This window comes from Mustelus asterias, chromosome 17 (genome assembly GCF_964213995.1).
Source record: "Mustelus asterias chromosome 17, sMusAst1.hap1.1, whole genome shotgun sequence".
NCBI classification, from domain to species: domain Eukaryota; kingdom Metazoa; phylum Chordata; class Chondrichthyes; order Carcharhiniformes; family Triakidae; genus Mustelus; species Mustelus asterias.
In genome coordinates this window covers 9,095,698-9,239,876 of record NC_135817.1, presented here as the reverse complement: position 1 = coordinate 9,239,876, position 144,179 = coordinate 9,095,698, and the positions used below count along the sequence as shown (strand labels likewise).

At 44.7% G+C, this 144,179-nt stretch overlaps 1 protein-coding gene across 3 annotated transcripts; it reads left to right on the top strand.

The window, feature by feature from the left end:
* The first annotated feature begins 71,234 nt into the window (after positions 1 to 71,234).
* Positions 71,235 to 133,895, top strand: lacc1 (laccase (multicopper oxidoreductase) domain containing 1). Of its 3 annotated transcripts, none has more exons than XM_078231950.1 (7): positions 71,235 to 71,475; positions 72,864 to 73,490; positions 81,746 to 81,924; positions 87,239 to 87,404; positions 89,856 to 90,081; positions 90,281 to 90,480; positions 90,576 to 90,955. In XM_078231950.1, exons 2-6 carry the CDS (start codon positions 72,923 to 72,925, stop codon positions 90,453 to 90,455), a joined length of 1,314 nt encoding a protein of 437 aa, XP_078088076.1. In that variant the 5' UTR covers positions 71,235 to 71,475; positions 72,864 to 72,922; the 3' UTR covers positions 90,456 to 90,480; positions 90,576 to 90,955. The 3 variants fall into 3 exon arrangements, with proteins under 3 accessions (XP_078088076.1, XP_078088079.1, XP_078088078.1); XM_078231953.1 differs by having other exon boundaries at positions 71,248 to 71,567; positions 90,576 to 90,759; XM_078231952.1 differs by lacking the exon at positions 90,576 to 90,955 and adding an exon at positions 133,455 to 133,895 and having other exon boundaries at positions 71,263 to 71,475.
* Positions 133,896 to 144,179: the final 10,284 nt, after the last annotated feature.

Genomic DNA, 144,179 nt, shown 5'->3' with positions numbered 1-144,179 from the left:
TCTTATGGACTTTACATATCTCCTGAGCATTCATGGCAAAGTATCCTATTTTGTTTTCACAATCAACCAGCATATAGCCGTCTACATGGTTGCAGTAACATGTTTTACCTTGGGAAAACAGTTGTTTCAGCTGAATGAGAGTCTGCATAAAACAAGTGTTCCATGAAGGTAAATGAAATTTTGAGCAAGAGAGGATAAAACAAAGCTGAATTTACAGAATTTTGTTGATCATTTAACAGAGCAAAGGAATCCATGACAGACTAACTTTTTTTAATTCTTGTATGTGTGTTATTTTGCTGCATATTACTACATGTGGAAATGCAAAATATGGCTGTTCACTTTAGTCTAATAATATCACTTATTTTGAAAAGAATTTGGTAGACTAACATGAGGCTACATAAATTCAATATTGGAAGTGTGACAGTAGTCATGTACTGAGCACTGAGGACTGAAATTAATTGAGCTAAATGTTCCAGACTAAGGAGACATGGTGTGTTACAGGAACTGTCAGAACAGATAGCTGGTATCTAAAAAGCTAGTTGGAAATGTGAACTTTGAGGAGGAGGATACAAAGGGAGGTGAGAAGAGATAGGTTAAACGAATGGGCAACAAGGTGGCAGATAAAGTATAATGTGGGGAAGTATGAGGTTATTCACTTTTGTGGCAAGAACAGAAAAGCAAAGTATTTTTTAAAAGGCATGAAATTTCAAAGTGAGAGACTTGGGTGTACTCGTACAAAGAACACTAATTTAACATCAGGTACAGAAGAACCAGTTTGGGGAAAACACAACTCGTTTATTTACAGGTTAAAACTCTACAGACTTGCAGCCTCGTGGCTTGCAATCGGCTCCCGTAAGACATGGGAGCAGAATTAGGCCACTTGGTCCATCGGGTCTGCTCCGCCATTCAATCATGGCTGATATTTTTCTCATCCCCATTCTCCTGCCTTTTCCCCATAACCCCTGATCCCCTTATTAATCAAGAACCTATCTATCTCTGTCTTAAAGGCACTCAATGACTTGGCCTCCACAGCCTTCTGCGGCAAAGAGTTCCACAGATTCACTACTCTGTGGCTGAAGAAATTCCTCCTCATCTCTTAGTCTCAGAAGACTAAGGAAATTTGGCAGATGCACCATAGAAAGCATTCTTTCTAGTTGTATCACAGCTTGGTAAGACTTCTGCTCTGCCCAAGACCGCAAGGAACTACAAAAGGTTGTGAATATAGTCCAATCCATCACGCAAACCAGCCTTCCATCCATTGATTCTGTCTACACTTTCCTCTGCCTCGGCAAAGCAGCCAGCATAATTAAGGACCCCACACAGCCCGGACATTCTCTCTTCCACCTTCTTCCTTCGGGAAAAAGATACAAAAGTCTGAGGTCATGTACCAACCGACTCCAAAAACAGCTTCTTCCCTGCTGCTGCCAGACTTTTGAATAGACTTAGCTTGCATTAAGTTGATCTTTCTCCACACCCTAGCTATGACTAACACTACATTCTACTCTCTCGTTTCCTTCTCTGTGAACGGTATGCTTTGTCTGTATAGTGCGCAAGAAACAATACTTTTCACTGTATGTTAATACATGTGACAATAATAAATCAAATTAAAGGATCGACCCTTTAGTCTGAGGTTGTGCCCTCTGAACCATAGAACCATAGAAAATTACAGCTCAGAAACAGGCCTTTTGGCCCTTCTTGTCTGTGCCGAACCATTTTTTGCCTAGTCCCACTGACCTGCACTTGGACCATATCCCTCCACACCCCTCTCATCCATGAACCCGTCCAAGTTTTTCTTAAATGTTAAAAGTGACCCCGCATTTACCACTTTATCCGGCAGCTCATTCCACACTCCCACCACTCTCTGCGTGAAGAAGCCCCCCCTAATATTCCCTTTAAACTTTTCTCCTTTCACCCTTAACCCATGCCCTCTGGTTTTTTTCTCCCCTAGCCTCAGCGGAAAAAGCCTGCTTGCATTCACTCTATACCCATCAAAATCTTATACACCTCTATCAAATCTCCCCTCAATCTTCTACGCTCCAGGGAATAAAGTCCCAACCTAGTCAATCTCTCTCTGTAACTCAGCTTCTCAAGTCCCAGTAACTCAGCTTCTCAAGTCCCTGGTTCTAGTTTTTCCTACGAGTGGAAACATCCTCTCCACGTCCACTCTATCCAGGCCTCGCAATATCCTGTAAGTTTCAATAAGATCCCCCCTCATCCTTCTAAACTCCAACGAGTACAGACCCAGAGTCCTCAACCGTTCCCCATACAACAAGCTCTTCATTCCAGGGATCATTCTTGTGAACCTCCTCAGGACCCTTTCCAAGGCCAGCACATCCTTCCTTAGATATGGGGCCTAAAACTACTCACAATACTCCAAATGGGCTCTGACCAGAGCCTTATACAGCCTCAGAAGTACATCCCTGCTCTTGTATTCTAGCCCCCTCGACATGAATGCTTTCATTGCATTTGCCTTCCTAACTGCTGACTGAACCTGCATGTTAACCTTAAGAGAATCTTGAACAATGACTCCCAAGTCCCTTTGTGTTTCTGACTTTCTAAGCATTTTCCCATTTAGAAAATAGTCTATGCCTCCATTCCTCCTTCCAAAGTGCATAACCTCACAATTTTCCACATTGTATTTCATCTGCCACTTCTTTGCCCACTCTCCTAACCTGTCCAAGTCCTTCTGCAGCCCCCCTGCTTCCTCAATACTACCTGTCCCTCTATATATCTTTGTATCATCTGCAAACTTAGCAACAGTGCCTTCAGTTCCTTCCTCCAAATCGTTAATGTATATTGTGAAAAGTTGTAATCCCATCACTGACCCCTGAGGTACACCACTAGTCACCGGCTGCCATCCTGAAAAAGACCCTTTATCCACACTCTCTGCCTTCTGCCAGTCAGCCAATCCTCTATCCATGCCAGGATCTTACCCTTAACACCATGGGCTCTAAACTTAATTAACAGTCTCCTATGCGGCACCTTGTCAGAGGCCTTTTGGAAATCTAAATAAATCACATCCACTGGTTCTCCTTTATCTAGCTTCCTTCTTACCTCCTCCCAAAGAACGCTTAACAGATTTGTCAGACATGACCTCCCCTTGACAAAGCCGTGCCGACTCAATCCTATTTTATCATGCACTTCCAAGTACTCTGCGATCTCATCTTTAATAATGGACTCTAAAATCTTGCCAATAACCGAAGTCAGGCTAACCGGCCTATAATTTCCTGTCTGCTGCTCCCTCCCTTCTTAAACAGCGGTGTTACAGTAGCTACTTTCCAGTCCTCTGGTACCCTCCCTGCCTCTAGTGATTCCTGAAAGATCACCAGCAATGCCTCCACAATTTCCTCAGCTCTTTTAGAACCCTGGGGTGTAGTCCATCCGGTCCAAGTAGTGATAGCCACTACACTCTCCTGTGCCCTATGACTCTCCTGGAGCTCTGGCATGCCACTGGTGTCTTCCACCGTGAAGATTGATGCAAAGTAACTATTCAGTTCCTCTGCCATTGCTTTGTTTCCTATTATTACTTCTCCAGCCTCATTTTCCAGTGGTCCAATGGCTATTTTTGCCTCTATTTTACCTTTTATATATTGAAAAAAACTCTTCCTATCTTCTTTTATATTACTAGCCAACTTACACTCATATTTCATCTTCTCCTCCCTTATTGCTTTTTTAGTTGTCTTCTGCTCGCTTTTAAAGGCTTCCCAATCCTCTGGCTTCCCACTAATCCTCACCACCTTGTATGCTTTTTCTTTTGCTTTTATGCTGTCCTTGACTTCCCTCGTCAGCCATGGATGCCTCGTCCTCCCCTTAGCATGTTTCCTCCTCCTTGGGATGAATTTCTGTTGTGCCTCTCGAATAACTCTCAAAAACCCCTGCCATTGCTGTTCCATTGTCTTTCCTGCTAGGCTCCCTTTCCAATCAACTCTGGCCAGCTCCTCCCTCATGTCTTTGTAGTTACCTTTATTTAATTCTAATACCGTTATATCTGATTCCAGCTTTTCCCTCTTAAACTGCAGGGTAAATTCTATCATATTGTGGTTACTGTTCCCTAAGGGTTCCTTCACCTTCAGTTCCCTAATCAAGTCTGCCTCTTTACACATCACCAAATCCAGAATTGCCTGTTCCCTAGTAGGCTGTCACAAGCTGTTCCAAAAAGCCACCTCTTAGACATTCCACAAATTCCTTTTCTTGGGATCCACTACCTACCTGATTTTCCCAGTCCACCTGCATATTGAAATCCCCCATGATTATTGTAATATTGCCTGTTTTAATATGCCTTTTCTATCTCCTGATTTATTTTCTTCCCCACACCCTGACTACTGCTAGGGGGCCTGTATATAACTCCCATCAGGGTCTTTTTACCTTTGCGATTCCTCAACTCTACCCACAGAGATTCTATGCCTTCTGATCCTATATCACTTCTTGCCATCAATTTAACTTCATTCCTTACAACCCCGCCCCCTTTGCCCATCTATCTATCCTTCCGATAGGACACATCTTTGGATATTTAGATCCCAGCCCTGATCCCCTTGCAGACACTTCTTTGATGCCCACAACATCATACTGGCCAAGTTCAATGTGCGCAACAAGCTCATTTACCTTGTTCCGTATACTGCATGCATTTAGGTACAACATCCTCAGTCCTGCATTGACCACCTCCCTTCTCATACTTGTCATCTTTTTTGCTCTACCTGAGGTTAGATTTCTGCCACCTTCTATACTCTCTGTTCTATTACATGGTCTGGAAACTTTATGAACTTCTTCTGAGCCCTCAGCTCCATTAACTTGCACTTCTACCCCCTCCTTTAACTTTGATTTTCTAATTCTCCACACAACTGAACCCTCCCCCCCCCCCCCCCACTATTTAGTTTAAAGCCCTATCTACAGCCCTAGTTATACGATTCGCCAGGACTCTGGTCCCAGCCCCCCCCCCACTATTTAGTTTAAAGCCCTATCTACAGCCCTAGTTATACGATTCGCCAGGACTCTGGTCCCAGCACGATTCAGATGAAGACCGTCCCATCAGAACAGGTCCTCTCTTCCCCAATACTGGTGCCAAAGTCTCATGAATTCAACCCATTCCTCCCACAGTAGAATCCTCCGGCTCAGAATCCAGCTCATCCACTCTGAGCCGGAGTTCCTCAAGCAACCAACACTTACTACAGACATGCTCGCTGGGAACCACAATGGGGTCCACCAGCTCCCACATCATGCATGAACAACACATCACCTGACCCTCCATCTCTATTTTATTTAGTTTTTAATTTGGATTTTAAATTTATTTAAATTTATTTTTAAAAGTTATATATCTCATTACCTCAGTCTCAACGCAATGTCTAACCAGTAATTTAAATGGATTTTCAAATTTAGTACAGCTCCCTGTTAGCCAATCAAATCACAGCCCTCCTGTGATGTCACCTTTAAGTTTGGTTTAGTCCGAACTCACTGTCAGTTTCAGAGAATCAAGAGCAACACTTACTGACCAATCAGCACTCTCCCTTGTAACCTCTGCTCCCTGTTTTTACCCAACTCCAAAAGCACTTCTCACAGTCAGGCAGCACTCACCATGCAGTCAGAGCAGCAGTGTGAGGCCTTCGTTTTTAGAGGTACAACTTACAAAACCCTGGAACTGGTTTTAACTTGTACAAACAACCAGCCAAGTTCAGTTGAGAGCTGACTCAGCTGATTCCTGTTGCAGGAATGCATTAAAGTGAAGCTTTTAACTTCCCAAATAAGAACTAATTTAGCTCACCCTGAAAGCAAGTTTAATGACTACTTACCTCCTTATAACTTACCACTTGAGCTCCCTGTTTTCACCGAACTTCAAAAGCACTCCTCACAGTCAGGCAGCATTCACCATGCAGTCAGAGCAGCAGTGTGAGATGACTCGGGGTACAGAAGTCCTTACCTACCAGGGTGATCCTACACCTTGCTCCCTGACTCGTTCCCCAGGTCATGTGAATCTTACTCTGCAGATTGCTCCTTAAAGGGACAATCACTGCATCACTCCAGCCCTAAGTCCTCTTAGACAATTATATGGCCGCTAGGCCACTACCAAGGGTGCAGTGGGGTTGCAGCAGGCAACCTTTGTTGCAGTTGGCACTGTTCACACTGCTTGACTAGGCTCTCGATGTCGGAATCAATGCCAGGGCACTACACATGACTTTTGGTGAACATCTTCATTTTTGAGATAAACACAAAATATTGGAGATACTGGAATCTGAAGTACATGAAGTTCATTTTTTAGATGTCTGGATGAGCACTGAATTTCCATTAGAAGGGCTCTCTGCCTGGTACAAGGATAACTGTTTTTGCTCCCCAGAGTATGATGCCATCCTGGCAACTCAATTCATCTTTGCAAGTAACTTCACCGAGACTGACAACGTGTCCAAAAAATTCAACACCATAACAATTTCCTGCAGTTCTGGAGCAGCTATAACATTTCCTTGTAAAGGTAGGTAGTTAAGTTCATCTGCATTTGCTATGTGTGTTCCAGGTCACTGCTTGAATGTATACTTGTAGGCAGACAGAATTATCGCCCAACATTGAATCCTTGCTGATGCGATTGATGGAATCGCCTCTTCTTTAAGAAGACCCATGAGTCGTTTGTGGTTAGAAACAATGGTAAAGTGCCTACAAAAACTATTGATAATCCTCCTTTCTCAACTTGTGAGTAGCCTTTTCAACCCCTTGAGAGTTCTTGAAACATAGCATATTGGGCTTTCAGAGCGGTCGTCCATCTGATCAGACAACACCCTACCAATGCCATATGTAGAGTCATCGCAGGTCAACATCAATTCCTTGAACGAATCGAAATGTACTAACAAGTTCAAAAAGTGCAGCAATTGTTTTACTCTGTTGAAAGCTTCTTTCTTGGGAGATCTCCAAGACCACGCCAGTTTATCTTTAGCAGAATATGCAAGGGAACCAATAACATTGACATGTTTGGTTCAAAAAAAAATCCTTAGTAATTCACCATTCCCAGAAATGACTTGAGCTCAGCGGGCTGGTCCCTCTTTTATGGCCTTTACCTTGTCTTCCATGCGGTGTAATCCTTGTGTATCTACACGGTACCCCAGGTAGATTATCTCAGTGGCCTGAAAAGTACATTTCTCCTTCTTGAAGCAAACTCCAACCTCTTGAAATCACTTCAGCACCTCCTCTAAATTTGCTAGGTGCTGGGCTTCTGTTGATCCAGTTATGAGAACATCATCAAGGTATACTACAACTCATGGCATCCCTGCAGCAGACTCTCCACTATCCTCTGGACAATTGCACATGAAGTCATGGCAAAAGGCAGGTGCATATATTAGAACAACGCTTTGTGTGTGTTTATCATGACATAACCTCGGAAAGCGTGTCTAATTCACGTTGCTAATATGATACATATCCAGCTTTGCATACAGGTCTTCAATCTTCGGAATTGGATATTTATCCAATTTGGCAGCTCGATTTACTATCAACTTGTAATCACAACAAATGTGGATGGTCTTGTTTGGTTTTGATACGGGAACTATGGGTGCTGCCCATGAACTTAACTAGCTGGAAATTGCCCAGTTCTTCCAATTGCTTTAGTTCAGTATCTACTTTCTCTCACAAAACATATGTTACTGATCTCATCCTAAAGCATCGAGAGGTTGTCTCTGGATCTCCACATAAATCTTCGCTTGCAGGCTTTTTATTTTGCCTAATTCACCCTTGAAGACACTCTCATATTTCTTCATCAGTTTGAGCAGTCCTCCTTCCTGCACTGGGGAAATTTTGGTCCAATTTAACCTTTTTTTTATTCATTCGTGGGACATGGCTGGCCAGCATTTATTGCCCATCCCTAGTTGCTCTTGAGAAGGTGGTGGTGAGCTGCCTTCTTGAATTGCTGCAGTCCATGTTCTGTGGGTTGACCCACAACACTTTGAAGGAACAGCGATATTTTTCCAAGTCAGGATGGTGAGTGGCTTGCAAGGGAACTTGCAGGTGGCGATGTTCCCATTTATCTGCTGCCCTGTCCTTCTAGGTGGAAATGGCCATGGGTTTGGAAGGTGCTGTCTAAAGATCTTTGGTGAATTGCTGCAGTGCATCTTGTAGATAGTACACACTGCTGCTACTGAGCGTCAGTGGTGGAGAGATTGAATATTTGTAGGTGTGGTGCCAATCAAGCAGGCTGCTTTGTCTTGGATGGTGTCAAGCTTCTTGAGTGTTGTTGGAGCTGCACCCACCCAGGCAAGTGAAGAGTATTCCATCACACTTGTGCCTTGTAGATGGCAGATAGGCTCTGGGGAGTCAGGAGGTGAGTTACACGCTGCAGTATTCCTAGCCTCTGACCTGCTCTTGTAGCCACTGTGTTTATGTAGTGAGTCCAGTTGAGTTTCTGGTCAATGGTAACCCCCACGGATGTTGACAGTTGGGGATTCAATGATGGTTACACCATTGAATGTTAAGGGGCAGTGGTTAGAGTGCCTCTTATTGGTAATGATCATTGCTTGGCATTTGTATAGCATGAATGTTACTTGCCACTTGTCAGCCCAAGCCTGGATATTGTCCAGATCTTGTTGCATTTGAACATGGACTGCTTCAGTATCTGAGGAGTCACAAATGGTGCTGAACATTGTTCAATCATTGGCGAACATCCCCACTTATGACCTTATGATGGAGGGACGGTCATTGATGAAGCAGCTGAAGATTGTTTGGCCTAGGACATTACTCTGAGGGACTGAGGAACTGAGATGACTGACCATCCACAACCATCTTCCTATGTGCCAGGTATGACTCCAACCAGCAGAGAGTTTGCCCCCTGATACTCATTGATTCCAGTTTCGCTAGGGCTCCTTGATGCCTCACTGGGTTGAATACGACCTTGATATCAAGGGCCATCACTCATCTCACCTCTAGAATCCAGCTCTTTTGTCCATGTTTGAACCAAGGCTGTAATGAGGTCAGGAGATGAGTGACCCTGGCGAAACCCAAACTGAGCGTCACTGAGCAGGTTATTGCTGAGCAGACGCTGCTTGATAGCACTGTTGATGACCCCTTCCATCGCTTTACTGATGATCAAGAGTAGACTGATTGGGCAATAGTTGGCTGGGTTGGATTTGTCCTGCATTTTGTGTACGGGACATATCTGGGCAATTTTCCACATTGTTGGGTAGATGCCAGTGTTGTGACTGTACTGGAAGAGGCTAAGGAAACAGCAAGTTCTGGAGCACAAGTCTTCAGTACTATTGCCGGAATGTTATCAGGGCCTTTGTAGTATCCAGTGCCTCCAACCGTTGATATCACGGGGAAGGAATCGAATTGGCTGGAGACTGGCATCTGAGATGCGAGGGAATAATAGGGGACTCGCTAGAGTTAGAGGCACAGACAGGCATTTCTGTGACCGCAATCGAGGTGGTATGTTGCCTCCCTGGTGCCAGGGTCAAGGGCGTCTCTGAGCGATTGCAGGACATTCTTAAGGGGGAGGGTGAGCAGCTGTACATATTGGTACCAATTACATAGGTAGGAAAAGGGATGAGGTCCTGAAGTGTGAATATAGAGAGTTCGGCAGAAGGCTAAAGTGGAGGACCTTGAAGGCAGTAATTTCTGGACTACTACCGGTGCCACGTGCTAGTGAGAATAGGAATAGGAGGATTAGGCAGATGAATGCGTGTTTGAGAGCTGGTGCAGAGGGCAGGGATTTAGATTTTTGGATCATTGGGATCTTTTTTGGGGAAGGGGTGACCTGTTCAAGAGGGACAGGTTACACCTGAACTGGAGGGGGACTAACATCCTGGCAGGGAGATTTGCTAGAGCCACTCGGGAGGATTTAAACTAGTTTGGCAGTGGGGTGGGATCCAAAGCAGTAGGGAGACAGAAGAGAAGGTTGAGGACAGCACAGAAGTCAAGAGAGCACATTAAGTAGTAAAGGCAGTGTCAGTAATCCTAGTACCATACAGATCAGGCAAAAGCAAGACAGAGAGCAAGCGAAGTCCAGATTAAACTGCATTTATTTCAATGCAAGAGGCCTGACGGGCAAGGCAGATGAACTCAGGACTTGGATGGGTACGTGGTACTGGGATATTATAGCAATTACTGAAACATGGTTAAGGGAGGGACAAGACTGGCAGCTCAATGTTCCAGTGTACAGATGCTATGGGAAAGATAGAACAGGAGGTAAGAGAGGAGGGGGAGTTGCACTTTTGCTTCAGGAAAACATCACAGCCGTACTGAGAGGGGATATAGCCGAAGGTTCGGCCATCGAGTCTATATGGGTAGAACTGAGAAATAAGAAGGGGGACATCACTTTGATAGGGTTGTACTATAGGCCCCCAAATAGTCAGCGCGAAAGTGAGGAGCAAATATGGAAGGAGGTTACAGATAGCTCCAAGAAAAATAGGGTAGTAATAGTAGGAGATTTTAACTTTCCCAACATTGACTGGGACAACCATAGTATTACAGTGTTGGATGGAGAGAAATTTGTTGAGTGTACTCAGGAGGAATTTCTCATTCCGTATGTGGATGGCCCAATTAGAGAGGGGGCAAAACTTGACTGCCTCTTGGGAAATAAGGAAGGGCAGGTGACAGAAGTGTTAGTGAGGGACCACTTTGGGACCAGTGACCATAATTCTATTAGTTTTAAGAAAGCTATGGAGAATAATAGGGTCTGGTCCAAAAGTTAAAATTCTAAATTGGGGCAAGGCCAATTTTGATGGTATCAGGCAGGAACTTTCAAAAGTTAATTGGGGGAGTCTGGGAAGGCAAAGAGACGTCTGGTAAGTGCGAGACTTTCAAAAGTATGTTAACCAGGTTCAGGGTAAGCACATTCCTCTTGGAGTGAAGGGCAAGGCTGGCAGAAGTAGGGAGCCCTGGATGACTTGGGATATTGAGGCCCTGGTCAAGAAGAAGAAGGAAGCACATGACATGCATAGGCAGCTGGGATCAAGTGAATCCCTTGAAGAGTATAGGGGGTGTAGGAGTAGAGTTAAGAGAGAAATCAGGAGGGCATAAATGGGACACAAGATTGTTTTGGCAGATAAGACAAAGGAAAATCCAAAGAGCTTCTACAAATACATAAAGGGCAAAAGAGTAACAAGGGAGAGAGTAGGGCCTCTTAAGGATCAATAAGGTCATCTATATGCGGATCCACAAGGGATGGGTGAGATCCTAAATGAATATTTGCTGTTGACAAAAGCATGGATGTTAGGAAACTTGGGGAAATAAATAGTGATGTCTTGAGGAGTGTACATATTACAGAGAAAGAGGTACTGGAAGCCTTAAAGCACATCAAGGTAGATAAATCCCCGGGACCTGATGAAGTGTATCCCAGGGCATTGTGGGAGGCTAGGGAGGAAATTGCAGGTCCCCTAGCAGAGATATTTGAATCATCGATAGTTACGGAGGTGCCTGAAGATTGGAGGGTGGCAAATGTTATTGCCTTTGTTTAAAAAAGGCTGCAGGGAAAAGCCTGGGAACTACAGGCCAGTGAGCCTCACATCCGTGGTGGGTAAGTTGTTGGAAGCTATTTTGAGAGACAGGATCTACAGGCATTTAGAGACGCAAGGACTGATTAGGGACAGTCAGCATAGCTTTGTGAGTGGAAAATCATGTCTCACAAATTTGATTGAGTATTTTGAAGGGGTAACCAAGAAGGTAGATGAGGGCAGTGCAGTTGATGTTGTCTACATGCTCTTTAGCAAGGCCTTTGGCAAGGTACTGCATGGTAGGTTGTTGCATAAGGTTAAATCTCACAGGATGCAGGGTGAGGTATCTAAATGGACACAAAATTGGCTTCTTGACAGAAGCTAGAGGGTGGTTGGAGAGGGTTGTTTTCCAAACTGGAGGCCTGTGACCAGCAGTGTGCCTCAGGGATCAGTGCTGGGTCCACTGTTATTTGTCATTTATATTAATGATTTGGATGAGAATATAGGAGGCATGGTTAGTAAGTTTGCAGATGACACCAAGATTGGTGGCATAGTTATCTCCGATTGCAACGGGATCTTGATCAATTGGGCCAGTGGGCTGACGAATAGCAGATGGAGTTTAATTTAGATAAATGCGAGGTGATGCATTTTGGTAGATTGAACCAGGGCAGGACTTACTCAGTTAATGGTAGGGTGTTGGGGAGAATTACAGAACAAAGGGATCTAAGGGTACATGTTCATAGCTCCTTGAAAGTAGAGTCACAGACGGACAGAGTGGTGAAGAAGGCATTCAGCATGCTTAGTTTCATTGGTCAGAACATTGAATACAGGAGTTGGGACGTCTTGTTGAAGTTGTACAAGACATTGGTAAGACCACACTTGGAATACTGTGTACAGTTCTGGTCACCCTATTATAGAAAGGATATTATTAAACTAGAAAGAGTGCAGAAAAAATTTACTAGGATGCTACCGGGACTTAATGGTTTGAGTTATAAGGAGAGGCTGGATGGACTGGGACTTTTTTCTCTGGAGCGTAGGAGACTGAGGGGTGATCTTATCGAGGTCTATAAAATAATGAGGGACACAGATCAGCTAGATAGTCAATATCTTTTCCCAAAGGTAGGGGAGTCTAAAACTAGAGGGCATAGGTTTAAGGTGAAAGGGGAGAGATACGTAAGTGTCCAGAGGGGCAATTTTTTCACAGAGGGTGGTGAGTGTCTGGAACAAACTGCCAGAGGTAGTAGTAGAGGTGGGTACAATTTTGTCTTTTAAAAAGCATTTAGATAGTTACATGGGTAAGATGGGTATAGAGGGATATGGGCCAAATGCGGGCAATTGGAATTAGCTTAGGGTTTTTTTTAAAAAGGCATCATTGACAAGATGGGCCGAAGGGCCTCTTTCCATGCTGTAAACCTCTTTGACTCTGACCACTGGAGGAGGCTGAGATGGATCATCCACTCGGCACTTCTGACTGAAGATTGCACTGATATGCTGGGCTCCTCCATCATTGAGGATGGGGATATTTGTGGAGCCTCCTCCTCCAGTGAATTGTTCAATTGTCCACCACCATTCTCGACTGGATGTGGAAGGACTGCAGAGCTTAAATCTGATCCGTTGGTTGTGAGATCGCTTAGCTGTGTCTATCACTTGCTGTCTTTGCAATTTGGCATGCAAGGAGTCCTGTTTGGTAGCTTCACCAGGGGACACCTCATTTTTAGGTATGCCTGGTGCTGCTCCTGGCATACCCTTCTGCGCTCTCCATTGAACCAGTGTTGATCCCCTGGTTTGATGGTAATGGTTGAGTGGGGGATATGCCAAGTCATGAGGTTGCAGATTATGCTGGAGTATAATTCCACTGCTGTTGATGGCCCACAGCACCTCATGGACGCCCAGTCTGTCCCATTTAGCATGGTGATAGTGTCACACAACACAATGGAGGTTATTCTCAATGTGAAGGCGGACTTCGTCTCCACAAGGACTGTGCGGTGGTCACTCTTACTGATACTGTCATGGACAGATGCATCTGCAGCCGGCAGATTGGTAAGGATGAGGTCAAGTATGATATTTCCTCTTGTTGGTTTTTTCACCACCTGCTGCAGACCCAGTCTAGCAGTTATATCCTTTAGGACCCGACCAGCTCGATCAGTAGTGCTGCTGCCGGGTCACTCTTGGTGGTGGACATTTAAATCCCCCATCCAGAGTATATTTTGCGCCCTTGCCACCCTCAGTGCTTCCTCCAAATGTTGTTCAACATGGAGGAATACTGAGTCATCAGCCAAAGGAGGACGGTGTGTGGTAAGCAGTAAGATGTTTCCTTGCCAATATTTAATCTGAAGCCATGAGACTTCATGGGGTCCGGAGTCAACTTTAAGGACTCCCATGGCAACTCCCTCCCGCCTGTATACCACTGTGCCGCCACCGGCCTGTTGTGCCGGTGGGACAGGACATATCCAGGAATGGTAATGGTGGTGTCTGGGGTGTTATCTGTAAGGTATGATTCCGTGAGAATGACTATGTCAGGCTGTTGCCCGACTAGTCAATGAGACAGTTCCCCCAATTTTGGCACTAGCTCCCAGATGTTAGTAAGGAGGACTTTGCAGGGTCGACAGGGCTGTTTGTTTTGCCATTGTCTTTTCCAGTGCCTAGGTCAATGTCAGGTGGTCTGTCCGGTTTCATTTCTTTGTTGAGTCTTTGTAGAGATTGATACAATTGAGTGGCTTGCTGGCCATTTCAGAGGGCAGTTAAGAGTCAACCACATTGCTGTGGCTCTGGAGTCACATGAAGGCCAGACCAGGTAAGGACGGTAGATTTCCTTCCCTAAAGGACATGAGTGAACCAGATGGGTTGATTTCCTTCAGTCATTTGCTGTTGTGAGGCTTGGTCCTTCATCTATCACTATGATCACTGTGAGTTGGGCAGATTGTTACCCAGTTTACAGGTACCATTGCAGTGCCCATTATTTTTATTGCTTCTCCAATATAAGTTGTTAACTTGGCCGCAGGACTCTTCAAATTCGATGGTTGAACTCCTCTCAATTAGCGATATGTATGCTCACCTATCACAATAACTGATGCCCCTATATCAATTTCCATCTTAAGAGGCTTCCCATCTACTGGAGCATTACAGTAATAGGGGCTATCATGCCCACTTTTATATTAAACAATATTTAAATTGCTAGTGCTAGAATCTTCCACATTGTATACTGGTGACACATTTAATCAGCTACACATTAGACTTGACTTGGCTGTGCATCTATGCCTTAGGTGGCCTCTCCTATGACAAAGAAGTCCACTTAGCCTCCTTACACCTGCAGGATTCAGGTGAGTGGTTACCTCTACATCGGTAACATTCCACTTCAAACTTCGTTGGTTGATTGCCTCTTCTAAATCTTTTCATTTTATTTGTAGCTAAACTTGTTTCCCGTCTATGGCTACTTCAATTTTGGCACCATAGCTGACAGTAGGTTCCCGCCCCAACTGGTGAACAGAGCCATTTTGCATGCCCTGTAACTCTGTGCAACTTTTTCAGCACTTTCCATTGCCAGTGCTATCTCCAATGTTCATTTAAAATTTATATTGATCTGTGCAAGTAATCTCTGTTGAATCGCTTCATTATTCATCCCACATACTACTCTGTCCTGTAACATATCACTCAAGGTGGTTCCAAAATCACAATACTCCAATATCTGTTTCAATTTAGTGATATAAGTCACAATCGTTTCACCTGAGGCGCTCCCTCTTGAATTAAACTTGAATCTCTGGAGATGACTGATGTTTAGGCTGGAAATGTGACTTCACTAATTCCAAGAGCTCACTGAATGATTTGGAGTCAGGCGTGTTTGGGGCTGTGAGACTGCAAATCAGATTATAAATTTGCATTCCACGCATGCTCAGAAGAATTGCACTTCACCTCCTCCCCTATTTTGTTCGCTTGGAAGTAATACCCAAGGTGCCCTATGTATTGTGTCCAGTCTTCTGCGGTGGAGTCAGATGGATCTATCCATCCAAAAAGGGGCATCTTGGTAAGTGCTCTTCTCCCTTCTCAACTTCATTATGAACTAGATACTCACATTAGAAGATCCTTTTTTTTTCCATCCTCGTCACTGAATGTAAAGATGCTCATTCAGCTGTCTGGGGAATTTACAGGTTAAAACTATACAGAGACTCGTGCTTACCAGGGTGATCCCCCACCCTGTTCCCCAATTTGTTCCCCGGGTTATGTGACTCTTACTCTGCAGATTGAACCTTAAAGGGGCAATCGCCACAGTAGGAAGGCAAATGGCATGTTGGCCTTTGCCAGCAGAAAACTGGAGTACAAGAGAAGTCTTGCTACAATTATACAGTGCTTTGAGGAGTCCATGCCTGGTGTACTGTGTGCAATTTTGGTCTCCATATTTAAAGAAGAATATATATATATTGAAGGCAGTACTACCAGCGTTCATTAAATTAGTTCCTGGGATGAGAGGTTCATCCTAAATTACACCACGACTATTGGAACAACTTATGGAAACATAGGTTAAGTTAACAATGGAGAGGCTGTCAAAGCCAATTGTAGTAAGAGTTTTAACAATACCAGGTTAAAGTCCAACAGGTTTATTTGGTAGCAAATACCATTAGTTTTCAGAGCGCTGCTCCTTCGTCAGATGGAGTGGAAATCTGCTCTCAAACAGGGCACAGAGACACAAAATCAAGTTACAGAATACTGATTAGAATGCGAATCTCTACAACCAACCAGGTCTTAAAGGTACAGACAATGTGAGTGGAGGGAGCATTAAGCACAGGTTAAAGAGATGTGTATTGTCTCCAGACAGGACAGCCAGTGAGATTCTGCAAGTCCAGGAGGCAAGCTGTGGGGGTTACTGATAGTGTGACATAAAGCCAAGATCCCTGTTTAGGCCGTCCTCATGTGTGTGGAACTTGGGTATCAGTTTCTGTTCAGCGACTCTGCGCTGTCGTGTGTCGTGAAGGCCGCCTTGGAGAACGCTTACCCGAAGATCAGAGGCTGAATGCCCGTGACCGCTGAAGTGCTCCCCCACAGGAAGAGAACAGTCTTGCCTGGTAATTGTCAAACGGTGTTCATTCATCCGTTGTCGTAGCGTCTGCATGGTTTCCTCAATGTACCATGCCTCGGGACATCCTGCAGCGTATCAGGTAGGCAATGTTGGCCGAGTTGCAAGAGTATGTATCGTGTACCTGGTGGATGGTGTTCTCACGTGAGATGATGGCATCCGTGTCAATGATACGGCAGAGGTTGCTGTGGCAGGGTTGTGTGGTGTCGTGGTCACTGTTCTCCTGAAGGCTGGGTAGTTTGCTGTGGACAATGGTCTGTTTGAGGTTGTGCGGTTGTCTGAAGGCAAGAAGTGGGGGTGTGGGGATGGCCTTGGCGAGATGTCCGTCTTCATCAATGACATGTTGAAGGCTCCGGAGGAGATGCCGTAGCTTCTCCGCTCCCGGAGCGGAGAAGCTACGGCATCCCCTCCGGAGCCTTCAACATGTCATTGATGAAGACGAACATCTCGCCAAGGCCATCCCCACACCCCCACTTCTTGCCTTCAGACAACCACACAACCTCAAACAGACCATTGTCCACAGCAAACTACCCAGCCTTCAGGAGAACAGTGACCACGACACCACACAACCCTGCCACAGCAACCTCTGCAAGACGTGCCGGATCATCAACACGGATGCCATCATCTCACATGAGAACACCATCTACCAGGTACACGGTACTACTCTTGCAACTCGGCCAACGTTGTCTACCTGATACGCTGCAGGAAAGGATGTCCCGAGGCATGGTACATTGGGGAAATCATGCAGACGCTATGACAACGGATGAATGAACACCGTTCGACAATCACCAGGCAAGACTGTTCTCTTCCTGTGGGGGAGCACTTCAGCGGTCACGGGCATTCAGCCTCTGATCTTCGGGTAAGCGTTCTCCAAGGCGGCCTTCACAACACACGACGGCGCAGAGTCGCTGAGCAGAAACTGATACCCAAGTTCCGCACACATGAGGACGGCCTAAACCAGGATCTTGGCTTTATGTCACACTATCAGTAACCCCCACAGCTTGCCTCCTGGACTTGCAGTGTCTCACTGGCTGTCCTGTCTGGAGACAATACACATCTCTTTAACCTGTGCTTAATGCTCCCTCCACTCACATTGTCTGTATCTTTAAGACCTGGTTGGCTGTAGAGATTCGCATTCTAATCAGTATTCTGTAACTTGATTTTGTGTCTCTGTGCCCTGTTTGAGAGCAGATTTCCACTCCATCTGACGAAGGAGCAGCGCTCCGAAAGCTAATGTTATTTGCTACCAAATAAACCTGTTGGACTTTAACCTGGTGTTGTTCAAACTCATACTGTGTTCACCCCAGTCCAACGCCGGCATCTCCACATCATGACTTCTATGAGATAGCCAGTTACTTATCCAATCGGCCAAATCTCCCTCTATCCCACACCTCCTTACTTTCTTCATGAGCTGACCATGGGGAACTTTATCAAACATCTTACTAAAATCCATTTATACGACATCAACTGCTCTATCTTCATCTGCACACCTAGTTACCTCCTCAAAGAATTCAATCAAATTTGTGAGGCAAGACTTGCCCTTCACGAATCCATGTTGACTATCCCGGATTAAGCTGCATCTTTCCAAATGGTCATAAATCCTATCCCTCAGGACCTTTTCCATTAACTTACTGACCACCGAAGTAAGACTAACTGGCCTATAATTATCAGGGTCATTCCTATTTCCTTTCTTGAACAGAGGAACAAGATTCGCCACTCTCCAGTCCTCTGGCACTATCCCTGTGGACAATGAGGACTCAAAGTCAAAGGCTCTGCAATCTCATCCCTTGCCTCCCAAAGAATCCTAGGATATATCCCATCTGGCCCAGGGGACTTATCGACCCTCAGATTTTTCAAAATTGCTGATACATCTTCCCTCAGAACATCTACCTCCTCCAGCCTATCAGCCTGTATGACACTCTCATCCTCAAAAACATGGCCCCTCTCCTTGGTGAACACTGAAGAAAAGTATTCATTCATCATCTCTTCTGACTCCATGCACAAGTTCCCACTACTGTCCTTGACTGGCCCTAACCTCACCCTGGTCACTCTTTTACTTCTCACATTGATCCGACCCGCCAAGGACTTCTCATGCCCCCTCCTAGCTCTCCTGAGCCCTTTTTTTTAGTTCATTCCTTGCTACCTTGTAACCCGCAAGCGACCCAATTGAACCTTGTTTTCTCATCCTTGCGTACGCTTTCCATTTCCTCTTGACAAGACATTCAACCTCTTTTGTGAACCATGGTTCCCTCACTTGTCCATTCCCTCCCTGCCTGACAGGGACATACCTATCAAGGACACGCAGACTTTGTTCCTTGAACAAGCTCCACTTTTCATTTGTGCCTTTCCCTGACAGTTTCTGTTCTCATCTTATGCTCCCTAATTCTCACCTAATTGCATCATAATTACCCCTCCCCCAATTATAAACCTTGCCCTGCCGTACGGCCCTATCCCTCTCCATTGCAATCATGAAAGACACCGAATTGTGGTCACTATCTCCAAAGTGCTCTCCCACAAACAAATCTAACACTTGACCCGGTTCATTACCCAGTAACAAATCCAAAGTAGCCCCACCTCTTGTTGGCCTATCCACATATTGTGTCAGGAAACCCTCCTGCACACACTGTACAAAAACTGCCCCATCCGAACTATTCGACCTATAAAGGTTCCAATCAATATTTGGAAAGTTAAAGTCACCCATGACAACTACCCTGTGACCTCCACACCTATCCATAATCTGCTTTGCAATTTCTTCCTCCACATATCTATTACTATTTGGGGGCCTATAGAAAATCCTAACAACGTGACCGCTCCTTTCCTATTTCTAACTTCAGCCCATTTTACCTCAGTATCTATCTATAACCATTCCCACTGAACAGTCAGGATTGAAATTGATCCTTGGGTTTCAGTTGCCCAGATGTATTTCATGTCGCATTCCTAGTCATCAGATAGTGGAAACGTTCATTCTCTGAACCTGAAATTCAAACGTCCCTCAAGGTGATGTTAACCACTCCCCAATCCCATATCATAGAAAATTAAACTACAGAGTGTATGAAATGTGATTACAGGTGCTTGACAGTACTGATATTGTTGCTGCTCTTTGATGTCAGTTCTGGGAATTACATTATCCAGTTTACAGACAAAATATCACAGTTCAAAAACCATAAATGTAATACCTTAGCCATAATTTTTTTATCCAGCACACTCTATCAACTGGTGCACATAGGCCAGAATTCTCCCAAACAATCTTGCCCTGGTATCCTTCAACTTGAGCGTAGTGATACCCAATCGTAATCTTCTAAATTCTCGATCCCCTACAATGAATACTGCTGACCCCATGTCCACCTCCGTATTCAATGGGTATCCATTCACTTGGAATTGTATCTGTATCAGGGCCACCTTTGGTGTGGTGACACAATTTAATAGTGCTAGTTCCTCTTCTTCAGGCTAACTTATCTGATACATCCATTTTGTGGTGGCTTTGCCCTTCAATATGGGCAGTTTACGCTCTGCTTGCTTTGGTAGCTTTGCTTGGGGCAGGCTCCCTGACTGCATGTTAAGTGTTGTTGCGCTGGTCACTCCCTAAACTGCGAGAGTCCCTCTCGTCCAGTGCCAGGAATTCCTGGTTTCCTTGCTTTTCCCTCGGCCAAGGCTGGGAGTCACGAGTATGTTTAACTGGGAACCTGAGTCTGCGGTAAGGGACTCATCTGAGCCAAAGGACATTATTATCTACAGTCCCTTGCAGCTCTTGGGCACCTTTCTCTGCATTTTTACAAGCTAAGACCAGCTCTATGTCTTTCTTTAAATCTAGGTTTGGCTCTGTCAAAAGCCTTATTTGGGTTGCTAGATCATGTATGCCGCATACTGAATGGTCTCTCAGCATTTCTGGTAATGCTGGGCCATATTCACGATGCTCCGCCAGTTTTCTTAGTCACGTCAGGAATTCCATCACTGGTTCCCCTGCACATCCAGTAGTTGTATTAAACCTGTACCATTGCAAGATCACAGACAGTTTATGGTCTTTATGATTTGCCACCATTTCCACTAACTCATCAAAGGTCTTGGACTCCGGTGTTGCCAGATACGTCAAAATTTTTGTAATACTGAATGTTGCTGCCCCACACGCAGTCACCAGGGTGACGTTTTGCCGATTATCTCCCATTTTGTTAGCTCAAAAGAAGTACCTCATTCTCCGCATATTGCGTCTAGTCCTCAATACCCGCGTCGTATGGCTCCAATTTCCTGAAAAATGGCATTGTAAAACTGAACGAAACAGGCATACCAGGATCTGATAAGCAGGGTTATCAAAATGTTCCATTTATGTCATCACCAATATAAGAACGCCAGGAGTTGATTTTCAAGGGACAAAATAAAATAAACAAAAACCACAAGCCTGTGGTGAACACAAGAGGTCCCAACTGGGGCTAAAATATAATGAACCCACTCAGGGTCTTGCTTTATATAGGGCTTGGTATACAAGCTCCATCTGGTTGGTTAGTTACCAATCTCTAGGGAACTCGTATTCAATGAGTCCTACTGGGAGGCCAACTAATGATTCCTCATGCAAATCATGGGGATTATCACACAGAGAATCTGGGAGACCGGAGTTGATCTGTGCCATGACTAACCTTTGAAGCACTTCATAATGATGGATGTCAGAGCTACCGGGCAGTAGTGATTAAGGCACACTGCCTGGCTTTTCTTTGCTATAGGGATGATGGTCACTCCATCACACCACCAATTTTTGTGTCATCTGCAAACTTACTTATCATACCTCTTACATTCATGTCCAGATCATTAATGACCACTACAAAAATCAAGGTACCCAGCACCAATCCCTGCGTGACACCACTGGACACAGACTTCCAGTCACAAAAACAGCCTTCAACCATCACCCTCTGCCTCCTGCCACTAAGTCAATTTTGGATCCAGTTTGCCTGGATCCCATGTGTTCTTATCTTCTTCCTCAACCTCCCATGTGAGACCTTGTCAAAAGCTTTACTGAAGCCCATATAGACTACATCAACTGCACTACCCTCCTCGAAAATTTTAATCAAACTTGTAAGACATATCTCCCTTTGACAAAACTTATGCTGCAGGGTGATCATGTCTAAAAATGTGCTATCCATGTCATTCTCAGCCACGCGGATGCACATCAGAACCGTGAGCTGACATTCAAGTTCTGAAACCTGAAGCTCAAACCTGTGGTACTTCCCGCACGCATGGTCATCCAGACTTCAAGGAGTGTCTACAAATTCCCACATGCTTCAAGCCATACAACACACAGGACTGAGCTCCCCTGCCATAACTTTACTTTAAAGTCTATTACATTAAATTTATGCATTATTACATTAAATTTATTTAAACTATTTTTAAAATCTGGAACTCTTACCTTAATGTAGCTTTAAAATGGAGAAAATCATTTACCCAATACCTATCATGTGTGTAGGGAGTGCTCTACTCTGCCTCACTGCTCCCTCGCAGGTCAGTTCCTGTAGCTGTAACTTAGCTCTTATTATCTATATTCCTCAGTCATTTCTATATATATATTGATTTTACATACTAGATTGTTCCCCCTTCTCTCTGAATTCCCACTGTCTCCAAATTCCCAATTAAGCCACTCTGTTCAGGTGCCATTCCGGTTCACAACCATTCTATTCAGAACCCTGCAAGCTGGACATCATGGAACCAGGGGGTCTCAGTCTCAGAATAAAGAATTGGTCACTTCAGACTGTGATGAGGAGAATTTTCTTCACTCAGAGGACTGTATATTTGACACAACAATTGATAGCTTTTTATATACTAACGTATAAGATTGGGTGGGAATCCTGTGTTATGTTCTTATGAGATGGAGAAAGTTATTTTACATCTCCTTCTGTGGAACATGGAAGAATAGGAGTGCTGTTGCCAGCTGAGGGGGTCACCAAAGAATCCTATCAGAAGAGCAAGGTCATTCTCTACTGCCTTGGCCAATATTTATCATTAATCAGTTTTAATGAAAACATACCATACAGTCACTATCTCATCGCTGTTTGTGAGATCTGTTTAGTGCAAATTGACTGCCATTATAACAACGACGACAGCTCAAAAAGTACATCATTAGCTACAAAACGATTTGAACATCCTGAGGTCATGAAATGCAGCGTGTAAATGTGAGGGATGAATTCAAACCTCAAAACTTATTAAACTATCAAGCCCAACCCCAACCCACCATTTCAGGTTGAATAATGAAATAGAGGCAGGCAGCAGTATCCCCTCTAAGTTGCACATCTGTGCAGCAACTCAAAAGGTCCTGTACAGAGTGAGTTCAGTTGGACCATTTGCACAGCTGCATGTAAAAATTTAAATTCCTACATACTTAAAATATTAAGTCACGTGCAACAATAAAAAAATCATTGGGGCTGTTGGTGAACAGCCATCTAATTCTCAGGAGGTGGTTGGCCAAATAAATGTTTACAGCTGAGAGCTTCACAGTTAACTTCCTTCAAAAAAATTAAACCTGGCTGACCAGGTTTCCCACACAGCTCATCTCTTGGGCCAACAGGAGCAAGAGTGCTTCCACCACCTCTTCCCCTCAGCCCACACAGCTCATTTGCTTCCCTGGGTTTGGACCACATCCTAAAAATCTCTTGATTGGGGACTGGACTTCCAATACCCCCCATCCAAAACCCCACCACTTCAGATAAGGCAAATCTTTCCACCCACTAGCAGCTGAAAGACTCCTAAGCTGAACCTGCAGCATGCTCGGTCATCCCCCAATCTGAACTCACTCTGTGCCCATCCCATCTATGTCAGACTACCACTCAGCCTGCAACACCATTATTCCTACGAAGCTCATCTTCAAACTCGGTGGCCTGGGCCTCGGCTCCTCCCTCTGTGACTGGATCCTGAACTTCTCAACCCATAGACCTCAATCGGTAAGGATAGGCAACAACACCTCCATGATCACCCTCAATACCGGTGCCCCACAAGGCTGTGTTCTCAGCCCCTTACTATACTCCTTATACACCTATGACTGTGGCCAAATTCCCCTCCAACCTGATGTTCAAGTTTGCTGGTGATACCACCGTAGTGGGTCGGATATCAAACAATGACGAGACAGAGTACAGGAATGAGATAGAGAATCTAGCGAACTGGTGCGACAACAGTAATCTCTCCCTCAATGTCAACAAAACAAAGATTGTCATCGACTTCAGGAAGCGTAGTGGAGAACATGCCCCTGTGTACATCAATGGGGACAAAGTAGAAATGGTCGAGAGCTTCAGGTTTTTAGGTGTCCAAATCATCAATAACTTGTACTGGTCCCCCCATGCCGACACTATAGTTAAGAAAACCCATCAATGCCTCTACATTCTCAGAAGACTAAGAAAATTTGGCATGTCAGCTGCAACTTTCACCAACTTTTACAGATGCACCATAGAAAGCATTCTTTCTGGTTGTATCACAGCTTGGTATGGCTCCTGCTCTGCCCAAGACCGCAAGAAACTACAAAAGATCGTGAATGTAGCCCAAACCATCACGCAAACCAGCCTCCCACCCATTGACTCTGTCTACATTTCCCGCTGCCTCGGCAAAACAGCCAGCATAATTAAGGACCCCGTGCATCCCGGACATTCTCTTCTACCTTCTTCCATCAGGAAAAAGATACAAAAGTCTGAGGTCACGTACCAACCGACTCAAGAACAGCTTTTTTCCTGCTGCCATCAGACTTTTGAACGGACCTACCTCGCACTAAGTTGATCTTTCTCTACACTCTAGCAATGACTTAACACGACCTTCTGCGCTCTTTCCTTCTATATGAAAGTTCTGCTTTGTCTATACAGTATGCAAGAAACAATACTTTACACTGTATACTAATACATGTGACAATAAATCAAATCAGTAGTCCCAACATAGGCAGATGCAAGTCTGCCATTTGAGCCGATTTCCAGGCAAATATCCTCTCAAAAAACCACATATGGCAATGCAGTATGGTGCTTCGAAATTGCCTATTTAGAAAGTATTGTAAAATTAGACTGAGATGTCCAAAGCCAGACCTTTTACAAACAACCACTAGATGGCATTTGAAGACTGCAAATTTGGGGGGGGTGATTCTCCCAAAGAAATTCTAAGTGTCAAATTTGCATAAAAACTGGAGTGAATCACGTTTTTTTCAGCAAGAGTTTTTAAAATGAATCTCCCACACTCTGTGCACTGCAGAGTGCACTAGCGTGAATCGCTTTAAAAATTAGTGCATAGGGCCTACTCCTGCTGGAGAGGCCGACAACACAACACTGAGTGGGCGACTGCGCATGCACAATCTGTCAGCACTGAGATTGGTGCATGCACAGTGGCCCCTAGCCACCGGCCTCCCAACTGCTGGCCAGTTCCGTGATCCCGCATCGCTGGTCTTGCAATCTCAACCCCCCCCCCACCACCACCAACACGGCCTGATTGCTGGCCCCCCTCAAACATGCCCAGGCCAGCCTCGACTCGCAGCCTGCCTTGATGCCCTCTCCCCCCCCCCCCCCCCCAGCAGCCCCAACCCCCCTTCTCCAAAGCAGGCTGACCCCCCACCCTGAAGCCCAGCCCCGATCGCTGGCCTCCCTTCCTCTGTTACTCAGTCCAAATGTAGAGTGGCAGCAGGACCCCTCACCGATCGCCCGCCCACTTGGTACTGCCCCATGCTAAGATGCTCCCTGGGCATTGGTACTTTGCCCCTTGGGCAATGCTGGAGGCCCAGGCTGGCACTGCCAAGGTAACAGTGCCCATGGGGCACCCCCCCCAGCACCCGACCTTCTGGGGGGGCATCAACTGCCCTTCACTCCAGCGGAGTTGGGCTGGCAGCTCCCTGCAAATGGAGAGCTATACTAAACCCCACTGGAGTGAAATACTCCTGGAGGCGAAGAGGCGAGCGGGCCCAGAGATTTCAGTCCCGGGCCCGCTAACAGCATTTAAATTGCATTCAAAATAGGATGTACATAATTTATTCAACTGAGCTGATAGGACTGGAAATCCGGCTGCAGAGACGTGCGAAGACCATGGTGCCCAGCAGGGAACCTGTCAAAGGCCTCTGCGAGAGTTTCCCGGCCCACTGCACTACAAAAGCAACGCAGCCAGCTGGGAGAATCCACCCCTCCCCTGGTGTTTGTGCTTGTACTAAATTATTGTACAGCAGGAGTAGGCCCTATGCACTAACTTTTACTAATTTTTGTACTAAGGGGGCGGCACGGTAGCACAGTGGGGCGGCACGGTAGCACAGTGGTTAGCACTGCTGCTTCACAGCTCCAGGGACCTGGGTTGGATTCCCGGCTTGGGTCACTGTCTGTGTGGAGTTTGCACATTCTCCTCGTGTTTGCGTGGGTTTCCTCCGGGTGCTCCGGTTTCCTCCCACGGTCCAAAGATGTGCGGGTTAGGTTGATTGGCCATGCTAAAATTGCCCTTAGTGTCCTGAGATGCGTAGGTTAGAGGGATTAGTGGGGTAAATATGTAGGGATATGGGGGTAGGGCCTGGGTGGGATTGTGGTCGGTGCAGACTCGATGGGCCAAATGGCCTCTTTCTGTGCTGTAGGGTTTCTATGATTTCTATGATGCTAAATGTAATTAACTTATATTTTAGCAGCACTTTTAATGTAATGAAATATCCCAAGACACTTCACAGGAGTGTTATAAAACGAAATATGACTCTGAGCCACATTAGGAGATATTAGGTGGGATTTTACGGCCTTGCTCATCCCAAAACCATAAAATCCCACCCAAGGTCAACGGACCTTTCCATGGTCCGCTCCGATTCCAGTGGTGGGTGGGGCAGTAACATACCTGTTTGATGGCCAAAGGATTGGTCAAAAGGATAGATTTTAAGGAGTGTCTTAAAGAAGGAAAGCAATGTAGAGATGACGGAGAGGTGTAGGCAGGGAATTTCAAAGCTTAGTATCAAACTTGGGCGGCATGGTAGCACAGTGGTTAGCACTGCTGCTTCACAGCTCCAGGGTCCCGGGTTCGATTCCTGGCTCGGGTCACTGTCTGTGTGGAGTTTGCACATTCTCCTCGTGTTTGCGTGGGTTTCCTCCGGGTGCTCCGGTTTCCTCCCACGGTCCAAAGATGTGCAGGTTAGGTTGATTGGCCAGGTTAAAAATTACTCCTTAGAGTCCTGAGATGCATAGGTTAGAGGGATTAGCGGGTAAATATGTGGGGGTAGGGCCTGGGTGGGATTGTGGTTGGTGCAGACTCGATGGGCCGAATGGCCTCCTTCTGCACTGTAGGGTTTCTATGATTTCTATGATTCAAAGCAACTGAAGGTACTATAATGACCTCAACGAGGCCCATGGAGTATGAGCTCCCTGATTGAGGTAATGATTGCCAGCCCTATCAGTGAGTTTTACCTGTCTTTACAATGAAGAGTGTCATGTCTACTGGCATTCGGATTCTGACTTACTACCTGAAGCACTCTTAGGAGTGGAGATAAGTTAGTAAATAAAGGGAAACTGGTGAAGGGGCACCAGCTTCTGAGGGGTTATTTTAGGTAGAACCACCAATAATGGTGCAATTAAAATCAGAGCTGTTCACAAGACCTAAATTAGGTGAGTGTAATTTCTCAGAGGGTTATGGGGCTGACAGAGATAGAGAGAGTCTAAGCCCTTGAGGGATTTGAAAAGAAGGAACAAGAATTCTCTTATCAGGGCATTACTTGACCAGGTACTGATATAGGTCAGCAAGCACAGGGGATAATAGCGTGCGGGTGCAATGTAAGACAGAGTCTTAAATGATCTCAAGTTTAAGGAGAGTAGAATGTGGGAGGTTAGCCAGGCATGCATTAGAACAGTGAAGTCCACAGGTGACATGGCATGAATAAGGGTTCCATTTGAGCTGAGATGAGCAAAATTGGATGATGTTTTAGGGTTGAAGTAGGTGGTCTTAACGATGTCATTAACACGTGGCCAGAAGCTCACTGTGATGTCAGATATGACACCAACGTAGTGAAAAGGCTGGTTTCATCTCGGACTGGTGCAATGGAGGTAGTAGCTAGAATCATAGAATCCTACAGTGCAGAAAGAGGCTATTCGGCCCATCGCGTCTGCACCAACCACAATCCCACCCAGGCCCGATCCACATATCCCTACATATTTACCCACTAACCCCTCTAACCTATGCATCCCAGGACACTAAGGGGTAATTTAGAATGGCCAATCAACCTAGCCCGCACATCTTTGGACTCTGGGAGGAAACCGGAGCACCCGGAAGAAACCCACGCAGACACAGGGAGAATGTGCAAACTCCACACAGACAACAACCCGAGCCGGGATTCGAACCCAGGTCCCTGGAGCTGTGAAGCAGCAGTGCTAACCACTGTGCTACCGTGCCACCCAAACCACTGTGCTACCGTGCCACCCATGGGCACATGGGCAGTGGAATTTGGAATAGAGACCCAAAACAGTGCCTTCAGTCTTCCCAATATTTAACTAAATATTTAATCAGTACCTACATGAAAATATCTGATATTGTTTGATTAGTGTCTAAGTAATAACTGTCAAAGATGTGTGAACAATAAGATCATTTATTGTGCCAGTGGGTGGCAGGAAGAAAACTAGGAGATTGAAATTTAATAAAAGAGAAAAAAAACTTCTAACTGCTCCATAGTGCACAGAAACTGTAAAAATGTATCTTGTGAGATATGAATCTGTCTTGGAGGGACAAAATTCAACTATGTGTAATTGGAGATCACACATGCTATGTAAATTTTTTTTTTGTCTTTTAGGGAATGTAAATTTTAGTTTGCTGCACATAACTTTCCAGATAATAGGCTTCAACAAAAGAATTGGTTGTACGGTTTACTAGCACTGCTGCCTCACAGCACCAGGGACCTGGCTGTGTTCGATTCCTGGCTTGGGTCACTGTCTGTGTGGAGTCTGCACGTTCTCCCTGTGTCTGCATGTGTTTCCCCCGGGGGCTCCAGTTTCCTTCCTCACAATCCGAAAGACATGCTGGCTAGGTACATTGTCTATGCTAAAATCTCCCTCAGTGTACCCGAACAGGCGCTAGAGTATGGCGACTAGGAGATCTTCACAGTAACTTCATTGTGGTATTAATGTAAGCCTACTTGTGACACTAATAAATGAACTGGAACTTAAATATGACATACTTCAGATTTTCCTGGAAATCAGCAAAGGCTGATGGTCAGCGGGAAAAACAATGTTGAGCTCACCAACAGCAGTGGTTTGGCTTGGTTTGATTTATTATTGTCACATGTATTAACATACAGTGAAAAGTATTGTTTCTTGCACGCTATACAACAAAACATACCGTTCATAGAGAAGGAAACAAGAGAGTGCAGAATGTAGTGTTACAGTCATAGCTAGGGTGTAGAGAAAGATCAACTTAATGCAAGGTAAGTCCATTCAAACGTCTGACAGCAGCAGGGAAGAAGCTGTTCTTGAGTCGGTCGGTACGTGACCTCAGACTTTTGTATCTTTTTCCCGACGGAAGAAGGTGGAAGAGAGAATGTCCGGGGGGTGTGGGGTCCTTAATTATGCTGGCTGCTTTGCCAAGGCAGCGGGAAGTGTAGAAAGAGTCAATGGATGGGAAGCTGATTTGCGTGATGGATTGGGCTACATTCACAACCTTTTGTAGTTCCTTGTAGTCTTGGGCAGAGCAGGAGCCATACCAAGCTGTGATACAACCAGAAAGAATGCTTTCGATGCTGCATCTGTAAAAGTTGGTGAGCGTCGTAGCTGACATGCCAAATTTCCTTAGTCTTCTGAGAAAATAGAGGCATTGGTGGGCTTTCTTAACTATAGTCTCGGCATGGGGGGACCAGGACAGGTTGTTAGTGATCTGGACACCTAAAAACTTGAAGCTCTTGACCCTTTCTACTTCGTCCCCATTGATGTAGACAGAGGCATGTTCTCCTTTATGCTTCCTGAAATCAATGACAATCTCCTTCATTTTGTTGACATTGAGGGAAAGATTATTGTTGCATGGCTTTTCCCGCTGTACAGAGCAGTACTTAGTGCCAGAAATTTTCAACCACGGGTTCCAGCCATATTGTTGGTAGGGCGGCCTCTGATTCATCTGCCCCGCCATCACCTCAGCGCTGCAACCATCAGAGTGACACATTTATAGGCTACCCCAGTGCAAACCAGCCATACTTCACAGGTTACCGGGAAGTGATAGCTGCCAGGAAATCGGCCCTGAAATTGCCTGCCTGCCAGGTGAAACCCCTCAATGCTTTTGAGGCCCGCTATGACGAATCTACCCACATGCAGGACTGAAACCTAGCAGCAACGTCACAAACTCAGCATGGGAGGCAGTGGTTGTGAGTGCCAATGCTCTGCAGAAGAGGACAGTCATCCAATGCCACAAGAGATGAATGAGCTCCTTCATTCTGCCAGGGTAAGTCACCCTTCTCATCACTCAATTCACACACATATCCACAGGGATCTCACTCACAGCCAGCTCAAGGGACATCATTACTCACTCTTCCATACACATCTTCATCTCCCCTGCACATCACATCCTCACTAAACAGGAATTTAGGGAGCTGGGCTGGAAGCTGAGAGCCAAGACTAAACATGTGGTCATCTCTGGTACGTTGCCGGTGCCACGTGATAGCGAGTTGAGGAACAGGGAGAGAGTGCAGTTAAGCATGTGGTTGCAGGGATGGTGTAGGAGGGAGGGTTTCAGCTACATGGATAATTGGAACACATTCTGGGGAAGGTGGGACCTGTACAAACAGGACGGGGTGCACCTGAACCAGAGGGGCACCAATATCCTGGGAGGGAAATTTGCTACGGCTCTTCAGGGGGGTTTAAACTAATTTGTCAGGGGGGTGGGAAAAGGAGTTGTAGTCCAGAAGTCAGTGTTGAGGGTAGTGAGGTATTGGGGAAGGTATCAAGGTCAAGGGTGGGTACCAGTAGACAGGAAGGTCGGTTGAAGTGTGTCTACTTCAATGCAAGGAGCATCCGGAACAAGGTAGATGAACTTGGGGCATGGATTGGTACTTGGGACTACGATGTTGTGGCCATTACAGAGACATGGGTAGAACAAGGACAGGAATGGTTGTTGGACGTTCTGGGGTATAGATGTTTCAGTAAGTGTAGGGAAGCTGCTAAAAGAGGTGGAAGAATAGCATTGTTAATCAAGGATAGTTTAACGGCTGCGGAAAGGCACTTCGAGGGGGATCTGCACACTGAGGTAATATGGGCTGAGGTTAGAAATAGGAAAGGAGCGGTCACGTTGTTAGGAGTTTACTATAGGCCCCCAAATAGTAATAGAGATATGGAGGAAGAAATTGCTAAGCAGATTATGGATAGGTGTGGGGGTCACAGGGTAGTTGTCATGGGGGACTTTAACTTTCCAAATATTGATTGGAACCTTTGTAGTTGAATAGTTCAGATGGGGCAGTTTTTGTGCAGTGTGTGCAGGAGGGTTTCCTGACACAATATGTGGATAGGCCGACAAGAGGTGGGGCCACATTGGATTTGGTACTGGGAAATGAACTGGGCCAAGTGTTAGATTTGGTTGTGGGAGAGCACTTTGGAGATAGCGACCACAATTCGGTGTCTTTTGTTATTGCAATGGAGAGGGTTAGGGCCGTACAGCAGGGCAAGGTTTATAATTGGAGGAGAGGTAATTATGATGCGATTAGGCAAGAATTAGGGGGCATAAGTGGGAACAGAAACTGTCAGGGAAAGGCACTAATGAAAAGTGGAACTTTTTCAAGGAACAAATACTGTGTGTCCTTGATAGGTATGTCCCTGTCAGGCAGGGAGGAAATGGCCGAGTGAGGGAACCATGGTTCACAAAAGAGGTGGAATGTCTTGTAAAAAGGAAGAGGGAAACTTATGTAGGGATGAGGAAACAAGGTTCAGATGGCTCGATTGAGGGTTACAAGTTAGCAAGGAATGAGCTGAAAAAGGGGCTTAGGAGGGGGCATGAGAAGTCCTTGGCATGTCGGATCAAGGAAAACCCCAATGCTTTTTACTCTTATGTGAGGAATAAAAGAATGACCAGGGTGAGCTTAGGGCCGGTCAAGGACAGTAGTGGGAACTTGTGTATGGAGTCAGTAGAGATAGGAGAGATGATGAATGAATACTTTTCTTCAGTGTTCACCAAGGAGAGGGGCCATGTTTTTGAGGAAGAGAAGGTGTTACAGGCTAATAGGCTGGAGGAAGTAGATGTTCGGAGGGAGGATGTACTAGCAGTTTTGAATAAACTGAAGGTCGATAAGTCCCCTGGGCCTGATGAAATATATCCTAGGATTCTTTGGGAGGCAAGGGATGAGATTGCAGAGCCTTTGGCTTTGATCTTTGGGTCCTCACTGTCCACGGGGATGGTGTCAGAGGACTGGAGAGTGGCGAATGTTGTTCCTCTGTTTAAGAAAGGGAATAGAAATGACCCTGGTAATTATAGACCGGTTAGTCTTACTTCGGTGGTTGGTAAGTTGATGGAAAAGGTCCTTAGGGATGGGATTTACGACCATTTAGAAAGATGCAGCTTAATCCGGGATAGTCAGCACGGATTCGTGAAGGGCAAGTCGTGCCTCACAAATTTGATTGAATTTTTTGAGGAGGTAACTAAGTGTGTTGATGAAGGTAGGGCAGTTGATGTCATATACATGGATTTTAGTAAGGCGTTTGATAAGGTCCCCCATGGTCGGCTTATGATGAAAGTAAGGAGTTGTGGGGTAGAGGGAAAGTTGGCCGATTGGATAGGTAACTGGCTATCCGATCGAAGACAGAGGGTGGTGGTGGATGGAAAATTTTCGGACTGGAGGCAGGTTGCTAGCGGAGTGCCACAGGGATCAGTCCTTGGTCCTCTGCTATTTGTGATTTTTATTAATGACTTAGAGGAGGGGGCTGAAGGGTGGATCAGTAAATTTGCTGATGACACCAAGATTGGTGGAGTAGTGGATGAGGTGGAGGGCTGTTGTAGACTGCAAAGAGACATAGATAGGATGCAAAGCTGGGCTGAAAAATGGCAGATGGAGTTTAACCCTGATAAATGTGAGGTGATTCATTTTGGTAGGACAAATTTAAATGCGGATTACAGGGTCAAAGGTAGGGTTCTGAAGACTGTGGAGGAACAGAGAGATCTTGGGGTCCATATCCACAGATCTCTGAAGGTTGCCACTGAAGTGGATAGAGCGGTGAAGAAGGCCTATAGTGTGTTAGCTTTTATTAACAGGGGGTTGGAGTTTAAGAGCTGTGGGGTTATGCTGCAACTGTACAGGACCTTGGTGAGACCACATTTGGAATATTGTGTGCAGTTCTGGTCATCTCACTATAAGAAGGATGTGGAAGCGCTGGAAAGAGTGCAAAGGAGATTTACCAGGATGCTGCCTGGTTTGGAGGGTAGGTCTTATGAGGAAAGGTTGAGGGAGCTAGGGCTGTTCTCTCTGGAGCGGAGGAGGTTGAGGGAAAATCTAATAGAGGTTTATAAAATGATGAAGGGGATAGATAGAGTGAACGTTCAAAAACTATTTCCTCGGGTGGATGGAGCTATTACAAGGGGGCATAACTGTAGGGTTCATGGTGGGAGATATAGGAAGGATGTCCGAGGTAGGTTCTTTACTCAGAGAGTGGTTGGGGTGTGGAATGGACTGCCTGCAGTGATAGTGGAGTCAGACACTTTAGGAACATTTAAGCGGTTATTGGATAGGCACATGGAGCACACCAGAATGATGGGGAGTGGGATAGCTTGATCTTGGTTTCAGATAAAGCTCGGCACAACATCGTGGGCCGAAGGGCCTGTTCTGTGCTGTACTGTTCTATGTTCTATGTTCATCTTTCTGGCCCCACTCACATCCACACATGCCAAGCATCCTTATCTGCTATGGCAGACATCCTGCTTACACCTTCTCCATCTGTTTTCATATTGCAGAAGCTGCAGATCCCAGATGGATGGTGGGAAGCCAGAACTCAAGCTCCTCATGGACTTTAAGCACAGAGCCATCCAGCTAGCTGGGGAGGAGGTTGACCACTTCTGTGTTGATGGTGAGGTCGGCGGTGATATTCCAAGTGAGGATCCAGCATTGCATCGTGTATCAGATAAAAATAGAATCACGTCTCTTCTTTCTAAAGGCCCCTGCCATGCACAAACGGCCTCTTTCTTTCATAGGCATGACTGGGAAGCAACCCAGATAGTCCTCAACTGCAGCCCTGACAGCAGCACATAGTGAGGATTCACAGACTCCAATAAAGAAGAACTGTCACAGTGCTCACTCACTCCCTTCACCAGTGCAGAGACACACATCTCAGTGGGACCTCGTTCTAGAGTAGCCATGGGATCAGAACCTGCTGAGCACGTCACACTCAGAGCCATAGCAGGCAGACACAGGAACATCCCAGAGTGCTGGCTCTTGAAGGATTGCTGGAGGCCAGGAATTTGCTGAGTCCCAATCAAATGATGTGCCTCTTGACTCAGTCTGCTTCAGTTGCTGGAGTTCCAAAGGCAAATTCAGAAAAATCCGGAAGAGATGTCTGGTACATTCCCCGGATTGAAAGGCTGCATGGAGGAGTCCGTCCACTTTATGTCTAAGGTGATTGCACCAACACCAATGCAAAAAGGCCAACACAGCTAGGGTGGCAGCTGCTGTGCAATCTTTGGTTGAAGACTTTTGTCCTGCACAGCTGCAGAGGACAGCAGGGCTTCTTTGGATCACTCTTGGTGTCCCTCTGTCCCAAAGAGGAAGCTGGGGACCCTCAGGTACCCATGGGAAGGAGGATCAACTCATGCACACCCCAGGGCCATCCATCCAGGTGACTCCAGAAGTGTCCCGCCCATCCAAATCCCTTTTTCTTGCAGTCTCTCCACAGGCCAAGGAGGATGGTTCTGCCACACAGCAGGATCCCGAAAGCAGGCCGGGGCCCTCCAGAGGGCCCCCGCCAAGGTGATCACAGATGACAGGGCATTGAAGACAGCAGGCTGCCTCCACCGTGGGGATGCACCTAGGTATAGCAGCAGGGTTAGAAAGATTAAGAGTACCTAGTTGCACATCATGGGCATGGGTGTTAAGCACTTGTACATAACATTGACATCTGCAAATAAACTCCTGCTAATTGCACACTTTCTACCTGATGAGCTGTGTTCCTGTAGTCCCGATCTGAAAACTTGATTCTTGCACAAGAAAAAAGCAAGGTGCTCAGTACAGGGCTTCTTCCATGTGCTTTGTGAAAAGTTGCCAGTGCATTGGTGGCATCCTTTTACAGACACTGAATGCATCAGTCATGCCTGTATCTCATATCTACAGGGCTAGTGTCACTCATTGCAGTCATTCTCCATGTGTACTCTCTGCATTGAGGTGTAGCTGCCCCTCTGATCCCATTAACCTCAGCCTCCTGTGAACCTCAAGCTCACAAAGGATGCTGTTAGATCAGGAGAGGCGCAACTTTCCCCATTGCATCGCCGTGATATGACCCTAATCATTGAGAGCAAGTGAGCTGCCATCAGCCAAACAGGAATCAGACATTCACAAGAGTTCTGTGAGGATCTATCGCACTGCAAGTCATCATCATCCTCCTAGAACATAGGACTATGGGCACTGCTGTGCCCCCATGACAGGAGCCTTACATACAGAGTGTGTGTTGTCAACAGTCAGACAGGACAGCAATGATTAAGCAATGTGAAGATAATTGGATGGCCTCACTGGATGTCCTCATCACCCTCCATCAATCTAGCAGCAATGAGCGCATCCCAAGCTCATCTGTTTCATCTAGACATCATGGTTTACACACATAGGCCTCATGATTAACATCCTCTCCCTCGGAGGTTAAGACCTCTTTAACCTTATCTCCTTCAAGGTCCCCCTCATCAGAGGAAATGTGCCGCTCCTCCTCAGGCATTTCCTCCCACCCACCCTGCAGCCTCTGTGGACCCTCAAACATGTCAGGTGCCTGAGAACAGCTCAGAATGTAAGAGTCATACACACTCCCTGGGAATTGAGCACACACCTGGAGGATGCATTTGCTTTGGTTGCAGACCAGCTGAACATTCAGTGAGTGGAAGCCATTGTGGTTCACACAGTTCACTGCTTGATGCCCTGGAGATCTGAGTGCCACATGAGTGCAGCCGATGGCACCCTGCACCTGTGGAAGTTCAGAGATTTGCACAAAGTCCATTGCTCTTGCATCTTGACTTGCCTGATCCCCATTGAAATGGATGAAGTTGTGTGCACTCGCAAAGACTGCATCCGTCACCTCCTGGATGCAGTTGTGTGCAGAGGCTTGCAGAATCCCTCAGAGGTCATCTGTGGAGGCTTGGAAGGAGCCACGGGTGAAACAAATTGAGCATTACTATAACTTTCAACGATACTGGCAGTGAATGCCTTCCATGTCCTCATGGTGCCAAATCCTGCAGAAGGTAGCAGATGTGACCAACCAGTTCCCTGAACATAGTGTTCTATTGCTAACTCTCTAAGAAATGTAGTTGTTTTCCCAGTTGACCAATGATACAGGCACACTATGGCAGTCGGCAATTTTAAAAGTCAGTGCACCAAGGATTAAATGCTGAGCAGCAATCAGTGGCACTCTCTCACAGAAGTGCTTGAGTGGGCAAAATTGTGCGACTAGCTTGGCTCCAGGCATGTCGATTGAGTTGTAGCTGAACAGTCTCACCTGCATCTTTCCATTAGCCTTGCCCTTGTCAACATCCCACCTCCAGAATCACCCACCCCCATCCCTGGAGTTGAGTCGAACAGTCAGTCCGTTACTCCTTACCCACCCGCTGCACTGCCCCAGCTTCCCTTTCCTCTGTGAGGCCATTCCAAAAAGCCAGTGCTCTCGGCTTCCCTTCCCTCTGTGAAGCCCACAGCAGAAGGCATCTTCAGGAACACTTAACAGTCTCCACACCCCTGGCTTCCCCCAACTTGACCCCTGGTATGCTGGAGTCCTCTGGCCAAGTACCCTCAAGTCAAACCCCGTGGTATCTTGGAGTCTTCCCTCAGGTACCCTGAAGTATTCCCCTCGGTCTCCCCTGACTAGGCCCCTGGTACACTGGAGTTGTCATTGATTATGTAGAGTGAATACTGACTGAATGGGAATCAAATAATCATGAGTTGGCATGGATGGTTTAAGGGGCCATTGGGACTGGGTGGGAGTAAGAGGGCTAGAGGGGCTAAAATCCTCTAACACAACTGGAATGAAGTCCCAGAGAACTGGGGCAGGCCTTCTAACCAGCTTTGGAACTCACCTGCTGCTGTAGCCGCCAACACTCTGCTTCCTTGGTTGGCGGGCTCAACTCCAAACTATTGCCATCATATCTGGGGAATACTAGTGTATAGAGGGGTTTTTGGAGCATCACAACAGTCCTACAATCTTTTTTTCCAAACAATTTTACTCGCTAAGGATTTTCTAAAGAAATGGCCTCCTGCTGCAAACCTTCTCCCTTTCCTTCTCCTCCCTTTTCCAGCAGTTTGTCCTCTGAGTGGATTCTGTTCATTCTCCCAATTATTTTAATACCAAGAAAATGCTGTACTAGACTACTCATGTCTGAAAGCAACTAGTTTGTACAGGTGCCTTTAAGTAAGCAAAATGTACTCCATCACCTGCCAGATTATTCACTGAAGACTTTTGGTACTTGAAACATAGAAGAGTACTCAAAACATCTAAAATTGCAGCAGTAGCCAGAACAAACCCATATGTAGTTGTTGGTTCCTTTAAAAAGCACAGATGGATGAGGGTTAGGGGCAGAGGCAGGGAACTTGCCTACTCTGCAAGCTGCCAGTGGACATTAGCTCTGCGCATACTAACCCATTTACCAATATGGCATTCGGCACACTTATAGCAGAAGTGTGCACACATGCCGCAGATGTCACTGTGGAACTTTAAGGGACTTAATAATGCCCAATTTCGCCTCCATATTATTTTGCTCAGTATATTCAAGGTGTGTGTAGGTTTAACAGCTGTTAATGGGGTGGGGAGAGGGCAGTGGATGATGAATGCACATAGCCAAGCTAATTTGGCTACTACTCTGTCCTAAGCTTCCTGTTCTGCTGTGTGCTTCAGGAATTATCATTGAATTTTATTGGATTCTTTCCCTTCCTTGTTCCTCCCCTTAAAAACTTAGTGACCTTATGGCTCCCAGTCCCCATTGAAATAAATTTTGAACTTTTGAACCCCCAGTCCCGAGTGAAATAGATTGTGGGCCTTGCCCTGGGCACAGGAGAGTTTTCTCATCTCTGATCATCTAACCCCACTTATGTTGACACAATCTCCTCCTCATCCCTCTCCCCCAGTCTTTCACATTCATACCCTCTGAAACCACTTACCCACCAACAGCCCTTCTCTCCACTTGTTTTCCCTTACTAACCCCTCACTTTCCATTTCTCCTTCAACCCTTTTCTCCCCTTCTCCCATTCTCACCTACTTCCCATCTGTCCTCTCTGTTATTCCACCTTATCACCCTCTGCCCTCTTTACTTCTTCTCCACCTCCCCCTGCCTTATCCATCACCTTTCTCCTACGCCATCCGCTCTGCCTTTTGCCCTTTCCTTAATATTTCTATCTCTCCTCCCTTCCCTCCACCTATGCTTCTTCATATCCTAGTTTCCCCACCTCACTCCTTTTTTGTCTGCCCTCTCTCTGCCACCCCATATTCTACCTCACTTTTCCCTGTTCTACTTCACCCTTTCCTGCTTTGCCCACAGTACATGTTCAACTATTGGTCTTGTTACGAATCTATCTTAAAAGCAGGGCATGGTGCCACAGTGGTTAGCCTCACAGTGCCAGGGACCTGGGTTCGATTCCTGGCTTGGGTCACTGTCTGTGCGGAGTCTGCATGTTCTCCTGTGTCTGTGTGGGTTTCCTCTGGTTCCCTCCCAAAAGACATGCTGGTTAGGTGCATTGGCCATGCTAAATTATCCCTCAGTGTACCTGGACAGGCACGGGAGTGTAGCGACTGGGGGAATTTTACCGTAACTTAATTGCAGTGTTAATGTAAGCCGACTTGTGACACTAATAAAATAAAATCTTTAAATATTCATTGTCTTCAGGTGCAGAACAAAAGGTGTGAAGCCATCCTTAAGCGTTTATATTGCCAATTGAATAAAGTTCAGTCGAACAAACGCCAATTTACCTGGGACATACAACAGATGGAAAAAACTGCAGCACATCTGAGAAAATGTCTTGGAATTACAAAGTAAATAATTTCCTTCACTGGAGGTTTAGAAATCGTCCTATATTTAAAATATAAAGCACAAGAGTTAAATACTGTTTAACTTAGCTGATATCATGAATGAGGTTCAGAAGTGGCTGCACTGTGTGATATTAGTAACAAATAAAGTTCCTTTATCAGTTATTTTAACAAAAGCTTTAGCATTTTCTTTTATGATGTATTCTCTCTGGATAAAGGAATTTCATTGAGTATCAATGCATGCGTTTATAATATTGCATGGAGTAATTTCAGTCCAGAAATGATTTTAAGATAATGGGGGTGATTCTCCCATCCCGCTGCGCTAATCTTTTAGCACAGCGGGCCAGGAGATTTCTGCGGCGCCCGATTCGCGTGATCTGCCCCCCGATAGCGTCTCCCAGCTCCGCGCCCACAGATTTCTGGAGTGAATCACATTAGTGCACTCTGCAGTGCACAGAGTGTGGGAGATTCTTTTTTAAACTCCCACTGAAAAAAACATGATTTACTTCAGTTTTCACGCAAATTCAACACTTAGAATCGCCCCAATGTATTAATTTGATTATGAAAGTTAATTTGTTATCAAGTTGGTTAAAACTTACAAGTGTTAAATTGAACCAGATCTTTAAAAATGTTTCAAAAGTATGCAACTGCAATTAATGTTTTGATATTTTTGTATGTGTATATTAGGTTTACTGAACCTTCAGCTGAGTTCATTAATACCACTTACATTCTATTTAATAAGGAATATTTTTATTATTACTTCTGTGTTAAAACATTTCCCTTTTGTTGGACTTGAAATAAAAGATTTAAAGAGCACATAGTTTGCAATTTTAACGATTAGTCAAGCTCCTCAGGCATTATGGCAATCTGCCTTTCCTTTTATACATTTTTTTTACTCCATTGCTTCTCTACCTTTATCTCTTTTTGCTTATCTCTATTTTCACAGCTGCATCTTCTCCTTTATTCTTTTGCCTTTCAGGTGTGAGGTATTAGATTGTATTGTGTAATATGGCAGGAAAGGAACTGCATTTTGGGTGAGCCTTGCAGGGCAAGTGTTGTCTTCAATGCATCCCTGTTCATTCCCTCCTGCAATAATTTGTATTTCCTTCGTTTCCTTGCCCCATTGTTTCCCCTACCCATTCATCACCCCACTACTTATTCTCATTCCTTTCATCTCCTCACTCTTATCATTATGCATACCTCTTCCCATTTGAATTGCGTATTTAACTCTCAAATCTTTACTTACCTTGGTTCCATTGTTTGTCACTGACCCTTGCCCTTAGCCCACCATCACACCCTCCCATTAAAAATGGTGCTGAGAAACGAGAGGCCTATTCCCCTTCAGTGGGATTCATTCCTCCCCTTCTATCCTCCTTTCCTGTTTCCTTCCAGCAAAGGGATTTAATTTGTTTACAGAATTCAAGTTGTTCGTTTTTAAGGAATCAAGTTTACCTTTTTATCTATTTGTCTTTATTTTTCGCTCTGTTTCTGTGTCACTCTTTACCCCTTAGCTTAATATGTTTAATAAATTAAAAGGATGTAATCAGAACACTTGGGGGTTATTTTGTTATAGGATGAAAACAGGGCAGAACGAGTAATGGAGAGTTAAGAGAAAGATAAGTGACAGTGGGGGTATGAATTTAAGGGTTGAGTGAGGAGTTCAAATGCAAAGCAGTATGAATAGTGGTAAGAGTGAAGGGGTGACAGAAATGAGAATAAATAGTGTGATGGAGAATGGGAAAGGGATATAGTGGGGACAAATAAGTGAAGAAAGCACAAATGATTGCAAGAGGGAATGGGAAGGAATCCATTAATGGCAAAATATTCCATGCAATTGAGTAGGGTAGAATGGTGATTATAGACTGCACTAGTAATCTAAAGGACTGGACTAATGATTTGGAGACAAAATTCCCCAAGAGCAACTTAAGAACTTAAATGCAGTAATTTAAATGCATCTGAAATTTAAGAACTATTTAATAGTGATTTTGAAATTGTCATAACTATGCATTTGGATTATAAATGCCCTTGAGCAAAATAAATCTGTTATCCTTACCCTATCTGACTTGCGTGTGATTTCAGGCCTACAGAAATGCAGTTGGCCCATAACTGCCCTCTGAAATGTCCTGATAATGCAGTCAGTTGTATCAAACTACTACAAAAAGGCTTGGTGCCTGGCATCAGTTTAGGCACCCAAAACACACCAAAGGCACATCTGTCCAGTCGACCATGCAAAGTTCTCCTCATTATCATATAGGGACTATATCAAGCTTTGTAATGGTAGATCTTGCTTAGGGTAATGGGACACAAGGCAAGAAGGGCTATTTCACAATGTGGGGGTGGAGATGGAAATGTTATTGAATGAATGCCCCAGACATTTATGCCGTAAGAGTTTTAACAATACCAGGTTAAAGTCCAACAGGTTTATTTGGTAGCAAATGCCATTAGCTTTCGGAGTGCTGCTCCTTCGTCAGATGGAGTGGAAATCTGCTCTCAAACAGGGCACAGAGACACAAAATCAAGTTACAGAATACTGATTAGAATGCGAATCTCTACAGCCAACCAGGTCTTAAAGATACAGACAATGTGAGTGGAGGGAGCATTAAGCACAGGTTAAAGAGATGTGTATTGTCTCCAGACAGGACAGCCAGTAAGATTCTACAAGTCCAGGAGGCAAGCTGTGGGGGTTACTGATAGTGTGACATAAACCCAAGATCCCGGTTTAGGCCGTCCTCATGTGTGCGGAACTTGGCTATCAGTTTCTGCTCAGCGACTCTGCACTGTCGTGTGTCGTGAAGGGCGCCTTGGAGAACGCTTACCCGAAGATCAGAGGCTGAATGCCCGTGACTGCTGAAGTGCTCCCCCACAGGAAGAGAACAGTCCTGCCTGGTGGTTGTCGAGCGGTGTTCATTCATCCGTTGTCGTAGCGTCTGCATGGTTTCCCCAATGTCCCATGCCTCGGGACATCCTTTCCTGCAGCATATTAGGTAGACAACGTTGGCCGAGTTGCAAGAGTAGGTACCGTGTATCTGGTAGAGATCTCACATGAGATGACGGCACCGTGTCGATGATCCGGCACGTCTTGCAGAGGTTGCTGTGGCAGGGTTGTGTTGTGTCGTGGTCACTGTTCTCCTGAAGGCTGGGTTCTCATCTCACGTGAGAACACCATCTACCAGGTACACGGTACCTACTCTTGCAACTTGGCCAACGTTGTCTACCTGATACGCTGCAGGAAAGGATGTCCCGAGGCATGGTACATTGGGGAAACCATACAGACACTACAACAACGGATGAATGAACACCGCTCGACAATCACCAGGCAAGACTGTTCTCTTCCTGTGGGGGAGCACTTCAGCGGTCACGGGCATTCAGCCTCTGATCTTCGGGTAAGCGTTCTCCAAGGCGGCCTTCACGACACACGACAGCGCAGAGTCGCTGAGCAGAAACTGATAGCCAAGTTCCGCACACATGAGGACGGCCTAAACCGGGATCTTGGGTTTATGTCACACTATCAGTAACCCCCACAGCTTGCCTCCTGGACTTGCAGAATCTCACTGGCTGTCCTGTCTGGAGACAATACACATCTCTTTAACCTGTGCTTAATGCTCCCTCCACTCACATTGTCTGTATCTTTAAGACCTGGTTGGTTGTAGAGATTCGCATTCTAATCAGTATTCTGTAACTTGATTTTGTGTCTCTGTGCCCTGTTTGAGAGCAGATTTCCACTCCATCTGACGAAGGAGCAGCACTCCGAAAGCTAATGGCATTTGCTACCAAATAAACCTGTTGGACTTTAACCTGGTACTGTTAAAACTCTTACTGTGTTTACCCCAGTCCAACGCCGGCATCTCCACAACCTGAGATTTAGTGCCAGTGAACTAAGTTTGAAGATGGGGAACAGAAAGCCTCAATGACTTAGATGGGAAACAAAGAGCATTTAAATCTGAGTAGATGAGGTCCAATGCAGCAACTTAAATTTATGTAGAGCCTTTAACATTCTGAAATGTTCCAGAGGGCTTCACAGGAGTATTATAAAACAGAATGTGACAACAAGCCACATAAGGAGGTAGTAGATCAAGTGAAAGAGGCAGGTTTTGATGTGCCTGAAAGAAGGAAAATGAGTTTAAGTTTATTTATTAGTGTCACAAGTAGGCTTACATTAACACTAAGAAAAAGTTAATGTGAAAATCTCCTAGTCGCCATACTCCGGCGCCTGTTCCGGTACAATTAGGGAGAATTTAGCATGGCTAATGCACCTAACCAGCACATCTTTCAGACTGTGGAAGGAAACCACAGCACCCAGAGGCATCCCTCGCAGACACGGGGAGAACATGCAGACTTCGCACAGACAGTGACCCAAACCAGGAATGGAACCCGGGTCCCTGGCGCTGTGAGGCACAGTAAGGAGTCTCACAACACCAGGTTAAAGTCCAACAGGTTTATTTGGTTGCACAAGCCACTAGCTTTCGGAGCGCTGCCCCTTCATCAGGTGAGTGGGATTTCAGCACTGCTGTGAGGCAGTGATTAGCACTGCTGTGAGGCAGCAGTGCAAATCACTGTGCCACCATGCTGCCAAGAGGTAGAGGAGCGGAGAGATGTTGCAAGCGTATTCCAGAATCTAGGGTTTATGCAACTGAAGGCATGACCACCAATGGCAGAGTGATCAAAATTGGAGAGGAACAGGATGCCAGAATTATATATTTTGAAGAGTTGTGGAGAGAGGAGATTGCAGAGAGGCCTTGATTAGAGAATTTTAAAATCAAGACATACCTTGACTGGGAACCATAGAATCATAGAAACCCAACAGTGCAGAAGGAGGCCATTCGGCCCTTCGAGTCTGCACCGACCACAATCCCACCTAGGCCCTACCCCCACATATTTTCCCGCTAACCTACGCATCTCAGGACTCTAAGGGGCAATTTTTAACCTGGCCAATCAACCTAACCCGCACATCTTTGGACTGTGGGAGGAAACCGGAGCACCCGGAGGAAACCCACACAGACACGAGGAGAATGTGCAAACTCCACACAGACAGTGACCCAAGCCGGGAATCGAACCTGGGACCCTGGAGCTGTGAAGCAGCAGTGCTAACCACTGTGCTACCGTGCCGCCCTATACCAGTATAGGTTAATGAGTAGAGAGATGATTAGGGAACGGAACTTGCTGTGACACAGGCAGCAATGTTTTGGATGACCTTGAGATTAAGGAGCATTTGAGCAAGTGATGACACTTCTTGCACATGGGGTTATCAGGACACGTGAAAAGTCCTGGACTTCCCATATCTACAGGAATTGCAGGCAGCTGATTTCAGCTGTTGCATTATTGTGCTTAAAAAGTCTATCTACTTATGTTTCATGTGTATATAAATAAGTATTTATATATTAAAGCATGCAGTACCTACTTATATAAATGTGTAGGTATTTATATGTTTGTATATATGTTTTTAGCTTAACATTCCCTTACTCGTATGTATTATTTAATTGTTCATCTAATTCAGATTTTCATTTAATACAATTTCGATGCCTGTAATATTGATATATTTTACAAAGTCAATTTTAATTTTAGTTCAAATTCATCACTCTGGTTCTTTATATATTTACGTGTTACTCCTTGCTTTAAATTATTGGCCTTCTTCTTCCCTCAGGCACCAAATTCCCATTCTCAGCATATTTCTGTTGCCACTCCATTTACCACATGCATCTAACTCAGTCTTCAAGCTCTCTGCTTTCAGATCACAATGATCAGTTACTGTTTACTCAGTAGATTCAAAAATTAATTTCAGCCTTTCAACACCTTGCATATTTTCTCACAGAAAAACAAATACGGTGTAAAATCTCAAGAGTTTTTTTTTCAAAATAATTCATTTTCCCTAGCTAAGGACATGACAACATCCTCTAAGAGATATTCATGCCAAGTAAATGAGGCAGAGACCTAAAGCGTGCAATGTTAATATTGCAAAGCTCAGATTAACTGTGGTGGATCAAATTATAAGTCTACAAAATGCAAATACAAAGGGCCACAATGGGAGAAAACAAAATTGTATGGCAGGATCTGTCATGGGAAAAAAGTCTTAAGAAATGCAGAAACTAATTAAACCCCACTATTGAGGCACAAGCAAAATGTCCAGGAACTGAAATCTTAAAGGGGTAAAGAAACAATCTACTATTGAAACAGAATTTTGTAGAATAACTCATTGGGGGCGATTTTCAGCCTGTACTCTCCTCCCGTGGGAATGGTGGCGCGCGCGCTCAAAATTTGGAAAGACTCAGAAAGCATTATTCACGCTATCAAGTTTTCGAGTTCCGATCTTCAAGCCCCCTCGCCAGCGGAGTGGCATGAAACATGCCGTGGGACCCTAGGAAGCTCATTTTATTACATTAGTATGTCATTCGTGAGCACTCTCTCTGGGACTTCCACTTTCACCAGATATTCAGTGGGCACTAATGTGATATCACGCCGGCACACTTACAACAGTTTCATCTCGGAGTGAACCTGTCGTTGGGTCTCCCAAGGGCTTGGCACTGCCCCTTGGCACAGATTGGCACTGCACCATGCCTATGCCACCCTGACAGTGCCAACCTGTGCAAGGGGGCAGGCCCCAGTGGGAACCTCATGGGGGGATTCATTCAGATTTAGTTGTGGTCTGGGAGTAGATGAAGAAGAAAGGGATGCCGGTGATGGCCGTTGCTGGGGTAGGCCAGCTCTGACTGTGAGGAAAGGGGGCTGGGCGGTGATTGGAGGAAGCAGGGCAGGGGCCAATAATCAGTGGGAGAGAACTCCCTGATACTTCCGTAGTGAGTTGGGGGGGGAAGGTATTTTCCTGCAATGATTGGGGCGTCCTTTTAAGATGGTGCCCCAATCTCAGTGCTTTGCCGGTGTGCTGAGACGCACACATCCCCCCCACCCCCACCCCTTTCACCCCACCTTGATTTGTTTTGACAGAGTTTTATAAGATGTGGAGAGAAAACTGGCATGTTTCCGGCGAGAAAACCCGTTTTCTCGCCAGAAAGAACACTGCCGTTTTCTGGTAAGATTCCCCATATAGTCTCTGTCAGCATCTGAAATTATAGAAAGGACAATTGGTCTGTATCATCAGAGGTAACGACATCATTAATGCATCTCTAAAAATTTATTCTGGCTGGTAATTCTAGCAAAAACATAAATGCAGAGAATCCAAATTGCAGCCTAACTAGAAATTCTGTCTCGTACAGCCCCAATGAATTTAAAGAAATGTGCCCACTGATATCATTGCTAGTTTTATTTTTAAGAAGTCTCACAACAACACCAGGTTAAAGTCCAACAGGTTTATTTGGTAGCACGAGCTTTCGGAGTGCTGCTCCTTCATCAGGTGAATGGAGAGTTGGGTTCACAAACAGGGCAATATAGACACAGACTCAATCGCAAGATAATGGTTGGAATGTGAGTGAGTTTTATCTTTGCATACAGTATATAACCTTTTGCAAAATCTTAGTTTTTGCTAGAGACACAACACAGAAAGTTTATTCCCACAAGATTCCTCTACTGAAGGTTTCAGTTCCTGTAATCTCCAAATACATTGCTTGTACTCAAAGGGGGGAATTTTACCATTTTGAGTCTAAGTGCCGGATCTGGTCATCAAATAGATCCGCGCCTGGAACCTCTCTGCAGCGCGCCCATACGCGTTTTGCCGGCTCCGACCCGATCCGCGCTGTGGGCGGGGCTTAGCGCTGGCGGACCGATTGGAGCTCTGAACAGTGCATGCGCAGTTCGAAAAAAATCTGACAGTGCGCCCAGGCACGAAAAAAAAGCAGAAAGCGGAGAGAGCGGCTCTCTGGCGTTCATCCTCTGGTCGGGGGGGGAGGGGGGCAGGGCTGGGGGGGGGAGGGGGTGTGACGTCTCATCCTCTGGTCGGGGGGGGGGCTCCGCTGCCTGTCTGCGGCCGATCCCTCCTGGCACCATCACTGGTGCACTACCAACCACAGTCATCTCTCCCGCTCTCTCGCACCTGCAGGGAAGAGTAATCTGTGGATGGTAGTGTACCAGTGATGGTGCCAGGAGGGATGAGCCGCAGACAGGCAGCGAAACCCCCCCGACCAGAGGATGAGACGTCACACCCCCTCTCCTCCCCCCCCCCCCCCCCCGCCCCTCCCTGGGGATGATCAGTCACACCCCCTCTCCTCCCACTCCCCCCCCCCCCCACCAGGGGATGAGACGTCACATCCCCTCCTCTCCCTCCCCCCCAGGGGATGAGACGTCACACCCCCTCTCCTCCCCCCCCCCAGGGGATGATCGGTCACACCCCCTCTCCTCCTCCCACCCCCCTCCTGCCCCGACCAGAGGATGACCTGGGTCAGAGAGCCGTTGCAGTCTCTGACCCCGCTCTTCGGAGGCTGCAGCGGCGACTTCAGACTTTTATTTTGCAGGTCGGTAACAGCGTGGACTGCAGATCGGACCAGAAGACGGTAAAGTGGGATTTGGCGGTAGAGTTGGGCGCGCGGTTCATTAAGTTGATTTAAATGCATGCCTGATTCGGGCACGGGCCGGACCCACGCCCAGATCGGGTGTCGGTAAAGCCGCGATCTGCTCAGATTTTTGTGCAGATTGCGGTATGGGCCTGACGCCCAACTTTACCGCGATTTGGGCGCGAAGTTTTGGTAAAATCAGGCCCAAAGAGTGGGTTTAGTTAGTGTCTGTATTTCTTTAAAAGGAAGAAAACCTTGCATTTAGTTTCACAACCACTTGATGTCTCAAAGTGCTTTACAGTCAATGCAGTACTTTTGAAATGTGGGAAACACTGCAACTAATTTGTGCACAGCAAACTCCGACAAACAACGAACATCTGGTTTTGATATCTTCTTGATTGAGGTTAAATATTGGCCAGGATACCATGAATATTTCCCCTGCTCTTCGAAATAGTGCCATGGGATCTTTTGCATCCACCCGAGAAGACAGACAGGGCTCAATTTCAGCCAAAAGACAGCACTCCCTCAGTACTGCTCTGGAGTGCCTTGATTTTTGTGCTCAAGTCCTGGAGTGGGATTTGAACCCACAACCTTCTAACTCAGAAGCACAAACCGCAACTCTCCTTTATGTAGTACTCTTTCATGACCTTGTTATACTCCAAAGTGCTTCATAGCTCAGCAATAACTTTATGAAATATGGTCGCTGTTGTAATTTTGGAAATGTGACCACCAATGTACAGCCAAGTTTCACAAGCAGCGCTGACCAAATAATCGTTTAAAGTGATGTTGGTTGTGGAACGACTCATGGTCTCGACACTGGAGAGAACTTACCTGCTCTACTTAGAAACATTTCATGGGAACCTATACAACTATCAGTGAACAAAAGAGGCATTAATTTTAAGTCTCATTCAATAACAACAGTGTAGCACTCCCTCAGTGCTGCATCACTATGTAGGCCTAGATTTTGTACTGAAGTCTCCGGAGAGGATCTTGGACCAACAACCTTTCAACCCAGAGGCAGGTCTGCTGCTACTGATCCACGACTGACTCCTAGTCTTATTTCTATGATGGATTCTCATTAAGTGAATAGTTTTCCCACTGCTACCCTTCAAAATGAAATGCTAGACAGGTGTCAGATCTCTCAGTGGGAGAGCATCTTGGGGATAGCGATCATAACTCTATCTCCTTTATGCTTGCATTGGAAAAAGATAGGATCAGGCAAGCAAGGAAAGCGTTTATATGGAGCAAGGGGAAATATGAAGACATAAGGCAGCAAATTAGAGGAGTAAATTGGAAGGAGGTATTCTCGGGGAAATGTATTGAAGAGTGGTGGCAGTTTTTCAAGGAATGTCTGTCTAGAGTTCTACAGGACAACGTTCCGAGCAGACAGGGAGGTGTTGGTAGGTTAAAGGAACCGTGGCGCACGAAAGCCGTGCGGGACCTAGTCGAGAAGAAAAGGAAAGCATACAAAAGGTTCAGAGAGCTTGGCGAAGATAGGGATCTAGATGAGTATACGGCTTGTAGGAAGGGACTAAAGAAGGAAATTAGGAGAGCCAGAAGGGGTCACGAGAAGGCCTTGGCAGGTAGGATTAAGGAAAACCCTAAGGCGTTCTATAAATATGTGAAGAGTAAAAGGATGAGACGTGAAGGAATAGGGCCTATAAAAGGTGAAGGCGGGAAAGTCTGTACGGAACCAGTAGAAATGGCAGAGGTGCTTAATGTGTATTTTGCCTCAGTTTTCACAGAGGAGAAGGACCTGGGTGGATGTACTGCGGGCTTGCGGTGGACTGAAAAGATTGAGCATGTGGACTTTAACAAAGAGGTTGTGCTGGAATCTTTGAATGGCATCAAGATAGGTAAGTCGCCGGGTCCGGATGGGATGTACCCCAGGTTACTGTGGGAGGCGAGGGAAGAGATTACAGAGCCTCTGGCGATGATCTTTGCGTCGTCAATGGAGACTGGAGAGGTGCCGGAGGATTGGAGGATTGTGGATGTGGTTCCTATTTTCAAGAAGGGGAATAGGGATAGCCCAGGAAATTACCGACCGGTGAGTCTAACCTCAGTGGTTGGTAAGCTGATGGAGAAGATCCTGAGGGACAAGATTTATGAGCATTTAGAGAGGTTTAGTATGCTCAAGAATACTCAGCATGGCTTTGTCAAAGGCAGATCGTGCCTTACGAGCCTGGTGGAGTTCTTCGAAAATGTGACTAAACACATTGACGAAGGGAAAGCGGTAGATGTAGTTTATATGGATTTTAGCAAGGCGTTCGATAAGGTCCCCCATGCAAGGCTTCTAGAAAAAGTGAGAGGGCATGGGATCCAAGGGGCTGCTGCCCTGTGGATCCAGAACTGGCTTGCCCAAAGGATGTGGAGATGCCGGCGTTGGACTGGGGTGAACACAGTAAGAGTTTTAACAACACCAGGTTAAAGTCCAACAGGTTTATTTGGTAGCAAATACCAATAGCTTTCAGAGCGCTGCTCCTTCGTCAGATGGAGTGGAAATCTGCTCTCAAGCAGGGCACAGAGACACAAAATCAAGTTACAGAATACTGATTAGAATGCGAATCCCTACAGCCAACCAGATCTTAAAGATACAGACAATGTGGGTGGAGGGAGCATTAAGCACAGGTTAAAGAGATGTGTATTGTCTCCAGACAGGACAGCTCGCAAGTCCAGGAGGCAAGCTGTGGGGGTTACTAATAATGTGACATAAATCCAAGATCCCGGTTTAGGCCGTCCTCATGTGTGCGGAACTTGGCTATCAGTTTCTGCTCAGCGACTCTGCGCTGTCGTGTGTCGCGAAGGCCGCCTTGGAGAACGTTTACCTGAAGATCAGAGGCCGAATGCCCGTGACTGCTGAAGTGCTCCCCCACAGGAAGAGAACAGTCTTGCCTGGTGATTGTCGAGCGGTGTTCATTCATCCGTTGTCGTAGCGTCTGCATGGTTTCCCCAATGTACCATGCCTCGGGACATCCTTTCCTGCAGCGTATCAGGTAGACAACGTTGGCCAAGTTGCAAGAGTAGGTACCGTGTACCTGGAAGATGGTGTTCTCACGTGAGATGATGGCATCCGTGTTGATGATCCGGCATGTCTTGCAGAGGTTGCTGTGGCAGGGTTGTGTGGTGTCGTGGTCACTGTTCTCCTGAAGGCTGGGTAGCAAACTATTGTGGATAGCACGTGTGGAGAGGTTGTCACACCGCAGGCTCAGACTCCGCAGGCAGGAAGGGAATGGGTGACCATCAGACAGAGCAAGAGAGATAGGCAGGTAGTGCAGGAATCTCCTGTGACCATTCCCCTGCAGAACAGATATATGGCTTTGGATACTGTTGAGGGGAATAACCTCTCTAAGCAGAATACAGGGAGCTAGGAAGAAAGTTAAGAAATCAGACCTCCAAGCTAGTGATCTCAGGATTACTATCAGTGCCATGTGGTAATCAGAGTAGAAATGAAAGGATATATCGAATAAATACGTGGCTGAAGAGATGGTGTCAGGGGGAGGGTTTCAATTCCTGGGGCATTGGAACCGGTTCTGGGTGAGGTGGGACCTGTACAAATTGGACGGGTTACACCTGGGCTGGGACTGATGTCCTACGGAGAATGTTTGCTAGAGCGGTTGGGGAGGGTTTAACTAATATGCCGGGAGGTGGGAACCTATGTAAGGAGTCCGAGAAGGAGGGTGCAAGGACAAAATATGGGGAGAATGTTCCAACTACAACAAAAATCTGGAAAAAAAGTTAAAAGGAAGCGGCACGGTAGCACATATGGCGGCACGGTAGCACAGTGGTTAGCACTGCTGCTTCACAGCTCCAGGGTCCCGGGTTCGATTCCCGGCTCGGGTCACTGTCTGTGTGGAGTTTGCACATTCTCCTCGTGTTTGCGTGGGTTTCCTCCGGGTGCTCCGGTTTCCTCCCACAGTCCAAAGATGTGCGGGTTAGGTTGATTGGCCAGGTTAAAATTGCCCCTGAGATGCGTAGGTTAGAGGGATTAGCGGGTAAATATGTGGGGGTAGGGCCTGGGTGGGATTGTGGTCGGTGCAGACTCGATGGGCCGAATGGCCTCCTTCTGCACTGTAGGGTTTCTATGATTTCTATGAAGGAGAACTCAGGAGATGTTATTAATGGAAGTGTTAGAATTCAAAAAGAAGGTACAAAAACTAGCATAAGAGCACTTTATCTGAATGCTCATAGCATTTGAAACAAGGTAAATGAGTGATGTCACAAATCATTGCGAACGAATATGATTTGGTAGCCATTACAGAGACATGGTTGCAGGATGGTCACAGCTGGGAGTTAATATCCAGGGGTATCAGACTGTTCAGAGGGACCGACAGGAAGGTAAGGGAGGTGGTGTAGCTCTGATATTTAAGGATGACATCAGGGCGGTAATGAGAGATGATATAGGTTCTATGGAAAAAAAGGTTGAATCCATTTTGGTGGCAATTAGAAATAGGAGAAAAAGTCACTGATAGGCGTCGTCTATAGGCCACCAAATAATGACATCATGGTGGGGCGAGAAATAAACAAAGAAATACTGATGCATGTAAAAATGGTACAGCAATAATCATGGGGGATTTTAATCTACATATCGATTGGTCAAACCAAGGCAGCCTTGAGGAGGAGTTCATAGAATGTATCTGCGATAGCTTCCTTGAACAGTATGTAAGGGAACCTACGCGGGAGCAAGCTATCATAGATCTGGTCCTGTGTAATGAAACCGGAATAATTAATAATCTTGCAGTTAGGGATCCTCTTGGAAGAAGCGATCACAGCATAGTTGAATTTAAAATACAGATGGAGCGTGAGAAGGTAAAATCCAATACCAGTGTCTTGTGCTTAAACAAAGGAGACTACAAAGGGATGAGGGAAGCATTGGCTAATGTAGACTGGGAGCAAAAACTTTATGGTGGGACAATTGAGGAACAGTGGAGGTCTTTCGAAGCGATCTTTCACAGTGCTCAGCAAAAGTATATACCAAAAGTATATAGCAAAAGTCCAAAAGAGTTCTATCTGAACTGTATCTTTAGACAACAGGAATTTTTCTACCAATGTAAAATATGGATGGAATATAGAAAAAGAGATAATCAGCCATGGATATCTAATGAAATAAAGGAGAGTATCAAATTGAAAGAAAATGCATACAAAGTGGCAAAGATTAGTGGGAACCAGAGGATTGGGAAATCTTTAAAGGTCAGCAGAAAGCCACGAAAAAGCTATAACGAAAAGTAAGATGGATTATGAGAGTAAACTAGCTCGGAATATAAAAAACAGATAGCAAAAGTTTCTACAAATATATAAAATGAAAAAGAGTGGCTAAAGTAAACATTGGTCCTTTAGAGGAGAGAAGGGGGATGTAATAACTGGAAGTGAGAAAATGGCTGAGGCATTGAACAGATATTTTGTGTTGGTCTTCATCGTGGAAGACATAAATAACATGCCAAAAATTGACAGGAAGGCTATAGCAGGTGAGGACCTAGAAACTATCTTTATCATGAAAGAGGTAATGTTGGGCAAGTTAATGGGGCTAAAGGTAGACAAATCTCCTGGTCCTGATGGAATGCATCCCAGGATACTAAAAGGGATGGTGGGAGAAATAGCAAATGCACTAGTGGTAATTTACCAAAATTCGCTGGACTCTGGAGTGGTTCCCGCAGATTGGAAAACGGCAAATGTGACGCCACTGTTTAAAAAAGGAGGTAGACAAAAGGCGGGTAACTAATAGGCCGGTTAGCTTAACTTCTGTAGCAGGGAAAATGCTTGAATCTATCATCAAGGAAGAAATAGCGAGACATCTGGATATAAATTGTCCCATTGGTAAGACGCAGCAAGGGTTCATGAAGAGAAGGTCATGTTTGACTAATTTGCTGGAATCCTTTGAGAACATTACATGTGCAGTGGATGATGAGGACCCTGTGGATGTGGTGTATCTGGATTTCCAAAAGGCATTTGACAAGGTGCCCCACCAAAGACTGCTGCATAAGATAAAGGTGCACGGTTTTACGGGTAATGCATTAGCATGGATAGAGGATTGGTTAACTAACAGAAAGCAAAGAGTGGGGGTAAATAGGTGTTTTTCTGTTTGGCGATCAGTGACTAGTGGTGTGCCTCAGGGATCAGTGTTGGGACCGCAATTGTTTACGATTTACATTGATGATTTGGAATTGGGGACCAAGTGTAGTGTGTCAAAATTCGCAGATGACACTAAGATGAGTGGCAGAGCAAAGTGTGCAGCGGACGCTGAAAGTCTGCAAAGGGATATAGATAGTCTGTGAGTGGGCGAGGGTCTGGCAGATGGAGTACAATGTTGGTAAATGTGAGGTCATCCATTTTGGTTGGAATAACAGCAAAATGGACTATTATTTAAATGGTAAAAAACTGCAGCATGCTGCTGTGCAGAGGGACCTGGGTGTCCTTGTGCAAGAATCACAAGGAGTTGGTTTGCAGGTGCAGCAGGTAATTAAGAAGGCAAATGGAATTTTGTCCTTCATTGCTAGAGGGATGGAGTTTAAAAACAGCGAGGTCATGTTGCAGCTGTATAAGGTGCTGGTGAGGCCACATCTAGAGTACTGTGTACAGTTTTGGTCTCCTTACTTGAGAAAAGATATACTGGCACTGGAGGGGGTACAGAGGAGATTCACTGGGTTGATTCCAGAGTTGAGAGGGTTGGCTTATGAGGAGAGACTGAATAGGCTGGGGCTATACTCATTGGAATTCAGAAGTATGAGGGGAGATCTTATAGAAACATATAAGATTATAAAGGGAATAGATAAGATAGAAACAGGGAAGTTGTTTCCACTGGCAGGTGAAACAAAAATAGGGCCATGGCCTCAAAATAGGGGAAGCAGATTTAGGACTGAGTTGAGGAGGAACTTCTTCACACAAAGGGTTGTGAATCTGTGGAATTCCCTGCCCAGTGAAGCAGTTGAGGCTACCTCATTGAATGTTTTTAAGGCAAGGATAGATAAATTTTTGAACAGTAAAGGAATTAAGGGTTATGGTGAGCGGGAGGGTATTATTTATAGGATCAAGAGAAATCAGAGTGTACTAAGTGGAGCTGAGTCCACAAAAAGATCAGTCATGATCTTATTGAATGGCGGAGCAGGCTCGAGGGGCCAGATGGCCTACTCCTGCTCCTTGTTCTTGTGTTCTTATTCACTAGCCAAGCCCTTGGCTCCAGCCCCACAACACCTTAGATAAGGAAACAGAGATCACCAGGAAAGCAGGCCTGCCGCAGCACTGACCCACACCCTCCACCAATGCACAGACACACGCTTCAGTTGGACTTGAGCACAGTGCACAATCTTCTCCACAGCAGGTGGAGGCAAGAAAATCTGAAGTCACCGGCACTCAGAACTGCTGGAGGCTATGATTCTGCGGAGTCAGATGACGAGCTTCCAGATTCGGTCCTAAATCAGTTGATGGTGCTGCAATGACAGGAACATCAGGAAGGGATGTCAGCTGCATTCTGCAGATTTCAACAGACAATGGGGGAGCCTGTCCGCCTTTACTCTGAGGTGATAGTGTCAGCATGTCAACACTGGTAGGATAGCGGTTGCCATGGAGACCTTGGTCCAGGACATCAGTCCTTCACTGTCTGCTGTAGCCCTCAATGGTATCTATCAGTGACAATGAAAGAGGGGGGTCAGGGCAACTCAATCTCACTCCACCTGCCCTTCTCAAGGAGCCTTCAGGCAGCCATTGGGAGGAAAACCATCAACTGGATACTTGGGGGGCCAGCCACCTAGACTCCAGGACTTTCCGGCTGATTCAAATCCTTTCTTCCTGTGACACCTCCACAGGACCCTCCAAGTCTCAGACCTCCAGAGGACACCAGCCAAGATCATCACAGACAACAGGACACAACAGGCAGCAGGCTGCCTCCACCTCCACTGTGGATGTCCAGAAAGCACCAAGACATAGCAGCAGGGTTAGAAATATTGAAAAGATATAGGAGCACAACAGTGGCATGGGTGTTCACATATAATGTACTCAGATGTAAGTAAAATACCCATTTCACATCTCTTGTGCATGCCTCCTTTTTATGATGAGATGTGTTGCTATCAATCAGGTGTGAAACTATTGTCTGTCTTCCTATTTCTTGCGGATGTCATTATCAGCTATATAGTATGATTCCATATCCCAACAGTGTCTGGCCCTTTTCCACCTCATCCATATGCTTTGCAGGATTATGCCATCTTGGCTAAGATTGAGGCAAAGGTGTTCTATCTCATCTGTATTTTTGAAAGGTGAAGGCAAAGTGTACAAGGAGAGATGTATTGATGCATGGCAAAGGATAATATATTGCACAACTCCATGTGCTTGTTGCCTCTCGGCAGGGTTTTTATGCTATCAGCCCATACTAAGAGCTTGTGTACACTGCAGTCAGCTAACTGCATTTTTGATTTTGAGTGTACATCTGCCAAGCTCAACAATAAGTGGGAGCACCTTGCCAGCTCAAGATGATGAAGCTCTTCCACATTAATGTGCTGGCACTCAAACATGCGACCTTGAGTGTCTATCATCCAGTAGTTGTGTCTGTTGTGGGGACAAGACTCTTGTCACCTCACCTTAGCACTCGCTGAGATTACTGAAGCTAATTCCAAATGGTTTTCTGGCGATCTATAGAACCTTTGCACATGCTCTGAAAGTACTCAGTTGCATTAGACAATTTGGAGGGCAGTAATAGGGTAGGAGTGAGAATATACTGAAACTGAAGTGTGCACTTTATTAGCAATGACATACCCTTGAGGGCTTCATCGTGTCTGAACATTTTAAACTTCACAAAAGCCAGGGCTGGCCATGAGGGTACAATGTCTGTGTTAAAGGGGAGATATTTTAATATCTAGCAGGCAAGTGTTTGATGTCATCATGCTCAAGTAGTCCGCTTCAATATTAAGGTGAGGATAAAGGCAGCCGAGGAGCCCTAACTGAGAGTGTGAATTAGAAAAATGCATCACAGATGTCTGAGTCATATTTAAATGGATTCACAGCAGCGGAACATCAGCTGCCTTCTCCCAAGTGTGAACTATCTAATTAACATTCAATGTTACACAAAGTGCTTAGTTCCCTTGTTTGAGAATTATCTTCTTGAGGAGCCTTGTCAGATTGAAGGTATACAGCTACAAACACACTTAGGATTATGCAGCTACTCTTACCTCTTGTAATATGCTGTTGCAACTCAGATGCTTGAAGAGGTAGCACCTTCTAATGTCTGATGCCAGACACCCTCCTCTAGTTAGCATCTTATCTCAACAAGGCCATATGCACCTGAGGCATCATCATCGTTCAAATCAGGACAATGAGTGTGATATGTCACAACTATTCACTCTCATATTGAAGTGCATGGGTAATATGAAAGGAATAGCAATGCTGGTGTTCATGCTGGCTCATGGAGGGCACTTGAAAAAGAGGGTATTTACTACAACTCAGCATCACTCTGGTGGCTTCATGTGCACACCTGCCTCTTCTGGCCTGCACATTGGCCTCTATCCCATGCAGCTTTGTTGAACTCATCGCCCTCATCCCCTTCAAGGCCCTCCATTCAACTCCTCCATCTCATCTGGCAAGTCCTCCCCACTTTACCAGATTGTACAGTGAGCATCATGCCATGATGATCCATGAGACCCTCTAGGGACTGTACTAGAGTACTCTGCCAGATCTGTCCAGGCACCAGAATTGCATCTTTAAGATACCTATGGTTTGCTTCCCCAATGCTCAGTTAGCAGCGTGAGCCTTGTTATACCATCTCTCTATAGGAGTCTGAAGATGCCACACAGGTGTCATCTGCCACATTCTTTGTGGAATACGCTTTCTCACTGAGAACCCAGCCCTGGATCCTGCATGGTCCTTTGAAGATGTCCGGGATCTGTGATCTATTCAAGATGTCAGAATTGTGGACACTTCTGGGTCTGGCACAAATCTGTGTGATGGGTTCCTCATGGTCACAGACCACCTGTACATTGAGCAGATGGTAACTTTTCTGGTGTATGTATTTGGAGTATTCAATTGCCAAGCAGTTTTTATTGCAGGTGAGTTCAGGTGATGGCATCCTGCACCTTTGGAAATTTGTAAAGCCCAATGTTCTGACATCCTGGCTTACTTGATCTCTGACATTGACATAATTTGTGGCCTTGGAAAAGGTGCCTGCATTTGTGTACTTGAGAGATACGCAGAAGTCCCCATTGGAGCCCTGAAAAGAACCACTGGCACAAAAGTTCAGTGTGGCAGTTACTTTCACAGCCACTGGCCATGGATGCCCTCTCAGTCCCCATGGCATTAATTCCTGGGGAGTGTGGCAAATGTGAGTCACCAGATCCCTGGACATATATATTTGTCAGTGACACTGGTTCTCTCATCTGCAGATAGGCATACGAGCTTTGTTCACCCTGGGTCTGAGGAGCTTCCTACGCACAACATCTTTGTCATCCTCATTTTCTATGTCCGGATGGGGATTTGCTGATCCTTGATCTTGAGAGTTTTGCTATTCCCTTTGACAAGCCAGGTTCCTCCATTGCAATCTTCAACATTTTCTCTCCTGCCTGAAATGCAGGCAACAATAAATCCAGCTCCATCTTTCTGATCATCTCTCTGCAGTATCAATAAGAAACATTCAGTGACTCTTGTCTATAAGTTCAATGGCTTTGTTCTCATGTAAGAAAGTACTCGTCCCTGAAATAATGGCTAGTGCAAGTTGCACATCACCCCCATGCCCCCACTACCACCAACACGTCTGCTTGCTATGACATAGTTTTGGCCTGGCACTTAGATGTGCTGCTTTCAGCCCAGGCACTGGGATCCCCATTCACAGAACTCTAATACTACTATTTAGATAGAAACATGGGGGTAAATGTTTAGTCAGGAATTTGGATTATTTGAGGGGGGCCTGAGGCTCCTTCTGTAAATCATCCAGTTCCAACTTTCTTGCTTGTCCAGTCACCCAATTGCTCTCGAGTGTATTGAGGCTCTGGGGACTTTCCATGCTGCAAACCAATGGATTTAAACAACAAGATTGATTAGTGCAACTTTGCATGGCAGTCTTGCATAAATGAGCATCATTTCACTTTCCTGATTCCCCACATTGTCACTGAAAAAATCCTAATACGTCTCAGCTGCGTCTCTCATTTGAAACTACACAGTTTAGTTGGTGCCTCATTAAAGCTCCCCCAAAGTGCTTGCACCTTCCCCTCAATCTGCCCACAGAGACCTCATCAGCATAGCTTCTCATTTTAGTTTTGTACTGCACCCCATCTGCAGCTTGGAAGATATTAGTTCAGAATGCACACTGCCAAGTCAGCTTGGACCCTCCCTGTGTGTGTGGAAACCCCTGCCATCATCCCAAAGAAGCTTAATGTTTAGGTTTCCCTCCCTCACAGGTCTCTCAATCCACCCCTGCATGCCTTAATCCGTAATGTTGGAGGTGCATATCCTCAGTGTACTTATTCCCCCATTTGGACCTCACCCCTTCCTACCTTTGAGACCACTTACATGATTAAGCAAATCTCCCCCCAACACCTTTGAATATCCACCAATGTCTTTTCTCCATCTAAAGGCTGCAGATGCCTTCCCTGACTGATCGTGCCAGCTGTGACCTATTATGGTTCCAGAAACCCATGGACCGAGGCATGTGAAGTTATGACCATGTCTTGCACACAACCTGGTGGGCACGACTGAAACTGGCCTGACATGCCCTCCCACTTCCTGGACTGGGACAAGGGCAGTCTTTGCAAGCTCAACAATGTAAACTGCAGTGCTGCTTCACTCAGCGTTCCTCCCATTCTGTCCTCAAGTGGCTTATGTCAATCTGGGCAATGCTCTCTCTCCATCGGGCACTAAGGATGCTAATCACCCCCTCATCCTCCTCCAGTCATCTGTCAGAGTGCAACCTTCCATACTCGTATCATCAATACAGCCATAGTCATACCTGAGGCCAGTTGCCCCCCACTCCTTCCCCAGAACAGACCATGCCCTGCTCTTCCCCCATTCCAAATAAAGCCCTAGGCCTGCAGTGCTTTCCCCTACCTGAAGCCAGATGCCCCTCTCTTCCCCAGAGCTTGGGGGGAACTTTTGACCACCAAGGTAGTCAAAAGTTACCAAGGTAAGCAGGACTGTCAGAGTTGAGGCCACATGGCTGATCAGCCATGATCTCACTGAATGGTGGAGCAGGCACGGGTAGCCAAATTCATATGCAAGGGGAGAGAAGCACAGGATGAGAGGGGTAGAGGGAATGATGTGAACCAGAGAGCTGCTGTGGTAAGTAAATTTCACCTTTGGTGATAATAGGCAGAATGATTGGGCTCTCGGATTCTCCTCTCTGACTGGATTCCCTCGTGTACAGGATGTACCATTGTCTGCACACACGACAACCCAAACATGGCCACAGCAAACAGGAGTTTTGATATATTTATTGGGATATTATTCTCTCATAAGTGAAGGGGAGGGAAGTGATTGAAGCAGCAAATGTACTCACTTTTCTTGACCTACTAAGGTCATTAAACTGCTTCCTCAACTGCATTCATGGTCAATGCACCTACTGTTCACTCCCTCAGCTACTCTTTATGAGAGCTGCAAGTTTCTACCTCCAATTGCTGTTCTTTTCTGCACCCAGCAATAATTCCAAAAATGTGTCAGAGCAAGAACAACACCCAGGTTCCATGTCCAGCATCCTGGATCCTCCAGTTTCCATTAGTGTCCCTTTAAATAAAGCTGAGACTGTTATGTGCACTGAACACTGCACTCAATACATTTCCCAGCACCGATCTCTGGGACACTGCACTCAGTACATCTCTCTACACTGATCTCTGGGACATTGCATTCAGTACATCCACCAGCACTGATCTCTGGAACATTGCATTCAGTACATCATAGAAATCATAGAAACCCTACAGTGCAGAAGGAGGCCATTCGGCCCATCGAGTCTGCACCGACCACAATCCCACCCAGGCCCTACCCCCACATATTTTACCCACTAATCTACGCATCCCAGGACTCTAAGGGGCAATTTTTTTAACCTGGCCAATCAACCTAACCCGCACATCTTTGGACTGTGGGAGGAAACCGGAGCACCCGGAGGAAACCCACGCAGACACGAGGAGAATGTGCAAACTCCACACAGACAGTGACCCGAGCCAGGAATCGAACCCGGGACCCTGGAGCTGTGAAGCAGCAGTGCTAACCACTGTGCTACCGTGCCGCCTACACCTCCGACACCGATCCCAGAGACACTGCACTCTATACATCTTGTCACTAAAATGGACAAAATCACAGAGAGAGCCGCCTACTAATTATGGGCATATTGAACTGTTTGAAAAAGACCTGTTTTTAAAAAAAATACAAGTGATCTAAAGATGGCTGATACTGTAAAGTGACCACATTCTGGAAAATTCCTATGTGAATTATATTGACAAACCTATCCTAGAGGACAGTTTTTTTTGTACATGGAGGTGTCAAAGCCCTCTTCAAACAGAGACATTTGAAAGGAAGGCATGAAAATACAAAAGGCTGGACTTCAATCTCTTGTGTTTGTGAAGATAATGGAAACTGTCCCCCAGCCAGAAAACCCATCTCCTGTTGATTTATATCTCGGTATGTGTCAAAAGTTTCCAAAATGGACTTTAGATGCAAGACATTCCCATCTCCCTCTCCCGGGAATACACAGAAGCGGGAAGCAACAACCAATCTTTGAAGTCACCCCTGCAGAAAAAAACAGGCCATCTTTCTCTCTCTTCTCTCTTGCTGGAAGCAAGTTATCTAACAGAGGCAGACAGCAAGCAGGAAGAAACAGCACAGCCTCTTTGGTCACCCCTACAGGAACAAGCAGGTCACCTCTTTCTGGGATAAGTGTCTCCAACAGACTGAAACTACCAAAGTCAGCTCGAGTTCTATCGATATTACATAACTAATGACTGCAACATACCACAATATATTCCACGTGGATAAGCCAAGGATATTCTTTTTAACCTTTACTTTGACTCTTGACTAATTTTTCTGATCTGTGTGAATGTATGTTGCGTCTTTTATTACTTTTCTCTCATGTTTTAGTGACAAACTTATTCTTTCTTGGACTTAAGAAAACCTGATTTGACTGGCTCTTTATTAAACAGTAAATACAGTTGGAATGGGAAAAATGTATTCATAGGGGAAAGAATTTTAAATAAATCTTTGATTCGACCAACCAAGCGAATTGGAATAAAAGATGAAGCTTATTCCTCCTTACCCAGTCATAACAAAATTGGGTGCTCATTGTCGGAATTGTTCCCACAGACAAAACAAAATAATAAGAGTGGGGAAAGTAAATGTTCCTTCAAAAACAATTTAAAACTGCAAAAAGACATCCTGAGTCTGTGCTACTAAACTGTAAAAATGATCTCATTTAATGCTGGTGCTTTTCCAGAAGAAGGGGAATTTACTTCTGAGGATTTAAAAGTTCTGTCCCTCAGTGAAAAGAGCTAGCTGGGCACTTAGAAGTGGAGATTCATCAAAATGTATAAAATGTGTAATTTTACAGTGCATGGCTGGAGTATTACATCACGCACGTAAAGCAAGAATGCAGCTAGAACAAGATGAAAAGAGTAGGAACTCCATGCATTAGAAAATGAGAGAAGGGGAGATAGAGAGAGGAAGCTTCCCAAAGAGTCAGGAAAGCAAAAGGGAGGGAGAGAATGTTTTCAAAAAGAGGTGAGAAAGTGAAAGAGAGGATGGTTTCCGTGGAAGATTGTATGAACTAGAAAGGGAGATAAAGGCAACTGAGGCAGGTAAAAGGATAGTGTCCTGAAAAGTCAGGAATAATCACTTGAATCAAAAGAACCTGAAAGGGCTTGACGAAAGCAGCCAGGATCTATAGGAATACAAAGAGCCAAGAAAGGTTCAGAGACCTTAAAGGGGGCAATAGAGCCTGTAAGAATTGGAATAGTTAGACAAGGGCTACTTGCAATTGAAGAGGTAGCCAAAGTCTGCAGAGAGCTGGAGAGTTCAGGGGCCCAAAGGGAGGCAATAAAATCTGTGACGGTTGGAGTAGTTATGAAAGAGCTTCTCGAATTTAAAAAGGCCAAGGTTAGGCCTGAGGAGTTAACAGGAGTCCAGGAAGGACCAGTGAAATTCAAAACAGGCAGAGGTTGACTTGGAAATTGAGTCAGTTGTTACATTTCTGCAGAATTAAACAGACCAGGGGAGTTCCAAGACAATTAAGGAGACAGTGAAAGAGGTGCCACATCCACCTATAGAGTCACTTGAAATTAAAAGGGCCAAAGACAGGCTAGCAGAAGTACAAATAAGAGACAAGGTAGAAATTGTAGAAGTTTAAAGTTCCAAAGACAGGTCTTTGGAACAGTAATAAAAGAGATCCACGAGGTTTCTGTAAAGGTTAAAAGGAAGAAAGGAATAAGACAATGATCTGTTTAGCGGACAACGTCATGGCAGATTTTAACAGAGGCAAGAGGAATTCCCAAAGAGAAAACTAGATAGTGGGGGAGATGTTGAAGAGCTATGAAGGAGTACGCCAGGAGCCAAAGATCTACTTGGAGGCGGTAATGTTCCAGGAGATGTGGAACAGGTAATGGGAAGACAAATTCCCAATATAAGGGAGGGTATCAATCATGAGACAATGTACTATTTGATTGAAAGCTTCATGGCAAATTTAAATGGGAAACAGGGAAATTCCCAAATAAGCCCAGGAAGAGAAAATGTCCCACATAGCTGAAGTGCATTGGGGAGTACAACAGGTGCCAAACCTTCATTTCAGGGCAGTAGTGTTCCAGAACATATGGTCCCCTCCTGAAACAAAAGGGAAACAGAAGAAAATACACCCCAAAGTAGGCAAAACATGTGGAAAACTGAGTGTCCTATGGGTAAGGTGCTGAATTGGGGGAAGGCTAACTACAGCCGGATTAGGCAGGATTTGGTGGCTGTTGATTGGGAGAGGCTGTTCGAGGGTAAATCCACATCTGGCATATGGGAGTCTTTTAAGGAGCAGTTGATAGGACTGCAGGACAGGCATGTAAAGAGGAAGGATAGGAAAGGTAGGATTCGAGAGCTGTGGATAACCAGTGAAATTGTGGGTCTAATCAAAAAGAGGCATACATGAGGTCCAGGCAGCTAAAAACAGATGGAGCACTGGAGGAATAGAGAAAGTAGAAAAGAACTTAAACAGGGAGTTAGAAGGGCAGAAAGGGGTCACGAAATGTTCTTGGCAGACAGGATTAAGGAGAATCCTAAGGCATTTTATACATATGTTAGGAACAAGAGGGTTGTTAGGGAAAGAATCGGACCTCTCAGGGACAAAGGAGGGGAATTATGCCTAGAACCAAAGGAAGTAGGTGAGATCCTAAATGATACTTTGCATCAGTATTCACAAAGGAGAGGGACATGTTGACTGGTAGTGTCTCAGATGTGTTGACCCATTAGAAAAATATCTCAATTACAAGGGAGGAAGTGTTAGGTCTCACAGGATAAAAGGTGAGCTAGCTAGATGGGTGGAGAACTGGCTTAGCCATAGAAAGAAGTTTAACAACACCAGGTTAAAGTCCAACAGGTTTATTTGGTAGCAAAAGCCACACAAGCTTTCGACTTCTTACTGTGTTTACCCCAGTCCAACGCCGGCATCTCCACATCATGATTAGCCATAGAAGACAGAGGGTAACAGTGGAGGAGGTCTGACTAGTGGTGTTCCGCAGGGCTCTGTACTGGGACCTCTGCTGTTTGTGATATATATATAAATGATTTGGAGGAAGATGTAGCTGGTGTGATCAGTAAGTTTGTGGACGACAAAGATTGCTGGAGTTGCGGATAGTAATGAACATTGTCAGAGAATACAGCGGGACATAGATAGGCTGGAACATTGGGCAGAGAAATGGCAGATGGAATTTAATCCAGATAAATGTGAAGTGATGCATTTCGGTAGATCTAATGTAAGGGGGAGCTATACAATACATGGCAGAACCATCAGGAGTATAGACACAGAGGGACCTGGGTGTACAAGTCCACAGATCCTTAAAGGTGGCAGCACAGGTGGAGAGGGTGGTGAAGGCATATGGCATGCTTGCCTTTATTGGACGGGGCATAGAATATAAAAGTTGGCATATGATGTTGCGGCTGTATAGAACGTTGGTTAGGCCACATTTGGAATACTGCGTCCAGTTCTGGTTGCCATACAACAGAAGGACGTGGAGGTTTTGGAGAGAGTACAGAAAAGGTTTACCAGGATGTTGCCTGGTATGGAGGGTCTCAGCTATGAGGAGACATTGGGTAAACTGGGGATGTTCTCCCTGGAAAGACAGAGGATGAGGGGCGACCTAATAGAGGTGTATAAAATTATGAAGGGCATAGATAGGGTGAACAATGGGAAGCCTTTTCCCAGGTCGGAGGTGACAAACACAAGGGGTCACAGGTTCAAGGTGAGGGGGGCAAGGTTCAACACAGATGTCAGGGGGACGTATTTTACACAGGGTGGTGGGGGCCTGGAATGCACTCCCAAGCAAGGTGATTGAGACGGACACGCTGCGATCATTTAAGACTTATCTAGATAGCCACATGAACAGACTGGGAATAGAGGGATACAAACAAATGGTCTAGTTGGGCACATGAGTGGCGCAGGCTTGGAGGACCGAAGGGCCTGTTCCTGTGCTGTATTGTTCTTTGTTCTCTTTGAAACCACAAGGGGTACATCAGTGAAATTAGTGAGAATTATCCAGGACCTAAAACAATTTGAAGCAGTCTGGGTAGTGACCAAGGCTAAGCAAATGAATGAGATTGTGTTTTTGTTTTATAGCTGTTCTTTTCTTCCTTTGTAATGAAATGAGAATGAATCTCATCTCATTCCATATGTCCAGGAGGTGTCATGAAAATTGACACATTTGGCCGGACTTTTACAACCCTTCACACCACCGGGATCTTCCGGTTTCATTGATGTGAATAAAGATTTCAATGGCTCGCCAATGGCCAATGGCCAACGACGGAGTGAGAGCCACCAACAACTTTACTGACTAATAATGGACATATTGAACCATTTAAAGAAGGCCAGCTTTTTAAAAAAAATACAATTAAAGGCACCAGTCAAAAGATGACTGATACTGAAAAGTGACCAGAATTCCTAGGTGGATTATACTGACAGATCTGTCCTGAGAGGCCACAAGATTTCACACGTGAAGAGGGATCAAGGTTCATTTTCAACAGTACACTTGCATGGGAAATGCAGAAGGACTTCAATCTCCTGTGTTTGTGAAGACAATGGAAACTGTCATCCCAGCCAGCTACATCCTATCAGACATCCAAAAACCTATTTCCTGTAAATGTATATCTCCGAATGTGTCAAAGGTTTCTGAGATGAACACAAAGGGGAGCCAGCTCATTCTTCCTCACCCAGTCATAACAATCTCCTAACACCAAAGTCTACACTCCATTCATTACAGTTCCCAGTATTTGGACCCACAACAATGCACTCAGCATATCTTCCTGATACTGCACTCAGTACATCACCCAGCACTGATCCCTGGGACATTGCAGTCAGATATATCGTAATACTGATTCTTGAAAAATCCCACTTAATTCATTTTTCCATCACTAATCCTTAGGACACACCATATGCACTTATCCCTGGTGTATTCAACTAAGTAAATCTGCTATGACTGATACATGGGTATCCGCACTCAGCATCTCACCCCCTGTACTGCTCTTTGCTACTACACTGGTGCAGAACACAGCACTCGCCTTGGGACCGAACCTGGCACCCCAGAAATGCATCTTTGCATTCCTCCCAGTCTGGCAGACAATTCACCTGTTACATTCATTATGTATTTATGTACAGATGACTGCAGGAGACTCAAGATATCTTCAACACCCTGGAAGGGGCAAGAAGCAAAGAAATCAAGGTCTGTGGTGACCTTCACAGTCACTGCATGCTCACCAGATCCAGCAGACAGTAGGCTGCATGTAAATCCTCTTCTGTTCTCCGGCCTGGAGGAAAACAGGTTAAGGCACAAAGTAAGGTCAGCTCTTTTATCTCCATACAGATGTTACCAGACCTGCTGAGATTTTCTAGCGTTTTCTCTTTTGGTTTTTTTTACAAAGTAGGGTTAATTGGCTCATCACACAACCCCCCCTCCAACTAAGTAGCTACCCAAATATTGTCAGAGCAAGTTGATTCCAGGTTTCTCGTTTAGACATGATTAGGTTATGGCTGGAAGAATTCCTGTCTCAGCCAGGATTCATTATTCAAAGTGATTGTATCTTGTTCCACACCCAGTGTTTCACAACAAAAGTACTTCCATCAGACCGTGTCCCAGAGAGAACTGAAAAAAGGCCTGTGAATACAGAATCTTTAACTTCAGACCTTCTGATTTTTAACCACTCAAATAATGTACAGGGCAATCTCATGTTGACTAATGACAAGTTTCCCAATCTCAAAGAAACACGTGTAGCAGTCATCATTCCCATCAGACTGGCAATACTATAGGAACCCGATGTCACAACCACACCCCACCCCACTTCCCTCGTGATGGGATATCCTGATGCTCCAATATCCAAGAGCAGTCTAGGTAGTGACCAAGGCTAAGCAAATGAATGAGATTGAGTGTTTCTGTAGTTTTATAGCTGTTCTTTTCTTCCTTTGTAATGAATCTCATCTCATTCCATATATCCAGGAGGTGTCATGAAAATTGACACATTTGGCCGGACTTTTAGAGCCCTTCACACCACCGGGATCTTCCGGTTTCATTGAGGTGAATGAAGATTTCAATGGCTCGCCAGGCTGGAAAATTCTGGCTTATGCAGTGGGTTGGGGTTCTGTCCCCACCTTGCCTCCAGTCCCTCTCCTGGCTCTTGAGGGGTTAATATCAAAGCATTGGGGTGCAATTTTCCCAGCCCGCTATGCTGCTCGAGTAGCGCAGTGGGCCGGGAAATGTCAGCAGGAGGAAAAAAATGGGATTCGCGACCGGCCGGTCACGATCTTCCTGGTCCATTTTTTTGGACGTATTCATGAGGCTGATTACAATATGTTAATACTGATTGGCATCCATTTAGCAAGCCCGGGAGGTCCACACCAGCCGGGATCATGTATGGTCCCCATCATCGGGGACCAGACGTGATGGTCTCACTGCTGCGACCAGAGGCCATTGAGGCCCCGGGGGCAGGGTGGGTGCCCCTTGGCAGTGCCACCCTGGCACTGCCCATTGGGCACCAGGCAGTGCCAAGGGGCAAGGCCTGAGGGGATGGGCCCGATAGGGGTGGAGCCAGACCAGGGAGTGGGGGGAACTCTGCATGGGGGGGGGGGGGCGTGGGGGAGGCTGGTAGTGGGGTTGGGGAATGGAGGCCAGCCAAGGGGTGGGGGTGGGGGGGGGGGCTGGCGGCAGCAATGGGCAGGGGAAGGCGCTTGTCAAACAGTCTCCCAGTGTACTGGGAGATGAGCAATGCGCACCAGCCCCCTCTGCAGTCCGATGTCAGCCTCTCCAGCATAACAGCCCATTTTGTTGGAGGTAGTATATTAGCATGGATACAGGATTGGCTAACTGATAGAAGACAGAGTCATAGAATCCTACAGTGCAGAAAGAGGCCATTCGGCACATCGAGTCTGCACCAACCGCAATCCCACCCAGGCCCTATCCACATATCCCTACATATTTGCCCACTAACCCCTCTAATCTATGCATCCCGGGACACTAAGGGGCAATTTAGAATGGCCAATCAACCTAGCCCGCACATCTTTGGCCTGTGGGAGGAAACCGGAGCACCTGGAGGAAACCCATGCAGACACGGGGAGAATGGGCAAACTCCACACAGACAGCGATCCGAGCCGGGATTCGAACCCAGGTCCCTGGAGCTGTGAAGCAGCAGTGTTAACCACTGTGCTACCATGCCGCCCCAGAGAGTTGGGATAAGAGATTAATTTTCAGCATGGCAGCCTGTGAGTAGTGGAGTGCCACAAGGATCAGTGCTGGGGTTACAATTATTTACAGTATTTGTTAATGACTTGGATGAAGGAAGTGAATATACTATTGCCAAGTTTGCAGATGACACAAAAATAGCTGAGCAGGCAAGTAGTGAGGATGACACAAAGGGACGATCTTACCATTGCACCACAGGCGGGGTGAGCCAGTAAGATCACGAGAGCTGAGAAATAAAGTTTGCACCTGATTTTTTTCGCCTGTTGCCATCTTACCAGCATCAGATATCTGACAGGATCAGCCTCGCGCCCATTTCCAGCGCGATGCTGAATCATTTATTTAAATAATACGGAAATGTTCTTTTGCATTGAATTAATGAACCCGGGACAGAATCATCCGGGCTCACTTGCCTGTGTGACCTCGCTGGCAGAGTCTCTGGCAAGAATCACATCTGGTCCCCAACAACGGGGACCAGTTGTGATGGCCTCACTGGTAGAACCGGAAGCCATTGAAGCCTCCCCGGGAAGATCGGAAGCAAGGGTGTGCCCTATGGGCAGTGCCAGCATGGTACCCTGGCAGTGGTATCCTGGCAGTGCCCACTGGGCATGATATCACTGCCCTTAGCCAGTGCTCATGCGACATGCGAGAAACTGTTTCTGCTGTTTTTTCATGCAGAGTGCATAAGATAGCAGATTTGATCTGAAACTCTCCCGTTTTCATGCCTGTCCTGGACTTTGGGGGTGATCTTACCAAGAAAAATTCGAAGAGTCTACAGAAGGATATAGACAAGTTAGATAAGTGGACAAAAACTTGACAGACAGTATATAATGTAGGAAAATATAAAGTTATGCACTGGGGTAGGAAGAATACAGGAGCTAAATTATTTAAATGGAGACAGACTGCAGAAAACTAGTTTAGAGGGCTTTGGGGGTCCTTGTGCGTAATTCACAAAAGCTAGCATGCAAATTCAGCAAATAATAGGGAAGGAAAATGCAATGTTGGCCTTTATTTCAAAGGGAATGGAGTATAAAAAGCGGTCTTGCTAAAACTATACTAGTTAGACAACACCTACAAACAGTTTTGGTTCCCTTATTGAAAGAAAGATATACAGACACTGGAGGCAGTCCAGAGAAGGTTCACGAGGTTGATCCCAAGTATGGAGGGATTTTCTTATGAGGAGAGGTTGTATTCATTGAAGTTTAGAAGAATGAAAGGTGACCTTATTGAGACATATAGGATACTCAGGAGGCTTAACAGGAGAGATACTGACAAGTTGTTTTCCCCCCTGGGAGAGTCTAGGACCAGAGGACACAGAATAAAGGCTCGCCCATTTAAGACCGAGATGAGGAGGAATTTCTTCTCTGAGTGAATCTGTAGAATTCTTTACCACAGAGGACTGTACAGTTTGGGTCGTTGAGTATATACAAGGCTGAGATAAATTTTTAATCTGTAAAGGAATCAAACTTTCTGGGGATACAGCAGGAAAGTGGAGTTGAGGATTATCATATCAGATCAGCCTTGATCTCATTGAATGTGGAGCAGACTCGATGGGCTGAGTGGCCTACTTCTGCTCCTACATCTTAAGATCTTATTGGTTGGGGGAGTTGGAAGGTCAGTGGGTAGTTGAAGGATCAGTGGTGGAGTTGGAGAGTCATTGTGCGAATCAGAAGGTTGGGGGTCAGGAGGAATAGGAAACTCAGGGGAGTCAGAGGGTGGGGGTAGGGTTCTATTGTATAGTTACCCAGGAATTAGGCAACTCTTTCTAACATTTCCTGAGTAACTGTCCAGTTAAGTACATCACATCTGTCCAAAGTCTCCAACTTCTTAATGCAGCGGAGTTGCCCATCGAAAGTTGAAACTTCCCAGACAATTCCCGCCAAGTCCTTCCAGATTTTGTGGGGATGGATCTGCAAAGTTTCAGGTCTGTGTGGCCAAACGGGCCATCTAAAATGGCGATTTGTAAAGCACTCTGGGACAATTGGGCAAGAACTAAAATGACAGGCTGCAGTTTAAAAGACAGAGACAAACAGGCTGCAACCCAGATGAGTGAATACACAGGATATGTTTCATCTCCAGGATGAAAGAGACTTTCTGGTCACCCTGGGTTGTGTACCAGACATGAGGGAGCCATGGCCCCTTGTTTGGGGGGAAGGTGTGAACTCTGTGCCTCCAGCACCTATAGGCATGGCCGTTGGGTACACACAGTAAGAGGTTTAACAACACCAGGTTAAAGTCCAACAGGTTTATTTGGTAGCAAAAGCCACACAAGCTTTCAGAGCTCCAAGCCCCTTCTTCAGGTGACTTTAACCTAGTGTTGTTAAACTTCTTACTGTGTTTACCCAGTCCAACACCACCATCTCCACATCATTGGGTACACACCCAGAGATCGGTGTGGCAGCACCTGATTGGACTCTTATCGATCAGGGTGATCAAGCCCTGACCGATTGATTGGCAGGTATCAGGAGACCGCCCAAAAAGGACTCGAAACCAAGGAGGGATAAAAGCTGCTGCACAACAGAAGAAGCTCTCTTTCTTTCGCTCTCTCTCTCGTTCTCTCTCTCTGACCCCATGAACTAGCTACAACAACGGTGACCATAGTCAGTGACGACCAGCACGAGGAGAGCCACCACACCCGAGAAGAAGACCAGAGCCAGAGTACCAGACCAAAGGATACGACTACCGAGACCAGCGCACAGATAAAGGCCAATATCTGCTTGGGTACTTGCCAGTCACGTTAAGGTCTTGTATTGGACTTGAATTCTAGTATTTTCTGTTAGATAACTTATTGTTGGTTGTGTGGGTTTAAATAAATATTGGTTGTACTAATAAGACGTTTACTCGTGGTTATTTGTCCACCGTAAAAGGGTTAAAACAGACTGTGCGGCAGATAAGAGTCAACATCTGTGACCTATTTACATTGTAACTGGTGAAGCAAAAAGTGTTTGGTGCTGACTCTTTAAATGCATCCACAAATTGGCCAAACCGGCATAATGGAGCTAAGTGGAGAGTTTCGTGTGAGCGATTGGGGTTCCAGCAGTAAATCATATCCTAAAGACAAAAGAAAATTATTTTTCAGACTTGCATAAACAAAAACACTAGCGTGTTTCCAGCATTTTATTTTTTTACATCCACTGCATCTGCTTTTGCCGTACTTGTGGGAAAAGCTTTACATTTCCACATTCTCCACAAGCAGCCCTAGCCCGGAACTCTGTCCAGTAACCACACTGCAGTTACTCATTGCAGCAATGCGGATGTGGACGCTTGTCACACGCACAAGCAGATTGAGTCATTGGAGAACTTTGCTGCCAATCATTTTTTTCTCTCTGGCTTCTTTCCACCTCAGCTACTTAATATTGATTGATTGGAAACGGGGTTTCCGCTGATCCTGGTAGCACAGAACGAAAGTTGAAATATGTCCGTCACACTCAGCTAGAGAGTGCCAGACAACAGTTCCAGAATTATAGGCTGGAGTTGTCGGAAACCTAACAAAGACAAAACCACATTTCCCTGCAAGGGAAGTTTGAAACGTGAACTGTATCGATGTGGTAAACGCAGGAGGAAAACGTTAGCATTAGATAAACCTACCCGGAACAAACTGTAGCCTTAGTAAGTGAAAACAGAGCTCAGTACCTTTTGTCATTAATTTTTTCTTACATTCTTCGCTCGGACTGTTCAAACGTAACTGGCGATTGCTCCTCGTAAGTATGAGGCGTTGGAATGAGGCCTGTATCTGATCACTTTAAATTATTAACATATCAGATATTTTAAATATATATTAGATTTTGGTCGCTTAGTAGTACAGAATTTGAGTAACGTTGAAAAAAGAGACATGCTGTCGAAGTTTCTCAACTTACACACACCGGGACAATTCACAAGAATATTAAATCTTATTGTGACTGCAAGGTTTTGACAGCATGTTAGATTTTGTTTTAAAAGGAACAAACATTCTGTTCCCTTAGGTGATTAATTAGAATTATAGAGACATGAAAGTTTAATTTGGTTAAGGAGTGCAGAGACAGATCATACATTAGTATATTTATAAATCGTCCTTCAACGCTGGAGACATTGGATGGCCAGCACATTGAAGGCAGCTTCATTCAGCATGTTGTCCCAGCTCTGCTGTTCAATCAAGCAACTCTCAGCACTGCCACAAACATTGTCAAGAGGAGGAATGAGTCTTGTTGACACAGGACATAGCCTATTTCATCAGACTGCCTGAGGAAACTTCTACACCTTGGATCTTATTAATGTTAGCTGGCACAGGGTCATGAATTGTTGAAATTCAATTCTGAAACATGCATTAACTTGCATGATTCAGAGTGTGGCTTATTTACATAGCATTGCTGGACAGTACATGAGTTACAAATTGAATAAAGCCAATTAATCAAGTACATCAAACATACAGATTAAGAGGAGTGGGCCATTCGGCCCCTCGAGACTGCCCTGTCATTTGATAAAATGATGATTGATCTCATTGTGGCCTCAACTCTACCTTTCTGCCCACCCCCTATAACTTTTCACTCCTTTGTTAGTCAATAATCTATCCAAATCAGCCTTTAAAAATATACAATCACCCAGCCCCCACTTTTCTCTGGGGAAAATAATTCCACAGACTAATGACCCTTAGAGAAAAAAAAATTCTCCATCTCCATTTTAAATGGGAAACCCCTTAATTTTAAATTGTGTCCTGTGAAGGAATTCTAAGAAAAACCATCCTCTCGTCATCCACCCTATCAAGTCCCCTCAGGATCTGTGTCTGTGGAAGTCTCAATGTCATTGAAATTGCAAAATGGCATTTAAATTTTAGTGTGTTAAAATTAATTATTCAGATTAAAGAGAATTTAACACCATTTTTTAGATGTAAAAAGACTTGTAAATTGAATTTTTGTACGTTTCTGAAAATGGCATTGCTGCATTTAATATTTAATTATGTTGTAAAGTAGCACTTGGTAAGTGATGTAAGTTAAAATTCTTTACCCTTCCCTCTAATCCAGGCTTATTTCTCGGCTGTTTAAGACAAAGTGAATCAAAAGAAACCGAGTGTTTAGCTAGGATGGTGGTTGAAGTCATCCTGGTAGACTTTTCAGATGTTCGTCATGATTCCATGCAGAATTGGCTTTGCAGCACTCTGGACGTAATAAGTACTTGCGATCTAGTCGAGTGTCCATATGTCTTCATTATGTACAGCCAGAAAAATACAGACAATGCAAATAATGACACCCAGAGTTATTTGTATCAATTATCAGAGCACACTGAAATGCCAAAAGTAAACCTTGAGGTTTTGGTACAACCCAGTTTTGCTGGTATTTTGTACACTGTCAAGCGGAAGATTGACGAACAGAGCCTCAGCATCATTAAGGCGATTGTATCCACAGAGAGGAAAGCCACGCTGGAACTCTATGTCGAGCAGCTTTTTACTGCAATTTATAAATTCACATTTGAGACCCTTGTGATAGGGAGTGAAGGAAAAGTTAAGCTACAGTTGCCGGTACCTGCCAGGAAAGAACATGCTCTCTTGAGCCAACAAACAAATGATATCTGGAAGGACATCTGGACATTCTTGGCCAAACTCAAAGGAGATGTGGGAGAGATTGTAGTTCTCAAGTCTCTGCTGATCCCAGGTAAACTTTCATAAACGTCAAAATTCTGAATATGAAAAGTCAGCCAGGCTATCTACCATTTTTATGTATGGCAAACACTATGGGTGGAATTTTACAATCCTGTTAACAGTGCGGGGGGGGGGCGGTGGGGTGCGGCAGAGCGGAGCTGTAAAATACAACTAGCCTTTCAAAAGTCCATTGACTTCAATGTGAGCGGATAATCCTGCTGACTGGAGGAGCGATTAAATTCAAGCCTATACTGTAGTATTTTGGGTTATCCCTTTATTAAAGGGTGAAATGAGGGAATGTCTCAGGAATTTACTGTACATAGTGAATTTGCAACAGACTGGAAAGCAGGTCACCATCCTTTCCTCTAGGTCATGGAAGTGGCTTCTAGGGGGCAGATTCCAATGGAGGAATTGTGTTTTATATATGAAGAGATGTGTGGTAATTAATTCAAATATCTTCTTCAAATTAATAATTCACCACCTTTTAGGTGGAGTACTGAAGATTTAACTGATAAAGTGAATGGATGTAAAAGATAGCGGGGGTTAGATATAAACCCCAAAGGGCTTTGTAGAGGTGGAGGGGTGAATGAGTAACATTTAAAGGCCTAAATTTGAAGCCTGGGATATTTTAATTCATTGGGTGCTCCGATTCCTGGACCATCCAAGGAAAGTTTTTAAATTAATGTTGGAGGTGCTCTTAAAATGTAACCAGGTTCGCTTTGACATCATGGAACCCTAGTTTTATTTTATTTATTCATGAAGCTTGGATCCAGCTGGTGCCTCACCCACTACCAAACCAGGAAAATCCAAAACCTGCAGAAATGGAGCATCATTTACTTCATTCTCACCAATTGGCAAGAATTAATGTTCCTCCCTAAACCACACCCCTTCACCCACCTGGTGTTTCACATTCAAATGTAGTGTTCAGATGAAGTGAAAGGTAAGTCGTGCTTGACAAACTTGCTTGAATTCTTTGAGGACAGAACCAGCAAGGTGAATAGTGGGAACCTGTGGATGTGGTATAGCTGGACTTCCAGAAGGCGTTTCCGGAAGGTGCCACATAAAAAACTGATCCAGAAGGTGAGATCGCAGGGGATTGGGGATAGAGTACTAGATTGGTTTGAGGATTGGCTGACTGACAAAAAGCAGAGGGTTGGGATAAATGGGTCCTTCACTGGCTGACAATGTAATTAGTATGGTGCCGCAGGGGTCAGTCCTTGGACTTCAACTGTTTCCAATCTATATAAATGATTTGCAAGCAGTGAGAGTGTAACATAGCAAAATTTGATACTAAAATAGGTGGGAAAGCAGGCAGTGAAGAGGATATAAAGATTTTACAGGCAGATATAGATAGGCTTGGAGAATGGGCCAAAATTTCTCAGATGGAGTTTAATGTGGATAAGTTTAATGTGGATAAGTGTGAGGTTATCTATTTTGGCAGAAAAATAGAAAGGCAAATTATTACCTAAATAGAAAGCAGATTCAAAATGCATCTGGGCAGAGGGATCTGGGTGTCTCTGTTCATGAACTCCAGAAAGTCGGTATGCAGTGCAGCATGTAATAAAAAAGGCAAATGAGATGTTGGCATTTATTGCAAAGGAACTGGAGTGTAAAATTAGAGAAGTGTTGTTGCAATTGTATAAGGTGTTGGTGAGAACACATCTGGAGTATTGTTTCCAGTGTTGGTCTCCTTATTTGATGAAGGATATGGTGGCATTGGAGGCAGTTCAGAGGAGGTTCACCAGATTGATTCCGGGGATGAAAGGGTTGGAGAGATTAAACAGTTTGGGCTTATACTCACTGGAGTTTAGAAGGATGAGGGCATCTGATCGAGGTATATAAAATTTTTAAAGGGATTGATAAAGTAAATGTAGACCAAATATTGCCTCTTATGGGGCAATCTAGATATCAGGATGGAGGAGGTTCAAAGGAGGATACACACCTGCAAGGTGAAGAATGCTCTTCACACCCATGGTCAGAAGGAAATAGGACAAGTTAGCAATGGAGCTCAATGCCAGTGGTCTAACCCAGAGAACCTGAACAGTTTAATGATCTTGCACAGGTTGTCAAGATCAGTAAATGGATCTTCAAATGTCATGTCCTACCAACTGCACCACTTCAAACACTGCTCAGACCCCATCACTTGCCCATCAACAATCTTTATTAATCCAGGACTCAGGGATACCTAACATTCATATACTTCACCTCACACACTTAACACTGTTGCAAGCCTTACATCCATATCTCATAAGTTGCACATATTGCCAGCTATTTTACCATGACAGCCACATCAACCAAACAGAGTCTACAACACTCACTCACAGTTCCCTCTCTCTTGCAGGGCACATCCCTGTTTCTCAGTGGAAGCTAACCAGATGGGTACAAGCACTGCTGCATGTCCTTACTCCAAAGGAGAAAATGGCACAGGCTGTTCTTGGGATGCCCATAGCTGAGGCTTTGGCCAACAGCAGGGCTGAAACCCTGAAATCCAATATGACCGTACCCTCAAGCCTAATTCTCTTCTCTCATCCCTTCATCCCACACACTCTTCTGATTTACAAGATGCAGATAGTGTCCAGCACGTGCCTGTTCCATTTTCCCTTCCAACACCACAACCTGTGCCTTTCTCCTTTTAGATGCAATCTGACCGAGCAGTGGACGAACATAAAGAAGACAAAGAACAGTACAGCACAGGAATAGGCCCTCCAGCCCACCAAGTCTGTACCAAAACAGATGCCTCACTAATCTAATATTTTCTTGCCTCTACGTGGTCCATATCCCTGCCTATTCATGTATCTATCCAGATGCCTCTTGAACATTGTTATAGAATCTGCTTCCACTTCCCTCCGGCAGTGCATTCCAAGCATTCACCACCCTCTGTGTGAAAAGCCTGCCTCTTACATTTTTTAAAAACTTTCCCTCTCTCACTTTCAACCTTTGCTCCCGAATAATTGACCCTGCAACCCTGGGAAAAAGACTCTGATTATCCACTTTATCCAAGCCTGTCATCATCTTGTAAACCTCTATCAGGTTCCCCCCCCCCCCATCCTCCGATGCTCCAGTGAAAACAATCCAAGTTTTGTTCAACCTTTCTTCATAGTCCATATCCTCCAAACCAGGTAACATCCTGGTAAATCTCTTCTGCACTCTTTCCAATGCATCAACATCCTTCCAGTAATGTAGCGACCAGAATTGTACACAATACTCCAAATATGGCCTAACCAAAGTCTTATACAGCTGCAACATGATTTTCCATTTCCTATACTCAACATCCCGACCGATGCATGCCATATGCCTTTCTTGACCACCTTGTCCACCTGAGTTGCCACCTTTGGGGAACTGTGGATCTGCATATCTAGATCCCTCTGTATGCTAATATTTCTAAGGGCTCGACCATTTACTGTATACTTTTGCAGTAGATCTTCCAAATCGCATCACCTCACGTTTGTCCAGGTTAAATTCCATCGGCCCAGGTCTCCAGCCAATTTATATCCTGCTGGATCCTCTAACAATCCTCCTCACTATGTGCTACTCCCCCAATTTTTGTATCATCTGCAAATTTATTAATCAGACCACATACATTTTCCTCCAAATCATTTATATATATTATAAACAACAGAGGCCCCAGCACTGATTCTTGTGAAACACCGCTTATTCCAGACCTCCAGTTATGCCCAAGCCAGTTTTATATCCATCTTAACAGCTCACCTCGGATCCCATATGATTTCACCTTCTGTATCAGCTTGCCATGAGGAACCTTAAAGTCCATGTATACAACATCCACTGCCCTGCCCTGGTCAATTGTTCTTGTCACTCCCTCAAATAGTTCAATCAAGTTTGTGAGACACGACCCCCCCTTCACAAAACAATGCTGCCTATTGCTAATAAGCCTATTCTCTTCCAGATGTGAGTACATCCTGTCCCTGAGAATCTTTTCCAATGATTTCCCCACCACTGATATAAGGCTCACAGGCCTGTAATTTCCTGGATTGTCTCTTCTTAAACAGAGGAACAATGTTAGCTACTTTCCAATGCTCTGGTACCTTGCCCATGGCTAAAGAGGATACAAAGATCTTGGCCAAGGCCTCAGCAATTTCTTCCCTCGCCTCTCTCAATATTCTGCGATAGACCCTATCTGGCCCTGGGGACTTGTCCACCTTAGTGTTTTTCAAAACCTCCAATACCACCTCCCTTTTTATCTCAACATGTCCTGGAATATCAACATCCTCCTTTCTACATTCACCACATCCTTCTCCTTTTGTGAATACTGCAGACCTCGCCCACCTCATCTAGTTCCACACACAAATTCCCTCCACTATCCTTAAGTGGACCTACCCTTTCCTTAGCTACCCTCTTCTTCCTTAAAGTCTTGGGATTCTCCTTAATTCTGCCTGCCAAGAATATTTCATGGCCCTTTTTTGACCTTGTAAGTCCCTGTTTAAGCTCTTTCCTGCTATCTTTGTATTCCTCGAGCCATTTTCAATTTCCTGAAATTTTATGTATGCCTCCTTTTTCTTTTTCACTAAGCTTACAATCTCTCTTGTTACCCAGGGTTCCTGAATCTTGCCATCTTTGTCCTTAATTTTTACAGGGACATCCTCATCCTGAATTGTTAACAACTGACTTTTAAAAGACTCCCACGTATTGGATGTGGATTCACCCTCAAACTGCTGCCACAATCTACATTCCCTAGCTCCTGCCTGATACTGTCGTAGTTAACTTTCCCCTAGTTTAGTACTTTCACTCTGGGACTACTTCTATCTTTTTCTAGAAGTATCTTGAAACTTATATAATTGTGATCACTATTCCCAAAATGGTCCCCCACTGAGACATCAATCACCTGTCCAGGCTCGCTTCCCAGAACCAGGTCTAAGATAGCCCCTTTCTGAGTTGGACTATCTACATATTGTCTCAAGAAGCTCTCCTGGACACACTGAACAAACCCTGCCCCATCCAAGCCCCTGGCATGAAAGGAACCCTAGTCTATGTTGAGGAAGTTAAAATCATCCATCACAACAACCCTGTTGTTTTTACATCTTCCCATAATCTGCTGACATATCAGTTCCTCCACTTCATACTGGCTGTTGGGAGGTCTGTAGTACAACCCCAACAGTGTGATTGCACCGTTCCTGTTCCTGAGTTCTACCCAATGGCCTCCCTGCATGATCCCATCAAGGTGTCCTCCATCTGTGTAGCTGTGACATTCTCCCTAATCTGTAAAGCAACACCCCCATCTCTTTTGTCACCTTCTCTATCTCGCCTGAAGCATCTAAATCCTGCAATGCTAAGCTGCCAGTCCTGTCCTTCTTTCATCCAAGTCTCCATAATTGCCACAACATCATAGTTCCATGTAATAGTCCAAGCTTTAAGTTCATCCGCCTTACCTGCCATACTCCTCGCGTTAAAGCAAACACACCTCAGACCATCTGTCATGTTTTGCACACTCTTCCTGGGTTTTATTTCTGTTAGCCTTACTGGACCCATTCACTGAGTTCTCCACTGTCTCTGTATTCTGTACTGTGGCCCTTCTTGATTTTTTGTCTTTGGTTTGTCTGCCTTCCACTTTTCCCCTTATTGCCTTTTGTTTCTGTCTCCACTTTATTTCCCTCCGACTTCCTGCATCGGCTCCCACCCCCCTGCCACATTAGTTTAAACTCTCCCCAACAGCGCGAGCAAACACTCCCCCAGGACATTGGTTCCAGTCCTGCTCAGGTGCAGACCATCCAATTTGTACTGGTCTCACCTCCCCCAGAACCGGTTCCAGTGTCCCTGGAATTTGAATCCCTCCCTCTTGCACCATCCCTCAAGCCACATATTCATCTTAGCTATCCTGACATTCCTACTCTGACTAGCACATAACACTGGTGGCAATCCTGAGGACCTTTTGAGGTCCGACTTTATAGTTTAACTCCTTAAATTCAGCTTGTAGGACCTCATCTCGCTTTTTACCTGTATCTATGGTGCCTATATGCACCATGACAGCTGGCTGTTCATCCTCCCCTCCAGAATGCCCTGCAGCCGCTCCAAGACATTCTTGACCCTTGCACCATGCAGGCAACATACCATCCTGGAGTCATGTTTGCGTCCACAGAAACACCTGTCTATTCCTCTTACAATTGAATCCCCTATCACTATAGCTCTGCCACTCTTTTTCCTGATGTGGAGATGCCCGCGTTGGACTGGGGTAAACACAGTAAGAAGTTTAACAACACCAGGTTAAAGTCCAACAGGTTTATTTGGTAGCAAAAGCCACACAAGCTTTCGGAGCTCTAAGCCCCTTCTTCAGGTGAGTGGGAATTCTGTTCACAAACAGAGCTTATAAAGACACAGACTCAATTTACATGAATAATGATTGGAATGCGAATACTTACAACTAATCAAGTCTTTAAGAAACAAAACAATGTGAATGGAGAGAGCATCAAGACAGGCTAAAAAGATGTGTGTTGTCTCCAGACAAGATAGCCAGTGAAACTCTGCAGGTCCACGCAACTGTGGGAGTTACAAATAGTGTGACATGAACCCAATATCCCGGTTGAGGCCGTCCTCGTGTGTGCGGAACTTGGCTATCAGTTTCTACTCAGCGACTCTGCGCTGTCGTGTGTCGCGAAGGCCGCGACACGGTACATACTCTTGCAATTCGGCCAACGTTGTCTACCTGATACGATGCAAGAAAGGATGTCCCGAGGCATGGTACATTGGGGAAACTATGCAGACGCTGCGACAACGGATGAATGAACACCGCTCGACAATCACCAGGCAAGACTTCTCTTCCTGTTGGGGAGCACTTCAGCGGTCACGGGCATTCGGCCTCTGATATTCGGGTAAGCGTTCTCCAAGGCGGCCTTCGCGACACACGACAGCGCAGAGTCGCTGAGCAGAAACTGATAGCCAAGTTCCGCACACACGAGGACGGCCTCAACCGGGATATTGGGTTCATGTCACACTATTTGTAACTCCCACAGTTGCGTGGACCTGCAGAGTTTCACTGGCTATCTTGTCTGGAGACAATACACATCTTTTTAGCCTGTCTTGATGCTCTCTCCATTCACATTGTTTTGTTTCTTAAAGACTTGATTAGTTGTAAGTATTCGCATTCCAACCATTATTCATGTAAATTGAGTCTGTGTCTTTATAAGCTCTGTTTGTGAACAGAATTCCCACTCACCTGAAGAAGGGGCTTAGAGCTCCGAAAGCTTGTGTGGCTTTTGCTACCAAATAAACCTGTTGGACTTTAACCTGGTGTTGTTAAACTTCTTACTCTTTTTCCTGCCCTCCTGTGCAGCAGAGTCAGCCACAGTGCCATGAACCTGGCTGCTGCCACTTTGCCCTGGTGAGCCATCTCCCCCAACAGTATCCAAAATGGTTTATCTGTTTTAGAGGGAGATGACCACAGGGGACCCCTGCACTGCCTTCCTGCTCTTCCTCTGTCTGGTGGTCACCCATTCCCTATCTCCCTCAGTAATATTTATCTGTGATGTGACCAACTCACTAAACATACTATCCACGTCTTCCTCCACATTGTGGATGATCCAAAGTGAATCCATCCGCAACTCAGAGCCATCAAGCAGTCTAACAGGAGCTGCAGTTGGACACACTTCTTGCATGTGGAGGGGGCCAGGGACACCGGAAGGGTCCCTGAATTCCCACTTCACACAGGAGGAGCATGACACGGGTCTGGGATCTCCTGCCATGACTTAACCCTTCACTTATAACAACAACTACAATGCAAGAGAGAAAAAAAGGGGAAAAAAACTAGTTGCCAATCACTTACCTGCTGGCTGTGATGTCACGGTTCAATTTCTTTCTACCTCTCACTTGCCCTCAAGTCTCCCTTGCAGCTCCACCTCTCCACTCCTCCTGAAGATAAGCACCAATTCCCCTCAGCACTGAATTCCCACTCAGCTCCAAATTTCCGATACCCTCACTCTGGCTGAATCTCACTCCTGCTGCAGTCTCTCTCCCACTGGCGTGTGCAAGCTCACATTAATGAGCTCACGCAAGACAGTTAATGAAACAGACACAGCACCATCTCTCTATCAGACACACAACCACCAACTCACATACCAACACTGCATTAATCTCAGATGCTGGCATAGAATCAAAATTTGCATGTGCTGAGATTCAGGCCTTGATGCTCCTTATCTAGGACAGGGGGCAACAATAATTTGCCAGTTGGCCACACACAAGTCCCCCAAATCTTAAGTTTTAAAGTGATGACTATGTTCAGGCATATATATCTTACTTCTAAAGCTTGTTTTAATTCAACAGATTTGTTTCTTCATGGCTTTACTACCAGAACAGGTGGTATATCCTATTTACCAGGCCTCAATTCCTTAAACCTCTTCAGTAGCAGAAAACGTAGAGACCCAAAGGCCGTGGTTACAGAGAACATCCGTCGGTTGAGTGCAAGTGCAGGATTTGACCCAAAAACCTTCTACCTCGCAAAGGTGAAACTTTCATATTTGCATTTGACAATTACTGTTGTGAAAGTTATCAAGCAGTGGAGTCTCATAATATTTAATGAAGAGGAAAAATGTTCAAGCACAGTGGAGATGTTCAGCTGCAGTGGGGGTGGAAAATCAGCAATAACAGATTATACACCCCAACTAATTTTCCACTGACTTCATTGGGACAATGTTCCCAATCTGGGTGATTCTTCAGACACTCCTGGTGGTAATGGATGTGCAAGGACAGCAACTTGTATTCATATAATGACATTAAATGTAGTAAAACATCCCAACATACTTCACAAGAATGTCACCAAACATAATTTGACACAAAGCCACAGGACACGTATCCAAAAGCTTGGCCAAAGGAGTAGGTATACAGTGTCTTTTTAAAGGAGAAAAGAGGCTGAGGGAGAGAATTTGGTGACATGCAAGAAGCTAGAATTACATGCTTCATAGCATGATAGCTCCCTTAAACAAAAATGGTTTATGCTGATCACTATTTTTGGAATTTCAAGAATATACAGTGCCTAAAACGCATTGGGGGGGGGGGGGGGGGGGGTCTAAATTTGCGCGTGCCGGATACCCGGCACAATTCTGACAACATACAACAACACAGCTTGAGGACCAAACTAAATTAGTCCTTGGGCCTCATCACAATAATTCAGGGCACCAATCTAGTGTCTTGACGCGATTTGCCGATTGGAACTTTACCAGTTGCACCCTGCTAAAGTTTGAGTTAGGGCGGGAACAGCTGAGATGAGGGACCAGCCTGCAGATATCACTTAAAACCAGAAAAAATACGCCTACTCTGTCCAGCTTTAAGGTACTGCCACGTCATTGTGGCTCAGTTGGTAGCAGTCTTGACTCTGAGTCAAAACCAAGGCCCGGTGCACATCCATCTACACCGGTATTGAGGGAGTGCTATCCTTTCAGAGGTGCAGCCTTTAGGAGACTTTAAACCTAGGCCCCATCTGCTGTTTCAGGTGGATATAAAAGATCCCCCATGGGACTATTTTGAAGATGAGCAGGGGAGTGCTCCCTGGGGTCCTGGCCAATTTTTGTCCCTCAATCAGCATCACAAAAAAACAGATTATCTGGTCATTATCACATTGCTGTTTGTGCAAATTTGCTGTGCACAAATTAGCTCCCACATTTCCTACATTATAACAATGACTAAAGAACAAAGAACAGTACAGCATAGGAAACAGGCCCTTCGGCCCTCCAAGCCTTAGAAACCCTACAGCGCAGAAAGAGGCCATTCAGCCCATCAAGTCTGCACCGAACACAATCCCACCCAGGCCCTACCCCCATATACCTACATATTTACCCACTAATCCCTCTAACCTACGCATCCCAGGACACTAAAGGCAATTTGTTTAGCTTGGCCAATCAACCTAACCTGCACATCTTTGGACTGTGGGAGGAAACCGGAGCACCCGGAGGAAACCCACGCAGGAACGAGGAGAATGTGCAAACTCCACACAGACAGTGACCCAAGCCGGGAATCGAACCCGGGTCCCTGGAGCTGTGAAGCAGCAGTGCTAACCACTGTGCTACCGTGCCGCCCTTGGTCCAACTAGACCAATCGTTTGTATCCCTCCATTCCCAGGCTGCTCATGTGACTATCCAGGTAAGTCTTAAACGATGTCAGCGTGCCTGCCTCCACCACCCTACTTGGCAGCGCATTCCAGGCCCCCACCACCCTCTGTGTAAAAAACATCCCTCTAATATCTGAGTTATACTTCGCCCCTCTCACCTTGAGCCCATGACCCCTCGTGAACGTCACTTCTGATCTGGGAAAAAGCTTCCCACCGTTCACCCTATCTATCCCCTTCATAATCTTGTACACCTCTATTAGATCTCCCCTCATTCTCCGTCTTTCCAGGGAGAACAAGCCCAGTTTACCCAATCTCTCCTCATAGCTAGGACCCTCCATACCAGGCAACATCCTGGTAAACCTTCTCTGCACTCTCTCTAATGCCTCCACGTCCTTCTGGTAGTGCGGCGACCAGAACTGGACGCAGTACTCCAAATGTGGCCTAACCAGCGTTCTATACAGCTGCATCATCAGACTCCAGCTTTTATACTCTATACCCCATCCTATAAAGGCAAGCATACCATATGCCTTCTTCACCACCTTCTCCACCTGTGTTGCCACCTTCAAGGATTTGTGGACTTGCACACCTAGGTCCCTCTGTGTTTCTATACTCCTGATGACTCTGCCATTTATTGTATAACTCCTCCCTACATTATTTCTTCCAAAATGCATCACTTCGCATTTATCCGGATTAAACTCCATCTGCCACCTCTCCGCCCAATTTTCCAGCCTATCTATATCCTGCTGTATTGCCCGACAATGCTCTTCGCTATCCGCAAGTCCAGCCATCTTCGTGTCATCCGCAAACTTGCTGATTACACCAGTTACACCTTCTTCCAAATGATTTATATATATCACAAATAGCAGAGGTCCCACTACAGAGCCCTGCGGAACACCACTGGTCACAGACCTCCAGCCGGAAAAAGACCCTTCGACCACTACCCTCTGTCTCCTATGGCCAAGCCAGTTCTCCATCCATCTAGCCACTTCTCCTTGTATCCCATGAGCCTTAACCTTCTTAACCAACCTGCCATGTGGGACTTTGTCAAATGCCTTACTGAAATCCATATAGACGACATCCACGGCCCTTCCTTCATCAACCGTTTTTGTCACTTCCTCAAAAAACTCCACCAAATTTGTAAGGCACGACCTCCCTCTTACAAAACCATGCTGTGTGTCACTAATGAGATTGTTCCGTTCTAAATGCACATACATCCTGTCTAAGAATCCTCTCCAACAACTTCCCTATCACGGACGTCAAGCTCATCGGCCTATAATTTCCTGGGTTATCCCTGCTACCCTTCTTAAACAACGGGACCACATTCGCTATCCTCCAATCCTCAGGGACCTCACCCGTGTCCAAAGAAGCGACAAAGATTTCCGTCAGAGGCCCAGCAATTTCATCTCTCGTCTCCCTGAGCAGTCGAGGATAGATGCCATCAGGCCCTGGGGCTTTGTCAGTTTTAATGTTCCCTAAAAAACCTAACACTTCCTCTCTTGTAATGGAGATTTTCTCTAACGGGTCAACACCTCCCTCCGAGACACTCCCGGTTAACACGCCCCTCTCCTTCGTGAATACCGATGCAAAGTATTCATTTAGGATCTCCCCTATTCCCTTGGGTTCTAAGCATAATTCCCCTCCTTTGTCCCTGAGAGGTCCGATTTTCTCCCTGACAACTCTTTTGTTCTTAACGTATAAATAGAATGCCTTAGGATTCTCCTTAATCCTGCCTGCCAAGAACATCTCGTGACCTCTTTTTGCCCTTCTAACTCCCCGTTTGAGTTCTTTCCTACTCTCTCTGTATTCCTCCAGAGCTCCATCTGTTTTCTGTTGCCTGGACTCAATGTACACCTCCCTTTTCATTTTAATCAGATCCTCAATTTCCCTGGTTATCCACGGCTCTCGAATCCTACCTTTCCTTTTTACAGGCACATGCCTATCCTGCAGCCTTATCAATAATTCCTTAAAAGACTCCCACATGCCAGACGCGGACTTACCCTCAAACATCCTCTCCCAATCAACATCCACCAATTCCTGCCTAATCCGGCTATAGTTAGCCTTCCCCCACTTTAGCACCCTGCCCGTAGGACAGCACTCATCCTTGTCCATTACTATCCTAAAGTTAACAGAGTTGTGGTCACTATTTGCCACATGTTCCCCTACCGAAACTTTGACGACCTGACCGGGCTCATTTCCCAGAACTAGGTCCAGTATAGCCCCCTCTCTAGTCGGGCTATCTACATACTGTTCCAAAGAACCTTCCAGTACGCATTTTACAAATTCCTCCCTGTCCGGACCCCCAGCTCTAAGCACTTTCCAGTCTGTGCCAGGGAAATTAAAGTCCCCCACTACAACAACCCTATGTTTTCTGCACCTATCCAGAATCTCCTGACATATCCACTCCTCCACTTCCCGTGGGCTGTTGGGTGGTCTGTAGTACACCCCCAGCATAGTGACTGCACCCTTCCTGTTTCTGAGTTCCACCCACAGCGACTCAGTACATGACCCCTCTAAGTTGTCTACCCTCTGCACTGCGGTAATATGCTCCTTAACTAATATTGCTACTCCCCCACCTTTTTTAGCTCCTCCTCTGTCTCGCCTAAAACTCTTATACCCCGGAATATTCAGCTGCCAGTCCTGTCCTTTTAACCAAGTTTCCGTCACCGCAACCACATCCAAATTCCGCATAAGCATTAAGGCCCTAAGTTCGTCTGTTTTACCCGTTACGCTCCTCGCATTGAAGCAGATGCACTCCAGACCTCCAGGCCCACTCAGGTCATCCTCTTCCAGAGTGCTCCTCTTCTTAGCTAGCCTTGCCCTGGCCCCCAGCTCAACCCCAGCCTCAGTATTTACGGACCTACTGTTTTGTTCCCCACCCCACTGCCACACTAGTTTAAATCCTGCCGAAACATCCTAGCAAAACTCCCAGCCAGGATATTTGCTCCCTTCCAGTTAAGGTGTAACCCATCCTTTCTGTACAGTTGCCATCCTGACTTGAAGATTTCCCAGTTATCTATGAATTTAAAACCCTCCCTCTTGCACCAGTCCTTTAGCCATGCGTTCAACTGTAGAATCTCCCTGTTCCGAGCCTCACTTGCACTAGACACCGGGAGCAGTCCAGAGATTGCTACCCTGGAGGCCTTACTTTTTAGCCTAGCACCCAACTCCCTGAATTTCTCTCGTATGACCCCCCTGCTCTTCCTACCTACATCATTTTCACCAATGTGTATAATCACATCCGTTTGTGACTAAACTTCAAAATGTACTTCATTGACTGGTTGGTGGTCAGCTATTCTTGACTATTCCAAACTAATCTAACGACCTGGAATTAAAATGGCGTCTGTACACCAATGTTGCCTAAAATAAAGAGCTCGACCAGTTTCTCTGGTTTGAATGCCCATGCAGATCAGGCACTGTCAGCCTCACTGAAACAAATAATCACTTTTTCACAGGTGTGAGTAAAATAATTAATCTACATAATATCAGAAGGACCCAGTAAGTGATTTGTACCATTATATTGAAGTTAAATCGGCTGTTTCCCCATCACTGGGGCATTGTAACTGTGATAGTCACTCTTCAATGTAAATATATATTTTGAGATCCAACTGAAATCTCAACAGCTGCACCAGACTGTTGTTTGAAGTTTGGTGTTGTAAACGTACTGTGAGCTGTTACTTACAGTGTATTTATTACCTTTACTCACTTGGTAATAGGTAAACCATGGAAACACTGTCTGGACTTTGGGGAATCCGGAGCCTGAATACTATGATGGAATTGTGACAAATTGGAAAGGCATTACCATAGCAGCGCCAGGAGCAGACTGCATTCCTCTACTGTTTGCTGATCCTGTCCAACAAGTATGTGGAGTAGCTCATTCAGGTACTGATAAGCTTTAAATCCCATGTCCTACTTTAACTGATTCCAATCTCAAGTGCTGGACCCCGTCTGGCACACTTACATGTCAGAAGTCAGACTTGTCACTCTTTCATCATTCCCATCTAATGTCTAACCTAATATCTCTCTGAGGATACACTGTCATTGGGATGAAAAATTGGCTGCTGTTGATATTCCCCAGTTCTTGAATGATTGGTTCTATTAATTATTTATTTACAGAAGGTAGCTGGATGTACGGGAGCTTTCACTGCATTTATGCCTTGTGCTTCACAGTTGGAAAAAACAGCTCTAAGCATAGTTTTCAACAATAATCTTCTTATCAAGGGTTGCCCAATAAAGCACCTTCACCTGATAGTACAGGATAGCTGCTTCAATGAACTGTCACTTGGCAAAAGTCCTCATCGCACATAAATGTGTATCACCACAGTGCATGTAGTCTTTATCAAGTGCATAGACCATAGTACCTCTCAACCCTGTATTAATTTTAAACCATCCAAACTGATTTTTTTGTAGCTATCATTCCAGCTCGAACCAATAGGACACACTTTTTGTTGGGTTTCTTTTCAATGCTAGTTTTGAAATAATAGTCTTGCGTTAGAGCATGTTAGAAACCTAGGCACAAGGTGTGCAGGTTAGGTGGTTGGGCCATGCTAAATTGACCCTAAGTGTCAGGGGAATTAGAAGGGTAAATACATGGGGTTACAGGACTGGGTGGGATTGTTGTCAGTGCAAGTTTGATGGGCTGAATGGCCTCCTTCTGCACTGTAGGGATTCTATGATTCTAGTAGGCCATTCAGCCCCTCGAGTGCCTGGCATTCAATTAGATCACAGCTGTGTCTGCGTCCCATCTGCTGCTTTGATTCTGTAATCTTGACAATCATTGCTTCTCAATAATTTTATCAGTCTCAGTTTTGAAATTGTCAATTGACTCCCCAGCCTCAAAAGTGAGGCAGAGTCCAGACTTCCACCAACCTTTTTGCAAAGAACTGCTTCCAAACTTCACTCCTTAATGGCTTTATATTTTAAATTTAAGGTCATGTGTTCTTGTTCTGGATTCTCCACCCCCTCCCCATCAGAGGAAATAATTTATCTCTGTCTAATCTGTCATCATCTTAAACACTGCAGTTAATTATTCCTTAATCTACCGTGTTAAAGAGAGTACAATCTTAGTTGATACAATCTATTCATCAAATATAACTCTAGCCTCTCTGTCATTCTGGTGAATTCATGCTACAACCCCTTCAAGGCCAATATATCCTTCCCGAGGTGTGATAACAATACTGAATGCAGTACTCTAATTGGGGGTCTAAGCATTTGCTCTGTACAACTGTAATACAACTTCAGAACCCCTTAAGATGAAGACCAACATTCCTTTAGCCTTTTAAATTATTTTTTGTATCTGTCTATTAGTTTTTAGTGTTGTCTACACTTGGAAGCCTGTTTGGCTCCTCCACAATTCCTATCCTCACCCCATTTAGAATACTCTGAACTTCTCTTAGATCCACACTGAACTCTATTTGTTCACTCACTTTTTATCAATGGCCCTTTGCAACCTTTTGTTCCCACTTGTATCCCTCCCTGAGCTCACTGTGGGTGTACTTACACCTCAGGGACTACAGCGGTTCAGGAAGGCAGCTCACCACCACCTTCTGAAGGGCAGCTAGGGATGGACAATAAATGCTGGCCTAGCCAGTGATGCCTACATCACGTAAATGAATGAATAGAAGTCACAGTCTCTCCTAACTAGATGTAGTTCTACAAAGAGATATGGCCCTCTGTTCCTTCATCTAATATTGATAAATGTAGTGAAATGCTGAAGCTCCAGTAAGGACACCTGAATTTGTGCCTGGAAGATAAAATTCCTCAACAGTGAAAGATGAGAACCTTTTCTAGTGAAAATGTATTTTTAAAAGCTAATCTGAAGAAGAGTGCAACACTTTACAGCTGACAGAGATAATGGCCTGAATCTTACCACTGTTTCACATCGGCAGGATTTTCCCATCCTACTGCAGTGAACAGAGATTTGTCTGGCCAAATTCTCCGACTTCGCTGCAACTGGAGCATGGTGTCAATGGCAGGTAAAGTCACGCCCAATGTTTTCATAGATGGAGTCGAAACAGAAAGATGATTTTATGTAACACATTCACTGCCCCACCTGCCACGGAATCAGAGCAGGCGAGGGGCAGACAACAGAAATGTCCGTTGACCTCGGATGGGAATTTCCGATCCCACTCAAGCAGGGCCGTAAAATCCTGCCTAAAATGTCTTCATGGATGGTTAAATACTACCTGGTGAATTTTTGTGAACATTCCCCTCCAATCCCATTCCCCCACCACCCTCCAATCCTCCTCTCCATTCTCATTCCCTCCCCCACACTCCAATCACCTCCCTGGCATTTGCTCTGAACTGGCACGGTGTTTGCTCATCCCTCTTCAGGCTGGAAAGGTACGCTGGCAGGAGTTGCTATGGCTACCGTGAACGTGATGATGACTGAATTTGAGTGCAGTGCAAGCGATATCCTGGTGGTGATGGGCCCTTGTGTGGGCCCATGTTGTTTCGTACTTCCCCAAGACACAGCCAAAGAGTTTATGAAGATCAACACCAGCTGTGTGAAAGGGATCAACTCTCCCCATCCATCTATTGACCTTCGACGAGCAACAAGGTAAATGTAGAAACTGCAATTCGTTGTAACTGCAACTTCTAAAATAGAAACACACAGATCTTTGTAAGAGTTTTTTTCTGATTTTGTTGCTTAATCTAAGATGAGAAATATATATATAAAATATTTAATATAGCTATTTTAAAAATGATGGATGCAGAAAGGAAGCATTGTACAAAACGTTGAACTTTCCCTTCCTCAGAGTTTTACTGGAACATGGAGGGATTCTCTCTGAAAACATAAGTGATGATTCCACAAGCAGTAAACGTGGGGAAGTGACTCTTTGCACAGTCTGCCATCCGCACATGTTCTTTTCATACAAACGGGATGGAAGCAACTTTGGAACACAAGTTGGATTTATCTCTGTCAGTGACTAGCCATAAACCTCCCATCCCAAATCAGGTAATTAATTTATTTTGCTACAGACAGACAAACAGTTATGAGATGCATCATTTTAAATTGTTGTCCAAGACTGAAAGCGGAGGTTTGTCTTTCAGAAGTCATGTTATGGAATGGATGGGTGTGCAGCAGGGCCCCCTTCTGGTCACTACCCTGCACCGCAACACTCTCCACTGACTTCAGAAGGAACACACAATATCCTTGTGGCCTACGAGAAACATTCTTTCACACAAAGAATCTGCTGTAAATTGACTTACTGAATTATATTTATAAGACAAATTCACATTTTTGCAGAAATGTTAACATATACAAAAGAAGAAAGAAAGATATCGATTTTGTATCGTGTCTTTCGAGCCCTCAGGCTGTCCAAAAACACTTCACGGCCAAGTATTTCTGAAGTGTAGTCAGTGTTGTAATGGACTCTAACACAGGCATCCTGACAGTAAAGGAACCCAAAACAATAAACATCATACTTATCTGCTGTGCCTCAATGTAGGTACATAAAGAAGATCCATTACCTTCATGCACATATCCCTATCATCTGTTCTAATGAGCAGGTTTGTACAACAGGAAGGCAATGAGATTTTATAATTTATTTTTAATTACCCCCACCACCCACCCAATCCCACTCCCCCAACCTGGTGGAGACCAAATTAAAATTGAAGGGGTGAGAATCAGATCAGATTGCAGTTGTCCCAAGATCAGGTCCCACTCAAAATTTATTAAGCTATATGCCATCGTATCACATTTAGTGATTTTTACCTGTTTGCCTCAAAGATAAAATTTGAACCAGAAGAGGATTCACTCCCAGAGCACACAAGGTATTTGAAAATGTTGATTTAGGTCTATTAACCGGGATCAGACAAAATAGACAATTCATCTGGGTTTCTTGCACACTGTATCTGTTTGGTACCGTTTTCCAGAGAGTTTCACATCTGTATTGATGAATTTGTTTCATTCTTTGGCCTTAGCTATCTGGACACAATGGTTGTCACTTCTCCCACACCAAAGTGAGAGGTGGTGGTTTAATTACCAATGTAATGAGCCTCACCCTGACCAAGTGGGGGGAGGGATAACTCTGTTTCTCTCTCCACAGATGCTGTCTGACTTGCTGAGACTTACCAGCACCTTCTTGTTTTTAATTCAGATCCCCAGCATCCACAGTACTTTGTTTTTATATAAAGGTTAAGCATTTGGCTCTCTCAGTGTGGATGTGTTTCTCTTCTCTCACGCTCTCAAGTCCATTGAAAGAGATTTGAGCTGTGAGGGATAATGAATATCCTAGCTGTGATACAAGCATATATGTCCTTAACGAGACAGGCTCATGCTGCCCCCCCCCCCCCCCCCCCCAAAATCAGGAACCACTAACCCTCACAGTGAGTTTAACCTGTTAACAGAGATAAAGGGGCATTGTTAGATGGTATATTTCCATGTATATTAGGAGGAGCAATATTAGAAACATAGAAAAACTACAGCACAAAACAGGCCCTTTGGCCCCACAAGTTGTGCCAAACATACCCCTACCTTTTTAGGCCTACCTCTAACCCTCCATCCTATTAAGTCCCATGTACTCATCCAGGAGTCTCTTAAAAGACCCTATTGAGTTTGCCTCCACCACCACTGACGGCAGCCGATTCCACTTGCCCACCACCCTCTGTGTGAAAAGCTTCCCCCTAACATCTCCCCTGTACCTACCCCCCAGCACCTTAAACCTGTGTCCTCTCGTAGCAGCCCTTTCCACCTTGGAAAAAAGCCTCTGAGAGTCCACCCGATCTATGCCTCTCAACATCTTATATACCTCTATTAGGTCTCCTCTCATCCTACGTCTCTCCAAGGAGAAAAGACCGAGCTCCCTCAGTCTATCCTCATAAGGCATGCCACTCAATCCAGGCAACATCCTTGTAAATCTCCTCTGCACCCTTTCAATCTTTTCCACATCCTTCCTGTAATAAGGCGACCAGAACTGAGCACAGTACTCCAAGTGGGGTCTGACGAGGGTCTTATATAGCTGCGTCATTATCCCCGGACTCCTAAACTCAATCCCTTGATTGATAAAGGCCAGCACACCATATGCCTTCTTAACCACCTCCTCCACCTGCGGGGCCGATTTTAGAGTCCTATGGACCCAGACCCCAAGGTCCTTCTGATCCTCTACAGTACTAAGAGTCTTTCCCTTTATATTGTACTCCTTCATCCCATTTGACCTGCCAAAATGGACCACTACGCATTTATCTGGGTTGAAGTCCATCTGCCACTTCTCCGCCCAGTCTTGCATCCTATCTATGTCCCTCTGTAACTTCTGACATCCCTCCAGACTATCCACAACCCCACCAACCTTCGTGTCGTCGGCAAACTTACCAACCCATCCCTCCACTTCCTCATCCAGGTCACTTATGAAAATGACAAACAGCAAGGGTCCCAGAACAGATCCCTGGGGCACACCACTGGTGACCGATCTCCAATTAGAAAAAGACCCATCTATACCCACTCTCTGCCTCCTTTGGGCAAGCCAGTTCTGGATCCACAGGGCAGCAGCCCCTTGGATCCCATGCCCTCTCACTTTTTCTAGAAGCCTTGCATGGGGGACCTTATCGAACGCCTTGCTAAAATCCATATAAACCACATCTACCGCTACATATTGTCAGAAAACTATTCATTTTATTCATGTATTAAAAGTTAAATAAATCAGCTTGTATTTTTGCAGTTGCTCAAGGTTTCAAGGTGAACTTGAGCAAAATCAAATGTGGATGTTTTTCAATCTGTTTTCTAGAAGCCAGACATAAGGCATATTGTAAGTTCAACATACCCTCAGTGAAGCACCTTTATTGTTACAGGGTCATGTTATTGTATGCTTAGACACTGGGCAGTGAAAGGTTCTCTTGGTGACAGGAAGTGGATGTGACTGGTGGCTGTCAACCTGAGGGAATATCTAATGTAGACCTGAAACTTGTAATGCCGTGCAGCATCAGGAACTTATGTGTTGAAATAATAACAGTTTACATTTGTACCGTGCTTTCAACTCTTATGAGACTTTATAAGATGGGGATTCAGCGCCTATGCAGGAGCTAGGAGGTGGATTGGGTGGAATGACCAAACATGTGGTTGAAGAGATGTGTTGAGGAACGTTTGGAAGTGAGGTGATAGGGGTTAGGAAGGGAATTCTGGAGAAGTAACTGAATACTGCGTCAGTGATGGGGCAAAGAAAAGGGGAAACACACCGAAGGCCAAATTTGGAAGATTGAAAGGAGTGAGATGGAACGTAAGGATGGAAGAGTTTACACAGTAGGATGGAGGCGTTTATAAAATAAGGATTTTGAAATGGATGTTGGATGAGTATGTTGATGTGGATAGGGATGATAATTGAGACTGACTTGAAATTGGATGGAAATCAACCAATGGAGTTCTGAAATAACTTGGAGTTTAGGCAGAATAGAGCTTAGAAAGTCACCGAGGAGATCTTTGAAGAAGCCACATGTGGAAGTAAGAAAAATTATGGTGGAGGATTGAGGATATCAACAGTGTTGACACTGAGGTAAAACTGGAGATGTGCAACAGGAGAGACAAAGGTAGGAGACATCGATGATCAGCTGGATCCCAAGCAGGACACCAAAGTAGCACACAGGCTGAGCCAGGGGCCAGGAAAGGGGGGCAGAATGGGATTTGAAATGTGACGCTGTTGGCCAGAAAGAGAAAAGGCACTTTTGGGTTTGCAATACTGAGTTGGACAAAGTTCCAGCTCATGTACAATGTGATCAGACTTGAAGTTGGGCAGTGCTATATGAATGACAGCTTGAGGAAGAATAGGGTGGCACAGTGGTTAGCACTGCTGTCTCACAACGCCAGGGACCCGGGTTCAATTCCGGCCTCAGGCCACTGTCTGTGTGGAGTTTGCATATTCTCCCCCTATCTGCGTGGGTTTCCTCCGGGTGCTCTGGTTTCCTCCCACAGCCCAACGATGTGTGGGTTAGGTTGATTGGCCATACTAAATTGACCCTAGTGTCAGGGTGATTAGCAGAGTAAATATGTGGGGTTACGGGAATAGAGCCTGGGTGGGATTGTGGTTGGTGCAGACTCGATGGGCTGAATGGCCTCATTTTGCACTGTACGGATTTTATGAATTGTAACTCCAACATGGGAAGTATATTAAAGTCCATTTTAATACAATAAATTAAAGTATTTGATTAAGACGCAAGTTATTTGTCCCCCTGCCCCAGCCCACCTGCCTTCCGCATATCATGGGCCTGACTGTAGCCATCATTTTTAGTTCCTCCCTCGAAGTGTTCCTGTTTAGAACATAAGAACATAAGAAATAGGAGCAGGAGTAGGCCATCTAGCCCCTCAAGCCTGCTCCGCCATTCAATAAGATCATGGCTGATCTGATAGTGGGTTCAGTTCCACTTACCCACCTGCTCCCCATAACCCTTAATTCCCTTAATAGTTAAAAATCTATCTATCTGTGACTTAAATACATTTAACGAGGTAGCCTCTACTGCTTCATTGGGCAGAGAATTCCAAAGATTCACTACCCTCTGGGAGAAGAAGTTCCTCCTCAACTCTGTTCTAAATTGACTCCCCCAAATTTTGAGGCTATGCCCCCTAGTTCTTGTTTCCATTGTAAGTGGAAACAACCTCATTGCTTCTACCCTGTCTAGCCCCTTCATTATCTTATATGTCTCTATAAGATCTCCCCTCAACCTTCTAAACTCCAATGAGTACAGGCCCAGTCTACTCGATCTTTCCTCATAAGCTAACCCCCTCATCTCCGGAATCAACCTGGTGAACCTTCTCTGTACCCCCTCCAAAGCTAATATATCCTTTCTTAAATAAGGGGACCAAAATTGTACGCAGTACTCTAGGTGCGGCCTCACCAGTACCCTGTACAGTTACAGCATGACCTCCCTGCTTTTATACTCCATCCCTCTCGCGATAAAGGCCAACATTCCATTTGCCTTCTTGATTACCTGCTGCACCTGCAAACTGAGTTTTTATGATTCATGCACAAGGACCCCCAGGTCCCTCTGCACAGTAGCATGTTGTAATTTTTCACCGTTTAAATAATAGTCCATTTTACTATTATTCCTTCCAAAGTGGATAGCCTCACACTTACCAACGTTATACTCCATCTGCCAGATCCTTGCCCACTTAGCCTATCCAAATCTCTCTGCAGACTCTGTGTCCTCCATGCAATTTGCTTTCCCACTCATCTTTGTGTCATCCGCAAACTTTGTTACCCTACACTCGGTCCACTCCTCCAGATCGTCTATGTATATGGTAAATAGTTGAGGCCCTAGCACCGATCCCTGCGGCACGCCACTAGTCACTGATTGCCAACCGGAAAAGCACCCATTTATTCCGACTCTCTGCTTTCTGATAGATAGCCAATCCTCAATCCACGCTAACACTTTACCCCCAACTCCGTGTACCTTTATCTTATGCAGCAACCTTTTGTGAGGCACCTTATCGAATGCCTTCTGGAAATCTAAATACACCACATCCACTGGTTCCCCTCTGTCAACTGCACTCGTTATATCCTCAAAGAATACCAGTAAATTAGTCAAATATGACTTTCCCTTCATGAATCCATGCTGCGTCTGCTTGATTGAACCATTCTTTTCCAGGTGTCCTGCTATTTCTTCCTTAATGATAGATTCCAGCATTCTCCCAACTACGGATGTTAAGCTAACCGGCCTGTACTTACCTGCCTTTTGTCTACCTCCTTTTTTAAACAGTGGCGTTACATTAGCTGTTTTCCAATCAGCTGGCACCTCCCCAGAGTCCAGTGAATTTTGATAAATTACAACTAATGCATTTGCTATTACTTCTGCCGTTTCTTTTAGTACCCTGGGATGTATTCCATCCGGACCAGGGGACTTGTCTACCTTTAGTCCCATTAGCCTACCCAGCACTACCTCTTTAGTAATAGTGATCGTTTTAAGGTCCTCACCCCCTACAATCCCATGACCATCAATTATTGGTATGCTATTTGTGTCCTCCACTGTGAAGACCGACACAAAAAACTTGTTTAAGGCCTCGGCCATTTCCTCGTTTCCTATTATTAAATCCCCCTTCTCATCTTCTAAGGGACCAACATTTACTTTAGCCACTCTTTTCCGTTTTATATATTTGTAAAAACTTTTACTATCAGTTTTTATATTTTGTGCTAGTTTACTTTCATAATCTATCTTTCCTTTCTTTATTCCTTTCTTGGTGGTTCTTTGTTGTTTTTTAAAGCCTTCCCAATCTTCTAGTTCCCCACTAATTTTGGCCACTCTGTATGCATTCGTTTTTAATTTGATACTCCTTTATTTCCTTAGTTATCCTTGGCTGGTTATCCCTTTTCTTACATTCCTTCTTTTTCACTGGAATATATTTTTGCTGAGTACTGAGAAAAATCTCCTTAAAAATCCTCCACTGTTCCTCAACTGTCCCACCAATTAGTCTGTGTTCCCAGTCTGCATTAGCCAACTCTGCCCTCATCCTATTGTAATCCCCCTTGTTCAAGCAGAGGACACTGGTTTGGGACCCTACTTTCTCACCCTCCATCTGAATTTGAAATTCAGCCATATTGTGATCACTCATTCCAAGAGGATCCCTCACAAGGAGATCATTAATTTTACCTGTCTCATTACACAGGACCAGATCCAAGATAGCTTGCTCCCTCGTAGGTTCTGTAACATACTGTTCGAGGAAACTATCGCAACAGCATTCTAAGAACTCTTCCTCAAGTCCACCGCGTCCGACTTGAGTTGACCAATTAATATGGAGGTTAAAATCCCCCATGATTATTGCTGTTCTATTTTTACATGCATCTGTTGTTTGTTTGTTTATAGCCCGCCCCACCTTGAAGTTATTATTTGGGGGCCTATAGACTACGCCCACCAGTGACTTTTTCCCCTTACTATTCCTTATCTCCACCCACATTGATTCCACATTTTGCTCCTTAGAGCCTATATCGTCTGTCACTACCGCCCTGATGTTATCCTTAATTAACATAGCTACCCCACCTCCTTTTCCTTCCTGTCTATCCTTCTGAATTGTCTGATACCCCTGGATATTTAGTTCCCAGTCCTGGTCACCCTGCAACCATGTTTCTGTAATGGCCACTAGATCTTACCCATTTGTACTGATTTTGTGCCATCAACTCATTCACTTTGTTTCGAATGCTACGTGCATTCAGGTAAAGTGTCTTTATGTTAGTCTTTCTTACCTGGACCCGATTTGTTAGTGCATTCTTTTGTTTGCATGCTCTGTCCCTTCCTGTCACAGACTGGTTATTCTTCCCCAGACCATCTCCTTGCACTGTGTTGACCACCTCCCTTCTCATGCTTGTCACCTTTTTTACTCTGCCTGAGGTTAGATTCCTACCACCTTCTATACTCTCTGTTCTATTACGTGGTCTGGAAACTTTACTAACCTCTCCTGAGCCCTCGACTCCTTTAACTAGTTGAAAGTCCTCATCATTAACCTGCACTCCTACCCTCTCCTTTACCTTTGATTTTCTAATTCTCCATACAACTGAACCCTCCCCCCCCACTATTTAGTTTAAAGCTCTATCTACAGCCCTAGTTATACGATTCGCCAGGACTCTGGTCCCAGCATGATTCAGATGAATACCATCCCATCGGAACAGGTCCCCTCTTCCCCAATACTGGTGCCAATGTCCCATGAATTCAAACCCATTCCTCCCACACCAATCTTTGAGCCACGCATTTACCTCCTTAATCTTATTGACCATGTGCCAATTCACTCGTGGCTCAGGTAGTAATCCAGAGATTATTACCTTTTTGGTTCTGCTTTTAAATTTAGCTCCTAGCTTTTCATATTCCCTTAGCAGAACCTCTGTTCCTGTTCTACCTATGTCGTTGGTACATGGACCACGACAACTGGATTTTTACCCTCCCACTCCAAGTTCCTCTGCAGCCCAGATGAGATATACCGTGCCCGAGCACCAGGCAGGCAACACAACCTTCGGGATTCTCGATCCTGGTCACAGAGAACAGTGTCAGTGCCCCTAACTATACTATCCCCAATTACGACTACATTTCTTTTTTCTCCCCCCACTTGAATGGCTCCCTGTACCACGGTGCTGTGGTCAGTTTGCTCATCCTCCCTGCAGTACCCGTTCCCGTCCACACAGGGAGCAAGAGTCTCAAACCTGTTGGACAGGTTCAGGGACTAAGGCTCCTGGAACTCTACCTCCTGGATCCCGCTACTTGCCTCACTCGCAGCCACACCCTCTTGTCCCTGACCACTGGCTGAATTCAAGTTAGTTAGTCTAAGGGGTGTGACTGCCTCCTGAAACAGTGTCCAGGTAACTCTCCCCCTCCCTGCTGTGTCGCAGTGTCCGAAGCTCAGAATCCAGCTCATCAACCTGAGCCGGAGTTCATCAAACAACCAACACTTACTGCAGACATGCTCACTGGGAACCACAGTGGGGTCCACCAGCTCCCACATCATGCAGGAACAACACATCACCTGACCCTCCATCCTTATTTTATTTGCTTTGTTTTTTAAGTTTCTAAAAACTGAGAACTAAACCTACCCTGCCTCCCCCGTTTCCACCTGAGCCCATTGAGCCAAAGCCCTTCAGCCCTCACTCTGCTACCTGCTCACTCCGCTGCCCGCTAACGACGCTGCCCGCTGGATAGTGCGGCCTACTTTTTAAACCTCCCGTGCACTTTTTAAAAAAAATTCCTTCCCAGGTCACCCCGCGGCTGGCCTACTTCCGTTTTTCACTTAAACTAGGAAAAAAATAAGAAACCCTGCAAAAAAGAAAGGGGAAAAAAAGCCAATCCCTTACCCTTTTTACTCCAGCCACAAATCGCTCCTCTCCGCCTTGCTCCAGTCGAACAGTGAGTTTCCCTGTCATACATGTGTTTTTTTGTTATTAAATCCTTGCTTTCCATGGTGAAGTTGTCGTTATTATTGGTGTGGAGGATTTACCCACTGCCAACACCTGACCAAAAGGATAACTTCCCCTTGTCTTGGTCTGACTGACTGAATAGCACCGGCTGCAGTGACTGAGCTCATCATCAAAGTGACTCAGGGGCATCTCTCCTCTGGCCCCAGTAACAGCATAAAAGCTCTCCTCATCCCAGGGAGGCTGTACAGAGCTGAGTCAGTTGTTGCAGTACCAAATGTAGCCCAGCACAAGATCACCTCTTGCCTGAGGCTCCAAAGGTGACTGTGTTTCTAAGCCTCAGGGTCATTCAAAATTGCAACAGGTTAGCAACAATTTCAGAGCACTGTTGCACCAAAAAGCTGATGGGTACATCCATTGCGAAGCTCAAACAGGTACAACCACTTCACAGTGGAGGAGACAAAGCCAAAAGAAAGCTGTGGCAAGTGGATCACAAAACATTTGTCAGAATTACTTTCATGCCACTCTATTGTTGTCCAATAAGTCTGACTAACAGAATCAAGTCCTTGATACACTTACCTACCTTGACAAAAAATACTTTGCATTATGCCAGGCTTTGGATGCTAAATGTTTTTGCTAAAAAGAGGATTTAGAAGTAGTGTTTATGAGAGCAAATTAAGAAATGAAAAGTTTAGCAAAGCAATGAGTATAAGGATAATGTTCTTCTATCAGTCTCTAATTGTGATCAGTTGAATAAAAACATTAATTCAATGGGGTCTGAATAACTCACAACCTCTCCACACTGTTGTTTTTGTTCTCATCCATTCAGCGCACATCTGCTGGGGTTCTTTAATAGCCCCAGAAGATGCTCCAATTGTGATTTATAAACCCCACCATGAAGTAACTTACTAACTTCACAGTTCAATATGAAATTACATCTGTAACTTATCCAACATTACATAGTAGTGTAGTAGTATGCACAAAAATGTTTTGTGTATATAGGTTTCGAACAAAACAACAGCAACTTTCATTTATATAGCATCTTTAATATAGCAAAAGCATTTCAAGGCCTTTTATATAAGTGTTATCAAACAAAATATGACACCAGACTGCATATAGAGGCGTTAGGAGAGGTGAAATCATCTTTAAGGAGTATTTTAAAGGAGTCCACAGAATCCCTACAGTGCAGAAAGAGGCCATCCACCCCATCGAATCTGCAGGGACTCTCCAAAAGAGCATCTTCTCCCCTCCCCAAGGCCCTCCCCTCCGCCCAATCCCCCTAAATCCACACATTTACTATGGCTAACCCACCTAACTTAAAAGTTAAAGTTTATTTATTAGTCACAAATAGGCTTACATTCACACTGCAATGAAGTTACTGTGAAAATCCTCTAGTCGCCACACTCTTGCGCCTGTTCGGATACATTGAGGGAGAATTTCACATGGCCAATTCACCTAACCTGCACATCTTTGGTCCCTAAGGAGCAATTTAGCATGTACAATCCACCTAACCTGCATAGCTTTGGACTGTGGGAGGAAACCGGATCAAACGTGAGGAGAACATAACTCCACACAGACAGGCACTCAAGGCCGGACTCAAACCTGGGTTGTTGGCACTGAGAGGCAGCAGTCTAACCATGGTGCTGCTTGAGAGTGGTGGAAAGTCTTGAGAGGGATTTCCAGAGTTTAGAGCCCCTACAGTTGAGGTAAATCTACCAATGGTGGAGCAATGAAAATCAGAAATGCTTAAGAGGCCAGAATTGGAGAGTTGTAGGAATGGAGGAGATTAGAAAGATAGGGAGGTGTGAAGCCATGGACAAAGTTGAAATCAAGGAATTGACATTGCTTAACTGAGAGCTAATGTAGGTTATGGGGAACAGAACTTGGTGTATTTAAGAGCACGGACAACAGAAGTTTGGATGACAGTTTACAGAGGGTGCAAGGTGGAAGAGAGACAGGAGACCATTGAAATAGTTCAGAGGTAAGAAAGGCATGGATGAGGGATTCAATTGAAGAAGGGGTGGAGGTAGGTGATGTTACTGAGGTGGAGTGGATGTGAGATGGAAGCTCATCTCAGGGTCAGATATGATCCAAGGTTGCAATCTTTCTGGTTCAGTCTCAAGATAGCGGCCAGGGAGAGGAATGGGGTTGGTGGCAGGCGAACTGAGTTTGTGGTGGGGACTGAAGGGAATGGGATTAGCCTTCCAAATACTGTGCTGAGTTGAAATAAATTTCGACTCTTCCCATACTGGATTTCGAACAAGCTGTGTGACTAATGTGGGGCAGTGGAGGGTTCAAGAGAAATGGTGTTGAGATGGATTTTGGATCAGCATACGAATGTTTATTGATGAAGTTGGCGAGGAACAGCATATAGGCGAGAAGTAGGAGGGAGTCAAGGATTGATCCTCTGGGGACACCAGAGGTAATAGTGTAGGAAGGAGCTTTTATCTGTTTTGAGACTGCATTAGAGTCTACACAAAAAAGATCAAAAGCTAACTGCCTGATAGGTTACTCACATGCTGCAGCGTTCCAAGGCAGCAGGAGAATTTCCTGTCCTTATAGGGCATTTAAAATTCACCAAAATCCCAGAACAAACAGGTGGGAGCTTTGCATCAATGTCTTGTCCGATGGATGGAACATGACTGCAACTGGTATTCCTAGTTCATGTCCAAACCAAGTAATAAGCTAACTCTGCTTTGTTACTCTGTTCAGACAAGATCAGGTGCAGAATCAACAGCATGGCCAGAACATGAAAGAGTTTCCATTGGAGAGGGTAATGGTAAATTACCATAATCATGGTCATTGTGAGGCAGTTATTCATAAAGTCAAGAAATATAGAAATATATAGCACGGATCAGACCATTCAGCCCACGTTAGGAACATCGGAAATAGAACTGAGAGTAGGCTATCCAGCTCTTCAAGCCTGCTCCACCGTTCAACTGATTTTCTATCTCAATGCCATTTTCCCGCACTATCCCATATCCCTTGAGATCTTTAATATTTAAAAATCTGTCAATCCCTTACCTGAACGTACTCTGACTGAGCCTCCAGGGCCCTCTAAGATTGAGAATTCCGATGATTCACCATCTTTTGAGTGAAAAGATTCTTCCTCATCTCAGTTCTTATTCTGAGACTGTGTCCCCTGGTTCATGGCTGTGTCAGGCAGAAAGCAGCTATCCAACCTAGTCACAGTTTCCAGCTCTTGGTCCTTAGCCCTATAGGTTACGGCACTTCATGTAAATATCCAAGTGTTTTTTTAAATGCAAGCAGTGTTTCTGCCTCTACCACTATGTGTGAAATTGAAAAATATGTAAATTCTCTAATGAAGATGTTCTGATTAATATATTGGGCTGATTTTGAGCCCGCATTATTTGACAGCATAAACAGCAACACAGACCCAAATCTTGCGCAAGTTGGGAAACAAGATTCCCGGCCAGGGTTGGCGGGGGGTGTTGGAAGGACATGTCCAGGCTGCGTCCTGGCACTGCCCCTGACCATTGAGCAGGGTCACAATGCCAAGAGAGGACACCCCCCCCCCCCCCCCCCCCCCCAGGAGCACCATTGCTGGGGTTCCCCTTGTGTGTGGTTGAGTGGGGCACTCCAATGCCTGGGCGGGGGGGAGGGGGGGGGTCCCATATCCATTGGGGATTGGGGTCCCATATCCATTGGGGATTGGGGAGAGGTACTTCTTAGAGTAGGCACCCTTTAAAGATGACACCCCAATCTCTTTGGAGCCAGGACGACGGCGTAAGGCAGTCACCCAGAATTTCTGTGCACAGAATGCCAGAGAATCTGGAGAGAAAACTCGACTGTGCAACTCGAGAGCTACACACTGGTTTTCTCCCTAGAACTGACACTGACAAATTAAAACATTGGTAGTATTGCTTAGAGTTAAGGTCTGAACTGTATAATGACTGAATGTACTATTTACAGCTACAAAGGAGCTTAAGGTTTAAGTATAAAGAAAGGGCACTTTCCACAGAGAGCTGCTGTTTTCCACTTTGGCACCAAAAGCAAACCAAATATATTGGTCAGTAGTCAATGTGAAGATGGAGCCATTGAGACTGGGGTTAGATAGCCAGGCTTCAGGTAGGCAAGGGATCAAGTAGCCAGGTCACACGTAGGAAGGACGATGTGCAGGACTGCACATAGGCATACCTCGGAGGGTATAAAAGTAGAGACCTCAAGGCACATGGACAAACAGCATCACAGGAGAAGTCAGAGAAGACATCGAAGGGAACCAAAGACACCATCATCTGTGTCCAGACAGCTTCGAGGAGCAAGGCTCAAAAGTAACTTGTCTGATATTGCCTATTATTAAGTATTTTTCTTCAATCACTTAATAAATTCTGTTAATTTGTTCATCACCATCTGTCGCCTTGTTGTCTTGTCCCAAGAACTCAGTTAATGTCAAATGACCTTACAACACTTTCAGGCAGTGAATGTTAGATCTTCACCATCAACTGGATGAAAAGATTTGTCTTTAACTCCTTCCTAATCCTCTACCAATCACTTATGTCCTCGGTTCCTTGACCGCTCTGCTGAAGGAAAGAAGTCCTTCTTGTCCACTTTATCTAGGTACCTCATAATTTTATACACCTCAATTAGATGTCCCCTTAGGCTCCTGTGTTCCAAAGAAATCACTAGTGGATATCAATGACTGGGCAATATATCAGAAAAACTATACTGATACTGCACAAGTTTTGTACTGAGGGCAGTTCTTGAGGATGGCGTGCAATTTTGGTCACCTTCAAAAATAACGTGGACGGAACACAAAAGATGGAACAGAGAAAGGTTACCAGAATGATTCCAGTCCTTAGGAAACCGAGTCTTATTAGAAGACTCCAGTTTATGCTGGAGAAAAGCATGAGAAGAGATACAATACAAATCTTTATAGCAGTGAAGTTGCAGCAGTGAAAGATCATCCCAAAATTTCCTGAAATGATTAAATTGCTGACAAGCTTTGAAAGTTAGGTTGCTCTGTGCCTCGGTCTTCCAGTAAGAAATCTACAAAACAAATTTGAACATGCCCCTGCACCTTTTGTAAGAGCCTAAAGTACTGCCTGTTCAGCCAATTCACAATAACTTTTAGAGGTTGAAGCTATGATAATTAACTTCACTGTTTTGATGAAGGACATGGCAGAGTGGAATGAAAATCTTTATTAATTGTCTCCATAAACTTAATTGCTCTGAGGAGAACAATTTTGGCTTCTCTAGTACCCCCACATAACCAAAGTACCTCTTCCCTGGTACCACTCTAGTAAATTTCTTATGCACACGTTCCAAGGCCTTGACATCTTTTCCACAGTACGGAGCTCAGAGTAGGAGATAATACTCCAACTGAGGTCTAACCATAAATTCAGTCTAATTAAACTGATATTTGTACCATATTAATCCCTGTATTTGATCATTTATTCCACAAAGCAACCCCTTGCCTAGCTGGGAGCAAATTAGTAAGTTAACTTGCTGTGTGTCTTGCTTTTGTTGTCTCGTTAAGTAACCTACCTCATCCTTTTTTTTACATGCTCTTCAACATTGAAGAAAGGAATATTTACAGTGTTACGAATCATGAATTTTAAGTTCCTTAATAAAAACAGAAAAGTGCTGGAAAATCTCAGAGGACTATGAAGATATAAAGCAATAATAATAGGTGTAAAAACAGTGGGAGCATATGGAAGGAGAGCTCCAGATTTTCCATAAATAATCCCCAGAAGACTGTTGAAGCCAGCAGTAAAGCACACAACAGGGGTACAGTGCAGAGAGACGTGTGACATTGTTCCACAGGCTCATTCCACTGGGGTTTTGTTACCTGATGATATAGAGATATACCTGTTTCCCATAAAGCGAGTGGAAAATCCCCCAAAAAGCACCCTGGGAAAAACCCCTGTCAAAAATAAATAAATGTGACAAACTGATTTGGAAATATCAACAGAGACCTTGAAACCAGGTCTCCAAAGTTCACTGGAGACTCTCACTCGTGATATTGCAATGTGCAGCTTTTCCATTCCTAGTGGATGCTTATTTTTCTATTTCATCATAATTGTTGGACTCGTACGGAAATAACGCCGCTCGAAATGGAGCATCACCTCAAAACAATAACTAGTTTCTTCCCTTCCAGTTATAACTGTACATTTCCAATATTTTCTAGATTTATTTTAGTTTCTATTTCTAACTTTGTATTTACAGGATATCATTTCTGCACGCAATTCAAATAAACGTGTTCTTTAAAGAGACTTATGCACAAAATGTTTGGGTGGCACAGTGGTTATACTGCTGCCTCACAGCACCAGGGACCTGGGTTTGATTCCTGGCTTGGGTCACTGTCTGCGTAGAGTTTGCATGTTCTCCCTGCATGGGTTTCCTCCCTTAGTCCGAAAGACATGCTGACTAGGTGCTTTGGCCGTGCTAAATTCTCCCTTGGTGTACCCGAACAGGTGCCACAGTGGCGACTAGGGGATTTTCACAGTAACTTCATTGCAGTGTTCATCTACGCCTACTTGTGACACTAATAAAAAAACTTTAAAACAATACTGTTTCAATATTATTCCTCGAAGTGCCAGGCTACCCATGTATCCCATCTCCTTCAAGCAGACCTAAAAAAAAAGCTGCAGCTATCTAGTAGGTATAAGCTTTGCCTGAAGAGGTCAGTGTTGTACTGCATCTAAGCTGCAGTAACATTCACCATACTGAATCATAGAACCAGTCAGCGCAGAAGAAGGTCATTCAACCCATCATGCTTACACTGCTACTCTGAAAAAGCTAACCCATTTGGCCCATTCTCCTGTTCCTTCCTCCAAGCCCAGCAATTTGATTTTTCTTTTCACCTTTTTGAATGTTCATCCAACTCCCCTGTAAAAGTTATTACCAAATCTACTTCCACTGCCCTTTCAAGCAGCTCATTACAGTTGTGTGGAAAAAAACAAATTCTGCTAATCTTTTTTCAGGCTCAGTGTCATTACTTGAAATCTGCATGCTCTGTTTACACACCCTCCTCTAACATCAGACTATTTCTTCACCTTAATTTCATCTCCAAAGAAACTCATAATAAGGAAATTGTGAACAGTGAAGGAAAAGTAATAAACAATTAAAGGTCATTGATCTGAAATGTAAATCCTGTGCTTCTTCCCCCTGGGTGGTTGCATCATTTTCTGTTTTTAATTTAAATGAAATTTTTAATGAAACAAGTTTTTAGTGACTGGTCACTGAATGGAGCCTGCATGCAACATGATTGAATGTTCAGGCTGTAGCAGTTTCTCCTTTACTCTAATACTTAAGTGGTTCTATAACCCTGAATCCCAAGTGGGGAAGAATGAGATTCCCTGAGTAGAATCACCTTTAACATCAAAAATTACCTCCAAAATACTTACAGTATCTTCACCACATAGGAGGGTGAGTATAATTTTAACTTCTAACTATTAGACATGTTCCATTTCAGAAGAATTCAAGAAGACACAGATAGAGAGGAACAAAATAGATCCCTTTGGAATAATCTAGGACAACACTGGAAATCCCCAAGATATACCTGTTAAGTCCAGGAGGAACTAGTGTAAAAAAAGCAGAAAACTAACCTTTAATAAAAACAGAAAATGCTGGAAAAACTCACCAGTCTGACAGCATCTGTGGAAAGAGAAACATGGGATTCTCTGGTCTTGTCAGTGGCGAGAACGGAAAATTTGGCATTCCAGCCAAAACTCCACTCACATTCAGCAGCACCAGAAAATCCCAGCTGCAAATCAGGATGGAAAATTTCGGCCAACGTTTCAAATCCGTATGACTTCTTCAGAGTTTTTAATATTTAACTGGACAGTAAATCATTCTGATTTAGGTGGGACCTGCACATGAGGAAATTTTACATGTTGGTAGCTCTGAACGAGCATACCCGTGCTATACACAAAATGAGCAATTCCAGGTTAACGTCTGCCTGCTAACTGAGTTGAGCATTTTTTTGGATGGGAAAGCTTTCTTTAACCTTTAAGTCAAAAATTAGTAATTAATTGATAGATGGCATTTTTCAGAAATACATTAATCATTTTTAGATCGGTCAGTGGCACCTTGTAAAGAGGATATCAAGACCTGTGCAGGTTTTTCTGCTAGAACATTGTAAAAAGGGAAAACATTCTCTAGCCATGGGTAAAGTCATACCAATGTTGGGGAGCACCTTGGCATAATTAATATCTTCTCATTTCTGTTTTGTTTTAATTCAAATATAATGTTGTGAAGGTGCATTTTGGGTCTTGCCACCTGCTACCGGAAACAGCAGTAGCCAAAACATTCCATTATCAATATGAGCCACTCATAAATTTTTCTGTCAGCCATTCTCGCATTTCCTTTTCACTTCTTGAGTTCAGTGCAAGTCTGAGCTACAGTGCCATGAACTCCACTGTGGGCAGGGCAAGGAGGTAGGTCCTGAATTCACCCCAGCCAATCTGACCCTCACCGCCCATCCTGACGACTGAGCCAATAGGCCCAAGCTGCTGCACTTTAACCTGCCTGTCACAGTCCGGAGTTATGGTTAGTGTTGGTAGAGGTTCCAATTTCTTTCCATCAGGTGGCTGACCAGGAATCTCTTGCGCTTTTACTGCCTGCCTTTGGTGTATGTTGGGAGAATTTATAAATTGATAATGAACCTGTTTGGCCGCATTATAGACATACTTGTGGCCATCAGGTCCTGGAGTGGGACTTAAAACTGGAGCTCCTGGACCAGAGTCAGATGCTACCCAATGCCCTACAAGACCTTCATATTCTCACACTATTTCAAAATTATTTCTATGCCCATTTTTTCCCCCAGAAACTACTTTCACAAGATTTGGAGTGCACCAGTGTTGCCAGGGAAACAAACTAGAGAATTTGTTTGAGACATTTCTGCAGGTTAAGAGCCTATAGGCGGCACGGTGGCACCGTGGTTAGCACTGCTGCCTCACAGCGCCAGGGATCTGGGTTCGATTCCCGGCTTGGGTCACTGTGTGGAGTTTGCATGTTCTCCTCGTGTTTGCATGGGTTTCCTCTGGGTGCTCCGGTTTCTTCCCACAGTCCAAAGATGTGCAGGTTAGGTGGATTGGCCATACTAAATTGCCCCTTAGTGTCAGGGGAACCAGGAGAGTAAATGTCTGGGGTTATGGGGATAGGGCCTGGGTGGGAGTGTAGTCTGTGCAGTCTCGGTGGGCCGAATGGCCTCCTTCTGCACTGTAGGGATTCTATGTTCTATGAAAGCGAGTTCCTGATTGGTCAGTAGCACTGTAAGTATAACAGCACTGTGAAAAATACCATTGTAAATTAATCCTCCAGCAGATATAACCCTTTTGCATGGTAATAAATTGAGGCAGAAATTGTTTACGTCTGGTCAGCACAAGTCTAACAGGCCTGAAAATGGACCTCATTTACCCTATTCAATCAAACTTTTGTCATGTATCCGCAGGCAGCACTGAATTATGGAGTGCCAATGTAGCGGAGGCAATTGTGAGTGATGTGGAGTTGAGGGAAGCATTGCTGCTTCTCTCGGTTCCACAGCAACATCCATTGTAAAGATAAATGTACCAATTTGATGGTGACCACTGCTGATTGAACACAGCAACTACTAAAGAACCCAGAGACTACTGAGCAGAACCCAATTTAGCGATGATTTTAGGTGTCAGTCAGAGCTACTTGCAAAATGGACCACCTCAAAATTAGATTGAATGTCTTTCAGGTGTTGGACATTGATGCCCAAAAATTGACCCTGGTTGACTCTATTTTACACCTGGTAAGTGAACCAAAAATGGTCCAATTTCTATCCCAAAGTCTACATGCTTTGACCCTCTTCTTAAACTGAACAAAATGACTGTGAATTAATTATTTATCTACGTTTGTTGTAGTCCAGAAATAGGGAATTGAGAAATAAAAGACAGTACAATATTCGAAACTTCCAGTCAGATTGGAACACAGATGCTTAACCCCTGCTCCTAACCACAATTCTCTGTGAGTTTATTAGTCATGGAGTCATACATTACAGGAGAGGCCCTTCGACCATTGAGTTTGCACTGACAAAACTACACTAAATCTGCACTAATCCTACTTTCCAGCATTTGGCCCATAGCCTTGAATGTTATGACATTTCAAGTACTCATCCATAAAAGTTATGAGGTTTCCCACCTCTACTGCCGTCCTGGGCATTCCAGACTCCCACCACCCTCTGGGTGCAAAAGGGTTTCCTCAAATCCCCTCTAAACCTCCTACTCCTGACCTTAAAATTATGCCCTCTTGTTATTGACCTTTCAACTAAGGGGACCAGCTGCTTCTTATCCATACCCTCATAACCTTATGCACCTCTATCAGGTCCCTCCTCAGCCTTCTCTGCTCTAAAGAAAATAACCCGAGCCTATCCAGCCTCTCTTCATAACTCAAACGCTCCATCCAAGACAACATGTTGGTTAATCTCCTTTGCATCCTCTCCAGTGCAATTACATCTTTCCTATAGTGAGGCGACCAAAGCTGCACACACTACTCCAGCTGTGGCCTAACCAAAGTTTTGTTCAACTCCAACATAACCTCCCAGCTCTTATAATCTATGTCACAACTGATAAAGGCAAGTGTCCCATATGCCTTAACTACCCTATTATCCTGTCTTGCCACGTTCAGGGATGTGTGGACGTGCACCCCAAGAGCCCTATGTTCCCCTGAGCTTCCTATTGTCCTACCATTCATTGAGTACTCCCTTTTCTTGGTACTACTTCTAAAGTGCATCACCTTGCACTTTTCAGGGTTGAGTTCTATCTACCACTGATCTGCCCATCTGATCAACCAGTCTATATTTCCAGCAACCAAAGATCTCCTTCCTCACTATTAGCCACGCTGCCAATCTTCATGTCATCCTCAAACTTAATTATCATCCCCCCTATATTCTCATCTATATCATTTATACATATCACAAACACGGGACACCCGCCTCCAGTCAGACAAACAGCGTTCTACCACCACTCTCTGTCCCCTACCATTAGGCCACTTTTGCATTCTACTTGCCAAATTACCCTATATCCCATGCACTTTTACCTTCTATATCAGTTTCCCATGTAGAACCTTGTCAAAAGCTTTGCTGAAATCCATATAAATTACATCAACTTTACTACTCTCATCTACACACCCAATTATCTCCTCGAAAAATTCAAATTTGTCAGGCGTGATCTTCCTCTGAACAAAGCCATGCTGACTATTCCTGATCAAACCTTGCCTCTCTAAGTGGAGATTAATTCTCTCCTTCAGAATTTTCTCCAAAAGTTTCCCTACCACTGATGTGAGGCTCACTGGTTTGTAATTCCTGGTGTATATCTACCACCCTTCTGAAAAGTGGAACCACATTAGCTGTCCTCTTGTCCTCTGGCACTTCCCCTGTGGTGGGAGAGGAATTAAAAATTCCTCCCTTCCCTCCCATAGTAACCTAGGACACAACTCATCCAAGCTTATTATAAATTATTATTAATATTCTTTGTAGATAGATGGCTGACTGTAGGAGGGCTGCAATTCAAGAACTGTTTTGGTGGGGCTGCTAAAATTCTCAACTTCTCAAGGGCAATTAGAGATGCGTAATAAATGCAGACCTAGCCAGTGACGCCCATACCCCGTGAAAGACTTTTTTCAAAATTCCAGAACCGTTGTTTTAGAACTGGTCAGATTAAGAAGGGATGGTGGTGATTTTAGGAGTGACTGAACGAGATTGCAGATGTCCCCATGCCATTTCGTGCTTCTTTGATAAACCTCCTATTTCAAAGAAAATGAAGAGTCATTCTGGGCGAAGGTTGAAAATATGTGTCAAAGCAGAACCAAAGAATACTGCCCTTCACTAGAGTGCCTTTGCTGGTACATATGGTCCGGCTGCCAATGCTTGCAAATGTTCAAGGCCATAGAAGCAAACAAGCTATGAAACCCCTAGGAACAGATTCTGCTATTGCTTCTTCTCAGTCCAGTGTTGTATAGAAATAAAACATAAAGGACCAGTCACATGAATAGGTGTAGTCTACAAACCCCTAATATTGGACAGGTGAAGAAAAATATGCAAAGAAATTAGGAAAATTACTATTAGCATAGAATAATAATCTCTGGGAGGAGGGGATCAATTATCTCAAAATTATTTGATAAGAAAAGGTAGGTAAAGAGGTCAGAGGAATGGTGCTTGTACAACAGGGCACCTTTCTAACTCACTGCATGAGGAATCTAACCAGGGAGAATTCACTTAGGGAACCTAATGATGGTGAATGAACCAGAACAGATAAGAATTAAAATAAGGAATCGTTGACACAATGATATCTTAAAGCTTTATGGTAATATTTAAGAAGGACGTATGCCTCACAAAGACCAGGATAATCGAGTAAAGGTGGTTTTGAGGGGCTCAGAATAGAATATGGGGAAATAAAATAAGCCAACAACAATGTAGAACAATAGTAAACATTTAAAACAGTGTTCAAGTGTACAGAAAAAGTAAAATGAAAAACTTAACACTATTGAGAACCATGAATGAATAAAGACATAAGGTAAAAATTGATGGTAAGGAAGGAGGCATAAACTAATTACATGGAGAGCAGGGGACAACATGACAAAGGAGAACAGGAAAAGATTTAGAGAAGAAGTACAAAAAAGCCAATGAGGAACTATGAAACTAAATCATCAAGGAATATAAAGCAGCAATATTCTACAAGGAAAGTCAAAATGGGAATAAGGGCACCAAGGGATGGTCAAAATAAATTTACAGACTGGGACAGCAAAAAGAGTCCCGAGCCAGTGACTCCTCCTGTAAGCCTTTGAGGTTCTAAAGGGTAAATCTTCCAAATGTGCTTCCCATCAATGAGCCACACCTACTTGGGCCACATCCTGGGAAAATTGTATGTGCATTCCAGGAAGGAAATCACAGGATGTAAAGGCCAGGTTACCCATTATCTGTCCTGCACTAGGGCAGAGCCATTTGAAAATTCACCCTTTGGTGTAAAGGGGATCAATCGACCACATCTTCAGGCAACTGCCCTCCTCATCCCCACACTGGGTAAAATATTCCAGCGAGGCAATCCTAGCACCAATTACACACCAAGTCCATTGAAAATATAGACTCTCAGAGAAACCCTGAGCCAAATGTACAAAAGTGAAACTTTAATCTTAACCTCACTTTGGGAAGCAGTGGTATAAGAACATAAGAACATAAGAAATAGGAGCAGGAGTAGGCCATCTAGCCCCTCGAGCCTGCCCCGCCATTCAATAAGATCATGGCTGATCTGACGTGGATCAGTACCACTTACCCGCCTGATCCCCATAACCCTTAATTCCCTTACCGATCAGGAATCCATCCATCCGCGCTTTAAACATATTCAGCGAGGTAGCCTCCACCACCTCAGTGGGCAGAGAATTCCAGAGATTCACCACCCTCTGGGAGAAGAAGTTCCTCCTCAACTCTGTCCTAAACCGACCCCCCTTTATTTTGAGGCTGTGTCCTCTAGTTTTAACTTCCTTACTAAGTGGAAAGAATCTCTCCGCCTCCACCCTATCCAGCCCCCGCATTATCTTATAAGTCTCCATAAGATCCCCCCTCATCCTTCTAAACTCCAACGAGTACAAACCCAATCTCCTCAGCCTCTCCTCATAATCCAAACCCCTCATCTCCGGTATCAACCTGGTGAACCTTCTCTGCACTCCCTCCAATGCCAATATATCCTTCCTCATATAAGGGGACCAATACTGCACACAGTATTCCAGCTGCGGCCTCACCAATGCCCTGTACAGGTGCATCAAGACATCCCTGCTTTTATATTCTATCCCCTTCGCAATATAGGCCAACATCCCATTTGCCTTCTTGATCACCTGTTGTACCTGCAGACTGGGCTTTTGCGTCTCATGCACAAGGACCCCCAGGTCCCTTTGCACGGTAGCATGTTTTAATTTGTTTCCATTGAGATAGTAATCCCATTTGTTATTATTTCCTCCAAAGTGTATAACCTCGCATTTCTCAACGTTATACTCCATTTGCCATATCCTCGCCCACTCACTCAGCCTGTCCAAATCTCTCTGCAGATCTTCTCCGTCCTCCACACGATTCACTTTTCCACTTATCTTTGTGTCGTCTGCAAACTTCGTTACCCTACACTCCGTCCCCTCCTCCAGATCATCTATATAAATGGTAAATAGTTGCGGCCCGAGTACCGATCCCTGCGGCACGCCACTAGTTACCTTCCTCCAACCGGAAAAACACCCATTTATTCCGACTCTTTGCTTCCTGTCGGATAGCCAGTCCCCAATCCACTTTAACACACTACCCCCAACTCCGTGTGCCCTAATCTTCTTCAGTAGCCTTTTATGGGGCACCTTATCAAACGCCTTTTGGAAATCCAAAAACACCGCATCCACCGGTTCTCCTCCATCAACCGCCCTAGTCACATCTTCATAAAAATCCAACATGTTCGTCAAGCACGACTTTCCCCTCATGAATCCATGCTGCGTCTGATTGATCGAACCATTTCTATCCAGATGCCCTGCTATCTCCTCTTTAATAATGGATTCCAGCATTTTCCCTACTACAGACGTTAAGCTGACCGGCCTATAGTTACCCGCCTTTTGTCTCCTTCCTTTTTTAAACAGCGGCGTAACATTAGCCGTTTTCCAATCAACCGGCACTACCCCAGAATGCAACGAGTTTTGATAAATAATCACTAACGCATCCACTATTACCTCTGACATTTCTATAGTGGTATAGTGGTATTGTCACAGGACTAGTAATCCAGAGACCCAGAGCAATGCTCTGGGGACCCGGGTTCAAATCCCACCATGGTGGATGGTGAATAAGAAATAAGAACAAAGTCTAATGATTGTCGTAAAACCCTTCTGGTTTACTAATGTCCTTTAGGGAAGGAAATCTGTCGTCCTTACCCAGTCTGGCCTACATGTGACACAAGATCCACAGCAATGTGGTTGATTGTCAAATGCCCTCAGATATGTGCAATAAATGCTGGCCCAGCCAGTGATACCCACGTCCCATGAATAAATTTTTTAAAATGGCTCTCACTGCGCCTTGAAATTTCATCCTAACAGCAGAAGGGAGAGAGGAGGGGGAATTAAACAAAAAGAAAATGGCAGCACTTCTGCTTTTAAAAAGTAGACATGCGTGCAGAGATCAAAACCACAATCAATTAACTTGCCTCGAAACAAATCTGAGCTATTTACTCATCCTGGTTAATCGCACTAGTTTTGGAGAAAACATTATTTATAAACCTTCCTATAACAAGCCTGTTGATGGGATACTCGTAATGAGCCATTTATTTTCTCTCTTTAATCTCCCTGTTTGTCTTAAAAACACAGCAACCACAGTATTACTCTTTAAAATGTTGCACCAAATTAAATGCTGTGCCATGAGGTGGTGCTCTTCAGCTAGATATGCCTAGACGATGAAACATTCATAAATTCAGTGATACTATAACCTGGGTGCAGTGCCTAACTCATGAGTTACAACTAGGTATTTTATTCTTAACAGGGTGAATTATGCTGTGTAAAACCCCATAGTTCCAGCATCACTGCAGTTATCAATGATGCACAACTAATTTATACAATACCAAAGGGTTCGGAACCTCCAGATCAGCAGTACCCCAGTAAATTACTAGCAGATGCAGCCTCAGCATAGATTCCAGTAAAGTTCACTGGTGCCCAGTCACACAAAGTCAGGGCTGCAAACTGCTGGGCATGCAAATCTGCCAACCTTGAATCTGATATATTTCTCGAGTTCTCTGTTGAGCTATGTCAAGGTGGTGGATCTTTAGGCTGAAGCAAAGGTAAATGTAACAAGAGCCTTCTCACCTGAGTTAATTGCCTTGCAAACAGAGCTGTAAATAGAAACGAAAGGGGAATCTACATGGAAAATTCTTTAGGCAAAGATTTATTGTTTTGTTTACAGGCACATGTCAAGTATTCGGGTGTGGCTTTTAAAAAGGGCACATTGTGTTCTTTTGCAATGATTAGGGAAAGTATTATTAAAGATCAATGTATAATGATACCACATATTGTCTGGGGCGGGGGGGGGAAGATTTTCAAGAACTGTTCACCGTGGGTGCAAATTCCATTATGGCTGCAAACTCTGTGAGAAGGCCCTACTTGGATTTGCGCCAGAGGGTGGTCAGATATTCCACCAGCAGGAATCAATGCTGCTCTCCAGCAATCAAGATGACCACATGGGGGGGCGTGGAGGCCAGTGTAGCCCTCGGGTGGTTCGGAACATAACAGGGCACTACCCTGCCACTGACAGGTTAGCACTGCCAAGGGGTGGGGCAAGGCATGGGGTCTCTAGGGAACACCACTGGGAAAGGGGATCTTTAACTTTAATTTGAGATCGGGCCCCCTCTGTGGAACCGGCCTTGCTGATGTCTTTAGGCCCCGCACCTCAAGAATAATAGTGTAAAACACACACCCCTGCTTTTTTTGGACATAGCATTCTCTGGGAAGAAACACATCAATTTTCAGCCAGAACTTGACACATTTTTTAGGAAAATTCTGCCCTTTGTCCCAAAAGCTTGACGAGAATGTCATACGCCACGCCACCGCGGCCAGCGAGAACAGAGAATTTGGCATTCAGCCAAATCTCCATTCACTGCAACAGGACCAGAGAATTCCAGCCGCAGGCGAGGTCAAAGAATTCCAGCCTTATCTCTGTTGCCCTACACAGGCATGAGCTAACACGGGCACTAGTGTTGGCACCTTTGGTAGCCCAATGATTTTCCATGACTGAGCTTTCAAAGTGAGTGTGGTTATAAGGGCATTCAACTGTGGAAGCATGATTCATAAGTTCAATACCCTCCTCAGCCAATGTAACAACCCTGAAGAAATAGATTTCTGACTCCCACCAGCTACACAGGATTGTTAATATACAGACATTATACAGCTTCATTTTAGCAGGATTAGTTGACAGGGAACAGGAGCAGGAACATGGAGTGATTTTCTCTTTCCATAACCCAGTTCTTCAGGGATCATCAGAAAATTGACTGTCACCTATGGGCGGCACGGTAGCACAGTGGTTAGCACTGCTGCTTCACAGCTCCAGGGACCTGGTTTCGATTCCCGGCTTGGGTCACTGTCTGTGTGGAGTTTGCACATTCTCCTCGTGTCTGCGTGGGTTTCCTCCGGGTGCTCCGGTTTCCTCCCACAGTCCAAAGATGTGCAGGTTAGGTTGATTGGCCATGCTAAAATTTTCCCTTAGTGTCCTGGGATGTGTAGATTAGAGGGATTAGCGGGTAAAATATGTAGGGATATGGGGGTAGGGCCTGGGTGGGATTGTGGTCGGTGCAGACTCGATGGGCCGAATGGCCTCTTTCTGTACTGTAGGGTTTCTATGATGATTTCTATGATGACCTCAGTCCATGGCACACTCGGTCAACATGAAACAGGAACTGTGGCTGGGGCTTTCCTTCTCTGTATTAGCCTGTTTCACAATGGGCAGCATCATCCCCAACTGATTTACTGGGAGCATCTCACTCAGATCAAAATATTTTTGCCTGATACTTAAGTCCCACATGACCATCTAAGATGGGAGCAGCAATGCCGCGGGAACACCAGCATCTCCAAGTCACACACCAGACATATACCGGTGCTCATCATTGCTGGCTCGATGTCCTGCAATTCCCTACTGTTATGTATGTTGGGCCATTGCCCCTTTAAGTGAATGGGTCATGTGACCCAGGGTGTGGGGTGAGCTGGTTGGGAACTGTCCTGAGAGGGCAATTGTCATTTGGTATGGAGTGAGTGGACTGAATAAAGATCTGTATTCCCTGACATCTGGCTGTGGCATAGGTCCTGAGGGGACCCCTCGGTACTAAAGAATATAACACCGACCATAGTGGGAACTCAATCAACAGGATGGGCCGCAGTTTTTCAAAAATGCCACCCATCACCAACGTTTTCAGGGACAACTAGGGATTGGTTAGTAAGTACATTCTTGCCAATGCACATACCAATGTTATCCACATCCAGAGTACAAAAATTTAAAAACTTGAATATTTGAAACACTTTGTGGTCATAGTGAAGCCTGACATAATAAAAGGACATGAGATATTTTACACAATTTACACCAATCTGGTATGAATTTGTTATGAACACAGGTTTTGCATATTCAAGATAACCATATTACATTTAAAATCAGGAGTTTAAGGAGTTTAACCATGGCTGGCAAGTGACGTCACCAGACGAAACACTCACAAGTTAGCCGAGTCCCCAATCTTGGGCTCTTGGCAGGAAACCGGGCTCACTACAAAATTCCGACTGGGGAATCTGGACTGTGGTGATGCGACTCTATTTCAAACCCACACTCTCTGGGAACACGGGATTATCTCGTGAATTCCTGGTCCACTACTTATTTTTTCTAAATTAATATCTCCACTAAAGTAGCCGAAAGACAAATGTTCAAAGAAAGATTTGCATTTCTATAGCACCTTTCGCATATCCAAAAGTGCTTTGCAGCCAATGAAGTGGTTTTTTGAAGTTTAGTCACTACTGTAATGCAGGAAACATTGAAGCAATTCCATGCAAAGCAAGCCTCCAAAACAGCAATCTGATAGTGCCCAGATAATCTGTTTTAGTGATGTTGGTTGAGGGATAAATATTGGCTCGGACATCCAGAGAACTTATCCAGACAACTTATCCAGAGAACCTTCAGTGTCATGGGGATCTTTAATGTAGACATGAGAGGACAGATGCAGCCTCAGTTTAACGTCTTAAAGCCGGCACCTCCAGCAGTGCTGGGCTTCCTCAGTACTGCAGTGGCGTGTCAAATGAACCTTGTGTGAATGGGTTGAATATTTATCAGTTAATATCACCAACGATAGCTTTAAGGCTATAATCAGCATATCATGGATCAGATATATATTTTTAATTTATTCTTTCATAGGGTATAAGCCGCTGGCAATGCCAGCATTTATTGCCCTTCACTAATTGCCCTTTTGTTGGCAATTAAGAGTCAACATTGCTGTGGGTCTTGAGTCATGGGTAGGGCAACCCAGGTAAGGACAGCAGATTGCCTTCCCTAAACAACATTAGTGAACCAGATGGGATTTTCCATAATGGTTTCAAAGTCACTCTTAATATGAGTGGTTTTCATGGAAGACGTTTTTGATAATTATTTAAATTTTAAATTCCACCAACTGTCAATAGTGAGATTTAAGCCACTGTTCCCAGAACGTATGCTGGGCCCGTGAATTATTAGTCCATTGACATTACCACTACCACTACACCACCAAATCTGAAATTAAATCACTGATGAGGATCTATAGTGTTTTTCTTTAACCTAAGTTAGGTTAGGTGGATTGCCCCTTAGTGCCTAAATATATAGGTTAGATGGATTAAAATTGTAAATGTGCGGGGTTACAAGGATGGGTTGGTGGGGGGTGGGGGGGGGGGGTGGGCCTGGGTAAGATGCTGTTCGGAGAGTCGGTGCAGACTCACTGGGCTAAATAGCCTCTTTCTGCACTGTAGGGATTCTGTGGTTTTATGGTTCTAAATTGCTCTAAGCTGTTAGTATTACAAATAAGTTGCATAATGTGTGATCAGGAAACATTCGTCAACAACTGGAAGAATATATTCTGAATCTTTGTGAATCAAATATTGACAAAATTTAAGTATCGATATACCTTCTCACAACGCATTATATCTGGGTGAGGTGTAACATGGAGTCTCAGAATTTCAATGTAATCTGAATCTGAAAAATTCCCTTTCCTAAAATGGTGAGTCTGATCAAGAGGAAGGAATTCCACATTCTATAATTCACAATCTTCCCTCAGGTAAAACTTGTATATGTGTGGAATGAAACCTCTGGAGACAAGGCTGAAACAACAACAGACTGCTACATTCCAGATGGAAAATCTGAGATTCATGTTGGGAGAATAGGCAGTGATGAAATGCTCACAGCAAATGAATCCACAATCTTTCCCCTTGCAAAGCAAAACAAGACAGGACATAACTAGGTAGAGAGGATGTTACTGTACCTGGACTGTGCAATCCCTTCATGCTCTGTGAGAAGAATGCTATTGAGTCCACAGATAGTAATGGTGTGGCCACAGTTAGGCTGTTCAGATTGGTGAACCTTATGGTTTGATTGCCCCTTATTGTCACTTTACTAAATTCCTCATTTTCTTCTGATCCATTTCATTGTCATGTCACCATGGTATCCGACCCACTGAAGATAAATTATCAAACCATTCATTTCACCAAAGGCAGCAGGGCCAACATCCTACCAGAAGAAGGTAGCTCCAGTTATAGAAGGTAGGTAGGTGGAAAGGATTGAGATTATCAGTGAATTTGTTTGATCACCTTTGGAAATTCTCCCCGTTAACCAACATTGATTATCTGGTCAGTTTCTTTTTACTTTTATTTATTCTTGAGATTAAGCATCACTGGCTAGGCCAGCAGTATTTTTCATCTGTAATTGCCCTTGAGAAGGTGGTGGTGAGTTGCGTCCTTGAACTATTGCAATCCAAGTAGTGTATTGTAATGAAACACCCAAAGTGCTGTTGGACAAGGCACAAGTCAGGAGTGTGATTGAATACTGTCCACTTGCCTGGATGAGCAAAGCTTCAACAACACTCGAAAGGCTCGACACCATCCAGGACAAAACAGCCTGCTTGATTGACGCCCCATTCACCACCATCTTAAACATTCACTCCCTCCACCAGCAACACACAGTGGCTGCAATGTGTACCATCTACAAGATATATTGCAGCAACTCACCAAGGCCCCCATTACAGCACCTTCCAAACCCATGAACTCTTACTACCTAGAAGGTAATGGCACCTACCTTAGCTATTAAGCCCTGTAACAGGAATCAAACCAGATGTTCCTTTCAGCATTTCCTACCTCCTTGTGTGACTAAAGTTCAGTAATACTTAATTGGTTGGGAAACACTGAGGAATATCCTGAAGTTATGAAAAGCATTATACACACTGCATAGTCTAATAGTCTAATTAGCAATTGGTTATCACTAATGCAGAAGGCCAAAGAGTCACACACACTGACAGTTGTACTGAAGCCCTGAATGAAAAAGCTACACCAGGGATAACAAGTAGACTTTGTTGCTTGGTGTGGACTGTACATGTTCGTCCGATGGGAGGAACAACCAGAAAGAGGTGACACAATAAAGGTTGATATTTTTAGCCTAATCATGGGATAGAGTTGTATTTTGTGCCCCAGACACGGGCTATGTTATTGGTAAGTTTGCTGTGTGTTTGCAGTGTATTTCCTCTCGGAGTTGAGCAGGGAGGGGTCACTGCTGGCACTTGGCCCATTTTCCACCAATTAAACGTCAGCTTTTTTTCATGTCCTCGTGTTAGCTCACAGATGAGACATAAAGAAAATAAAGTCCTGCTAATAATAAGATAGTTAAGGCTATAAATTCACAATGGAAACCATTCACTCAGACCCAGTGTTTATGGTTTCAACTCATCATGTAGAATTATGAATTCAGAGCATTCAGCAAAAAAAAAATGCCTTACAGGGAAATGAGACTGTGCTGGATTCACACAACCTTTTAGAGGGAAGCTTCTACCATGAACATTTTTCTAGCAGATCAGTTTTTTTGAAAAGTTAAACTACTGGACAGAGAAGAATTGTGCGTCACCCCCATTACAATACTGCTACACCTAAGTGCTGCACTTCAACGCAGTATGCATTGCTGTTTTAAACCTTCCTTGATTCAAACAATTTTTGTCTAATCTTTTAAATAATTAGCAAGAAAACTTCTAATTTGTAGCTCCAGTCTTCTGTTTCCTGAATGACACACCTGGTGGTGTTCTGTAACATTTTTAGTCATCTTCTAACTATGATTTCAACACAAATTATGACAAACCTTTAAGGGCTTACTCGCAGTACAGTTCAGTCTTTATTATGCAGAACTGCCCATTTGTGATTTGTGTTTATTCTACAAGGTGGGGGAAGATTGAGCACCACAAACTCAGAGCTCAGAACTGTAATAAGATTGTGTGGGAGCCAGGCGAGAAGACAGGTGAAATTGGGTGGATTGCTGTGAGTCATACACCATCTATTTTTAGAACTTCCTGAAGCCTGGGCTCTGGTTCTGATTAGACTTCACTGGGTTTCCTGTCGTCTGGAACGTTTAATAACCTTGAGAATATTTTTGTCTTTTCTTACAGTGCATTGAAAGGACTCAAAGCGAAAAATGCATTCGCTCTCAATGTTGGAAAATCACCGTTTTTCAGTTTGTTTTGGTTTTTCCTCCTTATTTGGTGCAAGTTTTTAAGTGATTTCAGTTGTGGCATCATGTGAGTTAAACAACTTGATTTTCTCACCCCCCGTGTGGTATCCTTGTACTGTGCACCAAAGCCAATCTCATTCAGGACTTTATCAAGTATCAGTCTGGATGTGACCACTGGAAGATGCATGAGCCTCACATTGAATGGCTTTGTAGCTCCAAACACCCTGCCCCTCCCTCTTTCTGGAGATGAGTGTTTCTCACGAGAGGGCTGGGTGTTGACATTTCTCACCAAATTCACAACAGTATCTGGCGCATTATCAGTCAGATCTGAAACTCAAGTCATTCCAAGCTCTGTCCCTGTGACTGAAACAAGTCCTCGACACAGAACTGCAACCAACTCAAAGTTCACTCCCCAGCATGTGGCACTGTCCACATGTTGGATGACAAAAAATAAGTTCAGGAAACTCTTGGGACACATATCAGAATAAACATCTTAATCTAATTCAGTATTTCCATACTGTGGATTGCATTAGGGTGTGTTCCAAACGGTTCCGGGCACATTTCCAGGTCACAACTCCGTAAAGGGTCAAATCCTATGGCCGGAACGCAGTTTTTGAACTACTAGCCAATCAGCAGCCAGGGTGCATGCTGATTGTCTAATTGGATGGCATTGTGGGTGGCTACCCAAGGCTAGAGGGTCAGAGGAAGCTCCAGCCCTGTGAGATCAGCAGCCACAGCATCGGAGGTGGGAGATGCCAAAGTAGGTGAGAGAGAGAAAGGACACCCCAAGATGGAGACACCATTTGAACACTTCCTAACATCTATATTGCCTATAGCTGCCAGACAGCTACTTTGGAAAGGGAATTGCTTCACATTTGGGCTTACAACAGTAGCTGTGGCCATTTAATGGGGTAGTCATCAGGTGTGAGGATTAAAAAGGATTTTTGGAATGTTTCTCCCCTCCTATACTGCCACTGGAAGACCAGCTCCATGCATTGGTCAAACTGCATCTGGCAATGGGGGGCAGTACAGTCAGATTTTGAGGCCAGTGACAACGAGGGGCAATACAAAAGATCATGACTCTCCAGGCAAATGGTCATAGACATCTGTGCCCTTTTCACCAAAGACCTTGCAGTGTGCAGTATTGCTAGCCATGCCCTGCCAGTGGGCACCAAAGTGGCCTTGAACCTCTTTCTTTCTGACTCTTTATGTGGGGGATCTCAGTACCATCTCACAAGTGGCTGCACACTAATGCATCTCACAGGTCACTGCTGCTGTCTTTGCCAGAGCTGGTCGGCACTTTCATTTAACAACAGACATGAACTTGCAGGGGCAGAGGGCTATGGGTTTGACCGATACAAGAAAGCCAGATATGGTCTATGGAGTTCCATCAAAGATGCCAAAAAATACAGGACCAAGCTAGAATCCCAGGCTAGCCACACGGACTCTCGGCAACTATGGCAAGGTCTGCAAGACATAACAGGCTACAAGATGAAGACAGGTAAAATCGCCGGCTCCAATGCACTCCTCCCCCATGAGCTCAACGCATTCTATGCCCATTTTTAGCAAGAGGTCAGCGAAACCTCTTGCTAAAAATGTATCCGAGGTCAACATTGCCGACGTCAGAGCCTTCTCAAAAGTCAACCCACAAAAAGCAACTGGCCCAGATGGGATACCCGGATGAGCACTCAGGTCCTGCGTGGACCAGCTGGCGGGGGTATTCGTAGACATCTTCAACCTCTTTTTACACCAATTTGAGGTCCCTCACTGCTTCAAGAAGATGACCATCATCCCGATACCAAAGAAAAGCCAGGCAGCATGTCTATCACTGACTATCATCCAGTGGCTCTGATATCCATCAATTTGAAGTGCTTCGAAAGGTTAGTTATGACACAAATCAATTCCTGCCTACCAGACTGCCTGAATCCACCATAGTTTGCCTATCGCCACAACAGGTCCACAGCATCTCCCTGACCCTACACTCAACCCTGGAACACCTAGATAACAAAGACACCTATGTTAGACTCCTATTCATAGACTACAGCTCAGCCTTTAACATCATTATTCCTATGGGACTAATCAACAAACTTTGTGGCCTGGGGCTCGGCTCCTTCCGCTGCAACTGGATCCTAGACTTCCTAACCCACAGACCGCAGTCAGTAAGGATAGGCAACAACACTACCTCCACGATCATCCTCAACACCAGTGCTCCACAAGGCTGTGTCCTCAGCCCCTTACTATACTCCTTATACACCTCTGACTGTATGGCCAAACTCCCCTCCAACTTGATTTTCAAGTTTGTTGATGATACCATCGTTGTGGGTCAGATCTCAAACAATGATGAGACAGAGTACAGGAAAGAGATAGAGAATCTGGTGAACTGGTGCGACGACAATAATCTCCCCTTCAATGACAACAAAATGAAGGAGATAGTCATCAACTTCAGGAAGCGTAGTGAAGGGCATGCCCCTGTCTACATCAATGGGGGCAAAGTAGAAATGGTAGAAAGCTTCAGGTTTCTAGGTGTCCAGATCACCAACAACATGTCCTGGTCCCTCCATGCATAGGTAAGAAAGCCCACCAACGCCTCTACTTTCTCAAGAGACTAAGGAAATTTGGCATGTCTGCCACAACTCTCACCAACTTCTACAGGTGCACCATAGAAAGCATTCTTTCTGGTTGTATCACAGGTATGTATGACTCCTGCTCTGCCCAAGACCACAAGAAACTACAAAGGGTCATGAATAAAGCCCAGTCCATCACTTAAACCTGCCTCCCATCCATTGACACTGTCTACACTTCCCGCTGCCTCAGCAAAGCAGCCAGCATAATCAAGGACCCCACGCACCCCGGACATACTCTCTTCCATCGGGAAAAGTCTGAGATCACGTACCAACCAACTCAAAAACAGCTTCCCTGCTACCATTAGACTTTTGAATGGACCTACCTCACATTAAGTTGATCTTTCTCTACATCCTAGCTATGACTGTGACACTACATTCTGCACTCTTTTCCTTCCCTATGTACAGTATGCTTTGTCTGTATAGCATGCAAGAAATAATACTTTTTCACTCTATACCAATACATGTGACAATAAAATCAAATCTATGACATCTCACTTCCCTCTGGTTTAGCACAATCAGCAGCTTTCTCCCTTCGGACATTCTCAGCGATGGTGCTGCTGTGAGGTGTCTAAATTAGTCCCAGCCTTCATCTGACCTGCCTCTGTTCCCACCTCCACTGGCTCATAAGTGGACAGGAAACCTGGCTATAAACGTATCAACTTAAGGGTTTACCCACATGAAAAAATGATCTTCAAATCAGTTTCCCCCAGAGGCAGGTTTCTGACCCAAAACAAAACATCTATTTCTCATTTGTGTGGCAAAAATTCAAATCTTTACATCAGAGTTTACAAGTGAGAGTGGAAGTGTGAATGTATGTGTACTAGAGGAGGATTTGAAACAATTGTTAGTGAAAGCTAGAGTAGAGGAACTGTTTCTGAAGCAATTCACCTCTGTTAATTCGGATACGTCTGTGGGCATTGATGTTTCTGTTAAAGTCAGAGAGGAGATAACAGAAGCTGTTGCCGCAATTTTTTGATCACCTTAAATTTGCAAATTGTACAAGGGACTGACAAAATATCTCTGTTCGGGAAAGTAGAAAAGGATGAATAGGGTAAGCCAGTTAGTGTAACTCCAGTTGTGAGTGAACTGTGGAATTTCATTTAAAATCAAATAAGTAGGCTTTCAGTAATCTGTGGGTTATGCATGGACTACCATGGATACAACATGGATTTGTGAAAGGTAAGTTCCACTGAACAATACTAAGTAGAGATTTTTTTTCTTTGGGTCAGTTGGATGGTAAACGGAAGACAGTAGATGTAGTGCAAATGGATTTTCAGACAACACTTATAAGGTGTTTTGCAGAAAGCTTGCTACAAACATTCAGGGGTACAAGAAATTGGAGCAGCCTGGATAGAAAGTTGGGTGACAAACATAAGTCAAAGGGTTAGGATTAATGAGTGTTACTTGGATTGCAGAAAAGCTGGAGCACCCAGGGATCAATACTAATATAGGAATTGAATATATTTCATGATTTTGGCTTGATCATAGGAAGTGTGATATTGAAATTTGCTGATGAGAACAAAATCAGCAACTTGCATTTATATTGTGCCTTTCATGTAATAAAATGTACCAAGCTGTTTCACAGGAAAAATAGCTATTTCCCACCAATGTGGAAAATTGCTCAGGTATTTCCTGTCCCCCGATCTCAAGTGGACAAATCCAATTCGGCCAATTACTGCCCCATCTGTCCACTCTTGATCAAAGTAAAGTGATGGAAGATCGACAGTGCTATGAAGCATAAGAACATAAGAAATAGGAGCAGGAGTAGGCCATCCAGCCCCTCGAGCCTGCCCCGCCATTCAATAAGATCATGGCTGATCTGAAGTGGATCAGTTCCACTTACCCGCTGTGGTGGACCTCAGTTGTGCCTTTGTCCTATATGGACCACCGTTGTGTGTGTTTGTCATACCTGGACACATCCCCTTCCAGTTTGGTTCCTCCCCTCAGCACCTAGTATAAAGGTGGCTGTCTCCTCCCCCTTGTTCAGTCCAGGTCGGTTAATTGTTGGGATCTGCTCCTGATTCTGTTGTGAATAAAAGCCTACACTTATATTGGCATATCGGTAGTCTTTCGCCTTATTGATAGTGCATCACCCGCCTGATCCCTACAACCCCTAATTCCCTTACCGGTCAGGAATCCATCTATCCGTGATTTAAACATATTCAACGAGGTAGCCTCCACCATTTCAGTGGGCAGAGAATTCCAGAGATTCAATTTATGTCCACTTATGAAAGCGGTGCAGGTTTAGCAATAACCTGCTCACTAATGCCCAGTTTGGGTTCTGCCAGGGTGACTCAGCTCCTGATCTCATTACAGCCTTGATTCAAACATCATTTACATAGATGATTTGGAGTTGGGGACCAAGTGTAGTGTGTCAAAATTCGCAGATGATACTAAGATGGGTGGAAGAGCAAAGTGTGCAGAGGACGCTGAAAGTCTGCAAAGGGATATAGATAATCTAAGTGAATGGGCAAGGGTCTGGCAGGTGGAGTACAATGTTGGTAAATGTGAGGTCATCCATTTTGGTAGGAATAACAGCAAAATGGACTATTATTTAAATGGTAAAAAATTTCAGCATGCTGCTGTGCAGAGGGACCTGGGTGTCCTTGTGCAGGAATCTCAAGGAGTTGGTTTGCAGGTGCAGCACGTAATTAAGAAGGCAAATGGAATTTTGTCCTTCATTGCTAGAGGGATGGAGTTTAAAAACAGCGAGATTATGTTGCAGCTGTATAAGGTGCTGGTGAGGCCACACCTGGAATACTGTGTACAGTTTTGGTCTCCTTACTTGAGAAAGGATATACTGGCACTGGAGGGGGTGCAGAGGAGATTCACTAGGTCGATCCCGGAGTTGAGAGGGTTGGCTTATGACGAGAGACTGAGTAGACTGGGGCTGTACTCATTGGAATTCAGAAGAATATGGGGAGATTTTTTTGAAACATATAAAATTATGAAGGGAATAGCTAAGATAGAAGCAGGGAAGTTGTTTCCACTGGCGGGTGAAACTAGAAACTAGAACTAGGCAGCATAGCCTCAAAATAAGGGGAAGCAGATTTAGGACTGAGTTGAGGAGGAACTTCTTCACACAAAGGGTTGTGAATCTGTGGAATTCCCTGCCCAGTGAAGCAGTTGAGGCTACCTCATAGAATGTTTTTAAGGCAAGGATAGATAAATCTTTGAACAGTGAAGGAATTACGGGTTATGGTGAGCGGGCGGGTAAGTGGAGCTGAGTCCACAAAAAGATCAGCCATGATTTTATTGAATGGCGGAGCAGGTTCGAGGGGCCAGATGGCCTCCTCCTGCTCCTAGTTCTTATGTAGAAAAGAGTTGAACTCCAGAGGTGAGGTAAGAGTGACATCAAGGCAGCATTTGACCGAGTATGGCATCAAGGAATTGATGCCAACTAACTGACCTGTCTGGAGACAATACACATCTCTTTAACCTGTGCTTAATGCTCTCTCCACTCACATTGTCTGTACCTTTAAGACTTGATTACCTGTAAAGACTCGCAATCCAACCATTATTTTGTAAATTGAGTTTGTGTCTTTATATGCCCTGTTTGTGAACAGAATTCCCACTCACCTGACGAAGGGGCAGCGCTCCGAAAGCTAGTGGCTTTTGCTACCAAATAAACCTGTTGGACTTTAACCTGGTGTTGTGAGACTTCTTACTGTGGTTACCCCAGTCCAACGCCGGCATCTCCACATCAAGGAATCCCAGCAATACTGAAGTCAATGGGAATCGGGGAAAACCTTCCACTGATTGAAGTCATACTTGGCTCAAAGGAAGACGGTTACGGTGGTTGAAGGCTAATCCTGTCATTCCCTGGACATTGCTGCAAGAGTTCCTCAGAGTAGTATCCTAGGCTCAATCACCTTCAGCTATTCCCTCAATGACCTTCCCTCCATCATAAGGACAGAAGTGGGATGTTCTCTGATGATTTCACAGTGTTCAGTACCAGTTGCAACTCCTCTGATGCTGAAGCCATTCTTGTTCATATGCAACAAGACCTGGAGAATATTCAGACTTGGGCTGCTTAAGTGGCAGGTAACATTCATGTCACATAGTTTCCAGGGAATGACTACCTGCAACAAGAAATAATCTACCATCTTCCCTTGGCATTCAACAGCATTACCACACTGAAATCCCACTATCAACATTCTGGGGGTTACCACTGACCAGAAACTGAACTGGACTAGCCATATAAATACTGTGGCTACGAGAGCGGGTCAGAGGCCATGAATTCTGCAGCGAGTAACTCACCTCATTATCTTCCAAAGCCTGTCCACCATTAACAAGGCGCAAGTCAAGAATGTGAAGGAATATTCTCCACTTGCCTGGATGAGTGCCTCCAACAACACTCAAGAAGCTTGACACCATCCAGGACAAAGCAGTCCATTTGATCAGCACACCCTCCACCACCTCCAACAATCACTCCCTGCACCACTGACAATCCAACAATCACTCCCTGCATCACTGCACAGTGTGTGCCATTTACAAGATGCACTGCAGCAACTTACTAAGGCTCCTTCAACAGAACCTGCCAAACTTGCGACCTCTCCCACTTAGAAGGTCAAGTCCAGCAGAAGCATGGGAATACCACCACCTGGATGTTCTCCTCCAAGTCACTCACCATCCTGACTTGAAAATATATTGCTGTTCCTTCACTATCACTGGGTCAAAAGTCCTGAAACTCCCTTCCTCACAGCACTGTGGGTGTACCTACATCTCATGGACTGCAGCGGTTCAAGAAGGCAGCTCACCGCCACCTTCTCAAGGGCCATTGGGGATGGGTAATAAATGCTGCCTCTGCCAGTGATGCTAAAATCCCTGGAAAGGATAGAAAGAAAACAAAGGAACAAGAGCATTATCAAACAAAATTTGAACCAAGCCAAATGAGGAAATATTAGGACAGATTACCAAAAGCTTGGTCAAAGAGATACGTTTTAAGGGATGTCTCAAAGGAAGAGAAAAGTAATGAAGCAAAGATTTAGAGAGGGAACTCCAGAGCTTAGAGTTTTGGCACCCAAAGGTATGGCCACTACTGATGGAGACACTAAAATTAGGAATACTCAAGAGGCCAGAATTAGATGAGCATTGTTAAAAGGATGTGTTTTTTTAAAGATAGAGGGGGCGATCCTCCCAAAAAAAAATCCTAGTGTCAAATTTGCATAAAAACTGGAGTAAATCATGCTGTTTTTTTTCAGTGGGAGTTTAAAAATGAATCTCTGTGCACTGCAGAGTGCACTAGCGTGAATCACGCTGAAAAGCTGGGTGTGGGGCCTATTCCAACTGGAGTGGCCAGCAGCATACAGCTGCCCCAAGCCCACTGCCAAAGCGCCAATGCCCAGGGACACCACCCCCCCAGCGCCCAACCCTCTGGGGAACCTCGGTTACCCCCCTTTCACTCCAGCTGGGTTGGGCTGCCAGCTCCATAAGTGGGGAGCGACTGTAAACCCCGCTGGAGTGAAAAACTCCTGGTGGTGAGGAAAGGCTGGCAAGCCTGGAGACTTTAGTCCCGGGCCAGCTAATTACATTTAAATTACGTTGAAATTCGAAGCTGCATATATAATACAGCTCCACGCCTATTTCCGGCACGGAGCTAATGGTGCTGGAAATCCGGCACTGGGAGATGCGCTCAGTGCCGGACGCCCAGCACAGATCGTACTAATTGGACACCAACTAAATCTCCCAGCCCACTGCGTTAAAAGATCAGTGCAGCAGGATGGGAGAATCGCCCCCAGAATTTCTCATTTTTCTTTTCCCGATTGGATTTTTAAATCTAGACATAAATTAAAACAATGAAGGTCTGCCAGTCAGCTAAAATATCTAGGCCTGTGTTGTAGCAAGTGGGATGAAACAGAGCAGAAATTCAAACTCCCTGGGGTGTGTGAAAGACCCCCATCTTCTGTTGGCTTCACACAACCTGAAAGGTTTCAGAGATTTCTAAGTTGAGTCATCAAAATGCAATAACCTGTTCTGCAAACAAAATCTGCAGCGTACATGGGGCCCTATTTTACCATTTGGAGTCTAAGGGCCAGATCTGGGCCCGGAATCCTCTTTGCAACGCGCCCATACGCTTTTTGCCGGCTCCGGTCCAATCCGCACAGTGGGCGGGGCTTAGTGCTGCCGGAACAATCAGAGCTCTGAACCGCGCATGCGCAGTTCGAAAAAAAATCTGAAGCAGCGCGAAAGAAAGAAACAGCAGAGGGAGCAGAGAGAGGGGGAGGATGGACTTGGGAGAATCTTGCAAACTGAAAATAATGCAGCATCTTCTTTGTGCTGCCTAATTATCTATAGGAAAGGTAATTAAACTACAGTGTCCCAGTGAGCAATTAGTGGCCTGTATAATACATTTGTGATCTGTAACTGGATTGTTGATGTCCCTGTAGCCATGAGCCAGGTGGTCAAATGTTCAGAGTCATGTGGTGAACTTGGAAGAATTGTCCCCGTGGTGGAACTTGGTTGGAAATCAGATTCAAGGAGATTACTAAATCTGGGAAATCAACCATAGTGAAAAGAAGCTTGTACTGGTAACTCTCCTCTCACATTCCATGGCAGATGTGCCCCTAGTTATGAATGTGATTTGCATGGACAATGTTGGGTGCAGCTAATCTGCCTCTGGAGCAGCCTTGGATCCTTTCTTTCATCTTGTTTTCATCTGAACATTGCACAGAATTAGAGGAATTCCCTTTGGAAGATACTGTCAAAATTATAATCGCAGGAACTAAAAACCTGACAGTCAAAAATTTGAGAAAATATTTCAAAATATATATCCCCCCATCCATATTTTGAAATATTTTCCCAAATTTGGACCCCCCTGCCTACCAGGGGGGTCCAATCTCGGGGCGGGGGGCCTGCCAGAGGGGGCCTGCCTCCCAGGGGGGTCCGATCCCGGGGGGGGGGGGTCTGCCAGGGGGTGCCTACCTCCCAGGGGAGTCCGATCCCAGGGGGGCGGGGTCTGCTGGGGGGGCCTGCCTCCCAGGGGGGTCTGATGCAGGGGGGGTGTCTGCCAGGGTGGTTAGCGGGGGGGGGGGTCTGCGAAGGATGGTCGAGGAGGATGGTCTTCGGAGGTTCCCCTGCAGAATAGAAATCCGTTTCGGATTTTTATTCTGCAGATCGCTTACAGCGCGGATCCGGAACGGACCAGAAGACGGTAAAGTGGGATTTGGCAGCAGAGTTGGGCGCGCGGTTCATGAAGTCAATTTAAATGCATGCTAATGCATTTAAATTGTCGGGCCGCCCGATTCGGGTGCGGACAGGACCCGTGCCCGAATCGGGTGTTGGTAAAGTCGAGATCTGCTCAGATTCAGGTGCAGATCGCATTAAAGGCCCGACACCTGAATTTACCGCGATTTCGGGCACGTATTTTTGGTAAAATAGGGCCCATGGATTAATAGAATTTCTCTGAAAGGGTAATTTAAGAGACTGTTATAAAGCCAGAGAGAGTTCAGAGATCAGAATGCTGCAGTGAAACAGGCTATAAAAAGCTTTTGACTCTTTTCTGAAACTATTATGGTGACTGTAGAGGGTTGTTTTTCAAACTGGAGATCTGTGACCAGTGGTGTGTCTCAGGGATCAGTGCTGTCCACCGTTATTTGTCATTTATATTAATGATTTGGATAAGAATTTAGTCGGCATGGTTAGTAAGTTTGCAGATGACACCAAGATTGGTGGCATAGTGGACAGTGAAGAAGGATTCTTTTTTAGTGAATCTAGGATTGCAAAGGGATCTTGATCAATTGGGCCAGTGGGCTGATGAATGGCAGATGGAGTTTAATTTAGATAAATGCGAGGTGATGCATTTTGGTAGATCGAACGAGGGCAGGAGTTACTCAATTAATGTTAGGGCATTGGGGAGAGGTATAGAACAAAGAGATATAGGGGTACAGGTTCATAGCTCCTTGAAAGTGGAGTCACAGGTGGACAGGGTGATGAAGAAGGCATTCGGCATGCTTGGTCAAAACATTGATTACAAGAGTTGGGATGTCTTGTTGAAGTTGTACAAGACATTGGTAAGGCCACACTTGGAATATTCCAGTCCTGGTCACCCCCTAATAGAAAGCATATTATTAAACTAGAAAAAGTACAGAAAAGATTTACAAGGATGCTACCGGGACTTGATCGTTTGAGTTATAAGGAGAGGCTGGATAGTCTGGGACTTTTTTCTCTGGAGTGTAGGAAGCTTAGGGATGATCTTATAGAGGTCTATAAAATAATGCGGGGCATAGATCAGCTAGATAGCCAATATCTTTTCCCAAAGACAGGGGAGTCTAAAACTAGAGGCCATAGGTTTAAGGTGAAAGGGGAGAGATACAAAAGGGCCCAGAGGGGCAATTTTTCTCACAGAGGGTGTTGAGCGTCTGGAACAAGCTGCCAGAGGTAGTAGTAGAGGCGGGTACAATTTTGTCTTTTAAAAAGCATTTGGACAGTTACATGGTTAAGATGGGTATAGAGATATGGCCCAAACGCGGGCAACTGGGACTAGCTTAAGTGTTTACAAAAGGGGCGGCATGGACAAGTTAGGCCGAAGGGCCTGTTTCCATGCTGTAAACCTCTATGACTCTAAGTGCCCGATTTTACCAACAAGTTGCACCCGTTTTCGGGAGCAAAAACGTGGTAAAGTTGGGCATGAGGCGAGTAGCGCATTTGAGGCGAGTAATGCATTTGCATGCATTTAACTTGACTTAATGGGCTGGATGCTGAAACGTACCAGCATTTCCCCCTTTACTACCGCTTCCAACGGCTCTCTAACTCAGATCAGTGGTGGAGGTTGGGGGGGAGGTGAGTCAGATCGTTCTCTGGTGGGGGGGAAGGAGGAGGGAGGCGTGCCAGATCGTTCTCTGATGGGGGGGAGAAAAGGGAGGCAAGTCAGATCGTTCTCTGGTGGGGGGAGGAAGAGGGAAGTGGGTCAGATCGTTTTCTGGTGAGGGGCGGCGGGGGGGGCAAGGGCAGGGTGGGTCCACTGCCACTCTGCGGGTGATTGGTGGAAGGGAAAGGGGGGGTCTGTTGCCACTCTGCATGCGAACCGTGGGGGGGGGAAGGGGGGTCCACTGCCACTCTGCGTGCAATCGGTGGGGGGGGAGAAGGGGGTCAGTAATGTTGTGGGGGTGGGGCAACGTCTGTGGGGGCCGGGGAGAGGCATTATCCAACCCGGGAGCAATGTGGCAGGGGAGCATTTTTCAAAATTTGTTTTACTGCGCATGCGCAGTTGAAGGCTCCGATCGGAGCAGCAGCGTTTTGGGCATGATAAGCCCCACCCACAGGCTTCTGCAGCGCGATTCAGAATTGCTGCTTTTTTTTTCAGACAGAGTGCGTGTTGGGGCGCCTGAGAACAAGTTTACAAGTCGGATCTGGAACACTCCCAGATTCAGCACTTAGAATCAAAATGGTAAAATCGGGCCCCATGACTCTATTATGCCTAGATTTGAAAAGTAACTGTCCTGAGAAGAGAAATCTACTGCACACAGAGATCTTTTGGGAATAAAGAAGTGGAAATTTACTCCATACAACTACATCCAGGAAGACAAATGAACAAATCAACTACAATGTGGAATCACCTCACTGAGACCAGCCAAAGAACAGCTAACCATATACTCCTTTGTCTATCCTCTTACCCTACCACACCCTGTCTGTGCATGTGTGTCTTTCAGGATACTGTAAAGCCAACAGAAGATGGGGGTCTTTCATGCTCCCAGGGTGTTCAAGTTTCTGTTCTGTTTCATCCCACTTTTTACAATACAGACCTAAGAAAACCTGATTGAGTTATTCTTTACAATCTGAAAGCACAAGTAGCAGTATTCCTTCAGTATTGGCAAAGCACATACACTCTAAATTCACAATAAAATCCTGTTACAGTCAGACCTGGAATGGTAGAATAGGGGAGTCATCTTTACCTTTTCTCATGTGGTTGTAACAGCATAGATATCTGAGAGTTGTGGGGCAGGAGGAATTTACAGACAGGAAGGGGCAAGGGTATGGAGGGATTTGGAAACAAGGATGAGAACTTTAAAATGGAGGTGTTACTTAACAATAGCCACCAATATAGATCAATGAGCACAGAAGTGAGGTGTAAATTGGACCTGGTACAAGGAAGTGTGTGGCAGAATTTTGGATGACTTCAAGGCAGAACGTGGGACACCAGCAAGCAGTGTGTTGGCATAGGCAAGACTAGAGGTAACTAAGGCATGGATGAGGGTTTCAGCAGCAGGTGAGCTGAGGCAGGAGAGGAGTTGGCCGATGTAAACGATCTTAGTGATGGATATGTGATTGAAAACCCATCTCAAGGTCAATTATAACACCAAGGTTTTGAACCATTTGTTTTAGTATCAGAGATTTGCCTGCGAGAGGGATGGAGTTGGTCACCAGTGTTTGTGGCTGGGCCAATGCCAATAACTCCAGTCTTCTCAATGTTTTGTTATTATAATTTCTGCTCATCCAATACTGGATGTAGCTCAAGCAGTCTGATAATTTATCAGCAGTAGAAGGATTGAGAGAACTAGTGGTGAAGTAGAAGCAGATAAATGAGTGGTAGCAGGCATAAAGAACTAGCTGCAGTGGTTGAGTGGTCAGTGACCTACACATAAATAATGCTACAAATATAGCGAAAGACAAAAGACCTGTCCAAAATCACAAATGTTATCAGCAGAGTTGCATAAAGTAAATGCAGACTGGGTGGGGGTGATATCTCCATGCCCTCAGAAAAATATGTTGGATCAATGCCAACTTGTTACCTTTACAGTAGAACAAAACTCAAACAAACTTCAACATGGACGTGACATTGTTTCCCAATTTGTCTATTCTGCATTTAGCAGCAGGATTGTTTTGCAGATTTTTCACATGATCCCAGCAGTAAAATCTACAAATGAGCCTTGCAGTGTTTTGCAGAGTTAAGTCCTTTGGAATTGCACTGTGCGTGTCTGTTGGAGCCTTGGATTAGAGCCAGTCAGTAAGCAGTTCCAGGAAGTCTCCTGCAAGTAAACAGGCTTCTTCTGTTTCCAAAGCAGTGCCTGCAACCTCCTTTGCTGCGGGCTGATACATTACAATATAATATTTTGCTTATATATGAACAGTAATCTGGCCCTTTTGCTACACTTGCAAAATTGACTGTTTTGTAAACAGTATTACATTTCCCTGGGATTCAAATTTGACTCATTGTAATTTGCATAAGGTGTTCCATACTATTCTGACCTTCTCCACCATTTTCTTTGGCACTGTGTATGTCCTTCTGGAATATTTTGTGCTGTTCTCAGATTTGAACAGTCACTTGATCTGTACCTATTCAAATTCTGATAGCAATTCACCTAAACAACATCTAACCGTACACATCATCTACCTGGTCCCCGAACCCAATGCGGACTGAGATATAAGTGGAAGTTTCAGACTGTCAATGAATTAACGCATGAACAAATGCACATGTGTGTCATTCAGCCCAGACACCGAGACAAAACTACAAGTGTAACTCATGAGTTCACAAGTTACATCAGCAGATGATTCCATCTACAATCAGACAGCAGATACATATCTTACTTCCAAGGCTTTTTGTTCTTTGAGCTCAGGCCCGAGTTGGTTTTGGTGGTTAAGAACTTCAAACAATGAACACAACAGGAGCCGGATGCCTCTTGTCTGGTCTGATTTTACCCTCATTTATGTAACCCCCATTCTGCCTACTTCTTTGAAATAGTGCCATGTGATCTTTGACTTCTACCTGAGAATATCCAGTGTTCAGTTTAACATTTCATCCAAGATTGCACCTCTGGCGCTGTAGCCTTGATTTTGGTGTTCAACTGCGACTTGATTCAGCGGTCAGCATGTTATTAACTGAGCCACAACTAACAAGGTGCAAAAATGCTGTGAGATCAGTAAAGACAAATGTGTGTCGGAATTCTACCGCCTCGCCCACCCCAGAATCGGGGCGGGTGAGGATCGCAGAACGGCATTCTCCATTGGCCTCGGGCGCGATCTTACAAGCCTCGGGCGGGCAAAGCAGTAGAATTCCAGCAGTGGTGTCTGCAAGCTTCCTGTTATTTATTATGTTTCAAACAATAATACTAAATTCACTCTGAACATGTACTAATATATCTATGGGGGATACCTTGAGCACAAAATGATTTGAGCAGGGGATCAATTAATCAATTAAACCCACTGCAGACATAATGGACTGAATGGTCTATTTCTGCACTGTAACATTTCGATGGTTTTCTGGTGCTCTGAATTTCTGTAATGCCTGCATGTCGGTTGAAGTTTCACCACCTCATTGAGCATTCTATAAGAGAGATGGTGAGAATTCTTCTACAGCTGTCAACTTTGACAATCTTGGACTGACAATAACTTGCTCCGACCATGCAGAAAAGGATTGCACACAATTCCCAGAAGGACAGGTCAGAGCAAGAAAGAAGCAAGTGGAATCCTGCAAACCAAGGCTAGGCCATTTAGGGGAGGCAGAGTGGTATTGTCACTTGACTAGTAATCCAGACACCCAGGGCAAGATTTGGGGACCCAAGGCAGATAGTGAAATTTGAATTCCACAAACATAGAGTCATACAGTCATAGTCATAGAGGTTTACAGCTTGGAAACAGGCCCTTTGGCCCACCTTGTCCATACCGCCCTTTTTTTTAAACCCCGAAGCTAGTCCCAATTGCCCGCATTTGACCCATATCCCTCTATACCCATCTTACCCATGTAACTTTCTAAACGCTTCTTAAAAGTTAAAATTGTAACTGCCTCGACAACTACCTTTGGCAGCTTGTTCCAGACACTCACCATCCTCTGTGTGAAAAAATTGTCCTCTGGCCCTTTTGTATCTCTGCCACCTCACCTTAAACCTATGCCCTCTAGTTTTAGACTCCCCTATCTTTGGGAAAAGATCTTGACTATCTAGCTGATCTATGCCCCTCATTATTTTATAGACCTCTATAAGATTGGCCCTTAGCCTCCTACGCTCCAGAGAAAAAAGTCCCAGTCTATCGAGCCTCTCCTTATAACTCAAACCATCAAGTCCTGGTAGCATCCTAGTACATCTTTTCTGCACTCTTTCTAGTTTAATAATATCCTTTCTATAATAGGGTGACCAGAACTGTACACAGCATTCAACTGTGGCTTTACCAATGTCTTGTACAACTTCAACAAGACATCCCAACTCTTGAATTCAATGTTCCAACCAATGAAACCAAGCATGCTGAATGCCTTCTTCACCATTCTGTCCACTGTGACTCCACTTTCAAGGAGTTATGAATGTGTACCCCTAGATTTCTTTGTTCTGTAACTCTCCCCAACGCCCTACCATTAACTGAGTAAGTCCTGTCCTGGTTTGATCTACCAAAATGCATTACCTCGCATTTATCTAAATTAAACTCCATCTGCCATTCGTCAGCCCACTGGCCCAATTGATCAAGATTCCGTTGCAATCCAAGATAACCTTCTTCACTGTCCACTATGCCACCAATCTTGGTGTCATCTGCAAACTTATTAACCATGTCTCCTATATTTTCATCCAAATCATTAATATAAATGACAAATAACAGTGGACCCAACACTGATCCCTGAGGCACACCGCTGGTCACAGCCTCCAGTTTGAAAAATAACCCTCAAGAACCACCCTCTTGCTTCTGTCATCAAGCCAATTTTGTATCCATTTAGCTACCTCACCCTGAATCCCGTGAGGTTTAACCTTATGCAAAAACCTACCATGCGGTACCTTGTCAAAGGCCTTGCTAAAGTCCATATAGACAACATCAACTGCACTGCCCTTATCTACCTTCTTGGTTACCCCTTCAAAAAACTCAATCAAATTTGTGAGACATGATTTTCCACTCACAAAGCCATGCTGACTGTCCTTAATCAGTCCTTGCGTCTCTAAATGCCTGTAGATCCTGTCTCTTAAAATACTTTCTAACATCTTACCCACCACAAATGTGAGGCTCACCGACCTGTAGTTCCCAGGCTTTTCCCTGCAGCCCTTTTTAAACAAAGGCACAACATTTGCCACCCTCCAATCTTCAGGCACCTCACCTATGACTATCAATGATTCAAATATCTCTGCTCGGGACCCACAATTTCCTCCCTAGCCTTCCACAATGTCCTGGGATACTCTTCATCAGGTCCCGGGGATTTATCTACCTTGATGCGCTTTAAGACTTCCAGCACCTCCTTCTCTGTAATATGTCCACTCCTCAAGACATCACTATTTATTTCCCCAAGTTCCCTAACATCCATGCTTTTCTCAACAGTAAATACTGATGAGAAATATTCATTTAGGATCTCACCCATCTCTTGTTAGATGAGTGATAACATAGATGACCTCGTTGATCCTTAAGAGGCCCTACTCTCTCCCTAATTACTCTTTTGGTCTTTATGTATTTGAAGAAGCTGTTTGGATTCTCCTTTACCTTATCTGCCAAAACAATCTCAAAAACATCTGGAATTAAAAGTCTAATGATGACCATGAAACCATTATCGATTGTTGTAAAATCCCATCTGGTTCACTCATGGCTTGTAGGGAAGGAAATCTGCCACCCTTACTTGGTCTGGCCTACATGTGATTCCAGATCTACAGCAATTGACTCTAAAATGCCCTCTGAAATGGAGGGCAAAGCAGTTAGGGATGGGCAATATATGTTGGCCCAGTTAGCAAAGCCCACATCCTGAAAAGGGTGTGAAATTAAGAAGCATGTCTTCACATTGAGGGTAATGGAAATCTGCCTCTCCAAACATTGGGAATACTGGGCACCATCCACTATACTAGTACAGGCCTGAGGGGCTGAATGATCTCTTTATGTTCCTAGGTATCTATGCTGGAAAGGGTGTGTCCTAAGCCCATGGATGATTTGTGCTCCATGATAACGATCATAAAAATGGTTTCTCTTCTTTGTCGTTTGTACTCTGAGGAGGCCGTCACCTTAGCCTAACAAGCAGGATAAAGTAAAAAAAACAGGAATTCCACCAGCCTGTTGCTAATTTTGCATTAGCGGGTTTTGTCTCATGTGAGTGACCCTCTGTGAGAGTCAGGACATTTTATTAACATTAAACCAGATTTGCACTGTGCAATTAGAATCCCAATCTAAATTTAACATTTACTGTGTAGGTTTTTCAAAGCTCAGAAAAGGCAGCAGTGAGATAGAGATGGGAGCTACTGACTCACTATAGAGATGAGTGAATTTTCTAGCACTCCTTGTGGGCCAGAAGGAGAGTTGCACCTCCCAGGCCCCCCACAAAAGCCTTTGGCCTTTCCTCTGCCGATCATGGCCTTTGTTCCAACAATGATTTGCAATCTCTAATCACCAGCCCCAACCTCAGCTTCCAGCCCTGACCTCATTCTGCCATCCAAGTGCCAGGGATCATTTGCAAGGCCTGCTGTGGCCTCCTGCTGCAGGTTTTTCCAGCTGTGAATTTCCTTGAGTGTCAGACATGAAATTGAAGAAACATTTCTGATGAGAGCCTGTCATTAAATTTGACAAGGCCTTATCATCTCTTGGTTGCCAGGTTTCTCTTACACTCCCTCTCCATCTCGCTGTAAATGTCAGGGCAGTTGCATTTCTGACTCTTATTTCCACAGAAGACAGAAGCAATAAAGGTGCTGCAGAGAGAGATTAGGAATAAATATCAAAGACTTCAACACCTTGCATTTCCAACAGAAATTGGCTTATTATGTCAATAGGCTGCTTTATTAAGGCTGCTTTAGTAAGAGTATCAAATCCTGTTATATTAATATTTAAACACTGACTCAACAAAGTCATCTATCACTTATAATTAAACATTGGATGCTTTCTAATTTGTTTATCTTTTCTTCTCGATGCCCTGTATTAAACAGTGTAGGTAAAGAAGTTAAACACAGGGAGGAACACAGTGAGAGAAATGTTTACAGGATGAACTTAGGTCAAACTGTAAGGTGCTGTTTCACTTCTGTAGAGGAACCACACTTCCTCTTCTCTCTGACTATCACTCTAATCTTATTGTTTCGATTGTAACTGTTTATAAGATCTTTATAAAGAATAGGCAAACTGTAAAACGAGGGGGCATAGCCTTATTGATCAAAGATGCAGTTACAACATTCGTAAGAGAGAACATAAGTAACGTTACAATCCCATTGAGGGAATCACAAGCCAAAATAAACAAATTTGCTGAATGACACCTAAATGGAGAAATTAATGATAAGATTCTACTTTTTGTATCTTTTATTTTAACACAAATCAGAACCCATGCAAATTAAACATAAATTAACTGTCAAATTGTAATCAGTACAAACTATAAATTGTACATAGAAGAGCAATTGCAAGAAAGACTGCCATACTGATTACAAGCATTCGCATTATTACAAGTATTTGCATTATTTCCAACACAAATGTGGCACCACATGTAATCTCACTGTCTTTTTAACTCAGTGTGCATAAAGTAGGATCTCTCACTCATTAGATTTGGTCCTCAAGTCACCTGTAACAATAGGTTCCACTCTATCTGAGTCCCCTGAGATGGCCGCCTCCCAAATGGCATACTCCTGCAGAATCTCCAATCTTAATGACACAAATTCCCCAGAGACTCCTTTACCCATTCCCCTTAAAATGGTCTGGCAAATTGAAGCAGTAGTCCAATTCTAACTCTAAACCCATCTTCTCTGTTCTCTGTTCTCCCCTCTTCTGCAATCCACCTTTTTTTTTACAGCAATAACTTCTTTGTCTGTCTTCTCTGTGGGTCTGACCATTAATTAACTTCCTGCTGGTACTTCTTCCAGGGTCAGAATTTTACCCGCCCTCTCACCCCAGCATGTTCTGAGGCAAGGGCAGGGGGGTGGTGGCATACATTATATGGATGCGATTACCTCCAGGATCCCTCCCACCAAAACCCAGACTCAATTTCAAGGTGGGCGGGCAGGGCCCCCAGTGGGAGGCTCACCTTTGTCTCTATAAGCCCATATGCAGCTACTTAATGGCCACTTAAGGGCCTTTTCTCGGCCAGCCTCAAGTTTTAGGTTGTTCAGAGCAGTGTGGGCAACTGAACAAGTTAGAAATCTCTATCTCAGGTGGGAAGTGGGGGTGCCTCTCAGTTTGAAGGTCCCTTCAGATTTGGGTCGCCAACACCTCTGGGACCTCCGACCCTTCCTTCCCAAACCTCAGCTTACCCCCAACACTGAGACTGCCCCATCATGATCCCCAAAGGGCATCTCCACCCTTCATGACCTGGGAACCCCAGCACTTAGCTGAGGATTAGGCAATGCTGTAGTACCTCCTCTGGCCACTGCGGCACTGTGCCTGGAGGGGCTGGAGAGTTGTCGGTCAATCAGATCAGCTGACAGCTCTCAATGGCAGGACCTCTTTCCACTTGCAGCTGTAAGTCCCACCTGCTGCTAATTAATGCTTAATTGGACATAAGATGGTCGCGCACTGCTGGGGTTGGCAGGATGCGTTATGCACTAACATTTAGGATGGTCAGGTGTTGCCAGGTCACATGGACCAGTATTTCTTATTATTCAAGAAAATCACAGTTGGTCCCTTTATAATTGATACAAACTCTTAAAGCCCTTTCCAAACATTTTTAAACAATTACAGATTCCACAGATGTTCTGAAAGAAATTATAATTTTGCTTTGCAGTACTGCTTCCAGGTCAAAGGTTGTCAGTAAGAGCAAGCAATCAACAGAGACAAAGGTTAGAATTGAGGAATAAGAGAGGACTTCGATTTGTAGCACCAATTGTCCATAGACCTCCTGATAGCAGCAAGGTGACAAAATGTATTAATTCAGAGATTAGAGACTTCTCGCAAAAGTATTATTTTAATGGGAGATTTTAATTATATAGTTTGAGAGGAACAGGGTAACTCAAGTCAGAAAGCTGGTGGATTTATTGACTGTATTCAAGGTAGTTTTCAGAGAAAATATTTTACAGAACCAACAAAAAAGCAGACTGGTATTAGCAATGAGTGATCAGCCAGATTTAATTGTAATCAAATATTACAGGAATATTTAACTGACAGTGATTCTAATATGATTAAATTTAATGTTAGGTTTTAAAATAAGAAATTGAACACAGTTTCTAAAATTCTGATTTTTGATATGGCTAACTGTAATGTTCTAACGATGTTAGGATTGTGCATTTTAACAAAAAGATTCAAAATAACACACAACAGGTTTATTCTAGGAGCTCTTGACTGGTCAGGTTGACACTTCTCTTGGAATTAATTCTGCGTTATTCTCATGTGATTTAGTCACAAATACACAATCACTAGGCAACTCAGATTCAACTAAGACTTCCACAGTGGTGTTCACAACACTAGGAACTAAAGATGTTGGTACTTCTGGAGAAGGGGATTATGAGAAATCATCATGAGATGACAAAAACTGGACAGTATGGCGTTGGCAAACTTCAGTTTGAACCATTTAAGAAATTGGACCTGTTTTTGCTTAAACTATGGCTCGTACCCATTTCTCACTCGTGTCATAACTATGCACTAACACTCAATCTCCTTGTTGAAATGAGTGTTGTTTTGCCCTCATTTTCCATCTAGCAACTTGAGATTGTTATTGACGCACTACCATCTCTAAAGTTTCTGGAGGTAATAGCAAATGAAATGTAGTTCTCAACTCCCTCTTTAAGAGTAGTAATGCACGTGAACTTTGGGTAATCAGATGAGTGGTATTTCTATAAGATGCTAAAAAGCTTTTTACATGACCTGATAATGAAACTTGTTCTTTTGAAGCTTTTAAACAATATTTCAAGGACTGTATGAATCTTTTAGGCACAGTAAGTAGTCTCACAACACCAGGTTAAAGTCCAACAGATTTATTTGGTAGCATGAGCTTTCGGAGCGTTGCCCCTTCATCAGGTGAGTGAAGAGTTCAGTTCAAACAGAGCATATAAAGACACAAACTCAATTACAAGATAATGGTTGGAATGCGAGTCTTAACAGATAATCAAGTCTTTACAAGTGCAGACAATGTGAGTGGAGAGAGGGTTAAGCACAGGTTAAAGAGGTGTGAATTGTTTCCAGCCAGGACAGTTAGTGAGATTTTGCAAGCCCAGGCAAGTCGTGGGGGTTACAGATAGTGTGACAAGAACCCAAGATCCCAGTTGAGGCTGTCCTCATGTGTGCGGAACTGGGCGATCAGTTTCTGCTCAGCAATTCTGCGTTGTCGTATGTCATGAAGGCCATCTTGGAGAAAGCTTACCTGAAGATCAGAAGCTGAATGCCCTTGACTGCTGATGTGTTCCGCGACAGGAAGGGAACACTCCTGCCTGGTGATTGTCGAGCGGTGTCCATTCATTCGTCATCGTAGCGTCTGCATGGTCTCGCCAATGTATCATGTCTCGGGACATCTTTTCCTGCCGCATATCAGGTAGACAATGTTGGCTGAGTCACAAGGGTATATACCGTGTACCTGGTGGATGGTGTTCTCACGTGAGATGATGGCATCCGTGTCGATGATCCGGCACATCTTGCAGAGGTTGCTGTGGCAGGGTTGTGTGGTGTCGCGGTCACTGTTCTGAAGGCTGGGTAGTTTGCTGCGGACAATGGTCTGCTTGAGGTTGCGGGTTGTTTGAAGGCAAGTAGTGGAGGTGTGGGGATGGCCTTGGTGAGATGTTCGGCTTCATCGATGACATGTTGAAGGCTCCAGAGAAGTGTCATAGCTTCTCCACTCCAGGGAAGTACTGAACGACGAAGGGTACTCTGTCCGCCGTGTCCCGTATTTGTCTTCTGAGGAGGTCTGTGCAGTTTTTCACTGTGATGCGTCGGAATTGTCGATCAATGAGTTGAGCACCATATCCTGTTCTTATGAGGGCATCTTTCAGTGTCTGTAGGTGTCTCTTGTGATCCTCCTCATCTGAGCAGATCCTGTGTATAAGGAGGGCTTGTCCATAGAGGATGGCTTCTTTAACATGTTTAGGGTGGAAGCTGGAGAAGTGGAGCATCGTGAGGTTATCGGTGGGCTTGCGGAATAGTGAAGTACTGAGGTGACCGTCCTTGATGGAGATGCGTGTGTCCAAGAATACAACCGATTCTGGGGAGTAGTCCATGGTGAGTCTGATGGTGGGATGGAACTCGT

Excerpts from the sequence above, each read along its gene's own strand:
- lacc1 (XM_078231952.1), top strand. The coding sequence starts at position 72,923 with ATGGTGGTTGAAGTCATCCTGGTAGACTTTTCAGATGTTCGTCATGAT. Across the intron at positions 81,925-87,238 it reads AAACCTTCTACCTCGCAAAG|GTAAACCATGGAAACACTGT; the intron begins GTGAAACTTTCA and ends ACTTGGTAATAG. Across the intron at positions 87,405-89,855 it reads ATGTGGAGTAGCTCATTCAG|GCTGGAAAGGTACGCTGGCA; the intron begins GTACTGATAAGC and ends ATCCCTCTTCAG.